The sequence below is a fragment of the Rhineura floridana genome, chromosome 11 (genome assembly GCF_030035675.1).
Source record: "Rhineura floridana isolate rRhiFlo1 chromosome 11, rRhiFlo1.hap2, whole genome shotgun sequence".
NCBI lineage: Eukaryota > Metazoa > Chordata > Lepidosauria > Squamata > Rhineuridae > Rhineura > Rhineura floridana.
In genome coordinates, this window is record NC_084490.1 from 13,254,216 (window position 1) to 13,396,458 (window position 142,243).

The following is a 142,243-nucleotide window of genomic DNA, read 5'->3' on the forward strand; positions in this document are numbered from 1 at the left end:
TTTATTTAACAAAATGTATATACTGCTCGGTTGTCGAAAACCACTAAGCAGATTACAAAAAACATTAAAAATATCAATAAAAATAGTTAAAAATGAGTAATTAAAACCATTTTAAAAACAATTAAAATGGCAACAGACTAATAAGAAATTAAAACACATCAACGTCTATGTGTCCGGATAGGCTTGCCTAAACAAAAATGTTTTAATATATCGCCTCTTGCTTCCCTGGATGGAGGATAGAGAGGTGTGTGTGTGTAGAAAGTAGCCTGTTGCATGAAGGCTAAATTTACTTCCATTGCTCTACCTACTTTTGCCTCTGGCCTCGCCCACCACTTAGATGTGGCCCTCAGACGGGAATGTGGCCCTCAGGCTGAAAAGCTTCCTTGTCCGTGCTCTAACTCTTCCCCCTTTTTCTTCCCCGCTTCCCTCCAGGCATGAGCACAGTCCCTGAGGTGATCGTGGCCCGTCACTGTGGCATGCGTGTCTTTGGTTTCTCCCTCATCACGAATAAGTCCGTCCTCGACTACGAGAGCAAGGAGAAGGCCAACCACACCGAAGTGCTGGAGGCCAGCCGGCAGAGCGCCCGCACCCTTGAGAAACTGGTCTCCTTGATGGTGCAGCGCATTGAGCGCAACAACAACTTGGCCTAGCAGCACAGTTTATGCTGGCCCACCACGCATCCCTTGCCCGTACCGGCTTGTCAAGCAGGGGACCTGGCATCAGTCGCTCACCCACATGGTCCAGGCATGAAGAGCATATTGACTGTCCTATCCATCCCATCCCCTGAAATATTGTTCTTTGTCAGATCCTGCTGCTAAGTCCTCTACTGTCAGATGGTACCTCAAGCGTTTGTTCTGCTACACTGCCCAGCACTCTTTGGCCATCAATGGGCAGTGTCTCTGTTTCTGTATTTGATCTCTAGCCTCTCAGATGATATCGGTGTCTGTGTCCTTCTCTGTTTCTCTGAGTTTCAGAATTTTTAATTTTGACTATAGTGCTTATGTTTCTTTCTTTGTCATCTATGCCAGGAAAGTAGGGTTGCTTGTTCTGGCTATCTAGATCATACAGGCCTCTTACAACCCACATCTAATATGGCATTTAGCTTTTTAAAGGTTAAAATAGAGAGAATGGGCTTCTAAAATTCTGAAGGCCTCCATTTTGCATTTCAAAATGGCCACTCTCTCGTCAACGGGTTCCTCAGCAGGACCTAGCTAACACTGTACTGCGTGTTTGCCTACAAAGGTTAGGATCCCCTGGATGTCCACCTTGCCTCAGGGCATCCTTTGTCCTGCTAAACACCAAGATTTTTCCTCTAAATGTTTGATAATGTTCATTTCTGGTGGTGGTGAACATTTAGTCCCCTTGTTTTGTCTGTTTGAACTTTCTTGTTAATCTCTTTGTCTTTCCGTGACTGTCCCTTCTTCTCAGCTTCATTCAGGAGGGCTTTGTGGATGGAGATGGGGAGGGACATCTGTTCTCTGAACACCTTGAAGGGCAATAGATCTTGTTTTGTCCCCAAACTTTTATGCCCCAAAGCGGGTTAAACATTTGGACTTTAAATATCAAGTGAATTGCTCAGAGTCTGGATTCATCCATAAGCGATCAAATACTAAAGCCTTGTTCTCACAAACAGCAGGTGAGGTGAGAACTTCAAAGTGCAGATAAGTGCAGCTTAAATGACTGAATGCTTCTCCATGCACAAGCAAATAAATCCCTGCATGCAGAAGGCTAGCACATGAGGGAGTTGGCTGGCCTAGAATCCTGACCTGCTAATTTTCAATATGCAAGGATTATTTGTTTGTTTGTATAGAGGAATATTCAGTATCGTGAGACCTCTCCTTGCAGCCTGAAAGAGTTTTGCCACCTCATCCTTTTGTGAGAATTAGTCTATGTCCCTGGGATCCATTGCTTTCTCTGTGCCTACTTTCAGCCTTTTAAAAACATGATTATTAAGCTTTTAGGTTGCTGTTCCTCCAGGAACCAAAGGAGCAACATTTCATCCCTTGGCGGCCACACTTCTGGCTTCCAAAAACTAACAAGCCTCCCAGCTAGATTTCCACTAGAAGTGGCTGGTGGGGAGGGTTGGATAAGAGATTCCTGCCATGGCCAATGGAATTGGGTCATGGATCATTTCTTCAAAGTCATTCTGCAACAGACAATGTGGTTGGACGTTGCAACCAGAGCTTGGAAAAGTTACTTTTTTGAACTACAGTGCCCATCAGCCCAATCCAGTGGCCATGCTGGCTGGGGCTGATGGGAGTTGTAGTTCAAAAAAGTAACTTTTCCAAGCTCTGGTTGCAACCCTACTGCAAGTAATGTGGTTCCAAGGTCGCTCTCTGAACTTTTGAAATTTTGGACCTTGAGACTCACTGGTGCGCGCACACACACACCACTCTACCTTTTTGATGCTGGGATCAAGTATTGTACTGGTTGCTGTCAGCCCCCATGCTTAGGAATCTGAGTATTTGGGAGCAGATAGCCCGTCATAAGTCTGAATTTGGCTCCACCCAGTGTTGCCATTGTGCTTTCTGTACCTTTTAAGGGGCTTGGTGGGGGAGATGGTCCCCTTACATCTCCCTGCTCCTTTCACATTCCTGCTGGTGCCTTCTTTGTTTCATGACTGCTGTTACTCATATCTCAGTTATATCAGAGCTGTTTAAAACCTGGAGCTTCAGAGCCGCTTATGAGATATATGTGTGTGAATGAATGAACACATAAATGTGGGCTAACACCATAGTGACCCTCCAAAAAGCAGTCCTTCCCTACCCACTTCCAGGTAAGACTGGCCCAGGGCTCTTTTGGCAAGAGCTTTGCCAAAAACTGGGGCTGATGGGAGTTGTAATCCAGAACAGTGGGAGAACACCAGGTTGGTGAAGGTAGACTTGAACCAGGCATGGGGAACCTGAGGCTCTCCAGATGTTCCTGGACTCCCACCATCCCTGACCATTGGTAATGCTGGCTAGAGCTGACGGGAATTGGAGTGTGACAGCATCTGGAGGGCCACAGGTTTCCCACCCCTGGTTTAGGTGAGGTTCACCGGTGGGACGTGCGTGCACATCACAGAGACGAGACTAGGGTTGCCAGCTGACCACTCCTGGTCCGCTCCTCTGCCTTTTAACAGCAGCTCCACACTGCAGAATTCCGCAGGTGAAGGTTTTTTCCAGCAGTAGAAATTAAAACCTTGTTTCCAGTTGAGTTAAATTAATGGACCTAGCTTAGCCGTGTTCATTATTTGCAATGGATCTACTTGAAGTTGGAATAACATTGGATAAAATCCTTTACCTCACAGCAGATTCCTGTTTGAGGCACAGCCGTAGCATCCGGCTGAAATGCTGGCCACAACATTGGTGTTTATGTAAATGTTTGCAGAAGAGGGCACCCACTGGATAGAAGCCAGAGCAACTGCGTTTGTGGGTGTTTTACATCTCCTATAAGCGTGCATACTGTTTTAAAATCTGGCTTCCTCCATTGATTTGGAAGCTGCCTGATCCTAGTGGGCATGATTTCTTCATGAACTGGTGCATAACTCAGGTACTGCAGCTTAACTGCTTTGCTGAGCGGGCTGTACGTTCACCCTGGTTTCTGCTCGCAAGGCCTCTCTTCCCAGCTGCTTCTCTCTTTTTTTACTCCTGTCTTTAACTCATGCGGTAGGCCAATCCATGGGCCAGGATGCCACCATCCCATTAACCTTGCCAAGGAATGGGTTGTAAATGTTGATAAAGTAAAGAGGAACTCGAGTATGAAGGACAAAAAATATCTATATTTTTTTAGAGCATTCTGCACTTTTGTTGTTTTATTTAAATGAATGGACCGTCCCCCTGGTTTAATTATTAAATAATAATGAGTAAATAATAAAGTTGGAACGAACAGATTTACATGCTTGGCTTTGTATTTGTTTGTTGGATTGACTGATTGATTGGGAGCACCCCTCAGTAACATTGTAAGGACTAATGGAAGTTATCTAAGCAAGAGAACCTCCCTCCAAGATTTCAGTTACCTAAGTCCCTAGCCTGACTAAAATTCTCTTATGCAATTCAAGGTGGGTATGAGATCCTTCTCATCAAGTCCTTGAGCTTTGGGGGCGGGGGGAGGATTTCAGCACTGAGATGGAATTTAAAGCTTAACTTCCTAACCACCGCTATGAAATCTGATATAACACGGCTTTGCCCTTGATGGCTTCCATTAATTTTTGCACACAAAAGTGGTTGGCAATTAAGAACAGTGAAAAAAGCAGATAAGAGAAAAATCAACACATTTGAAATGTGTTGGAGGAGAGCTTTGCACATACCATGGACTGCGAAAAACACAAATAATTGGGTGTTAGAACAAATTAAACCAGAACTATCACTAGAAGCTAAAACGATGGAACTGAGGTTATCATACTTTGGACACATCATGAGAAGACATGCTTCACTAGAAAAGACAATAATGCTGGGAAAAACAGAAGTGAGTAGAAAAAGAGGAAGGCCAAACAAGAGATGGATTGATTCCATAAAGGAAGCCACAGAGCTGAACTTACAAGATCTGAACAGGGTGGTTCATGACAGAATTGGAGGTCGCTGATTCATAGGGTCACCATAAGTCGTAATCGACTTGAAGGCACATAACAACAAAGATTCCCAGATGATAGGTCTATCAGGCTGTAATCCTAGGCCCGCTAGATGGGAATAAGCCCCCTAAACTCTGTGGGAGAACCTGGTGACCTCCAGATGTTGCTGGACCACAACTCTCATTGTTCCTGATTGTTGGCCATGCTGACTAGGGCTGATGGGAGTTTGAGTCCAACAACGTCTGGAGGGTCTACCACTGCACTTAACTTCTGAGTCAGTATACATACGATTGTGCTGCAGATGGCATAGTTTGTACCTAATGCTAAGCCATGGTTTGTTTAACAAACTACAGGTTAACCACAATTTGCCCACAGGCAATAAAACAATAGCCATTTCTCCAAAGTATGGTATGTTTTCCAGCTTCTCTTGCCTTGTGCTTCTTGTAGTTTGGCAAGTGTCTGGGGTGAGATTGTCAAACCAACCATAGCAAAAGAAGGGCACTGGGTTTACATATAATACCAAGCCATAGTTAAAACAAAGATCTGTAAGGCATTAACAAACCATGGCTTCAGTTCACGGTTTGTTGGCAGTAAACAAACCATAGTTACGGTCATAACGCTAAGCCATGGTTTAATAAAACATGGTTTAGTGGTATGAATGAACCAGGCCACTGTTATCCATGATATCTCTTTGGAACCTCCATATTTAAAGGAGGTACATCACTGAATACCAGTACTGTTTGACCCATGTGGAATGCTGGATGCTGGACTAGATATAGAGTTGCCAGGTCTCCGGTGTTTGCCTGGAGACTCTGGATTTTTGGGCCCTCACTGGGTCTCCGGGTGAGTCACCTTAATCTCTGGACTCTCAGCTTTCATTTAAAAAAAAGTAAGTTTTTAGGTGGTCTGGTTCACGAGATGTACACCAAAACATCGGCCTCCACGCCTCCCTTGCAGCTTGTAGCTGGCTGCTCTAACTCTGCCCTTTCAGGTTTGTAGCCAATAAGAAAAGTCAAGGTTGTGATTGACAAGGGATTTGTTGACCTCCAAGCAGTAGCTAAACCCCATTGCAAGGCCAGAAAAGTATTGTTTTTTCCTGCTTATCTGAAAATCTCATAAATTGAGTAAATAAATAGCTTTCAGCTATAGCAAAAGTCTTTTTCTCTCTTGTGTGCAGGAGTCAAGTTTAAATTTTCCTGGTTTGTTGAAGAGGGCAGTGTTTTGAAAACCTTCCAAATATGAAGCTTTACTCCAATACTCGCTTTTCTGGGAGTAAAGCTACAGTGCTAATCCCACATACCCGGAGTAAACCCCATTGAATTCAATATGACATAGTTTTGAGCAGACACGGTTAGGATTGTGCGGTAAATTAATGGAACTTTTGAGTAAACATAGCAAAGAACTGTGTTTGTGTTGTAAATCTTTCTCTTCCTCTCCAATCCTATTTTTAAAAGCAATTAGGCAGAGCTTACTTAGGTGTCACTAATTTTATTATATAGGAAACTAATACTGATTTTATTTTTATTTTTTTGAATGTTCTGCAATGACCAATTGTTTTGACAATAAACTATTATATGGGGTGTATTTTACATCTTCAGTGTGTGTGTGTGTGTGTGTATGGAGCCTTCCCAACAACCCTATGAGGTAGGATTGCCGATTGAAAACCAAGGCAGCTCACAACAAGAAATAAATCCCTTTAAAATCCAATAACCATAAGAACAAATATAAACAGTTGCAAAACAGCTTAAAGTGGCATGATTCTGAATTTTGGGTTGGGTGAGTGAAGTTCCTTATCACTTGAGGTTGCAGTTCTGTCCCTGTTTGAGTAAGCCCCACTGAATACATTGGGGCTTGCTTCTGAATAAATAAACATAGGATTTCACTATAAATATCTTTACAGGTTTACTAAATGCTAAACATCTTTGACAGTCATGCTTATATAAATATTTTTTCATACTATGGCCCGATAAGTATCTGATTTCACACTATGGTTGTACATTATTATTTCCTCACATGTTAAGTGTGTCCTTCTTCCTTGGGCTGGTCATGGTGCCCCTCTGTTGTTTTCATCCCGAGGTGCAGATTAGGCTGAGAGATGGTGAGTAGCTCATGGTCACCCAGTAAACTTTATAGCTCATTTCCATTAAAAAAATTAATTAAAACGAACTGCATGCAGGCAAAGTTTATTAGTAGATCACATAATACATTTATAGCACATCCAACTACATTTAAAGCACATGACTTCCTCTAAAGAATCCTGGGAAGTGTAGTTTTCCCCTCACAGTTATAGTTCCCACCACCCTTAACAAACCACAGTTCCCATAATTCTGTGGTGTGATTCGTGTGCTTCAAATGTGTGTTGAATGTGCTTTAAATGAATGGTGTAGATCTGCCCTAGATACGCTCTGCATTCATTAGTGAATTGAAAAGAACAATTTAAAAAGATACTTTTTAAAACAGGGAAGGGCTGTAGCTCAGAGGTAGGACATATGTTTTGCATGCAAAGGCCCAAAATTCAATTTTTGGAAAAGATTGTTGCCTGGATTCCTGTAGAGCCAATGCTAGTCCATGTCATCAGTACTCAGCTGGATGGTACCAAATGGCCTAAGGCAGATTCTGTTGTTCCTAATCGTAGAAAGAGACCCAAGGGCCACAGTGACTCCAAAATGTATTTATGTATTTTATTTAAAACATTTATATACTGCTTTATTGTAAAAAATCTCAAAGCAGTTTACAGAAGGAATTAAACAATAAAATGATCGGCAAAAACAGTTAAAGACGGTATTTAAAAACATTCAAAATAATAAAACCAACAATGAGTTAAAAACAGATATAAAAAACATAATAGCTTCTACATGCCTGGGTCAGCTTGCCTAAACAAAAAAAATGTTTTTAGCAGGTGCCAAAATGACTACAATGAAGATGTCTACCTAATGCCAATAGACAGGGAGTTCCAAAGCATAGGTGCTGCCACACTAAAAGACTGATTTCTTACAAGAGCAGAACTAGTACTATGTGGCACCTGTACCATGGAAAGCACACCTTGAACTTGGTCTGGTAGCAAATCATCAACTGGTGCAGATTTCAGAACAGACGTATTATGTGCTGACAGGGTCTCACTCAGGTCAGCAATCGTGTCACAACATTCTGCACTAACTGCAGCCCCCAAGTCAGGTTGTGCTACATGGGGATTTCTGTGACCTTGGCTGACTGGCTGCCAGGAATTTTTTAGTTTGGGGTTTTGGTTAGGAACCCTGACTGGTTATGGGATGCTGAGTTTTCTGCCTTACTCATAGGAATCTTGTTGTGTTTGGTATAGTACTGAATTTAGGAAATCATCACTGTCATGTCTTTTTCTTTTTCTATTTACATTTCATTTACCTTTAACCTCACTCCCTCACATCCACAGAAGTAACAACAGTAGTTCCATGTGCTAAGCTCAACCCCCTTAAACCCACTGATGATGCACCTTGTTGGTTTGGGATACTTCTAATCTGGCAACCCTAACTAGACGAGCCTTTGCTCTGATCCAACAGGGTTCTTCTTCCACTGTTTGGACCTGAGCTTGTTGGTTCAAAATGAAGCATGACTCACCTCCTCTGCAAGCCTTGCAAGGATCTCCATTTCCCTGCAAGTTAAAACAGCACACTTTAATGATTACATTTAGTAGGCATAAAACCATTAACAGGGTTGGCACCAGACTGCAGTGTCTTATCTTGGCAGCCATCTCTCTGTAAGATCTGACATCGACACTGAAATTCAACAACCTCTGAGCTCTGCGAGTGCCGCATTCTCCTGAATGAAGCGTAAGGTGTTCAAGAATTGGGATATTCGAAGGAGACCAAAATGCTTATTTACAAAGCCATTGTACTACCGACCTTACTGTATGCCTGTGAAGGATGGAGCATTTACAAACACCACTCCCAACTTCTTGAAAGATTCCACCAACGCTGCCTCTGGAAAATTCTGTAAATTACTTGGGAAGATAGACGGACTAATCTTAGCGTTTTGGAAGAAACAAAGACCACTAACGTTGATAGAATGATCCATCAACATGAACTTCGCTGGACTGGCCATGTTGTTCGAATGCCTGATTACTGTCTTCCAAAGCGACTTCTTTACTCCCAACTTAAGGATGCAAAACGGAATATCGGTGGACAGCAAAACAGGTCTAAAGATGTTCTTAAAGATAATCTAAAAAAATGTAACATGAGCATCAAGAACTGGGAAGTTTTGGCCCATGAGCGTCCCAATTGGAGGTTGGCTATTATCAAAGGTGCTATGGACTTTGAAGAAGCACGAGTACAGAGCGAAAGGGACAAACGAGCTAAGCGGAAGGCACGTCAAGCAAATCCTCATTGCTTCCTGTCTTCCATTGCAACTGAAAACCTATGTCCTCACTGTGGGAGGCAGTGTGGATCTGGGATTGGCCTCCACAGTCACTCACACACCCACCATTAAAGCCCTTATCTTGGAAGACAAATCTTACTCGGTCACGCATGATCGCCAATGGATGGAATGCAGTAGGCCTTTGAGCGACTGACTAAACAGGCCTTCCAAGGTGGTGGCAATGCGGTGGCCCCACTGCCACCACTGCTGGAGGCTTAAATAGGCCCAGCTGCATCAGATGGCAACCATGCATGCACAGTGCCCTGACACATTGACGTGGCAATGTGGTGACACAGGAAGTGAGATGGCCAGCCCATGCTGGCAGAGGAGGATGTTGCTTGGGAGTGTGGCCCCCGCACTGCAATCTGTGCCAGCATTGGATTATGGGGCACATGCTCTGCACGGTGCTCCCCATGCTAACATGGTTCTGGAGCAGGAGCTACATCAGCCCTGTCCCAGCTGCAGGGGCCCCTGTCAGGTGCAGGGACCCTTGGCCAGTGACCAACCTGGGCACCTGCTGATGCCGGCCCTGACCATTAAGACACATTTGACAAACCTGAGCTGCTCCATAGTTTCTTTCTAAGGTTCTGCAGTGCTAAATTTAACAAATTTAATGAATGAATGGTACCTGTTTTAGTTTGTTCTTTTGCCAACAACCTAGCAGGACATGCCTCAGAGGATCACACATTTGCAGAACAGGATAGGAAGCCTGTGGTCCACAATCTATGAATTATGGAGGGCAGCCATATATAAGAACATAAGAAGAGTCCTGCTAGATGGAAATAAAGTCTGACATCCTGTCTCTCACAGTGAACAAACAGATCTGCACGGGAGACACCTGCAAGCAGGACCTGCATGCAGCTGCACTCTCCCAACCTGTGGTTTCCAGCAATTGGTGTTCAGAAGCATTCCGTCTCTGACACTGGTACAGATCCTGGCAAGTCACTCTCAAACCCAGCAGGTGCAGCTTGCCCTGCCACTGCACCAGCATACTTTGGGAAAGGGAAATCTCCACCTGTTGGATTTCAGCCTATATTTTTGCACACATCTCTTTTAAAGAGTCCTGCCCCAAGTAAAGCTGGCTTCTTTTGTCCCTTCTGTGCCTATGAAGTAGGTCAATTGCAAGGGTAAGAATCACAAGTTGAGGTTGGCAGAGCTTTGATCTAAGCATCACTTTGTGACTAATTCTTGATTAAGAAAATAGGAAATGAAAACAATGTTTCTCTCCAAGTGCAGAATCAACATATATGATAAGGATGAGGCCTTGAGGAGAGAGAGAGAGAGAGATTCTGGAGCCATGTAGTCTATATTTTTCATTCAACGTATTTTAAAAACAAGTAAACAATTATTCGGAATCTAGAAAATAATAGTCATCTGACGCTAGATGGCACTAATCCGCCCTGCAAACCAGTAAGATGCTTAATGTTCTGTAATTCAATGTGGCATGGTGTGACAGAGGTTGGTAGAAAAAGGTTTTAGGAACCAATGTGTTGCAATTGGCTCGTTGGTCTAGGGGTATGATTCTCGCTTAGGGTGCAAGAGGTCCTGGGTTCAAATCCCTGACGAGCCCCATATTTATTGCAATGTAAAATGATGAACAAACCTCTCTATAGTGTAATATAGGGCCCTTTTCCCTAACCCCCACTGCAGAGTCTATCGACTTTCCTTTTCCTTTTCTTTTTTAAAGTTTGTTTGTGGGCAAAAATCTCCATATATCTATGTATTCTGGATTTAGTGTACTTTGGCAGTAGTTCTGTAACACTTTTCTGGGAATAAGTCCCATTGAACTCAGTAGGGCTTATTTCTAAGTAGACACATATAGGATTACATTTGAATGCTGTTTTCCGGAAATTGTGGATGGAGCACATGAATACCTATTAACAGCATTTTTTTTTTAAAAAAAGGTTTTGATCTTTTCAAAAAATCCCCATCTGATCTGAATTCTTTCCCCCCAACAACTTGCTTTCAGTTCTTAAATGCAGGTGAAATAATAATAGAGTGCTTTGGAGCATGTGCAGAGTGCTTTCCTACTTAGCCCTGACAAACACATCAGGGAAGGGCTTGCAGATTAGAAAGTTAGTATTATTATTTAAAAAAATAAAGCATGCTACCAGCAGAAAATTCTGTACATACTATAACTCCAGGGTTTTTAAAAAAGTGCTCTTAAAATTGGCATCAGTAAATTATGGCATTTAGTTAAAAACATGCATATCTTTTGAAAAATAGATCTGACATATATTTTCAGCCTTTCCATATGTATGAGTTAAAAAAAACAACCCAGCAACAAGTACATTATAATTTTTTTTCAAGCCAATCCCTTTCCTTACCATGGGAAGAAAGGCCCTTTCCTAAAGAAAAAAATGTTTATTTTCTTATTATTGTTTATTTTCTTTAGAAAAGGACCTGTCCCCCAATCTTAATTGAAATATTAGCCCTCCTTCTTTCTATGGGAATACTCATTAGAAATTGTCTCTCTCTCACCACACACATTAATATAATTATTCTTAGTATTCAAGTCTGAGGTCAAAACTAGATACGATGAGGATTTGTGATCAGATTTGCTGATGTTTTAATTTTAACTCAAAAGCAGTCTGGGAGGAGGGCTGGTATGTTGCAGAGGGACAGAAAGGCTGATCATTTTGGAGGAGTGGCTCTGGGGAAGTGAGGGTTTAGCCTGTGGTCCTCCAGATATTGTTGGACTCCACCTCCTTTCAGCCCCAGCCAGCATGGCCAATGGTCAGGGCTGATGGGTGTTGTAGCCCAGCAATACCTGAAGGACAGGTTACTTATCCCTGGTTTAACTCTTCCTTCCTTAAAGTTAGCTGCGTGCACTTAACACCAGTCCTGAAGAATCTGCATTGTCTGCCTGCATGGTACTGAGCCCATTTTGAGGTTCTCTAATGCAGGCTTATAGAGTCTTTAATGACTTTGGACCCATCTCCCTGACGGAGCACCTCTCTCTTCAAGATCTGCCAAGGAGACCCTACTCGTCACATTCACAGCATACCTTTAAAGCACGTGGCTTCCCCAAAGAATCCTGGGAACGGTGGCTTGTTAAGGATGCTGGAAAATTTCTCTGTGAGAAGTAAACTACAGTTCCCAGAATTCTTGTGGGATGGGAAGCCATGTGCTTTAAGTGCATGATGTGCAGATAACTGTCATTCCATTGTTGAGCAAGTTCTAGGGTGTGAGAGGGCATTCTTGGTGGTGGCTCCCAGACTGTGGAACTCCTTTCCCCTTGAGACTGGTTCCAATGTTGTTTGGAGCTCGGTGCCAGATTTTTTTTAAAAAAATAATCCTCTTCTGTCAGGCTGTTAATACTGGTAAATTTGTAGAGAGAAGGATCAGCTGTAATACTGATTAATTTTATACTGTTTAAAATGGGAGTTGTTCTCTTTTTTTGCTTCTTTCCTGCATCCTTCACTTGTTTTATATTTTTATGTAACCCATTCTGAGATAATTTGTTTGATAAAGGGCAGGGTAAAAATAAATAAAGAAAAAAACAGAGAAGAGTAGTGGTGGTGGTGAAACAACAGATATGATGTTATAGGTATAGTAAATATTTTTTTCCAGCAGAGCTAACAGGCACTAACATTTAGACTGAGGAAACAGCTTGAGAAGAAAGAGGAAGGAAAGGTCTATGGCTCAGTGGTAGAGCATCTGCTTTGCATGCAGAAGGTCCCAGGTTCAATCCCTGGTATGTCCAGCCAGGGCGAGGAAGAGGCCCCTGCCTCAAACCCTGAAGGGATTGCTGCTAGCCAGTGTAGATGCTACTGAACTAGGTGGACCAGTAGCCTGACTCAGTGTAAGGCATGTTCCCTGTGTTCTCAAGACCCTAGTCTTCCACAAGGATAGGCACTGATGCTCTGATCAAAACTGAGCACACGCATACCCCTCCACACACACTCCATGAATGCTTTTTACGATAAAATCGAACTGTCAAGAGGTCTGATCCTCTCTGTGTGTCTATACAGTTGCAGGGCCAGCTCCATGTCTGAAGGCCCCCTGTGCAACGTTTATATTTATTTTTAAAAAATACTTACATACTGCCTTCTTGCAAAACATCAGGGGTGGGTTCCCTGCAACGTGAAAACATTTAAAAGCATACAGAGCAATAGTTAAAATGACTGGATAAACAACTGCATAGGGCTGTCCACTGCAGCCCACCCTTCTTCTGTCTGTCAGTCGGCTGACCTGGCCACAATTTATTTAAAATATTTCTATCCCGCCCTTCTACCCTATAATAGGGCACTCAGGGCAGCTTACAAAAATAAAATCAAACACGTACATAATAAAATTGTAAACAATAAAATCACAAAAACATTAAAATAAATTGAAATACATAAAATACAATATGGGAGGGTTCCAGGCAAGGCTGGGCACCTGGGCCTTTTAGACACCTTTTAAATTTCCCATGATGCCCTTCAAATGATGCTAGGTCCAGGGGCATTGTTTGAAATTAAAAGGGTGGGTAGATCCAGCTGTCTTGTGCTGGTTGAAGTGTTGGGCCAGGAAAAAAAAACAATTAAAGGGGAGCATCAGCAGTGGTCCCTGCCAAGTTGATGAGGCCCTGGCAGGTATCAATCAAAGGATGGCAAGTATTTATGCTGAGCATGTGTGTGTGTTTCTATAGAGGGAAGTGTGATCTCTACCAGGGCTGGTCCAACCATTAGGCAGGTGAGGTGGCCTGCAGGCAGACAATGTTTAAGATAACACATCAAAGGCAGCATATGGTTGATTCTTAGTTTTATTGTAACATTTTTGACCGCCCATGGGGTTGTGATTTGGATTTTCTGCCACAGGCGCCAAAATTACTTGCACCATTCCTGATCCTGACATAGTCCAGTTTCACAGGACGACTACAGTTCCAGTACCAATTTCCTCCTCCAACAAGCCTTTTAAGTTGAGACCTATCCCAGTCTGTGTTAGAATTGCTTTTAATATGTCTTTTAACATGTTTTTAATTCTTTTTTTAAAAAAGATGTTTTTAAAGTTTTTTTTAATGTTTTTAATGTTGTTTTGTCTTAATGTATTTTAAGGTCTTTTTATGATGTTTTAAAGTGTTTTTAGTGTTTCTGTTTGCCACCCTTGGCTCCTGCTGGAAGGAAGGGCGGGGTATAAATAAATAAATAAATAAATAAATAAAATTGGCTGACACCCATGCCATCATCACCCTGTGCAGCAATCCTAGTGTTATCATTTGCCCCATCAGTTTGTTAAAACAATACACACACAGACTCAATACTTACGGCAGGCAGCTCTGCCTGTGGCACTCCAGATGTTGTTGGACTCCATCTCTCATCAGCCCCAGCCAGCATGGCCAATGGTCAGGGATGATGGGAGTTATAGTCCAACAACATCCAGAGGTCCACAGGCAGAGCTTGGAAAAGTTACTTTTTTGAACTACAACTCCCATCAGCCCAATCCAGTGGCCATATGCTGGCTGGGGCTGATGGGAGTTGTAGTTCAAAAAAGTAACTTGTCTAAGCTCTGTCCACAGGTCTCCTATCCCCGACTTAGGGGTTACTTGTGGCTCTGTTCCTGCTCCTTTAAGAGCAGCCTGAAATTAGCCAACTGATATTTTAACTATCACTTTATTGCTAGGCCAAGGAAAGCTTCATAGGCTATGTTTCCCACTGTAAGAGGCATAGTAGCCGGCCATAACAAGAAAATAAAAAACTTGGTAGCAGTCACTGTCCCATCTGAAGAAGAGCCAACTAGAAATTGTTCTAGGAGTGTTTTCCTACAGCTCAGGGGATTTGCACACTAATCTTGTAAACATGCCATGTGTTCAAACCACCCTGGGGCCTGCCTTGATCTGTCACTGTTGCTGTGTGATTAGATGGTTGGCTCTTACTGTGGGAGATTTTCCCAGTTCCCTCTGGGGAGGCTGCTTCATCCCTTCACTGCCCACCAGCTGAACAATTCAATTGCTTCTCAGCCCTGCCATTAGCCCAATTAGAGACCCTTTGGGGCTGGGAGCTGGGCAGAACCTCAGAGACAGGGTCGGCGAGGGAATTTCCCACAATTCCACCTGCTTGTACCACAGTCACAGCTAAGCCACTTACCCAAAGTGATAGGTAATGTGTCTGTTGAGCATTTGCAAAGGCTTGCCCAGGCTTGCCAATTCAATTACTGGTCCCTGGGCTTTATTTAGACACTTTGTCACAGGTGGATGAAGAAATGTGAGTGTTTTCATCTTGCCAGCAAGGCTAAACAAACGGTCAATTAAGTGAACTTGTAAACCCTGCCTTAGCGTTAATGAGAAAGGAATTCAAGCAAACTTCTGACTTTGTAGGCTCAAACAGAATCGTCCCCTGTGTGTGCAAGGCCTGTCCTGGATAAAATGGCATCCAGGCCAAGGGGTTTGGGGGGTTCCTTCTTCGCCATTTGCTCCACTTTACTGAATAAAACTTTACTTGTTTTTTAGTTGGGTTTGTATCCCATATCTTGACTTTCAGACATGATTTGTATGCACCCCTTATCCCTGTCATATAGGACAAATTTGTGTACATGGATCTGATCACAATCACTCCCACTACCTGCTAATGGTGAACATTTTCCCCAGTAATAACAATAATAGTAATAATAATATTGCAACACTAGCCATGTAGATAAGTGTTGCCAGCTATACAGGTTAAGATGATCTGTGCTGTGCTATTTGTTCCAGCTGCTCAGAGGACAGTAGATAGCCCATAACAGGGGTCCCTAGAGTGGGGACGGGGAACCTGTCCTCCACGCTGATTTCGTTGGACTACAACTCCCAACATCCCCTGACCATTGGCCATGCTGGCTGGGGCTGATGGGAGTTCGAGTCCAACAACGGCTGGAGGGCTCCAGGTCCTGCACCCAACCCCTGCCTTACAGCCTGGCACCCCTGCATTCAAATCCAGCCTTATATATGTGTGAAAGAAGCAAAGATCCTTTCTTGGCACTATTGTCCATAGTTATAAAAATACCAAAAGTCATGTCATATACAAGGGGCTAGTCCTCTTTTTATTAATGGCAACAAGGATGGTGATAGATAAACATTGGAAAGACACAAATGGGTATGCAATCCAGGAGGGACAGAAATGCTAGGACAGCAAGGTAGACTTGCAGAGGTGGTGGTGGCCATTACACAGGATTATTTGATCTGAAACCTGCTTTCCATTTTTTATCTAGATCATGGAAGGAATGGATCGGGAACCTGTGGCTCTCTAGATGTTGGCTGCAACCAGTGTGGCATAGTAGTTAAAGTGTAGGACTAGGCCTGGGAAACCAGGGTTTGAATCCCTACTCAGCCTTGAAGCTTGCTGGGTGACCTTGGGCCAGTCATGCTCCGCCTAACCTACCTCACAGGGTGTTGTGAGGATAAAATGGTGTGAGAGAGAACCATGTATGCCACCTCTGAACTATATGCTGAACTATATCTCTTCCCATCCCTGACCATTGGCCATGTTGGCTGGGGGCTGATGGGAGTTTGAGTCCTGCAACATCTGGAGGGCCACAGATTCTTCATCCCCAGAGTAGATGAGACTATCTGCCACTTGACATGCCTCCTTTAGTAGTGAGTGACTAATTGAATTGGGATGGAATTAACATATCCCACTTTCACCAAACCTTTAATTTTAAGGGAACCCCTGTAAAGAATGCAATGATGCTTTCAAAAATAGTTTGTTCATGGCAGGATATTTTTGCTTGTAATTCATTCCTGCAAACATCAATAAAAATAAAATAATAATATGAAAAGAACTGCTGAGCTGTGTCCACACCATGCATTTAAAGCACACAAGTTCCCCAAAAGAATCATGGGAACTATAGTTTACCCCTCACAGAGCTGCAATTCCCAGCACTCTTAACAAACAACAGCTCCCAGGATTCTTTGCGGGAAGCCATGTGCTTTAAATGTACAGTGAGTATGTGTGTGCAAGAGTCTGTGATTCACTGTTAGCCGTACTTAGAGTAGACCCACTGAAATAAATAGACTTGCTTAAGTCCATTAATTCCAGTGGGTCTGCTCTGAGTATGACTAACATTGGGTACCACCTTTTGAAATTCACATTTTTTTATTCCTGAGTTCCATGATCAGCTCAAGATGAGGTTTGATTGAGCAACCTTAGAGAATTTTTAAAGCTGGACAAGGATCTGAAATGGGGGCAGGCCAGGGGAAAGCTATAGACAATTAAAAACAAAATTAAAAACAGATTTTATATTTTGTTTTGTGCAGCTCTCATGCTAGCATCTATCCAGCCCCAGAAGCACTCCAGCTCATATCCAGGTAACAGACTTTGGCAGGAGCAGCTATAATTACAGCACACTGTCTTAATTGGCTATAATACTATTCATTTCCTCTCCCACGAGAATCCTGGGAACTAGAGTTCTGTGAAAAAGTCAAGGCTCTCTAACAAAGAAATTCTCACCGTCGTTGCTAAGCTACAAAGATTCCCAGGATTCTTTGGGAGTGGGGATGCCATGATAGTTCAATTGCTTTAATGCAAGCTATAGAAAACAGAATACTATAACAATGCAAGACACCCTCTGATAAAACTGATATCTTTATAATGTAGATGCAGAAAGTCCCCTGCGTGATCTTGGGCCACTCACTGTCTCTCAGCCTAAACTACCTCACAGGGTTGTTGTGAGGAGAAAACAGGGAGGAGAAGAAGTGTGTATGCCCCACCTGGGGCTTCTTAGAGGAAAAGTGTGATGTAAATGTAATCATAAAGAAATTAAATAAAAAATGTACCCAACTGTTAAATAGCAACGAGAAAACAGGGGTCAGATGGGTTAGACAGACTAAGAACAAAACAATGGCAAAGTTGCCAAATTATCAGAACATATTAGCCTGCACTGTTCCTGTGCTTTTAACTGCAGCTTAGAATTCAGCAAGTGGGGCACATTGACGAAACATTCTCACAAGTTCTGCACGCAAATCAAGCTTTTAAGCAAGGTGTGGGGAATCTGCAGCCTGCCAGTCCTTGTGGTCCTCCAGTGTGATGTAATACTGACAGCGTTGGACTAGGATCTGGGAGACCAGGGTTCAGATCCCTGCTCTACCATGAAGCTTAATGGGTGACCTTGGGCCAGTCACAGTCTCTCAGCCTAACCTACCTCATAGGGTTGCTATGAGGAGGAAATAGGGAGGAAGAGAACCATGCATGCCAGCCACCTTGAGCTCCTTGGAGGAATAAATATAATAATAAAAAAATTTAAATGGTTGCACTACGACAACTCCTGACCATATTGTCTGTGCTGGCAGGGGCTATATATCTATATAGGTAGATATCACACCAAGTGTCAAGGAGCTGTGATTTGTCAAAGTTTTCCTAATCACTGCACATTTTTAAAAACAACACATTTTCTTCCTATCATGTGTGAAATAGCCTTAATATGCTTTAAAATATTTTCAAACATATGCTCTAAATGGGGAGGGAGGAACTACTGAATGGTGGATGGAACACCTTGAAGTGAAGGATCCTGAAAATTCAGTGTTAGCCTAGTAAACTCTGCAGTGTGACTTTGGGGGTACTAGCTGTTTGATCCACTGCCCATTTGCAGTAATATTTCTCTCTATGCTGGCTTCATTTCATGCATTGCCCACTGGGTTGGGCTAGATGGTCTTTGCGTTTCCTTCCAACTCTATGAGTCTTTCATTGCAAATCTCTTATATAGAGAAGGATGAAGCTGGTTTCCTCCCCCTCCTTTTTTTCCTGGCCAGTTAATACTGCAATGGCTCTTCTGGATCAGACCCAAGACCATTAATCCAGAGAGCATCATGTTGGCTACCCTGATTAATGTATTATTCTGATAAACAACTTGCAAAACATAGGCTCCAGATACAATAAATAAATAAATAAATATAAATGGCAGAAGATCAAATCTATATTAGGTTAGGGCAACACCTCTATTAGGTCAAAATGTCACAAAAACAAGCTTTTGAGTCACAAAATGTTACAAAACAGTGTGCAAGCTTTCACGTTCTCTATACTCTTCATCAGGCTAAATGGTAAACAAAGTGTTTGGGGATGAGGAGTAAAAAAAGTAGCTGATGGTGAAGCCTCAGAGTCGGTCATGAAGCCTGATGAAGAGTTCTGCAGAACACAAAAGCTTACATGCTATTTTATAACATTTTGGATGGCTTAATAAAGACATTACCATAATATGGATTTTGGATTTTTTTTCCACATGGGCCAACACAACTGTTTTTACTTTTTGCTTAAAAGCAGGCACTGCAGGTTACACAGGACCCCTGCCCCCTTAGGAATATCCCTGAGAATTGAGGGATATGACTAGAGCAGCCTTCCCAACCAGTGTGCCTCCAGATTTTGTTGGACCACAACTTCCACCTTTCCTGACCATTGGCAATGCTGGCTGGGGCTGATGGGAGTTGTGGTCCAACAACATCTGGAGGCACACTGGATGGGAAAGGCTAGACTAGAGGGCTGTACTTTTTTAAAAAAAACCCACCTCTTAATTTGGATAAACTATAAGTTTGCTGACTAACTCAAAAAGAAAGAAAGAAAGAAAGAAAGGCATAGCCAGCTCCTGTGCCTTTAACCACAGTTCGCTATAGAGGGATTGGTGTGGCTATCACAAAGATGACCACCTGTCTGTGACTGCAGATCAAGTTGCTGTCAAAGGCGCAGGCACTGAGGGCAGTCAGAAACATTGGCAACCCTGCCCAGTAATCAGTTGGCCACAGGAATTCATCCTCCTCTACAATAGATTCTTATTTTCCCATCTCACATGTCATTACAGCTTGGCTCATCAGGTCATCCCTGGGGGGGTGGGGGCGGGCCATGTGATCAGAGCTCAATGAGACAGGGAAGGTCACCCTCCCCCAACTTCTCAAAATATCCCCAGTTGTTGCAACAAAGTTTCCTGACAAACTTTTGCAGGATTTAATGAGGTCTCTGGGCTGGCATCAAAGCACCTGCTTAGAGGAGGGATCATAATTGAGGGCCTGCTGTTCCTGGGGGGATGCTCTTCACAGGAGTACCAATTATCTCTCCCCAGCGCACTCCAGGGGTGTTATTAAAGCTGTGCAGCCGGTTTGTTTCCATCAGGGATTAGGGTGGTTGACGAGGATGCTGACTAGGTTGTTACCTGCATAGCTGTGCCCCCCTTGGGGGTGTGAGTCTGACTGCTGGGGTTTAAAAAAAAACTCTCCTACAAGCAAGAATTGGGATATTGTGGACATTAATTATATGATCATAGGAAAGTGACTTTCACAGAATCTGGCCATTGGCTGTCCTGCCCAGTGCTGACCACTCTGATGAGCAGTGGATCTCAAGGACCTAGGCCTAGCATCCATGGGAACTTCTCAGCATGCTTGGAGGGCCTGCCCCATTCTGCCCCTCCTGGAAAAAGTGGCTGGGTCCAGGAACTGCCACTAACATTTCCCACAATGCCCCAGAACAGTGGCGGCTGGTGGTTCCCTGTCAGTGGGGCAGTGGAAGCACTTTGGACAGTTCCTTGCAGGTTTAGACTAAAAAAACTCACAAGCAGATTCCACTGCCTCACTGACATGTGATGCTATGCCGGCCCCAGAGTGTAATGCTATGCCGGCGGGCGGCATTGTGGGAAATAGGAATGGCAGTTTCCAGACTCTGCCACATCTGCCGGCAAGTAAGGCATAGGGGATACACCAGAGCGAGGTCACCTTGCCAAAGGCCCTCCTCAAAACCTGGATCCAGCTTTTCCTGGAGAGGTCATACCCTGTCCTGATATTTAAAGCCTTTCACTGGAGATTGGAGAGCCAGTGTGGTGTAGTGGTTAGAGTGTTGGACTACGACCTGGGAGACCAGGGTTCGAATCCCCACACAGCCATGAAGCTCACTGGGTGACCTTGGGCCAGTCACTGCCTCTCAGCCTCAGAGGAAGGCAATGGTAAATCACCTCTGAATACCGCTTACCATAAAAAGCCTATTCAGAGGGTCGCCATGAGTCGGAATTGACTTGAAGGCAGTCCATTTCCCTTTCACTGGAGACTGAACCTGGAAAGTTTTCTGTATGCAAAGCGCGTGCATTGTTGACCTACTGTGGCCTGTTTATTAGCCGATAGTCCTTTCTTTGACACAGGGAGGGGTAGCGATTTTCACTCTGAGGGCCACATTGCCCTCTGGGACTCCATCAAGGGCCACATGTCAGCAGCCAAACAAGGAGAAGGGCTGTAGTTCAGGGCTACAGCATCTGCTTTGCATGCAGAAGGTCCCAGATTCAGTGCCCAGCATCTCCAGGTGGTCCTGGGAGAGGGAAATCCTGGAGAGCTGCTGCCAATCAGTGTAGACAGTACAGAGCTAGTGAGACTCAGTGCAAATCCTGTGTTCCTAAGTGTCCACTCCACACTGTTGTACACATGCACGCACACACAAGAATCTAGAGATGGGTGGGATTTGAACCCATCGTTCCAGGTGATTGTCTCAGGACAATTTTCCATGATGGAAAACAATTTCCCCCAGATCCTCTCCTCCCTCCCCCTGCCTCTACTTTATTTAATGAAGACCTGAGCCGAATTACACTGATCCCTGACCAACTAAGGAATCCTTGCTCCCAACTCAGGAAGTCTTGCTCCCACACCATACATTTAAAGCAGAGTTAATGCACATTTAAAGCACATGGCTTTCCCCAGTCAATCCTGGGAATTGCAATTTTACCCTCCACAGAACTACAATTTCCAGCACCCTTAACTACAGCGCCCGAGATTCTTTGGGGGAAGCTGTGTGCCTTTAAATGCATGGCGTAGATGCCACTGCCAAATTTTTGAGGATCCATAGGAAGTCAGGTTTAATTGGGGAGGGGGGATGTAGGGGCAGAAATCAGGTCCCTGGCCTGTGGTTTGCTTCCCTTCTTTAATGCTTCAATACCAAATGGGTAGCTTGTAAGCTATGGGGCAACTTAACAGCTGAATCATGGCCCATATATCCAAACTCTTCGTAGTTATCAGGGACAGTCCTCCTGATTCCCTAGTCACTGTGAACTCCCTTGTACATCACTATTCCTCATTTTGTTCCTTTATGGATGGTCTCATAAAAATGTTTTTAGTGTGAGCTGCTAGGGCTCTCATTCTTTAGGGTCCTTATCATAATGAGATGACATGATTCACTAGAAAAGACAATAATGCTGGGAAAAACAGAAGTGAGTAGAAAAAGAGGAAGGCCAAACAAGAGATGGATTGATTCCATAAAGGAAGCCACAGACCTGAACTTACAAGATCTGAACAGGGCGGTTCATGACAGATGCTCTTGGAGGTCACTGATTCATAGGGTTGCCATAAGTCGAAATGGACTTGAAGGCACATAACAACAAAATCAGGCTCCTTAGAAGTTAAAACTCAAACTGGGGAGCAGACACATCATCTCCACGAATGAACACTAAGGCACTGCTCAGCAGCAGCACAGCAGTACATTTCATCACATCTGTTTATTTGTGTGCCATTTTCTCATAGTCAGGTGCATGAAGCAGCTCAATGTCAGAAAAAGTTTACATAATGAAAAACAGTATCATTTCAAGATGATTTACCAACAATTACAAGGAAAAAAACAAAATGTAGATCAGGAGAGGAGACCTATGGCCACTAGCACTCAGAGCAGCATTTCATCACCACCCTCCATTTCTTTGTCTGCTGCTTTTCCATGGTAAACTATGATCAAAGCTGGTAACTACATCAGAAAAAGTTTACATAATGAAAAATAGTGTCATTTCAAGATGATCCGTTAACAACTGTAAGACGTAACATTCATTAACAGTTATAAGACATAACAGAACGTAAATCTTGTGTGAGGAACTGTGGCCCTCCAGATGTTGTTGCACTACAACTCCATCATCCCTGACCATATTGTCCATGCTAGCAGGGGCTGATGGGAGTTGGAGTCCAACCTCATCTGGAGGACCAGAAGCGCCTCATCCCCATTATAAATACTCATACAAATAAGAATGGGCTAATCAAAACATCTCATGTTAATAGGTACACTAAAAGATTAAAGTTAACAATCTACCAATCAGCCATACTAAAGCCTTTGGCCTTCCAGATGTTAGCTGAACTACAACTCCCATAATCCCTGGCTATTGGCCATGCTTGCTGGGCCTGATGGGAGTTGTAGTTCAGCAACTTCTGTAGGGCCAAAAGCCCCCCCACACCTGTACTAAGGCTTAGCGATAGAAATACAAAAACATAATCCACCGAACAGCATCAAATAATAACACATCTTCTCCAAAACAAAATGTTGACCCTAAATAAGATCTCAGCTTGAAATTTTGTTTGAACCATTGATAGCCTCTAGTAGGAAATTGTATTTATTTTCTGAGTGTATCTTTAACCAAAGGAACAAACACAGAGGACAATGAAGGTCAGGGTATGGAATACAAGTCCTATGATGATGAAACAGTCAGTGTGATGTAGTGGTTACAGTGTTGGACTGGGACCTGGGAGACAGAGTTCACCCCCCCCCCACTTAGCCATGAAGATCTTTGGGTGACCTTGGGCCAGTCACTGGCTCTCAACCGAACCTACCTTGTTGCTTTGAGGATGAAATCAGGAGGGGGAGAACCATCTTTGTATGCCACCTTGAGGGTTTTTGGAGGACAGGTGGCATACAAATAACAAACAAACAAATAAATAAAATGAAAGGGTGAAGAAACTTCAACCTAAAGAAGAGAAGATTGAGGTTGGCGTGGGTGGGGAGAGGAGGCAACACAATACCACTCTTCAAATAACTAAAGGCTGCCTCAGACAAGAGGACAAATACTTGTTATCTGGTCTACCAGAGGACAGGCCTAGATCTAAGGTTCCTACTGCGTTATAGGAGGGGAGTTGTCAGCTGAATAGTAGGAGAACCTTTTCAATGGTAACAGCCATTTGGTAATGGAACAAATTCCCTAGACCAGCTTTCGTCAACCTGGTGCCGTCTAGGTATTTCACATTGGTGGGGATTGTAGTCCAAACCATCTGGAAGTCACCAGCTGACACAGGCTGGTCTAGACTGAGGATATCACAATGGAAGAAGAACCCTTTTGGATCAGACCAAAGGCTTATCTAGTCCAGCATCCTGTTCTCATGGTGGCCAACCTGTGAGAAGTTCCAGGGCTGCACCAGCACTTAGTAAGATTTGATTCCCTTTCAAAGGAGGTTACTGGTGGCTTTTCTTCCTCCACTTTCTGCAGCCTGCTTCCTTTGTTTCCTTCACAAAGACCTAAATTACATTAACTTTGGCTGGGGGGTGGGGAGCAAAAATAGCCTGCTTTTGCCCCATTCAGAAGTTTTAAGGAAGATCAACAATGAGTTCCCATGGAAACATATCATCCGTAGTTTCCATAACAAGAGGTACTTGACAACTTTGCCTGGGCCATTAAAGGGATCTCAAGAAGTATGTCAAGCTCTATTCTTCTTCTCCTGTATAAGAACATAAGAAGAGCCCTGCTGGGTGAGAGCAAAGGCCCATCTGAACCAGCATTCTGTTCTCACAGTGGTCAACCAGATATGCCTACGGGAAGCCCACAAGCAGGACACAAGTACAATTAGTACTCACGAATTCCTTCAAATCTTACCATAGTTCTTTAGGACTCTTAAAAGGTTATGCTGAAGAAATGGGGACGTGTGGATCAGATCATGCCCGCTGGTGGCTGATAACCTTCTATGTATTCGGCATAGGCACAGAATGAGCCCATGCAAGTGTCTATTCAAGGGTTCCTAGTTAAATATATAAGCTTTGCGCATGCAGATCTTTCACAGATTATGCTGAACACACATAAGGTATGAGTGCATGGACATGATACCACTACCTTTGCATGCCTTTTCATTATAATATCTGGAGTCCTTATGCATTTGGTCAACTCTGGGGTGAGGGAGGGAGAACTGGAGGTTTGGGGGTTTCTCTTGGTCTACCCACAAACAGACATACTCCCCAAGATTGTATATTGGAACAGGTGTGACACCTGTGATGAATTGCACTCTGCACATTCCCAGAGGCACAATTCTAGATCTCTGGGTGACCTGTAGTATTGGCAAGGGGTTCTGACTCCCAACTGCTTAGCAATAGCAACAACAATTAAAGGACCTTTCCCCACCTAAATTAGGCTTCTGAAATTGAAAGCTAACCAGGAGTGGACTTTTGTGTCAAAGGGCTGCATACTCAGTTTAGTTCTGATACAGAAAACAAGCTCATAGGCTCAGATTGTGCTCCGGAGCAGCCTGTTTCTATGTATTTTGCCCCTGGTTGTGGTTGGTAGATCTTGGGGTTCTAGTAAAAAACACAGTAGATCTGACAAGCCTGAATCCTGCCCACCCTGGCTTAGGGTTTATGTTCCTGACTTTTTAATGAAGTCCCAGGCGGGACTGAGCACCAGCCCCAATGAAGCCATGGGTACTCATTAGAAACTTGGATGTAGGCCTTCCCTCTAGAACAGCATTACCCAACCTTTTTTTGACCCAACGCCCCTTTGCAAAATCTTTTGTGCCCAACGCCCCCTCATATGTATATGCCAGTGCTTCCTATTTTTCCCTTAAAATATGAGTAATGCACAAATCCATAAAATACACGCAAGAAACAAATTGCAGATATAGTTGTTTCTTATTTCACAAATCCTAAAAACATAAGCAAAAACTAATTAAGTCCACACAGTATAAACCAATAGAATACACTGTGTTACTTAACAACAAACTCATTCAGTTTACCACCATTGTTTCGTTAAACAAGTTCATTTAAACGTCACAGAAACAACGGGTAGCGAGCGTGTCCCATTCCTGAAGAAAACCAGCGAATAACTATCTGCGTCACCCATTTGCACATGGCACTCATCCGTTGGAAGAATGTGCCCTCCACCAGTACACCCAGCTTATCAAACACTCTCTCGTGATTGGTTCCAACATCCCTCAAGACAGCATCGGAGCATTACCTAGTGCCGGGGCGTGGCTAATATCCCCATTCCTTGATATGACACTGGCCGCTACTCAGAATTTCTTTACTAAAGAGCACACAATATTTATAGTGTTATTTCCATGAATTGAGACTATTAAATGGGGACAAAACAGTTTAAAAATTAATGATTTGTGTATTAAATAAAATTAAACTTAAATGCTTCAACTGTCGCATCAGACTGCCAAATGTCAACGCTCCCTGAATGAACCCAAACACCCCCCCTACTGTTTGTAGTCACGCCAACACCCCCCTGAAAGGCTGTAACGCCCCCCAGGGGGGCACTACCGCCCATGTTGGGAATCGCTGCTCTAGAAGATGGAGGTGGCTGGCCACCAAAATGGATGGCTTTAAAAGAGGATTAGACAAATTCATGGAGGATAAGGGTATCAAGATAAGGCTATCAATGGCTACTAGGAACCATAATGGCTATGTTCTACCTTCACTGTCAGGGGCAGTATCCCTTTGAATACCAGTTGCTGGGAATCACAAGTGGGGAGTGTGTGGTTGCGCTCACGCCTTGCTTGCGAGCTGCCCGTCTGGTTAGCCACTGAAAACAGGATGCTGGCCTAGATGGGCCTTTGGCCTAATCTAGAAGGGCTCTTCTTATACTCTTAAGTCAACTCTGCTGCTGCTCGTATAGGGAACTGTGTCAGATCACAGATTGTGAAGGTAATGTCTGGCTGAGGACACTAAAAGCCACATTTGTCATCTACTAGCATGGAGAATATATGGATAATGGAATATGGACTGCCTTCAAGTCAATTCCAACTTATGGTGACCCTATGAATAGGGTTTCCATGGTAAGCGGTATTCAGAGGGGGTTTACCATTGCCTTCCTCTGAAGCTGGGAGGCAGTGACTGGCCCAAAGTCACCCAGTGAGTTTCATAGCTGTGTGGGGATTCGAACCATGGTCTCCCAGGTCGTAGTCCAACACACTGGCTTCTTGCATATGGATGATAATAATAATAATAATAATAATAACAATAATAATAAATATTTGGTATCTATAGAAATTTCAGTTCAACTTACCCCATAGTGCAGTGGTACAGCATCTGCCTTGCATGCAGAAGATCCCAGGTTCAATTCCTGGCGTCTCCAGGAAGGGCTGGGAATGTCCCCTACCTGAATAGAAACCCTAGACAAGCTGCTGCCAGTCAGTGACAATACAGAGCTTGATGGACTAATGGTCTGATTCAGTAGACAGCATCCCTACGTTCAATAGGAGGAAACAGACTGTGACAGACAGCATATACACCAAATCAAAAAGCCAGCCATGCTCATTTGTGTGCGTGGGGGAAGAGGAATAGGGTTAAACATCATAATTGCTTGGTTGCCTTTCATGCACCATGCCTTGAATTTTTACTTTCCCCCCTGCATTGTACAGGAGTGGAGGATATTTTTTTTGTAAAAGCAAGACCACCCCTATGCCAATGCTCCTTGCTTTTACAGATTTATTGAAGAATGGGCTTGATTTCGGAAATCACAAGTTCAATTGTTGTTGGGGCAGTCTTTACTTGGCATTAAAGTATCTACTTCTTATTTCGCTGAGAAAACGCACTTCCCCACTCTCGACAGCTGTACCAAACTTTATACAGCAAACATTTTAATTCTCATGACATGGCCGATTTGCAGAGACAGCCAATAAAGCACTTCAAACGTTGTTTAGCCTCGTTGAAGCGCAATGTTTACTTCTGCCCGCTGTTCTGGAGAGGGCTCCAAATTCCCGCCAGTAGGGGGCACCGAAACTCAATCCTCAAAGGCGCAGCAACGAACATGCGGAACACGACCAGTTTTCCAACTTCAAATATAGGTTGCACAAAACTTCGTTCAGCTGGCTCGTTGGTCTAGGGGTATGATTCTCGCTTTGGGTGCGAGAGGTCCCGGGTTCAAATCCCGGACGAGCCCGATTTTTTCCCTCCTCACTAATACATGACTCTAAAATGTTGTTTGGGATAAAATCAATCAAACAATGGCTGTTGAAATAAACAGAACTGTATTTTGCCCCCTGCTATGAGAAGTAGGGAAAACAAAGTGTTTTTAAAAGAAAAAATAAATTAAGACTGCCGTTTTAAACGCACATACTTAGGCTGCAATCTTATACACACTTACCTGGGAATAAGTCCCATTGAACTCAATGGAGCTTACTTCTGAGTAGACATGTATGGGATTGCAGCCGTAGTGAGTAAGCTCTATTGAACGAGTAAACGTACATAGGATGGCGCTGCAAATACTGGAACCGCACAGGTATAGAAAAACGCGCTTTTTAGGCAGGCGTTTATATAACTGTACCAATTAATCAATATACACGTGATGGATTTTCTGGTGTGTTTTTGTTTTTACTTATTTGTTTTCATTCGCTCTTTCTTACTGCTACATTTTTTTCTGCTGCTGTTTGTCTTGTATGTTTTAATGAATTTATTTGGTATTGTTTTTAAACCCCGCCTTGTTAACCGCCCCGGGAACAGTTGTGCGCCGCGGGACCTATCAGGATAGTAATAGATAATCACCCCACAAGGACTTGGAAGAACGTCATCTTGGTTCCGAAGGCAGCTTTTTAGTAGAACTCAAACCGGCTGATCTCAATCTGTCTAGAGAATGTCTTGAATGAGGATTTGTTTACGTATAAGGCTCCATAGCTCAGGGGTTAGAGCACTGGTCTTGTAAACCAGGGGTCGCGAGTTCAAATCTCGCTGGGGCCTTTGTTATGTTCGCAGCCGCGACAACTTTCTGAAAGTTCCTCTCCCTTTGACACGAACGTGTGTTGCCGCTAGATTCGTGCTTACCATCGGCAGCGTACTTTTGAATGACGCAATGACTTGTATCTGGGAAAATTGGTGCTAATCACCAAGTCTTTAAGAAGATTCAAGAACCCTCCTGGGACAAGCAGCCGAATTGCAAATCTGGGTTTTTGCTTTTTCACGATTCAGATCTCTGTCCCCCTTGCACATTTTCTTTTCTTTTCTTTTGAGATGGAGAGGAAAATTAGACATGGAGAACTAAAATCAGACAGAGGACTCAATAACCCTGTGTTGTGGAAGAGGAGGAAATAAGATCATTCCAGGAGAACAATTTATCTACTCAGAAGTAAGGTTCACTGCGTTCAAAATTTAGTGCTAGTGCAAAGCCTCTTCGTGTTCTACAAAGAGGTAAGGATGATTTTCAACAGAAAGTCTTAGCAATGGTGTAGTCGTCCAGGGTCCTGGGGGGTCTTAGACCCCATACTTTTTGGGAGCAGGGTCCCAATGTCTCCAGCCTCCTACAAGCCATCAGCATGAAAAGGGAGTGTGTTAGCCACTGAGAAGAGTCTTCTAACATGCTTCCTTGTCCTTTCCTGCTGATTGGAGCCAATCAAAGTGAAAGGAAGTGAGTCAGCCACTGAGAAGACTCTTTCCAGAAGCTAACACTCTCCCCCTCAATGCTTTTTGGCTCCTAGAGACATCTGTAGGTGTGGGACAAGGAATTAACAAGGATCTCATTCTCAACCAGCAGCAAAAAAATAGGGCATGGCATGGCTGTGACTATCATAAAGGGACCGTGCACTTCTGAATTTGCCACTGTGCTACTGAGCCTTAGTGATATTGTAGATCCGCATGCAGTCACCTGGGAGCAAATCCTCTTGACCTTAATAGGACTTCTTTGAAAATGGGCATTGCTACATAGATTTGCCCTGTTAAACTATTAAAATCCGAAAAGGAACAGGTGCTGGGGCAGACGCCTCCCTATCCCGGCTGTGGGGGAGGGGAGGGGAGGCATTCTGGACATGCTCAGAGAAACTCCCTCTCTTTCTTTTTAAAAAATAATCCTACTGTGATTCAAAGCGACATTCCGGTGTTTAAGCTCTGAATTTCTAGGAAGCAGTTTACCAAAGTCAGGGGCTTCAACCTTGCACTGTTCTTATGTGCCCGCCGGCCCATCCCAAATAATTACATGCTTGGAAGAGAGTATCTGACTGAATGTCCGTTCTTAATAATTTAACCTTGCTCTGTGAATATAGGTTTGGACTCTTTCAACCTCTCTCTCTCTCTTTAAGAGAATCACGGAGCAGAAGGAAGTTTGAACTGCCAGTAGCTGCTTTTGAGATACTTTTTGTTTGGGGGGGGGGGAATTTAAGAGCTGGAGACAAATTTGCAGAGCGGGAAAAACCATCCTACTGTTACCACTAGGCGGCTCCAAAGCACAAAGGCAGACTTTGAGAATACTTCACAAGCATGGCTCGTTGGTCTAGGGGTATGATTCTCGCTTAGGGTGCGAGAGGTCCCGGGTTCAAATCCCGGACGAGCCCTACTTTTGGAAATTCAAGAAGAAAACATGATACGAAGGCTTTTTCATCAGCAGTGTGTGTCAGATCTTCGCGTGGGAAACTTAGCTTTACACTAAAGACACAGAAAAATGCAGGAAGCTATGAAGGGTGTATTCAATCAACAGTTTGCCAAGTTCCACGTGTGGGGAAAACATCTCATAGTTTACTTTTGCATGTCCTTATACCAGTTTATCTCCCAAAACTCAGCTTCCAGTCATCAATCATTCAACTACCTCCCAAAAATTGAAAACAGCAAATAAACCAACTCTTCTCTAAAGAAAGGGAACAATATTAAATTCAGTTTATTTTATTTTAAAGATAAAAGGGGAACACCTGGACTAAAATGAGATCTTCTTAATCTTAGTATAAGAGATGGAATGGTAGGAGGGAAATGAGAAAGAGAAAAAAATGGAGGCAAGGCTATGTTCAGTGTAGCTTATTTTTTACTTTGATGATAAAGATGGAAAATGTAAATTAAAGTGAGATTTTATTCTTAGTTAATAGAAGAAACAGCACGAGGGAAATGGGAGAAAGATATATATCAGGATTGCTTTCATGGGCCCCGCATGTCACAGCTCCAGCCCTGCGTAATTTGGGACTTCTGTCTCCAAGTGGACTGGGTAGCCACCTTCACAAGCAATGATGATCCTTTCAGTGCTATTTTTCCCCTTGTAATTGCAGTCAGGGGCCCAAGAACCCCTCTGAAGGGCACACACTGTGAGGGGGAAGCTGGCATCACTTTCCCGGAGGTCGCCTGTGGTGGGTTCTCCGGCTTGGCCGCACACGGCCTGGATCTGGGAGGTGTCCACATGGACGAAAGTGTTGAGGTGCTTGCAGTGCGTGGAGGTCGCCATGTCGCGGCGCCTCATCATGAGGTTGCAGTAACGCTGGGGGTCAGGGGTCTCAGTCGTTGGGTAGTCAACGTGCTGCCTCAGGAACTTCTGGTAACTTTCTGCACTGGCCACGGCCAACCAGGCCACCAGGAAGAGAAGCACCCTGGTTAGCCCTGGATGTGGACCTTTCTCCTCCATTGCTGTCTCTGTTGGTCTTGATCGAGTGACAAAGAGAAATTAATGGATGGAAGTGAATTAGAGTAGGGATGGAGGTGGTCTCAAGATGCTTGGTGCCTGATGTGGGAAAAACAAAATGGTGCCCCCAAAGACAGTAAAAATAAACTCACAAGCTAAATAACAGACAATTTCCTGAACTTTAACAATGTACCCAGAAATCTGCCCCAGGCCGTAGCACTTGAACCAAAATAAAATAAATCAAAACAGAGGCTTCTCCCCACTGGGGGGTGGGTGGGAAATATAATAATACCACATCATTGGTTGTTTTTGATGGAAATTTGCAATGTCATCATTATTATCATTATTTATTAATTTGATTTATTACCCACCTTAAGGTCCCAACGTGGGACACAACAATTTTAAACAAATTACAATCACCGCCTGCTACGTTGTGTCATGAAGTGTTTCAGAAGGTTGTGGGGGGGATTTGCCCAGAACTACGTATATAATTTTTGTTAATATAGTTTTATCTCTCCATAAAGCTCCCAAAGTGTTGTATGATAAATGGTTTTAAACTCCCCTCGATTCTCAACAATTTAACTGCTAGAACAATTTTATAGTCTTATCCTCCATCCTTTTAACCCTTGTGATGGGCATAATGTCAGCTCTTTCTGTAGGATAAGGAGTGGGGACATTCCCGATTTCCTTGGTCAAATTCTCCAGGTGAGGCTGAAGCTTTGGTACATGTTGTGGCCAAGTCATAAGTTGCCAGTATTCACAGGACTCTTGTACTGCTTTAGTCATAGACCTGATTAAAGTCCCAGCCTTACCTGAGAGTCCTGCCGAAGAACTGGGCTAAGTTGCCTCTGCCAAGGAATCTGCCCGTATCAGTTTTTATACCGAGGGCTCAGCCTGACATGGAATCAAGGACGCTTTCAAGGAAAAATCCACAGATGATCTCTTCAGTAACACAGGGATGAACAAACAAACCTACATTTGTAGCCTGTCTGAAATGTATCTATCTTAGCCTTTGACACAACTCTAACCTGGGATGATTGGTGTTGGAGGAGAACTTTGGGCAAACCATGGACTGCGAAAAAGACAAATAATTGGGTGTTGGAACAAATTAAATCAGAACTATCACTTGAAGCTAAAATAATGAAACTGAGGTTATCATACTTTGGACACATAATGAGAAGACACGATTCACTAGAAAAGACAATAATGCTGGGAAAAACAGAAGGGAGTTGCAAAAGAGGAAGGCTAAACAAGAGATGGATTGATTCCATAAAGGAAGCCACAGCCCTGAATTTACAGGATCTGAACAGGGTGGTTCACAACAGATGCTATTGGAGGTCACTGATTCATAGGGTCGCCATAAGTCGTAATCGACTTGAAGGCACTAACAAAAACAACAACTGGAAATGCACCCTGGTTTGAATATATTGTTAAGCAGAGAAAACTAAGGAGCCAGTAAGAGTTTCTTAAACCTTTCTGTAAGGAAGTAAGTGAATTTGGTATGACCAGACTCTCTAAAATGTATGTTTTAAGTTAATCATTTCCCCTCTTTTCTAAAGGTGGGGAATTCACATCCCATCCTACTCTTCCCTATTATAATTTGCTCACAGAATACAAGAAACTCAGCATTACAAATATACATTTTAACCCAGTAAGTTCTCAGTGCCTACCTGTGTGTCAAGATGCTCCTCTCTCGTCTGACACCATTGCTGGATATGACGAGGAAGCTCATAGTGCAAAGGGCAGGAAGTGAGTTATGACTCGCAAATCAGCAGTCAGACCAACCGGAAATACCAAGAATGGTTCCAAGCAGTGACACCCAGCAATAAGAAGTCACTGGAGCCTTCCTCACTTTGCCAGGTATCTCTGTCAGCATGAGGACTAGAAACCTTTTTTATTAAATGAAAGCTAAAGTGAGGCTTTCTAAAACTGTGTATGTATGGTGGTTTTGTTGGGGAAATGGGAGAGAAATTTGCCCAAATATGCCTGAAGTGTGGCTAGATCTAATTCAGGTGTTTCCATAAGAAAGAGCCTAAGGATTTTTCCTTCCAAAGTGGTTTGAAAATTACTGTAATCATTTCCTGTGGATCTTTGATGATGTCACTCCTGCTCCAGCATCACCTCTGTTGACAGGTGAGGTACCCTTTGGCTATCAAAGTTTCATAGGCTACACAGTCCCAAACACAATGACTAGAGAGTAAGCCCCACTTACTTCTGAGGAAGCGTGCACAGGACTTCACTGTAGTCTTCTCTCTAGTTAGTATAGGAGAAGACACACAGCCCTCTAGTCTAGAACAGTAATCTTCAACCTTTTTAGACCTGGGACCCATCATGAGACCAAACATGTGTTTGAGGCTCACTAACAATATGGGTTATATCTAATGTTTGTCCTTCTCAGATCAGATTCACAGATCTCAGGCAGTCATTGGGTCAATTTGGGTTATTATTTATTTTATTTATTTTATTCAATTTTTATACCGCCCAAAGCCAAAGGCTCTCTGGGCGGTGCACAGCACAAAGTAAATACAATACAATACAATACAATAAAATAACAATAGAAACACTAAAAGCATACATATTAAATCAATGGGTCTACTCTGAGTAGGATAAAACTGTATATTCGTATGGTGGTAGTGCCTTTTTTGCAATGTACCTTAGGTCAAGTTGGGACCCACTAGTGGGTCCTAACTGACTGACCCATAAAAGACCAGTGGTGTAGAAATTACACTGCTTTGCTGTAATAATGGGGGATGGAGCCTTAATGAAAGTGCATTTGCTCATGCAGGATGACAGAACTAGAACTGCTGTGCACACACCATACATTTAAAGCACACAACTTCCCCCAAAGAATCATGGGAACAGTCATTTTCCCTTTGCAGAGTTCTAATTCCCAGCACCCTTAACAACCTACGGTTCTCAGGATGCTTTGGTGGATCTCAGGTGCTTTAAATGTGCAAATGCACCTCTGCCTTAGTTGGCTAACTCTTATTGGCTTTGGCGCCACTAACTGGTGGCTCCTCTGCCTTCTGCCCTACCAGTCCTAATGGACACCAGCCACCACCACTGACCAATAGGCCATTGAGGTTGGCCTTCTGCTTCCCACAGTGGCCAATCAGATGCCTGTGGGTGGGTGTGCAAAAACACCCAATGAAGTCGACAAAAAGTTTATTCCATAATGAATTTGTTATTCTTTAAGATGCCCTTAAGACTTTTTGTTGCAGCAGACTGAGGTCACGCCCACACCATACATTTAAAGCACTTAGGCTGTCATGGGTTCCCCGTAAAGAACCCTGGGAACTGTACTTTATCTCTCACTGAGCTACAATTCCCCACACCCTTAACAAACTACAGTTCCCAGGATTCTTGGGGGGGGGGAAGCCATGTGGTTTAAATATGCTTTAAATGTAACAAATATGCTTTAAATATAACATGGCACAAGTTGACAAAACTCAGTTTTTCCTCTCTCATTCACACCACACCTTTAAAGCACCCTTATTCCACTTTAACAGTCATGGCTTTCCCCCAAAAATCCTGGGAACTGTAGTTTGTAAAGGGTGGTGAGAGTTGTTAGGAGATATTTAGCAACTACAGTTCCCAGGATTCTTTGGGGAAAGCCATGACTGTTGAAGTGGTATAAGAATACTTTAAATGGATCATGTGCATATCACTACCCCACCCCTTGTAGAAACAGGGGCAGAGGCATAGTGTTACAAAAAGTGGGGGCTAACCCCCCCGGGCTATTTCCACCCTGTTTAGATCACCTCTTAAGGCTGTTATTAATTGTGGATTCTTGCCATAGTTACAGTTAGTGACAGTGATCATTCTCTCTGTCTGTTTCCAATCTTCAGGTTCTGAGTACAGATAATTTCCTTTATGTAACTAAAATGCACGAAAGAGAAGCTTGTGGAAATCTGGAGATTTGCAGAAGTACCAAAAATATTCTGGAAAATAAAACTCCTAAGGGGTGGTGTTGGTACTCTCCAGTACCTAGTGAGGTCTCTCTCTCTCTCTCTGTATGAGTCTGTGTGTGTAAACTGAAAGGGGAGGGGATGAAATGGGATGTCTGGGACCCAGATGCACATTTTGTTGTCAGCAAATTTGCCGGTCACAGCAGACTCCCAAATTAAAGGGAACCTGTACATGTGTGGGTGTATGTACCTATGCATGAGAGAGAGTGTGTGTGTGTTTTGGACAGACAATGTACAAGAGCACACAGGAGGTTTAACTCTTTCACATCTGTACAGTTTCCCTAGAGTAAATGTCTCTCCAAAGTTGCTATTTGCCCCACCGGGGAATGGGGGCAGGACCATAGAGCTAGTATAGTGTAATGGTTAGAGTGTTGGTCCCAGGAGACCAGGGTTCATGTCCCCACTCAGCCATGAAGGTTGCTGGCTGACCTTGGGCCAGCCTCTACCTCTCAGCCTAACCTACTTCACAGGGTTGTGAAGATAAAATGGAGAGGGAGGAGAACCAAGTACACCACCTTGAGCTTCTTGGAGGAAAGGTGGGATAGTGATTTCTGTGCGTGCCAGCAGAGGGAGCTATCGCTTAAGCATGCTCTCGTCAGCCAGGTTTGTTTCCCAGGAATCTCAAACTACCACTGATCCCTTCCTTGTCTGAAGTGCACACGTTAATTCATCCCATTTTCACCTTTGTGATTGGCAGGCTTCTGCAATCTTTCCCTGGTGGACGCACCACGTGTGATGGCTGCTAATGGAAAAGAAGACAGGAGAGAACGCATTGTATGTAAAGCAAAACAAACCGTGATGTCCTGCAATGAAAGGGGGCAACCCGTCTCTTTGAGTGAGCCCTCTCTGAAAACAAGAGACCACCTGGGGTTCTGAGCAGTGGACCAGATTCACCAAAAAAAGAAGATACCAATTTGCATAAAATTTGACTCTGGTAATTTATAGGTATAGACACAAATTTAGAAATAATTACTGTAGTTTAAATAGAAATTGTTGTTACGTTTTATATGTCTTCATGTCGATTACGATTTACGGGGCCTCTATGAATCTTTTATATCTATCTATCTATCTATCTATCTATCTATCTATCTATCTATCTATCTATCTATCTATCTATCTATCTATCTATCTATCTATCTATCTATTCATATATCAAAATGTTTTCATGGTAAGAGGTGTTCAGAGGTGGCTTACCATTGCCTTCCTCTAAGCCTACGGCACCCGATATTCCCAGGCAATCTCCCATTCCTTGGATCACTGTATATCATAGGGATGAGAAACCTGTGACCCTCTGGATGTTGTTGGACTCCATCTCCCATCAGCCCCAGCCAGCATGACCAATGGCCATGGATGATGGGAGTTGTAGTTCAGCAACATCTGGAGGGCCACACCTTGATACAGAGTGCCTGCAAAATCAGAACAGATTGCCTTCTGAAAGGCTGTGGGCATTCTGATTCAAGTTCTCCTCATATGCAGAAACTATTGGCAAAAGAGCCCTGACTTCTACCAAAATTTAAATTCCGAATTTTATTTTCACTTGTTTGCATTTGCAAATATTGTCATCTGTAAGTTAATTTGCATTTTTCATTGCATTTTTCACCTCGGAGGAAATAAAGCAGCAAACAAGCTGCTTGGAGCCCCCTGAGGGTGTGCAGAGTGATTTTGCTCTCACCACTGACACAAAAACACAGCCAGTCCCCGTGCAACAAGGACTAGGTGCAAAAGGTTTCTAGTAGGGCTGAATTGCATCCCTAGAGATGTGTGAAGGAGAGAACATCAGGGGCAGGAAATGCGCTGATTCAGCAATTAAGGAGAACTGGGGAAAGAGATATGTGTGCACTTCTACACAACGTTTATTGTGCCATGAAATTATGCCTTAGAAAGGCTCTTAAGAAAAAGTCGTGGCTGTCAGATGCGGAGGAGGAGGAGGGTCGTGGCGGGAAACTGGGGAGGGGGGATTTGTAGCGCTGTAGATGTTGTTTGACTCCAACTCCCTATCAGCCTTAGCCAGTATGGCTAATAGTTGGGGATGATGGGAGTTGTAGTTCTACAACATTTGCAGGGTATAGAATCATAGAATTGGAAGGGGCCTGTAAGGCCATCAAGTCCAACCCCGTACTCAATGCAGGAATCCAAATTGAAGCATACCCAACAGGTGGCTGTCCAGCTGCCCCTTGAATGCCTCCAGTGTTGGCAACCTCTGGTGTAGCTTCTCATGCAGGGCAGAGGAAAGCTGCAGTACCTATCCAAATTTCCCCGTCTTTGCTAAGCCAGGAGCCTCTGCTAATCTCTCCCCTCTACTCATTTGGTTAGCCAAGAGGAGGATGAGCAGACTGAGAGCCTTCTGGAATGACAGGAGCGCACCAGGAAATATATATGCACAAGAAAGACTTTATTAACATTACACTGTGCCTGCACCCACACACACAAAAAAAGGGATTAAAGGGAAGACTTAGAGAAAAGAAGCAGCTCCTTGGAGATGGCATGCTGGTCTTCGGCTTATGGGATGGAGAAGGTAATGGCATCAGAGAGTCGTCCACCAGATCAGCTGATCTCTTGATTGATGTTGGACCCAGTTGCAGGCAGAGTTGGGAGCTACAGTCTTCTCTAGAGTTCATGTTTGCAGATGTAGGCGTTGAGTTTCTTGCATGGCACGTCGTTCCACAGTTTAAAACCTAAGATGCAGAAGATAAGGGTAAGGTTAGCTCTCCAGTTTTGCTTTTCTGTAATCTGAACTGGGGAGGCCTGCAGGATATTGTCAACCTCTAAAGAACATTCATTAATTTAAAAGATACGCTTCTAGTTCTCATGCTTGTATTTTTTTTTAATGAAGAAAGCAAATAGAACTGATTCTAATATTCAAAACTATGGAGGCATGCCAAATGAAGGAGTAAAGATATAGTTTGTTTTACAATCTCAGCATCCGTAAATCCCTTCATCAAGAGTTTTTCATATCGGAGGTTAAAAATTTATGTGTAAGAACACTGTAGAACAAGAGTAGCCAAGCCGGTGCCCTTCAGATGTTTTGCACTACAGCTCCCATAATCCCTGACCATTGGCATTGCTGGCTGGGGCTGATGGGAGTTGTAGTCAATGTCTGGAGGGCACCACCTTGGCTACCCTGGCTATGGAAAAAAAGAAAATGTGCCCTCGGTATAGTTTGGAAAACCTAATTATCAGAAAAAAATGTGTAAATTATGGTGTTCACATGCAACTAAATTTCACTGATTGGTTGTAGCCCTCCAGCTCATGGTACATCTTGGAGGTAGCTATCAAATCTGTTTGCCATTGCCACTCATTAGAGAGATGGATGGATGAGCCTGGCTCAAAGCTGTGGCTGTGGCACCAGTCTTAAATTTCATTCAGGGCCTGCAGAGTCACTGTGCCCCTAAGACAGGAGTCTTTTTCAGTCTGAGGGCCACACTTCCATCTGGACAACTTTCTGAGGGCCGCATGCCAGTGGTGGGCGGGGCCAGAGGCAAAAGCATTATCAGAATTCAAGGACACCTTCCGGCCATGCGACAACACACAATGAGGGCACAGAGCAGAGTCACTGAGGAGTGTGGCCAGGGTGAGTCCCAAGGGCCAGACAGAGTGGCACGAAGGGCCACATTCGGCACCCAGGCCTAAAGTTCCCCATCCCTGCCCGAAAATGTCCTTCTCATTTCTCAGCCTCTGACAATGGCTTGCTTACCCGTGGATCGTCGCAGCTCCACGCAGTGCTCAGCTTTGCGGAAGTTGTCCGGCTGGTGGGTCATCCATGCCTTGTAGTTGTAGGTTGATTCATCAGCCCACCTCCATTTCCTGGTCTGCAGGAACAAGACAGAACAGATCATGTGCTTACGGAAATGACAGGCTTGGCGAGAGGAAGATACCCTTGGGATGACACCAGTACAGAGATTGGCTGGAGAGGTTGGCCAGTGGGGAGCTGTTCCTGGCCGTGATGGAGACAGGAGGAGACCCACAGAAAACAATGGAGAAGTAGCGTATGGGATTAAATCTGGGAGAGATGATTGAGGTAAGGGAGGAATGGGCCTGTTGCTCACTGACAATAACCACAGGAACAAAGGAAGCTGCTTTATTGGTCCATCTAACTCAGTATTGTTGACACTGACTGGCAGTGGCTCTCCAGGAGTTCAGGCAGGGGTCTCTCCCTGCCCTGTCTGCAAATGCTGGGGACTGAGCCTGGGACCTCCTGCATGGTCCTACCCAAGAGCGATGGCCCTCTGCCAGCCATGGAGTGCCATTCTATGTCTTGGTTTGCAGGGAGGAGACAGAACTGACCGTGAGATGAAGGAAGTGTGAGAAGGCCGGTGCAAAGCTGAGCTGGAGACGTTGATGGCCAGTGAGTAGTGAATGCCTAGTGTGATGGCAAAAAGTAGACAGACTCCCACTGAAAAGAATGAAGAGGTACTTATGGGATTCAGTCTGGGAGATTATCAGGATCAGGAAGGGCTTTGCTAAGGAGCTACTACTCAATAATGATAACCAGGAACAAATGAAGCACATGGGAGATGCTCACCTGCCGGACATCGTGGAGCCCGATCCAGACGTCACTTATTTCTTGCTGGTAAGTGGAGATGTGCTCGGCCACCAAGAGCGTCTCTGCCTTAGTGAGGACAGAGGCAAGGTGTGCCCCACGGCCGTAGCTCTGACACTCAATCTAGATGGAAAGAAGGTTTTAACCAGAGCTTGGAAAAGTTACTTTTTTGAACTACAACTCCCATCAGCCCAATCCAGTGGCCATGCTGGCTGGGGCTGATGGGAGTTGTATTTCAAAAAAATAACTTTTCCAAGCTCCGGTTTTAACCCTATTATCATAACCTATCAACAGGATTAGCACAGATCTGTACAGATTTGAATTTACCTTTGTGGAATTTCAAAGACTCTTTTTTAAAAAACTAATCTGAGGAATATGTCAAAGGCTGCATACACCATACATTTAAAGCACATATAAGGCACCCTTCTGAATTCTGGGAAATGTAGTTTAAGGGTGCTGGGAAACTACAGTTCCCAGGATTCTTTGGGGAGGTGCTTTCAATATGCTTTTAGATATATGGTGTATACTCAGCCTAAGAAGCACAAGTCTTGATGGTGAGTTTTAAGGTAATATTGTTACATACCAACATCTCAAATTCAACATTTTTACACTAACAGGTAGAGGTGAGGGAGAAATTTCAGGTCAGTTCTTGTTTTAATGGCCCACAGTCTGAGGAGGAAGAAAGAAAAAAAGAAGATCCCCTCTCCTACGTGCATATCCAACCAACAGGTTTGGCGCAGGACTGAAGCTTTCTAAATGTTGACTTCCACGTTGTAAAATTTCAAACATTCTCACATTTTGAGGGATGCTTTTAAAACACTTCAATCAACTTCACAGATTATCGTTGATGGCAATCTTAAGCTAGACAGGAGACGGGACGTGAAGGGTGTCAAGATACAGGAATCTGCTTTATACTGAGCGAGGCCACTGGGCCATAGAGATGGGTGAGAGTTTCCATTCAGTCCTCATTTCAAGCAGAATTTATCAAATCCGCAATGTCCAAAACAACATGAGAACCAAAACACAGCCATCCTTCCAAATTCGCACTTATTTGAATTTTGTGATGCAGTTCGCCAACTAAACATTTACAAACATGCATGTATTAGGGGAAATTGTGCATAAAAATGAATACACAAGTGAAAATAACCTGCAAAAAGGCATGAAATGATGAGAAATGGCTTGCAAAATGTGTACCTTTGTCAAAACTGCCTACAAAAATGTCTTTATTTGGAGAAATTCACACTAAAATGGTGGAGAATCTTCATGAGGATTTTTTTTTTTTTTTAAAATGCAGATTGCTATAGATACGTAGAGAACTAATGCTGGAAAAATGAGAAACTGAGAGAACTGAAACAGACAAATCTTTCCATCCATGCTGGGCTATCTATTATTATTATTGTTCTTTATTTCTACTCCGCCTTTTGGCCAAAAGGCCCTCAAGGCGGCTTACCAAAAATAAACACAAATATAAAAATACCCCGATAAAAACAATACAAAATCTAGGTGAGTGTTGTCTATACTGACTAGCAGCGACTCCCCAGTTCTCTCCCAGCCGTGCCTGGAGGTGCCAAGGGTTGAACCTGCAACCTTCTGCATACAAAGCAAAACTCTACTATTGAGCTACAGCCTCTTCCTCTCATGGGTCGGGTGTTAAGCATTCCTTACCTCAGCCTCTTGCCACGTCAACTTAGCATTGAAATACGCATAGCAGTTGCCCTGGTTTTGCAGCCACTCCCTGGCGCAGGTATCAGCCTCGGCTGCACGGAGAAAGAAACAGGAGAACAGCTTAGAAGCATTTAAAGAATGTTCTCCACTGAGGAAGAAAACCCTAATTTTAGCTAGATAATTGGTGACTTGCTTCATGCAATGAGCTGTGTGCATCCGTGCTCAGGATCTAATGGATCACGGTGTTTGCTGTTGGGGAAATAATAGGTTGATCTGTGCCGGAATGTTCCCACTTTGCTTCAGTGATGACCATTTGGTCCCCGACAGCTCAAACATCCAGGGTGATTCTCATTTGTACATTCTCACCAGTAGACAACCCTCAGCCAGAACATCTTTCTGCTGTTGGGCACACCAACTGTTTTCCAAGGCTGTGTCTTGGGAACAACAGGCAATATGGTGTCTGTGGGTGCAGATATACCCACAGAAGCTTTTCGTGGATCCCCTCCTTCCACTGAAATTTGGCTTGAGAGAAGCATTTTGTTGTAGCTGATAGTCTGGGCTGCAGCGTGTGCTTGGTTGCAGGGTGTGTGTGGTGCCCACGACAGCTTCTCCACCTTGCAAATGTGCCCGCGGGACCAACAAGATTGGTGGCCCTTCTAATAGAGCTTAATTTGGGCTGCACTCTTCAGTTTTGCTACAGGGAAGTCAGTACTAACAGTACTCTGCAAGGGACATGGGCTTTTCTGCATGCTAAGTGCTCCAGAGGAAAGGTGAGAGCTTTTACTCATGAAGATAACTCATGGGTAGACACTTCTGCCTACTTTTCTAAGTAACAAAATTGAGGTCAGAAGCTTCAACCAGACTGGATTTGATAGTACAGATATGAACAATCTGGGATGAGGAGGGATATTTTGCCCTTCTTCCCCTTCAAGATTATATTAATTATAAGTCCATGATTATAAAAGCTCCTTTAATCACTTTATCTCTGAGATTCCTTTGAAAACGTTCAGATATTTTTATAATAACAACAGCCTAGTTTAAACCATCCTCTCCCTTTGGTCGAATGTGAGAGATTTAGCTGTATAGACATGCATGACTTGCAAATCTGACACTGCCTAACTAATTTTTATTTCATTCATATCCCGACTTTCCGTCAAGGAGCTCAAAGCAGCGTGCATGTCTCTCTACCCACTTCATCATCACAACAACCCTGTGAAGTAGGTTTGGCTGAGAGTGACTGGCTCAAGTTTATTCAGTTGAGCTTCATGGCTATGTGAGGATTTGAAGCTTGTTTCCCTCCCCAGTCCAAGACTTTTTAGCCTTCTCCAACCTGGTGCCCTCCATGTGACTGGACTCCAACTCCCATCAGCCCCATCAAGCATGGACAATGCTGAGGGACGGTGAGAGTTATAGTCCAACCACATCTGGAAGTACTGGCTGGGGAAAGGCTACTGTAATCACAGCACCACAAAGACTGCATACACACCATACAGTTAAAGCTTATGACTTCCCCCAAAGAATCCTGGGAACTGTAGTTTGTTGAGGATGCTGGGAAGCAGTGCTCTGCGAAAGGTAAACTGCAGTTCCCAAGATTCTTTGGAGGAAGACATGTGTTTTAAATATATGGCCCGTATGCAGCCAAAGACTCACTAGGATTTAAGGACAGCTTGAGCCTGATACTTTTTTTTGTGTGCTGAAAAGACTAATTGGTTGATATCTGAAATCAGTAGTGATTCAAGTCTGCTTCTTAAGGGGATGTGTAATGTTGATATTTGTTGAGGAGACTCACCTCCCAGGAAAGCACTGAAGACCAGGAACCCGAAGAATCCAAGGCTGAAGTAGGTGAAGAGACCCATCTTCTGGTTAGTAAGTAAAATTTTATTTTGTCACAGACCAGTACATAGATATCATAAATAAATCAAAAACCCCATATGAAATACATAAAATCAGAGTTGAATAAAATATTACAGTCAATACAGGCTTCCTATATAAAATAACTTATCATTGATTTCTGGCAGGCAATGGCAGCAGCATGGAAACTAGCCATTCTTGCTGCATCTTCTGGTTGACCTTCGCAGGTGAAGAGTACAGTAAGTTCAAGAGGTGCATCTAGCGAATGACATTCATCTAATGCCATCATTGCGGGAAACCGTTGTCCCTTCAGATGTTGCTGAACTACAGCTCCCATCAGCCCCAGCAAGCATGACCAATGGCCAGGGATGATGGGAATTGTAGTTCAGCAACATCTGGAGAGCCACAGGTTCCTCACACCTGATCTAATGTGACAAAGCCAGGGAAGTAAATAAGTTACTCAGCACCATGTACTTTAATTGCATCAGGCCCTTCCTTTTAGAAGGAAACCTACAGTGAAGTATGTGCTAATTTTGTATACAACCAGATACGTTGTTATGTGCCTTCAAGTCAATTATGATTTATGGTGACCCTATGAATCAGCAACCTCCAGTAGCATCTGTTATAAACCACCCTGTTCAGATCTTGTAAGTTCAGGTCTGTGGCTTCCTTTGTGGAATCAATCCATCTCTTAGAATCATAGAATCAGAATAGTAGAGTTGGAAGGGGCCTATAAGGCCATCAAGTCCAACCCCCTGCACAATGCAGGAATCCAAATCAAAGCCTTCTTGTTTGGCCTTCCTCTTTTTCTACTCCCTTCTATTTTCCCCAGCATTATTGTCTTTTCTAGTGAAGCATGTCTGTGTGTTTCTATATACTGCAGTGTAGCAAGAAACAAACACCTGGCAGCGAACCCTTTTAAGGCTCATTTCACTCCATTCCAAGAAACCAGGGTTTGCCTTTGACTTTTATCTGCTCAAGAGAGGGAGCCACACTCAGACAAGTGTATCTGTAAGATACATGTTTGCAAACGCATGCCTGCCAAAGACACCCTTCACATTTCTAGGGAAGGGCCATAGCTCAGTGGCTGAGCATCTGTTCTGTGTGCAGTAGGTCCCAGGTTCAAGCCTTGGCATTTCCAGGTATAGCCTGGAATGTCCCCTGCCTGAAACCCCTGAGAGGTGCTGCCGGTCAGGGTAGACAACACTGAGCTAGATGGAGTAGTGGTCTGATTTGGTCTAAGGCAACTTCTATGTTCCTAAGTATACGCTGAAATTAAGTCGTGTATGACCATGCTTGGAAATGGAAATGGACTGCCTTCAAGTCGATCCCGACTTATGGCTGCCCTATGATAGGGATTTCATGGTAAGCAGTATTCAGAGAGGGTTGACCATTGCCTCCCCCTGAGGCTAGTCCTCCACAGCTGGCTAGGGCCTGCTCAGCTTGCCACAGCTCCACAAGTCAGCCCCTTCCTGTCCGCAACTGCCAGCTGGGGGGCAACTGGGCTCCTTGGGACTATGCAGCTTGCCCACGGCTGCACAGGTGCCACTCCCTGTGGGGGTGATCTTTAGCTGGCCCTTGACACCCAGGAGACACAAGCAGGGATTTGAACTCACAGACTCTGGACTCCCAGCCAGGCTCTCCTCCCCACTGTGCTATACCAGCTGTCTCATGGCCATGTTTATTATTCAGTATTTTAACTTTCACCAGTAACAAAATCAGTCAATCAGTTAAGGGTTGCTTTTCTAAGCTAAGCCTCTATTGAAAGTTCAAGTTCCACATCAGTTCTGTTGTACAGTAAGTTGATCGCCACTTTGTTTAATGACAGGGCTGTAAAATGTCATCCCTTCTGCTTTAATTTAAGACTTCATAGGAACGTAGGTAGCTCTGTGTAACATTGGTTCAGATCATTGGTATTTCTACCTCAGTATTGTCAACATGGACCAGCAGCAGTGCTCCAGGAGTTTAGGCAGGGGTCTCTCTCAACTCTGCTTGGAGATGCCAAGGATTGAACCTGAGATGTTTTGTATGCAAGACAGGTGCTCTACTGCTTATCTATGGCCCTTACTGCTGTAACATACTGCAAGATCTCATTTGTGAACCCATCACCCTACCTCAAAGGCTTTGAAAACAATTCTCCACACTCTACGGCTGGGGTGGGAAACCTGCGGCCTGGGGCCCACATGCAGCTTGCAAAAATGGGATGTGGGGAGAATTGGAGTGGCACAGAAAGAGAGGTGGAATGCTGCAAACCTCGCTCACTTTGGACTCTGGTTTTGCCCACCATCAGTGATGTCCCCAATTGACTTTTTCCATGGGTCAACAGCCCTTTCTGGAAAACATTTCCCTGCCCTTGACCTACAGCCTGCAGGGACCCTCTCATCATCTCCTCAACCACTCACCTTGCGGATGCCGTTCCCCTGGGTGGACAGATGTGGTTAAAGCTGAGCTACAATCCTCTCTGATGGTTTCACCTTTTCTGGTCCACTGTTATATAGACCCTGGGCAGAGATGGTGCAACACGAAGGGGAGCTAAATCCTTCAAGGAAATCCTGGTCCACCTTCAGTTTTGCATAAACCTGGGTCAAACCAGTGGAAAGCGGCTTGTATTGCCAGCCGTCAGCACTGCAGAAAGGGCATTGTGCATTTTTTGATAAATGCGGTGAGAAAATGTGCATTGAAAAATAACTGGTTTCCAAATTGAAAGGAGAATGAGGGAAATAACATTCAGTGTCAGCCATGAAAGGACTTACTCATTTTCCTCATTTCATCCCAGGTAGTTGCTTGGTTCACTTCTAGGCGGGCGGGGAAGCTGTGGCCCTCCAGATGCTGTTAGACACTATCAACCCCTGCCAGGGAATGGCTATTGGAAAGGAATGATGGGAGTTGTAGTCCAGCAACAGTTGAGGGCCAGGAGGTGCCCCATCTCTGTAACCCCTCTTTTATTAAAATAAATAAAATCCCTGCACATAGAAGACTTGCATGTAAAGGAAAAGGGTTCGAGTCTGTCTTCCACCCTGAAATGCTATTTTTCTATGTGCCGTGGTTCTCCACCCCTTTTAGTATTTCTTTATTACCCACCTTGTCTTTAATTATTCCCCCACTGGGGAATTCAAGGTAGCATACATAAATTTTATAGGCAGTCTCCCATTCCTGAACGTACCAGATCAGGACCACCTTAACTTTAGCAAGGTTGCTGCATCACATGCCCACAGACCATGTATAGACATGCATTCGATTTTATTTTATTATATTATATTTATATCCTGTCTCCCTTCTATTACGAAATTCAGGATGTCGTGAATATGGTTCCCAGGTGTTTCCCCATCCATCCATTGACCAGATCCAGATTCACTTTGCTTCAGCAAGATGGTGGTTTTGTGTGTCTTCAGACTCATATCACATGAGCCCCTTGTTGTCCCGTCCAGAGCTGGAACCACAAGACGGAGACGCGGGTGCAATTAAATCTTGCTTAAGTAATGGATACATCAAAGACATTGCGCTTCATATAGAAACCTGTCTTACTCACTAGAAATCCCTGTCTGCACTCTAGACATGCTCTGCGGCGTGTAAAGGAAGTTGACTCAGCGACTCCCCTCTGTGAGCTGCCAGCTTAAGTAGGGAACGTTTTCGATTGTAATCTCTGACTCCTTCGCAAGTCCTGTCTCTGCCCTGTCCGTTTCTCGCGGCGGTGGGCGCGAGGTGAAGGGGCGTGCGTTTCCAACGGCTCATCGGAAGACACCTGCTCTTGGGCTGCAGGCTCGAGGTCAGGAGGGGGTGTCATGCTGGAAGCAACCTGGGAACTGCTTGGCAAGGGAGGAGTTGGCACGATCTCTGGGGCGTCCCCTGACGGGTCCTCAGGAACAACTGGAGGCAGCGCACTCTCCTCTTCGGAGCTCGCGCCACCCGTGGGAACTGGCTGGAGTTCAGACTCACTGCCCACCCCAAGGTGCCGAGCAGACACAACAACTCCTGGGCCTTCCGTGCCTTCTGGCAGCTGAGGCACCTGAAACTCATGCCTCTCTCCTCCCTGCTCCTTCAGGGAGAGCCGAGGCTCAACACTTGTGAAGTCTGAAGTGGTGCAGTTCAAAAACATACAACCTCTCTATTGTTATTTATCATGAATTGTTGCTTTTTGGTACGTGACCTCATCCCTGTTGCGCCTTTCCAAGGCAATGTTTTATGTGCCTGAAAACATTTTTCTAGGAGATTGTTCCTCCTGCTCTGCTCAGCTCTGTTGCACTGTTGCCTGTGCTGCCCTGCCAAGTTACCCTCTAGTAAAAAAGCAGCATTGGACTTGGTCTCAAAGGGCAACCAGTACCAGCACCATAGATTTTTACCAGAGCTTGGAAAAGTTACTTTTTTTGAACTACAACTCCCACCAGCCCCAGCCAGCATGGCCACTGAATTGGGCTGATGGGAGTTGTAGTTCAAAAAAGTAACTTTTCCAAGCTCTGGTAAAAATCTATGGTGCTGGTACTGGTTGCCCTTTGAGACCAAGTCCAATGCTGCTTTTTTACTAGAGGGCAATTAAGGAGGGGGGAGGAATTTGAATTTGTTTGCATTTTAATGAGAAACTACCTAAACCACACTTTTCAACACAAATACGTGAAATGAAATACAACTATCCTTCAAAATTTGCACTTCCCCAAATTTGGTGATGCAGTTCTCCAAACAGAGAGACAAACATATATATATATACAAGGGGGAAAGTGTGGATAGAATGCATACATTCATGAAAATAACATACAAAAATGTATATTGGGGGAAATTGCTGCAAAAGTGTGCATATGAATTGAAATTACATACAAAATGGATATATTAGGAGAAATTCTCACTAAAACATTGATGGATTTTCATGAGGATTAACAAACGAGCCCGTAAATTGCTGTAGAAATGTGCTCACTGGGTGACCTTGGGCCAGTCACTGCCTCTGTCTCAGAGGAAGGCAATGGTAAATCACCACTGAATACCGCTTACCATGAAAACCCTATTCACAGGGTCGCCCTAAGTCGGAATCTACTTGAAGGCAGTGCATTTCATTTTCAAGGGCAGCCAGTGGATATGAGGACTGTCCACTTCCATATTTCGTATCCTTCAATGGTTCATTGTAGAAAATGGGGGCACCCTTGTGTACTTCCAGCACCCTGTACTCTGGCACCAAGGATCACAGCCTGAATGTTCCCCACTATTATGTTTGATGAACTCTCTCTCTCTCTTCAGTATGTAGTATTTCATCCATTTTGTCATTCCCTGTCCTGAAGAGCAAGGGCTTTTAAGGGCCACATTAGATGTGATGTTCCATGCATGATTGCATTTAATGTGTCTATAGTTTTTTCCCTTCTGCACTTATATATGCGGTGGTGGTGGGTGGATTGGAAGCATGGCACTCAAGAAACGGGGTTAACTTTTCCTCCCTGCTGTGGTCTCTATCAAAATTGCACCCCTCTTCAGCTTCTATGAGCTCCAAAGCAAAGCTTACATTGTTGGCAATGAAAACATCTCTTTTAATGCTTGTAAAGTCTTTGTGGGTTTTTTTTTGGGGGGGGGCTCATTGGGACTACAGTATGTGTTTGAACTATGGTCCCAATCCAGATCATCCCATGTGGCTATCTAGAAATATTAAATGCAGTCATGCATTTAATTTCATACCTACTTTGGCCCTGAAACAGCTGTGTGAGCAGATGACAATTATTCACTAATAGGCAAAAAAAAACCCTTGAGGTTTATGTACCTATAGCCAACAAATATTTTGATCAAACTTTAAAAACCAGGGAAATTGGGCAGCTATAGAGAATGTACTAGGGAGAGCAGGAGACCTGACCTCCTCTCTGAGATATTGTACTGCCCTTCAAATTTGTCAAAATGCAAAATGCAAACACAATTGGTTGGTCTTTCACAGTCCAATTCACTTCCTGTGTAGCTTGGAAGAATTTGGTAACAAATTGGTGACTACATGGGCCTTTCATTTAAACCAGCAGGGCTTTTCTTACTTGCATTTCCGGAAGAGAAGCTAGTGCGTATAGCACATTCTATGCCATGCATTTGCACATTAGCAAACTTTTTTAAAAGGTGCACCCCCTGCCACCACTCCTCAACAAATTAGTGCTCAGTGAATAGGGTGCGGGTAAGCAAAATGAGCTTGGTCTTCTTATCTTTTGTGACACCCTCCCTTTTTTAATTTTTAGAAGGCTAATTTTGGATAAAATTATGGGGTCAGAGGCTGGAGCCAGCAGATTTTGGCAAGGGGCCATCTTCTTTCCCCCTCCACCACCAGAAAAAACAGGAAAATGGGGAGAAAACATGGGCAGTGATTTAGCAAAGAGCCAGAAAAGAAGGGCTGTCCTTGAAAAAAAACAGGGACAAGAGAAGTGTGTGATATTTCCTCCTTACCAATATGGTATCTGAAAGCTGTATTAACGTGAACAGGATGTAAAGAGCATTAGGTAATTATAACCGTGCATTATTTTAAATGTCACATCATGTACATTTGAGTGATTATTCTTTGACACTGTTCTTCTTTGTAAGTGCATGGGGAGATGCACATGCATCTTCCAGGCCATCTGCCCCCCAGGCAGACCTATTGGGCCAGACCTGTTTAGCATCAGCAGAAGAACTGTGCCATCAGGCTGCAGACTATTCACTATATTATTATAGTGTTCACACACAACAGCTGTGTAAGGTAAGCAAGATCTTGGTTAACCCTTTGTGTGACATTTCTAGCACAAATTTCAGGCCTCAAGGAACTGTTATAGTGACTATGAGGGGAACCTTTTTTTAGCCCAAGGGCTACATTCCCTTCTGGGGTACCTTCTGAGGGCCACATCTTAGTGATGGGTGGAGCAATGAATGTACATTTTGCCTTTGTATACTAGGCTAGTTTCTAAACACCACTCTCTATCCAGAAAAGTAAGAGGCAAGGGTTGTTAGGAGATCCCTCACATAGCTACAGTTCCAAGCATCCTTAAATAATTACAGTTCCCGGGATTTTTTAGGGGAAACCATGACTGTTAAAGTGATATAAGACTGCTTTAAATGTATGGTGTGGATGTGATCCAGGTTTGCCCCATCTTCTGTGTGATAGCCTTTCATATTGGAAGACAGCTGCCCTTGCCTCCCCTTAGTCTTCTCTTCTCTCAGTAAACATACCCAGCTCTTTCGACCATTCCTCATAGGCCCTGGATTCCAGACCTTTTGCCATCCTAGTCCCTCAGGATGGGAAGGCGACTCAGGCAAGTGATCTCTGGTTAGAGAATAGGGACCCAACAAGTATATTCTTGTTTTCAGCTGTGAATGCTTGGAGAGAATGTGAATCCCTGCTCCCTTATCTGAGAAAAACAGGGGTTACAACAATCAGAAACATTGGGGTTGCTGCTCTTGTTATTATTACATTCATCAGTGGCTTTGCCTACAACCATACTACGCTGAACACGCTGGATCTCGTCTGATCTCGGAAGCTAAGCAGCGTCAGGCCCGGTTACTACTTGGATGGGAGACTGCCATCGAAGGTTTTAGACAACGGCAATGGTAAACCACTTCTGAATACCTCTTACCATGCAAACCCTATGAATATATCCAAAAAAGATTCATAGGGTTGCCAGTTGTAATTGACTTGAATGCATATAACAACAACAATCAGTTGCTTTATACAAAAGAAAATGTCTCAAAGCGACTTGACAGGATAAAATACAGCCAATATAAGTAATTTAAAACCAGAACAATTTAAAACAATGAACAATACAAAATATATCAAATGCATTTGAAATAAGGGCAGGTCCTACCCACCCCATTAAAAGATGAGTGTCACTATAGGAGGCAACTCAATTACCAAAGCCCTGACTAAACCAAAAGATCTTAGCCTGGTGCCTAAAGATGAGCATGTCTCCTTAGGGACAGCATTCCACAAACATTTTGGGGGGGCTATTACTGAAAAGGCCCATTCTCACGTGGCCGCCCTCTGCACCTCCCTCGGGTGGGGCACACAGAGAAGGGCTCCTGATGAAGACCATAAAGGACGCTGGGCCCAATGTTCTATAGGACCCTGCAGAGCTGTGTAGTGGAACGGAGAGTTTTGAGCGAGGTTATGTGTGTGTGTTTGAATCTTTGCTAAGATTCTACCTTCCCTGTAAATTAGTCAGACAGAAACTTTAAGCTTTAAAATAAGAAACAACTACTTTATTCTGGAAGTACATACTTGATAGGAAAGAGTCCTATATCTAGCTAACTAGCTATGTTGGAGCGACAAGCACTGATCGCAGTACTAGCCCTCATGCTGGATGAGAGGGAGAGACAAAGGAAAGATGTCTGCTCCCCTCTCGAGAAAGACGAAGACTGGGAAGGAGGGAAGGAACTGGGATCAACATCCTTCTGCATATCAGTCTAGCAGGAAGGGAAGAGACAGCAGGAGATCAAAGAGATAGGTATAGCCTAGCAACCAAGAGGTCTCCTCTCTAGCTACCCTTTTTTAACCCCATGCAGCTTCAACCCACAAGTTGGAGCTGAACCTCATACATTCCAACAGACCACAGAGTCCAAGTTGGTTCATATGGGGAGAGGTGGTATTTGATGTAATTTGGGGGAATCGCACACTGTCTTTGCCCCTCCCTCCTCTCAAAAAACATTCCATTAAAAGAGGTGATGGAGAGGCAAGTCACTGTCCTCAAGAGGCTTACAATGTAAAGTTTTAATGGTAGCGGTGGGGGAGGGGAGGGAACAGAGTTGGGACGGAGAGAGACCAGGGAGGCATGCCGGGATCCCGGGTTGGCTATGCCATGCAGCAGAGGGACGTGACCCGCATCAGGGGACACCATGGGAGGAGTGTGTACAAACCGTTCGGCAAAACTTCTCAAAGTACAGGCCTTGGTGGTGGGGCATTGTTTGGACACAGCTTCAGGCAGCACAATCCCTTGAGCTAGAAGGAATGGATCTGGGCAAGTGGAGTAGGGCTCCTCAGGACATCCTTTTAATTGTGCATTCATGATGATTTGTGCTCATGAAGGTATGGGGGGGAGGCAGTTATCTGTCATCCTATTTTCAATACTGTTTGTACCTGCAAAAGTTTTGGGGCAGACATACTGCTTTGTTTCTAATCAGTGCATGCTCTTGCTGAAAACCTGCGATTTTTCATGTCATAAATATTCTGGTTTTTTTAAAATCCTGCTTATATTGTGCTATAATGCAAGAGATCCTCTCCAGAAAGCAATGATAAGGTAACATCAGGGCAGCATCTCAGAAAAACAAATAAAGTGGAATGATGTGTGGATGGTCCAGGATAAATCCACCACCCATGCGCTATTGTTGCATCGGCGACATGTTGGCAGAAGATATCTGCAAAAGAACACCATCTGGAGAGGACCACAGTATACTTTGTTCTCACTAGGGATGGAGATTTGAGGAGGGGGGATATTAAACAGGGGCATTACATATATATATATATATTTATATCCCACCTTTCCTCCAAGAAGCTCAAGGTGCTATATGTACTTCTCCCCTTCTCCATTTTATCCTCACAACAACCTTGTTGGCTAGGTTAGGCTGAAAGGTATTGAGTGATATTCAATGCTAGTCCTACATAAAATAGACCCACTGAAGTTAATAGAAACAACTAACTTAGATCTATTCATTTCAGTGGGTCTGCTCTGAGCAGGGCTTAGTTGAATATGACCCAGTGGGCTTTGTGCTTGAGTGGAGATTTGAACCCTGGCTTCTGAGGTCCTAGTCTGACACTCTCAGCACTATACCACACTGGCTCTCAAAAACTGGGATAGTGAAAAACGTGGCTAGAAGAATCAAACCAGTCTCTGGAATTTAAAGCCAATAGAATAAAGGCTATGAGCAAGTGCTTTCATGGTTGATAATAAATATGGTTCCTGTTTGCCTTCTTAAGGGTATAGATTCAGAATACTTTCCTCCTTCAATGTTTTTCATCACCAAGATAAAGGATAGCATGATGCCCTTTTTGCAACGCTCAAAGCTGGTGAAACAAGCTACATTCCACTGGTTTGGCTCTAAATTATGCAAAACTGAAAAGAGCGGACCAGGATTTCCTTGAAGTATTTAGCTCATCTTGGTATTGCACCATGTGTGCTCGGGGTCTATATAACCGTCACTCTGAGAAGGTGAGACCATCAGAGAGGATCCTGGCTCAGCTGTCAACAACATCTATCCACCACCCAAGAGAATAACAACATAAGGTAAGTACTGGAGGATTCTGGGGATCTGTAAGTCTTAGTGTGTGGGTTCCTGCAGGCTGTAGAGCAGGTGTGAGGAACTTTTGGCTCTCCAGACTTTGCTGAACTACAACTCCCATCATCCCTGGCCATTAGCCATGCTTGCTGGGGCTGATGGGGGTTGTAGTTCAGCAACATGTGGAGGGCCAAATTTTCCCACATCTGCTGTAGAATGGAATGTTTTCAAAAGTTTTGAAATATGTTGATGCACTCATGAACAAGGCATTAGAAAGTGGTGGGCTCTCCTTGATTGGAGGTTCTTCAGCATAGACTTTCCACCTATGAGGAATGATGTAGTAGTGGATTTCCTGCATCTGCAGTGGGTTGGACTAGATGACCTTTGAGGTATCTTCCAACTTTATGACCCTTGGGAAACATAGCATTAAGTCTTAAATGAAATCAAGAGGAATGATATTTCAGACCCCAGCCATTAAGAAATGTATTGACTGACTTAGAAGCAGAGCTTGGAAAAGTTACTTTTTTGAACTACAACTCCCATCAGTCCAATCCACTGGCCATGCTGGCTGGGGCTGATGGGAGTTGTAGTTTAAAAAAAGTAACTTTTCCTAGCTCTGCTTAGAAGGGTGGTTCATGACAGATGCTCTTGGAGGTTGCTGATTCATAGGGTCGCCATAAGTCGTAATCAACTTGAAGGCACATAACAACAACAACAACAGCTTAGAAGATATGGAAGAATTCATTTTGAACTTTCAAGAAGAGCTGCAAACCTTAGTTAAATGATCGGCATGCAGTTTGAAATCTGATCTCCACTTCATTGGTGGGCTGGATCACAAGCAGCAACGTGGAGGCTTGGTATAGAAAACATGATGCAATTTTAATGTACATCTAAAAATGGACAGGCAAGCATTTTCAAACATATGATATCGTACTAATGCACTTGCCAAGGTGAAATTCCTTCTCTTGAGTGCATCCTTGGGGGCAAATCTGGGTTTATCAGAACGCAATGTATGAAATGACCCTCAAAAGGGCTTGCCACTGGGTGTTAGTTTCCTCCTTGCTGTACTATATCAGATGAAAACAAAGCATCTGATTCCCTTTCAGGTTGTATCCAAAACTAGCACATAATTCACCTTCACTGTAGTTTTCCTTCTTTCTCATAGGAAGGACAGGAGGCAACTGAAGTCTGTAGTGCTCAGTAACTTCCTTTCCTTTGTGATGTTAGCTCAGGAATGGGAAACCAGGTGTTATGTGACTCCAGCTTCCATCAGCCCCAGCCAGCATAGCCAACAGCTAGGGATGATAGGAGTTGTAGTCCAGTAATGTCTGGAGGGCCACAGGTTCCCGAAACCTGCACTAGATGAATGGAACATACTGAGTCAGGCTATCGGTCTATGTAGCACAATACAGTATGGTCTACACCAGCCTTTCCCAACCAGTGTGCCTCCAGATGTTGTTGGACCACAACTCCCATCAGCCTCAGCCAGCATTGCCAATGGTCAGGAAAGATGGGAATTGTGGTCCAACAACATCTGGAGGCACACTGGTTGGGAAAGGCTGGTCTACACTGATGGGCATCAGCTCTCCAGGATTTCAGACAGGGGGTCTGTCCCAGCTCTACTGGAGATGTTGGGTACTGAAGCTGTGACCTTCAGCATTAAAGCAGGCGCTCTGCTGCTGAGCTATGGTCCATTCACTAAATGCACCTGTTGAACTTAATCTTCTTCTCCCCACCTCAAAGGCCAACCAGAAGATGGGTCTCTTCACCTTCTTCAGTCTTTGTCTTCTCGGCACACTGGTTTCCAATCCTTTCCTGGGCGGTGAGTCCCCTTAACAAATATCAGCATTACATGACCAGTTAACAAGTGGCTGAATAACCACTGTTCATCAGATACCTTTAGCTGATTGATTTAATCTTTTTAAAAGTTACTAGAATTAGTAGTTATCCAGAAATCTTTGGGAGTCTTGAACAGATTTTTTTTTTTTAAATGTAGGTGCAATGTTTTCAAGTAATGGTAACCCACTAAGATCTAATAAATTTCTGGCTATTTAGACACACACCCCCAAGGATCCTAGGATTTGTAGTTTTATCCCTCCCAGAGCACCCTTAACCAACTACAGTTCCTAGGATTCTTTGGAGGGAAATTATGTTTTGAATGTGCTTTAAATATATGGTGTGTATGCAGCCAAAGAGATGAATCAATTCAGCACTTAAAGGGACTTTAAATAACAAAGATCCCAGGGTGGGCAAGAGGTAGATCAGGATCTATTAGATCTCTCATTGATTGGTAGTAGATCAATAAAGGTTTCTGACTCCAGTTGTCTAACAACAGCAACAAATAAAAAGCTTCCTAAATTAGGTGGTTGGAAAAGAACTCTTGGGAGGAAAACCTTGAAGTGGATTTTTGTGCGAAAACTTGTGAGCTTGGTACTGTTGAAAATTCATGTGTTCAGAAACCCCTTGACTTTGCCACCTATGCTTATGGATAGTGGAGAAATTTGATTTTGTTTGCCATTTAATGAGAAACTATGCAATTCATGCTGCTTGAACCAATGTGCAGAACGCAACACAATTATCCTTCAAAATTCACATTTCTTTGAATTTTGCACTGCAATTCTCCAGCCGAATAGTGTGTTCCAAATTTCTTATGTTAGGAGAAAGTGTGCATTAAAATTGCATCTGAAAATAACATGCAAAAATGCATTGTATTAGGGGAAATTGCTTCCAAAAAATGTGTCTATTACTCAAAACTCTCTTACAAAAATGTGTTTATTATGGGAAATTAGCACTAAAATGCTGACAATTTTCACGAGGATTTTTTGAAATTAAAAAATTGCAAATTGCAGCAGATATGTGGATAAATGAATTTAAGACTGGAAAAATAAGAAACTGAAACTGAAATTGACAAAGTTATCTATCCCTACCTGTGGTATAGGCACGGTTGGGTTTTATTTCTTTAAAACAACACATTTTGGAATATCTGATGACTGCCCTGTGCTTCTGATCTTTCCTGTATACCCCTTTGTCTCCATACAGCCAAGGCTGACTCCTGTGCCAGAGAGTGGCTGCAAAACCAAGGCAACTGCTATGCATATTTCGATACTAAATTGACGTGGCAAGAGGCTGAGGTAGGAAGCAATTCTTACCCACCCCGGTGTGATATACTGTAGTGTGCAGTCTGTATAAGTTAGTTTCATGGTTCCCAGTTCAAGGATTTGGCTGGAACTACAGATGGGAGAGAAATACAGTTCACTTTTCATTTTAATGCAAACCCACCACATCTGCAGATTCCAAAATGAATTGGAATATAGCTATGCTTAGAAATTCACACTTCTCTGAATTTTTCAATGCAGTTCTCCAACTGACACATATTAAAATGTGTATATTATTATTGTTGTTGTTCTTGTTATTATTTACTTGTCCTTCACCCTGAGATCCCAGGGTGGTGTTACAACGGTTTTAAAGTACATCATTAGAAATAATTAAAAACAAAGCACATTATATTCCCCTATATGCATACAAATGCATATATCAGGAAAAATAACATGTAAAAGAAATTTAATTCAAATGTGAGCAGATTCGGCTCTGCACCAATCCTGCTGAAAACTTGATTGAAACTCAAAACTTTGATCTTTCCTTCTCCATCCCCAGATTGAATGCCAGAGCTATGGCCGTGGGGCTCATCTCGCCTCTGTCCTCACTAAAGCAGAGACGCTCTTGGTGGCTGAGCACATCTCCACTTACCAGCAAGAGATAAGTGATGTCTGGATTGGGCTCCATGATGTCCGTCAGGTGAGCTTCTCCATTCCTGGTTATTGTCACTGAGTAGTGGCTCCTCAACAGGACTGGTGTCAAGGATTGGTATGGTTGGGCATCTGCTGAGTGCCCACACTCCAGCAGAGACCCACTCACAAGAGCCCTCTAAACTTGCTCCTCCTCTTCATCATGGCAGCCTGCTTGTTCACCCACCTCTTGCTCTGACCCAGTGGTGGTGATGAGATGGAGGAGCAGAAGATGCCATTGTTTGCTTGCCCGTAGCAATAGCATCCCATCGTTATCTCAATAATCTCCCAGACTGAATCCCACATGCTACTTCTTCATTGTTTTTTATGGGAGTACCCCTCTACTGTCTGCATCACAGCTGGTAATGTCTCCAGCTAATCTTGCGTTGGTGTCATCCCAACAATGTCTTTGTTTCTGACTCCTCTCTTTCCTTAGTCACACAATCGCTTCTGTCTCGTTTCTGCAGACTAGGAGATGGAGGTGGGCTGATGAATCGACCTACAACTACAAGGCCTGGATGACCCACCAGCCAGACAACTTCCGCAACTCTGAGTACTGTGTGGAACTGCGACGATCCACTGGTAAGCAAGCCATTCTCAGGGGCCGAGGAAGGACAAGGACAGGTGGCTGGCATGGGTCTTTGTGAGCTTGCAAAGCCATAGTTTTGAGCCATGTTCACAAATCAGATTCTTGAACTACCAGATCAGCAATGGCCTACTTCAGAAGTAATCAGTGTGGTGCCCTCCAGATGTTGACCAGGGTTTAATCCCCACATAGCCATGAAGCTCACTGGCTCACCTTGGGCCAGTCACTGCCTCTCAGCCTCATGAAAACCCTATTCATAGGGTCGCCGTAAGTTGGAATCGACTTGAAAGCAGTACATTTACATTTTTTATGGATCTTCAATGATCATGTGCCATTTGGGGGCAGAAGTTGCTGCCATGAGCCCACACATATTCAATGTCCCTAAATGAAAAAGTTTATAGGAACTGTGAAACAGAGAGTTATTCTGGATTTTTAAGAAAGCTGCCTCCTTCTTAACCCTCGAATTGTTCCTATAATCTCCTCCTAAAAAAATCTTTTGCAGGCATGAGGACTAGAAGCATTACTCTTTAATAACTGAAAGATTACTAAATAGTTGACATTCTACAGTCCATAGCCAAATCCAGGCAAGAAATAATGGACAAAGAAAAAATAACATTTGTCTTGTCTTTTTGCACGTTAGAGTTTAAAGAGTGGAATGATGCTCAGTGCAAGAAGCTCAACACCTACATCTGCAAACACGAACTCTAAAGAAGACTGTAGTTCCCAACTGTGCTTGCTGGGATGCAACTGGAATCAACATTGAGAGATCAGCTCATGTGACAGATGTTATTCATGACCTTCTCCATCTTGCAGAGCAAAAGACCAGCTCTTGCCCACACAATTCACAGCCCTATCTCAGAAAAGCTGCCTTGTGGGCCTCTCTCTTCTCCTACAGTTTTACCCCTTATTAATGGCTGCAGCACAATGAAATCTTAATAAACCCTTTCTTATGCATAAATCTCTTGGTATGTTCCTGTTATTGCAGAAGGCTCTCAGTCCACTTGACCTCCACTTGGGTTCCCAGATTGAAAGGAGGGCAGCGGGGGGCTCCTCTTGACCGTTAACCGTTGAGCAGAAGGGAGAATGCCAGCAGGTGCAGGGTCTCTCGGCCCTGCGTGAAAGACTTCCTCCTGCTCAAATCCTGCTTCACTACAACTTTCAAAGCAGGGATTGGGGACCTTTAGCCTAAGGGCCACCTTCCCTCACAGGAAACCTTTCAGGGGTTGCGTCCCAGTGGTGGGCGGGGCCAGAGGCAAAAATGGGCAGAGCAATGGATGTTGACTCTCATGTCTTGTACAGCAGGTTACATTCCAGCCCTGCGCAATTCAAAGGTTGGTACTCATATGCACACCCCTCCAACCTCCATTTGGGCAAGGAAAAGGAATGAGCACAGTTCAAGGATACATTCAAGCCAGGCAAAAGCATCCAAAGAGGGCATGGAGCATAGTGGTGAGGGGGTGTCCTAGGGAGAGTCCAGAGAGGGAGAGGGAGAGGCCCAGAGGGTCACGCAAGGCCTTAGTCCCTACCTCTGCTTCAAGGGTACAGGCATCCTGTCCTAATTTCCATTTGGTGGCTTCCAAGTTCTCTAATAGCCTTTCCGATTTTTCTTATGACACAGTTAATATTCTCTAGCAGTACCCGTACAATTCTCCCCCCAAGCCTTCTTTGCCCAATCAGCCATTTGTCTCTCTTGTCCCTGATTCATTCTCTCTGTCACCTGACTCTGACTCTCCCCTTCTAAGCAATCCCTTCTAAGGCTGCGTACGCACTATACCTTAAAAGGATATTCAAAGCCCCCCCAAGAATCTTGGGAATTGTAGTTTGTTAAGGGTGCTAGGAAGTGTAGATGGGTAAACTACAGTTCCCAAGATTTTGGAGGGGGGATGTGCTTTGAATGTGCTTTAAAGGTATACTATGAACACAGCCTGTCATCAATCATAGACCTGTTTCCTCATCAGTGGTGGCTGGTGCCCATTAGAGATAGGGGAGAAATTTGATTCAGTTAACATTTCAAGTCGAATGCATCAAATTTGCACTTTTCTAAACAATATGAGAAGTGAAACACAGGCAGCCTACAGAATTCAAGGTTTGCCATGCAGTTTGCCAACCAATTACAAAAATGCATCTGTTAGGGGAAAGTGTGCATAAAAATAAATATACGAATGGAAATAGCACACAAAAATGCATTATATGATGAGAAATTGCTTTCAAAAATGTGTACACTAGTCAAAGCTGTCTACAACATTGTGTTTATTAGGAGAAATTCGCACTAAAATGCTGGAGAATTTTCATGAGGATTTTAAAAAAATCAGAACTGAATTTAAGGTTGGAAACATGAGAAATGGAGAGAACTGAAATGGACAGATCTTGCCATCTTTAGTGTCCATTGGGACTGGTAGGGCAGAAGGTAGGGAGCCTTTCAGTACCCTTCCTGTCAGGATCCCTCTTTCAGGCCACCACCTGCTAGGATCCCACCTGTGGTTACCGCCTTGTCATGGTCCCACCTCAGTGTCCTGGTTTTAAAATGTTTCCCTCACAGGCTCTAGCAAAGATCTCTCAAGATCCCACTGCTAGGCAGCACCACCAGTCACTCCCAGTAATTCAATATTGCCTCGATACTGTGCCTTAGTCTCCTCCAGGCCTATTGATACTTTGTGTCTGGGTGCACTTGCAGGCCACAAACTCCCTGTATCTTTGTGCCTATAAAGAATACAGCCCTGGGTTGCTCTGGATACCTGATGATGTTACACTATATCTTCACCGCTGCCACCATACTGTTTCCCAACCTTGGTATAAACCCTGTCCACCTTTCTGGTCTGTGTAAACCCAGCCAAGGATCAGACGTTAGGTAAACCAAGAAATATTTATTTATATACACAGGAATAACAAGATTACTTAAAGGTATAGTTTAACAAGTGTATGGTTTCATCAGATGCGTAACTCTTTATGTTTCCAGTCGTCAAATACCAACTCTCTCCAACCAACCGCCTCCAACCAACCGAACTCCAACCCCACAGAACTCTCCTCTTAACTGTCATCGTCTCACTTATACCTTCAGACACTCAAACGCTCAGCCAATCATAATACAACATTCTCCAGCATTCCAGCCCATGTATTCCCCCCTCTCACTCAGTCCACTTACCATATACACTCTAATAAACCCGCACTTACCATATTTACAGTCATATATATACAGGGACATCACAGAGCCCAACAGTAGGTGGAGCCAGAGCCAATGAGACACAAATAATTCTAGATTTGTCCCCGTCCTTCTGTCTGCTGAGTTCCACAAGGGGCAACACCAATTCAGCAATGTCTGGAGGACCCCGGCTTTCCCTTCTCTACTGCGGAGAATAATCCCCTACTGAAAACCAGCCTCCCTTGAGCACGCACAGTATTGTTGTAGCAGAGCTATGGAGATCTTCTCTGGGTTCCATTAATAACGACTTCTCATGAATGAACTTGAGCTATTTATGAAAATACAAAATGAGGCCTAGAACAGGGGTAGCTACTGTGGTGCCCTCCAGATGTGAGTTGGAGTCCAACAACATCAGGAGGGCCACAAGGTCCCCAGCCACGCTGAAGAGCTCAATCCTCTATCCATCTGATTGGTGCTCATGATGCTATCGGGGCAGTCATATGTCACCATTTGCCATTTGTGCCTGCAAAAGTTCTGGAGCAGTCATAGTACTTCATTTCCAGTCAGTGCATATCTTGTAATTACCCTGCTGAAATCCCCTAACTTTTCATACCACAAATGTTCTGTGTTTGGGGTGTTCTGTGTCCTGCTTTTGTTACACTATAGCCCCTCCGGAGAGGAACAATGTGGTAGCATTGGGGAAGCATCACAGAAGAACAAATAAAATGGAATAAAACCACCATGAATGCACTGTGATTGTGTTGAAAAGAACATGTTGCACAACACACCGGCAATAAAACACCACTCTGGAGGGCCCCACAGCTGATGTTCCCCTCCTGTCTGATAGCAGCCCAAGAGGGGAGGAGGATCCTTCCCCATGAAGAAATGTAGGAAGCTGCCTTTCAGAGCTTGGAAAAGTTACTTTTTTGAACTACAACTCCCATCAGCCTAATCCAGTGGCCATGCTGGCTGGGGCAGATGGGAGTTGTAGTTCAAAAAAGTAATTTTTCCAAGCTCTGCTTATACTGAGTTAGACCATTGGTCCATCAAGCTCAGTGTTGTCTATACTGACTGGCAGCAGCTCTCCAGGGTTTCAGACAGAGGACATTCACAGTTCTATCTGGAGATGCCAGGGATTGAATCTGGGACTTCCTGCATGCAAGGCACATGTTCAGCCATTGAGCTATGACCCTCCCCCAAATGCACACCTCTCCTTCCGTGACCTTTGTGAATCACAAATGCTAAGCACCCACCTACAACACACTCAACCTTTCACTGCCATTGATGGGAAGTCTGTCCCCCCCCTTGAATACAGCTTGCTCTAAAGACTGATGCATGCAGGAGTGTTGGTTGCATACCAGCTAATATATATATTTGCTTGTACGTTACTGGCTCTTCTTTACATACTGTGCCAGTCTAGGATCAGTCAGAAATTACTTTTTAATTTTAACACAGCCTTTTCTTTCTCGGAGTTGATCTATTTTGAATCCTTTCATAAAAGACTTGAATATTTCTAAAGATGTTTGTTTTAATATACTTTAAAGTCTGTTTTTATGATGTTTTAGAATGTTTTTACTGTTTTTGTTTGCTGCCCTGGGCTCCTGCTGGGAGGAAGGGTGGGTTATGAATTTAAATAATAATAATAATAATAATAATAATTAGAACTCTGGAAGTGACTTAAGTACTTTACCCAATTAGCTTTGGATCTATCTCACTTGTACTACCTTACCTTCTGCTTGAAGGTGTCCATTTGAAGAAGGGCTGTTTAGTCCAAGTCTGGTTTAAAGGTAAAATGAGAGAAAGGGCTAATGTTCCCATTAGCATTTTAGCTCTTGGGTAGGAGATTGAGCAAGACACACAGATGACCTGATCACAGTATTCTAATCTGCACTAGGCTGAAAACTGCTTTGCGAAAATGTGTATATTAGACAAAATTGAATACAAAACTTTATTAGGAGATGTACACACTAAAATACGGATAACAATCTGGATTGCTCAATTTATACTGGACCATCCAAACACCATTCTGCTTTATAAGTTGTTCTGCGGTGCGTCCCCAGTGTTACATACCATTGCTGTCTGGAGGGGCACTCTTGCACTATAGCACAACAAAGCAGGGACCTTCCCACGGAATATTTCTGCTATAAAAAGTTATACTATTTCAGTAGGGAGAGCCAGTGTGGTGTAGTGGTTAAGGTGTTGGACTACAACCTGGGAGACCAGGGTTCGAATCCCCACATAGCCATGGAGCTCACTGGGTGACCTTGGGCCAGTCACTGCCTCTCAACCTCAGAAGGAGGCAATGGTAAACCCCCTCTGAATACCGCCTACCATGAAAACCCTATTCATAGGGTCGCCATAAGTCGGAATCGACTTGAAGGCAGTACAGTACAACCAACCATTTCAGTAGGAAGCTATGGGACACGCATGGATTGCGAATGAAATAGCATGTCCTCCTGGAAATGTTCGCAGGTGCAAACCATATTGAAAGCCCTAATACCATTGTAAGGACAAATCATCATGAAGACGCAATGAAAAGGGCGTCCAATGTATGTATTTCTGAGGACGCTTAGTACTTAGCAGAAAAATGGAAGATAATGCCTGAATTCAGGTGCCACATCCTTTCCCTGGAGCAAGGCAACTCCAGCACTGATGCTTCCTCTTGGGTTTAAGGCTGTGTGTGTACATGCCTTGCTCATTTCTGTCCAATGGAGAAGATATTCTGAAGGAAACAGCAGGCTGGAGGCTGTGGTGCTTATCACACAGAATCCCCCAAGCTGATTGGATCTCTTCTCCTGCTGCAGCTCCAATCTCAGCGCTTATCCATCCCCTCCACCCCAATTTCCTGTAAATGCACACTTCTTGTAAATTTCAGCAGGTGCAGGCAATTTCAGCAGGTCATGTTGAAAGTTTCCACGGGGCATTAACTCTCAGCTGTTCACATCAGCCAGTTTAATCCACAATCCACAGTTGTTTGGGCTCTAGGCAAAGGTGGAACTCAGGTCGAAGGCTATTTCTAGACACTGGGGAGCTTCTGGGGAATTGTTTTGTGTGATGCCAATCAGGTCTGGTGATGTTGACACCAGGAGGAATTTCTGTCCAATCGGGGGCGGGGAGAGGGAAGTATATTGATGGTCACGTCTACAGTTTCCAGGGCTCCCATCAGGCACAGCACTGAAAAAACTTGGAAATTGGCTTTGAAATTTAAAACGTTTTCATAATTGTGTTTGAAATTTAATTTCGAAGGATGCTTTAAAACAATCATCATCATCATTATCAACAACAATGAAAACAACAAGGATTTCTTTTTTAAAATTTTGCATTAAAATGGCCCCTGGCTTAGCTTGCCCTTGGCTTGTGCAATCAGGGAACTTGTCCAACATGCACTGCCTTCACCTTTCTGTCCCAGATTTCAGCCAGATTCCATCTGGGTTTAGATAAAAGCTGCTCAGAATGAGACAGCCTCAGCAGGACATAGCAAAGGCAGCTACCTCTCAAGGGCAGCAACCTTGGGAACGGGACTTGGGTGAGTGAGTAAATACTTGTGTTTTATGATCTGCAATGTACAGATTGGAGAGTCTGCATCTTTTCTTTTTATAGGATTTGTAGGGGCCATGCAGGTAGAACATTAACAAAAAATTCATATTCATAACGTTAAGCCATGGTTTCTTTGGCCAAACTATGGTTTGTCTGAACATGCAAACCCTGCCCAGTAGACAACTGTGGTTTGTTTTCTGCCAACAAAGCACGATGTGAAGCCATGGTTTACAAATCATGACTTGTTGTAATTATGGTTTGGCATTATGTCCAAACCCAACAGTCTTACTTAACCATACAGTCTTGTTTGTTTGGCCACCCCACTCCACATACCTGGCAAGCTACAGAAGCACAAGGCAAGATCATCTGGAGAACAAACCAAGGTTTGGAGAAACAAGCCATTACTTGTTTGCTCGTCTGTGAGATGACTCATGGTTTGTTGAACAAATCATGGTTAAAACAAACCATGGCCTAGAGCTCTGTGTGAATGCAGCCAGTGTGGTATAGTTGAAAGACAGAGCTATTCTTGAACTGAATAGGCCTGGGCTCAATTGTATTCACAGTGATAAAATTCCTTGAGTGACCATGAGCCAGTCATTGACTACCTACCTGGGTTGTTGTGAACATCAGGGCGCAATTATATCTGACAACAGCAGGGTCCAACTTCATCTCTGCTTATTTTCTATAAACCCTCCCTACCATTAGGCAGAGTGAGGCAGTTGTCTCATGTGGCAGATGCTACAGAGGGGGGTGAGTGGCAGAGGGGTGTTGGAGGACAGCCTGTCCTGCTGCCCTCAGGAAGGACCTCCCCCATCAGTGTCAAAATAAGATTCAAGTGCCAGTCCAGTTACAGAATCATGGAAGAGTAGAGCTGGAAGGGTCGTATAAGGCCATCCAGTCCAACCCCCTGCACAGTGCAGGAACCCAGGTTAAAGCATACTGACAGGTGGCTGTCCAGGTTCTGTATGTGAAATGGGGTGACTCTCTTGTCCTTCACCTTAGGCAGCAAAACACCTTGGGCTGGCCCTGATGGATGCGATACAAAAGGATATAATAAATATACTCTGTGCCAAAGTGAGCCAAACGTGAGCTGATGAGGAAAACTGTATATCTGAATTACTGATTCTCCTTTCAAGACCCCACATTGTCCAAGGCTCTTGGCAACTCATTCACTTTCTTGTGCAACAACTTCTCTTAATTTTTTTCTTAGGTGAAGGCGTAAAATGGGGTCTTTGGCCTATCTTAGCCTTTGGCTGCTTGGCTTCTTCATGAGAGGTGAGTTCCCACTGGGTCATCTGGCCATTCCCTGTGCTGAATAGAAAGAAAGACGGCCGGATGCCTGAGGGGTTGAGGCCTGATGAATAAAGAGCAAAAGCCTTGAATAATGAATGAAAATGGAATAACATTCTGATGTATGGCAACCAAGTGGTGAATTTGCAAGGGCCATAGATCAATGGGAGAGCACATGCTATGAATGCAAAGGATCCCAGGTTCAACGCTCCAGCTAAGGATAGGAAAGACTCCCGTCTGAAACCCTGGAGAGCTGCTGCCAGTCAGTGTAGACAATACTGAGCTAGATGGACCAGTGGTCTGATTTGGTCACTCACTAAGGTCTGACTGATCCCGTGTTTAAAAAAATGCAGGAAATTATGAAATACAAGTGCGATTCTCTGCCTCCAGGAGTCCCCAGCCCTAGATCTACCTGACTCTGCCTCAGGCTATCTATGAAATGGGTTGCTGCCTCAGCAGTGAGGAGGATGGGAACAAACCAAGAATTAGCCGACGGTTCCTGTTATTGGCTCTGGCACCACCTACTGTTGGCTTCCGCCCTTCTGCCCCACCACTAACAAAGTGATATATAGAGGAAAGGAAACTGGAATGAAAAGAGTAGCAGAAGAGAGAGAGTATTAGTGAATGGAAGCCAGGAAGGAAGAGTGAAAGAGTGGGTGTGTGATGGTAGGACAGGAACCTATTGGGAAGGAAAGAGTGAAGCTGAGACAGTGGGTGGACTGGACTGGAGAATAGGAAGGAGCACGAATGTGTGAGTGAGTGTGAAATAGAATCCATCAAAGAACCAGGTGTAGCCTTATATGGCTTGGGACCACAATACCTGATGGAACGCCTCTCCCGACATGAACCCACCTGTACACTATGCTCAACATCAAGAGCCCTCCTCCGGGTGCCTACTCCGAGGGAAGCTGGGAGGATGGCAACAAGGGAGAGGGCTTTCTCAGTGGTGGCCCCCAAATTATGGAATGATTTCCGTGGCAAGGTGCGCCTGGTGCCAACACTGTTATCTTTTCAGTGCCCGGTCAAGACTTTCTTCCCAGGCATCTTAGCATGTGTTTTTAAATTGTTTTTTTAAAAAAGTGTTTTTAAATTTGTATATTTGTTTTTAATGTTTTTAGTTGTTGTAAACCGCCCAGAGAGCTTCGGCTATGGGGCAGTATACAAATGTAATAAATAATTATATATATATATAAAACACTGCACAGCAGCCATTTTGTGACTGACACCCACCACAACACTTCCCCTAAATTCCAAAAGTGCCCACTGCCCCCAAAATGTTGGCAACCCCTGCATTAAAACAAGCAACTCACCATCTGTTTTCCAGCTAAACATTTTGTTCTTCATCTCTCTCAAAATCTTTTCTCCGTATCTGCAAGCTGTTGAAGCAGACGCCTGCCCCAGGGAATGGCTACAGTACCAGGGCAACTGCTATGGGTTTTTTCAGGAGAAGCTGAGTTGGCACGCAGCTGAGGTAAGACCCCACCGTTCACAAACAGGTTGCGGAGAAAGTCGAACAGAACGATGAAGGGCTTCTTGTTGTGGTCATATCCTTTCTCCAGATTGAGTGTCAGAGTTACGGCCGTGGCACCCACCTCGCATCCATCCTGGCATGGCCAGAAACTCTGATAGTGTCCAAACATATCTGCACTTACAAGAAAGAAAGAGAGGTTGACGTCTGGATCGGACTCCATGACGCTCACCAAGTAAGTAATGTAGCCTCCTGGTCTTATTGATCTGCCAATCAAGCGCTGCTCCAGGTACCACCAATTCAGGAATGTTGAAGGAACTTGATCTTTGCCACTTCTGATGTGAACTGACCTGATCCGTGGATCAGAACTTAGTTATCCATCGGCTTCCAGATGTCCTGAACATTCTGGCGGAGTTTTTGGGCTCAAACGTTGTATCAAAATATGTTTTTAAATGCATGTTTAGAGAGAGAATTTTATTTGTTTATTTATTTATCAGGATTTATATACCCAAATTATGCAATGATGTCTCTGACTAGGTGCACCTGGCACCAACACTGTTATCATTTCGGCACCAGGTCAAGACTTTCCTCTTCTCCCAGGCATTTTAAAAGCATGTGTTTTTAAATTGTTTTTAATTTTTTTTAAATTGTGTTTTTAAATAGTTTTTTGTGTTTTAAAATTTGTATATTTGTTTTTATTAAATGCTGTAAACCGCCCAGAGAATTTCTGCTATGGGGCGGTATATAAATGTAATAAAATAAATAAATAAATAATATACCGCTTAGTTATCAAAACCTCTAAGATATGTGTGTGTGTGCATTACATTAACATTACCAATAACATCAGATGTTAAAAACAAGTCTTTCAAAATAAAACCAGCAGTTTGAAAAATATACATTACAAAATAAAATTACCTATCAAAACACATGTCAAATTTCCATGGGGCAGCCTTGCTTAAACAAAAATCATTTTCAGCGGGCACTGAAAACAATACGATGAAGGTGCCTGATTAGTGTCAATGGGCAGGGAGTTCCAAAGAGTAAGTGGTCCACACTGAAAGATCAATTCCTTGCAAAGGTAGAACAGACATTATGTGGCACTTGTAAAAGTACCAGCTGTGCAGATTGAAGTAGTGAAGTGGGCAAAGAATATCTTTAGAAGTGCATATTTTGTTAGAAAAGACATATAATATATTTAAATGCCAGTTATTATATGTCTGTTTTAAAAAAAATCAGTCAGTGTAGACAATACTGAGCTAGATGGACCAAGAGTCTGACTCAGCATAAAGTAGCTTCCTACGTTCCTGTGTTGAGAACACCCAGAGCACTTGGCTAGGCCTGGTGCCAGCAGGCGGCCAGGTTGGGCACTGGCCAAGGGCCGCTACAGCTGCGACTGTGAGGGTGATTGCAAATCATGACTGGATGGTTGCACAGATTGTGGTGCAGGAGCTCCACTGTCCCGGGAGACACCATCCCTGCATGCATGTGCAGCAGATGTGTGCTTAAATATGCCCAGTTGCACCACCTCTCGCATTGCCGAATCAGCACACTGTGTGTGCAAACCTGCCATCACCTAAGATGGCAGGCATGTGCACTGAAATGGCGACACAAGAGGTGGCATGGCCAAGTATATTTAAACATGCATGTGGGGGGGGCTGCGAGGCCACCGCAGTCTGGTGCCCGAGGGTCCACTGCAGTCTGGTGCCAGCCCTGCACTTGGCTGTCCGTTGTCAGAAACAGGACACTGGGATCAATGTCCCTTTTCTTCATCTCCCTGAAGAGCTATTCTTATCTCCTCTGTCATTTCAGAATGGAAACTGGAGGTGGTCTGATGAGTCTTCATATAACTACAGGAACTGGATGCGTGGGGAACCCAACAATCTCTGGAAATCTGAGTACTGTGTGGCTTTGAGGGCCTCAGCAGGTGGGCATGTGACAATCCTTCCACTGATGGATAGTTTTGAGGTAGATGGCAATGGTGATGACTCTCTCCCCTTTGGGGAGAAGGAAATAGAACAGAAAGTATAGGGGTGAGTAAAAAAGAGGAGGGGGACAGACAGACTGAGAGACAGTGGGCTCACTTTTGCTGGAGGTATTTAAGCAGAGGCTGCACAGCCCTCTGTCAAGGATGCTGTAGACTTCTGCAACGAGGAGCAGGCTGGACTAGAAGTCCATTTGAATGCTATAATTCTAGGATTTTATGAAATATTCTCCCTCTTACCTTTTTAGAAAACTTTTGGGTTGTGTGTGTGTGATTTTTCAGCATTTCTTTTTTTGGCAGAGGGTGCACCTTATCTCCAAACACACATTGGAGCCACTGGTGCCTTCCCATATATGTATAGTCCCAATGGGCACTTTGCCACTACTGGAGTGGATGTGGACCCCGTGAAGGTGCTTAAAGGAGAAAGGATCAAACCGGAGCTTGGATTCTCTTTTCCCATTGCAGGACACAAAGGATGGATCGATGCTGTTTGCAAGAAACCGAAAGCCTATATCTGCAAACATGAACTCTAGAGAGTGAAGACTATCATTCCAGAGGGAAGGTTGGGCCAGAGAGACCAAACCATATCATCTTGGAAGGAAGGGAATCAGAAGAAGACCCAGCCACATTATCACCCCCATCCTTTGTCCACTGTTATGTCAAGAATTTCTTCCTTCAAAAGACCTCATCCATCTACCCACTCTCTCTGCCTTTATCCATTGGCTGGACTCTGAAAAGCTGCTGTGATCATTTCTGTTGTTTATGCTCCTGGCCCCAGACAGTGCAATGATATTAAAGTGGAGATCACATTTCTGATGGGGTTCTCTTTCACTCTAGAATACAGCCTGACTCTCTCCTCCCCCCCATGTAGGGATGGGTAAATCTGCACTAAAATGCTGGTGAATGTTTTATCTTTTTTTTTTTAAGGTGATATGGAAATATAGAAGAAATGTAGAGGAAATGAAGAGTGGAAAGATGAGAAACTAATTATCTCTGCACTGGGCAAATCTGTCAACGTCCGTTTCTCAGCTTTCCAGTCTTCAGTTCAATTCCATGTCACCTTAAAAAAAAAGATAAACATTCACCAGCATTTTAGAGCAGATTTTTCCAATATCCACATTTTTTTTCTATGCAATTTTGCCCAACATCCTTGTTTTTTGCAAAGTTCATTCCCCACATGTTATGCGTTTTTGTATGTAACTTTCATGAATATGTGCATTTGTATGCACAGTCTACCCTAATGTATGCATTTTTGTGCCCATTGCTTGGCCGGAGAACTGCATTGCAAAATTCAGAGAAGTGTGAACTTCAAAGGGTGGTTGTGTTTTGGTTCATGTATTGTTTTGGAAAGTGTGGATTAGGTAGGTTCATCTTTACATGTGAACTAAATCATCCCTCCCCTGACCACCATATTCAGATCCATCATTTGACCACAGTGTCCTCAGAAAGCTCTTGGCAGGAGCACATAATTCACAGTCAAGTACTACAGCAATTTACCATTGCTGTGGTACAGGGGAGACAAGTGTGTTGTGTCCTGGTGGTAAAGCAAGGTGCTCAACCTGCAGTCAAATGTCACAGGGTTTATATTGCCCCTGGTGTTAAAGTCTCTAGCCAGACCTGCTTGACTGCCCAACAGTATACAGGTAGTCATTCTGGGAATGGCTGTAATTTTGTGATAGAAAGAAACACATGCTTTGAATGCCAAAGGTCCCAGGTTTGATCACCAGCATCTCAAATCCACAGGATCAGGGATTGCTGAGAACTTGAAGAGTTGCTGTTAGAACAGGAAATATAGATTATAAATGGCCTTCAACTGGCCATCTTGGTTGGGGCTGATGGGAACTGTAGTCAAAAACATCTAGAGGAGTCTTGTCGGGTGAATCCCGCTTTCCATATGATGTGTTCTGCATATAGATTAAACAAATAGGATGATAAAATACACCCCTGTCTCACACCTATTCTGATGGGGAACCAATTGGTTTCTCCATATTCTGTCCTTACACTAGCCTCTTGTCCAGAGTATAGGTTGTGCATCAGAACAATCAGATACTGTGGTACCCCCATTTCTTTCAAAACCATTCCATAGTTTTTTGTAATCTACACAATCAAAGACTTCGCTGTAATCAATAAAACATGGGGTGATTTCCTTCTGAACTTCCTTGGTCCATTCCATTATCCAGTGTATGCCTGCAATATGATCTCTGGTGCCTCTTCCCTTTCTAAATCCATCTTGGATTTTTTTTTCAGGAGAGCCGGTTGTTAAACATTTACCAGCACACCACTGACTCGGACCCAGACTGTTTGGGAATGTCACTCACCAAGAATATTAGCTGAACACACACACAAACACACACACTGCTCCCTCAGTTTCACAGCCTGAAAAAAGGATGGAGATTTTTAGGTGAAACTGTGAATACAACCACATTTCTTCTAATATTGTTAAAGAAAGCAGATAGTTCAGCTCTTTTCTTTCCAGTTCTTCTCTCTTTGACAATTGCTACCTACATTCAACAGACTGAAGTAAAATTAGAGGTTAATTCAGTGTTAACTAAGCCAACATTTCTTTAAACAGATTTTTTTTACTAATGCAAGCCAACATTTCTCTAGTTTACTGTTAGGGTGTGGTAAAAGTATTTCTACTTCTGCAAGGCACAATGTGTATGTGTGTGGGAGGGAGATATGACAGAGTTTTCTACAGGGTTCCTGATTATTTTACCAAATATCTCCAACAGAATAAGGCTATCCAGTGAGGTCTTTTAGTCGGCTGGAGACAATGAGAATCTGAAGAAACCATCTGAGGACTCTTTATTTCTCTTTCACAATTCTCACCAAAGTTTATGTCAGTCAACATCCATTCAGAAGGTATGTTCAATACCCAATGTGCACTGCACACCACCACCGATACTTGATCAGCAGACATTGGATATGAAGCAGACAAATAGGTTTTCTTTAACTTTCCCAGTAGCTGAGTATCTTGGAAAAGGCAGTTGTCTACCCTGTAATTGTCATAATCACTGTTATCAAGTAGTTGTAGTTCAAGGCAATAGGGAAGCCACAAACTCAGAGGAATCCACCTCATGAGCTGGTGATGCACTCCTCTCCTTGTATAAAGATTCATTTCAAAACAACCCAATGTGCATAGTTCTTGGAGGTTAATTGAAGACACGTTACACTGTATAACAAACTGAGAATCCAGATTGGAATCTGTGAAATAGGAAAATTGGTGTAACACTTAAAGAGTTTTCAGGGTGGTTTGAGAACAATTTTGATAACTGGTGACTTTGATAAGACTGCAGATTTGTACAGCTGTCACAATGAGTGCATGCAGATTTGGGTGGGGTATTGATTTGCCACACGTCAGAAAGATATCATTGCTGTTGATCCTTTGGCTGCTGCCAATGTCTCATACTGTCAGCAAGAACAGGAAATACAGATGTGGTTGGCGACCAAAGGTTGAGAAGAGCTTACTTGGCCCTCTAGACAATATTATCATTGGTGAATTTGTCTCCCTTATTATTCCTTTATTAAATGAGATTCCCTTTAACAGAATCCCAGATGAGTTGGTCTATGGCTAGTAAGTAGATCGTTTTTTTATAGGATACAAGTATATTGGACTGAACTGATCATTTTTATTTAATATGCTCATGTGCAATATGGAGATTTCTTCATTAATCATTAATCAAGTTTTTTAAAATAAATAAATAAATCTGAGCCAGTGAACCTCCAGCACTAGATTATGCTGGTTGTCCATTGAATTCCATCCTTTTTCCTGAAACTGAGATGGACCCTAATAATAAACTGCATCAAGTCAAGCTCTGACAGTCTTTTCTTTCTTGGAACAACAACAACAGAGTTCTCAGGTTACCTTGTCTAGACCAAAGGATATGCCTGGAGGTAAAGGCTCACATGATGGAATGGTCCTCCTCATTTTTTTTAAAGACAATCTTCCATTATAGGGAGAATCACTATATCATGTGAGATTCCATGTTCTGTTGTAGTAAAGCCAAATGTTGGGGAGCTGTCTTACTTACCATAAGAGAAATGAGGGAAGAGCCATCTACAAGGATACCTGGACCTTTTGAAGCGGTAGGAATGAGGGTGGATATAGGTGCACTTTATTTTATTTTTAATCATGGTGGATTAGACTAATTTCAAATGAAAAAGCAGATGAATCACAGGGCACAAAAGTATCTAATTTGTAGGAAGAAATTAGGAGAAAAATGATAAAGATGTAATAAGGATCTTTTAAAGGGAAAATTTGTTATGTGCCTTCAAGTTAATTATGACTTACAGCGACCCTATGAATCAGCAACCTCCAATAACATCTGTCACGAACCACCCTGTTCAGAAATTGTAAGTTCAGGTCTGTGGCTTCCTTTATGGAATCGATCCATCTCCTGTTTTGTCTTCCACTTTTTCTACTCCCTTCTGTTTTTCCCAGCATTATTGTCTTTTCTAGCGAATCGTCTTCCCATTATGAAATATTACATACTAAAGTCAATTGTGTGCATGGTAGCTCAAGAGATATCTGACCACATGCCAATCTCATTGCAGCACAGTGCCTAAAAACTACCACCAAGTCCTTGCCTTTTTGTTTGCCATTTATGAGATTAATAAGAAAACCCAGCTCTTACCCAACCACACATTGGAATACTTGATCTCTCAAAATGCTTACAACAAAATGGGAACCTCGTATGCAACCATGGATCTCCTTTTTACAAGACACGGGAGTTCTCTTAACTACATCTGTAACAAGAAATGCAAGCTAGTGACTGTCATTGGTGGGCTCACCTCTCATAACTCTAAGCTGATGCCACACATTTTAAATATCTACAAGATGCCACAAGTGAGTATATATATATATATATATATATATGTAGGCAACAAGTATGAGATTTGGAAAGCAGACATATCTCCTACATCCTTGAAAAATGGTAAGGCTCAAAGGCCCTCCTCTACCCAATTAGTTCAGCACAGATCTTGTCCAATACTTACTAGCAGCAAATGCATCCATTAGATACTTACCTGCAATCCAAATTTATTCTCAGAAATAAGCTCCACTGAGTTCAAGGGGTTTTCTATTCCAAATGGTCTCCTCTCCCAGTAGTTAAGAAATTTGTTTGAATGGGATGAAGGGGGAAACTTATGGGAGGAGGAGATATGGACTAAAATAAATGTGGGAAGGGAAAGAGTTAAGATAAACATACCATTCTGCTTCATTCTTCTTCTACTTCAATTTCAACTCCTCCTATACCTAATTAAAAAGGGGGAGCTCTAATATGTGGGTTTTCCTCTAAATGTAGATATACCCTCTATAATCCTACCCAAAGCACCAAAGACTTGGCAGTATTTCCTGGAGGATCAGATAGCATGACCTCAAATAAATACAATGTGCATAAGCTCTATCCTGTCTGATATTTGAAGAAAATAGTTTCAATCTGGGAATAATGAAAGTTTGTATAAACCTTTGGAATATCCTTTTGATATTTGTTGAAGGGTCAGATTAAATGATCTCAACCTTCTATCCTGCCAGGTATTTGAAGGAAGCAATTTAAATTCAGGAATAATGAGAGCTCTAAAAGGTTAATTGTCCTTCTCTTTAGCTCAGTTATGACTCCTTTGACCCTGCACTGGGTGATAAAACACAGTTCCCTTCTGTCTATCGGATGATCCCCAGTGAAAGTCTACAGTATGTTGGGATTGCTCAACTGCTTCAGCATTTTGGATGGACGTGGATTGGCCTTATTGTTTCAGATGATGACAGTGCAGAAATGCTATTGAGGACCCTCATTCCTTGGCTACTCCAGAGCCATATTTGCATTGCTTTTAAGGAAATTATTCCATCGCTGAAGGATCACTGGGAAGGCTACTGGGGAGAAACCAAAAAAATTAATCATAATTTGGAAAGAATACATTCCGTGCTCTCATTGACCACAACCAATGTGATTCTTGTTCATGGGGATTTACGGGCAATGGAGGGCTTACGAAAGGTTCTAGTGATACAGGAATTTGATGAAAAGAAGCCAATAGAGAAGGTTTGGATCATTACTGCTCAGTGGGATTTTGCATCTGTAATGTTTAGTGGTGTATTTACACCTAAATCTTTCAATGGCACCTTGTCCTTTGCACTCCACACTAATGATGTAGCAGGATATGAAGATAGCCTTGAGACATTAAATCCTAATCAGTTTAAGTTTTATTTCTTCCATAACTTTTGGTCCAGTGCATTTTTGTGCTCATTGCCAGCATATCACATATACATACCAAAGGCAAAAAACTGTACTGGGGAAGAGAAGTTGAGGAGCCTTCCTGAATCTGTCTTTGAAATGGAGATGCCTGGCCAGAGCTACAGTATCTACAATGCTGTCTATGCTGTTGCACATGCTCTCCATGCCATGTTGTCATCAAATTCGAAGCAGAAAGCAATTGGGGGTGGAAATTTTCTGAAAGTTCAACCATGGCAGGTAGGTACTCTTGGCAGATACTACTGTAATAAATTCACTAACAGACAAATAAAAGTGGTTTAAGAACATACCTATAGCCACCAGATTTTCTAACAAAATATAAAAAGCAGGGAAATTGGGCAGCTATAGTGCAAGCACTAGGAGAGCAGGAAGCGTGACCTTCTCTCTGAGATATTGTACTGCCCTACAAATTTGTAGAGGAGAGGGGAAGAGAAGGAGGAGGGGAGAGACAGTGTAGGTTTGATCATTTGCATGCTTGTTGTAAACTGCCCAGACAGCTTCGGCTATGGGGCGGTATATAAATGCAATAAATAAATAAATAAATATTGAGTTCAGTGGCATTTACTCCTGTGTAATCATGCTGAGGACAGGTGAAATTGACCTGGGGGAGGGAGAGGGGGAGTAATAAATTCACTAACAGACAAATAAAAGTGGTTCAAGAACGTACCTATAGCCACCAGATTTTCTAACAAAGTACAAAAAGCAGAGAGCGTCGGCTATGGGGCAGTATATAAATGCAAAAAATAAATAAATATTGAGTTCAATGGAAGTGTCATGGCCCCGTCAGAGGACTCCTCAGATGAGGACGACTCGGGAGTAACAGCAGCAGACCCAGGAGCAGCAGGAGACATGGAGGAGCCTCCTGAGAATCCAGCTCCTTCTGCCCCTCAGCTGCAGAGCACCCCAGGGACAGCAGAGGCCCTGCAGCCAGACATAGACAGTGAACAGGATACTCCCCCCTCACCTGCAGAACGTAGACAGCAGAAGGTCAGGCAGAAGAGAGGCAGGCCTGTCTCCTTAAGGCCCAAACGCTGAGGGCTCACACCTGCTGTCCATCCTGCTCTTTATAAGGCACACCTTGGCTGCAGCTTGTTGCTGACTGCAACGTCAGGTGTGGCTTTGTGTAGACCTAGTTTCCCTGCAGCATCTCTTTGACTGACCTCCTTGGCAATTGATCCCGGAGATCCACTGACCTCGCTTCTGGACTTCTGACTTGGCAAGTACGCTTCGGATAGGCCTGGCAGATTTACAACCCGACTGCTGGCTAAGGACTTTCCTTTCCTGCCAACCACCCAGGAATTTTCAGCCCCCCCCTGACACTGCTGATGCAGTGTAGAGCTGACAGGAATTTACTCCTGTGTGATCATGCTTAGGAGTGAGGAGAGGAGGAAGGGAGGAAATTGGGTGGGTAATCGGGATTGAATCCTCTCCTTTTTATGTTTTATTTTTAAGTGTAGCCTCCTAGTGGTCATTAACAATTCAATTCCTCCCCCACATCTTTTCATTTTTCCGACGTCTGATTTTTATTATTATTATTATTTTGCTTTTCATAGAGTTATTGATATAATTGCTATTTATTCACAAGTCTCCACTGGTATCAAACTTTATTCTGAACTCTAATTATTGCTCGTTAACATGCCTTTTCAATTGCAGATATAGGCAGATAATCAAGTCAGTGTCTTCCCCCCTGCTGCTTATAATCAACACCTGATTCCTCCCTGCTGTTTACAATCAATAACTCATTCCCCCTGCTGCTTTCTGTCTGTCAGTTACAATCAACATTTCATTGACATCTGTGAAAGGGAATACGCATTTGAAGAACTCACAAAGAATGTAGATGGGTAAAGGTATCACTCACACAGTTGATGATTTCAAAGCAAATCTTTAAAAAATGAACTGGAAAAAAGAAGAAAGAATTGGAAACCAGTAGTGGAGAGTTGCTACTTCAAAATTATCTCTGCAAAGTTGGAGAATATCACAAATAATAACAAATCAGATGGGAAATTCAATTATTGCAGAAATGGAACTCATCACTAGTGGGTAGTCACTGGACAGATGGAAAGCCCCTTTCCTTTCCTTTCCTTTCCTTTCCTTTCTTTCCAAAAGGAAAACATTGTTAACAGCATCATTATTTTTCAGGGTTTTTCCCACCTTTTTTATTCTACAGCAGGGACCAGTAGTCTCCCACTTTAATTTAAACCAGAACACACTCTGATTAGCCAAGCGAAATAGCTGTGCCAGTCTGGCTTTTAGAACACTGACAGTTGGTCCTTACTGAGCATGCCTGCACTATTATACACTGGGATGTTAAATTTCTTTAATTAAAAATCACCCATGCTTTTTTTTAACTTTTAAAGTTCAGAAGAGGGAGGTCAGGGTATGGGGCCAAGTCAGGTACTCTGTGAACATGGCTGGTTTTTAATTAATTTCAAGAAATTATGAGGCCACTGGCAGAAAAAAAAATCCAACAGGTGTCTGTATTTTTCCCTTTTGTTTTACACTTCGAACTCTCGATTCACTCTGACTGTTTTGTTTATTGCCGTGAAAACTTAGAGGGTTGTTAAACAAGTGTTTCTGAGTTCAGGACTATAGGTTTTGTAAGGTTTTGTTTTGAAATGTGCTTATGGGAAGCAGCAGAATGGCAGAGTTTTTTTTCAATTTAACATTGCGGAATGCGAAAATCCATGTTGGCTATAGTGTACTGCCACTCTTGTGGATGTTTAAATAGAAGATGCTGTGGGCAATGATGCCTTTCTGTTGGATGGATTCAGGATTCTTTTTCTAGTGTAGCAGGTTTTGGAATCCAATAGGAGCCAGGAAAAATTTATTGTTACATTCACCCCAATTTCCATGTTATGAGGGTTTTCAGGGGTCCAAGGCTTGGTTTCCTTGGAATAACTGTCACTGGAGAGTTATGGCATGTTTTCACTGACATGTATTGCTGATGGAGCATATGAATCACAGTATTAACACTCCAGAATGACCTGCTCCACCACTAGGCTTCTAGGAGAGCGCCCCGCATCATAGCCTTGGATTCATCACAGAAAGCAAGTCTTTTGTGTCTTTCAGTCCACTTCCAAGACTGATTGTCTTTTGTTCTCCTTCACACACAGGCTGCAAACACACCATTATGATGATGATGATGATTTGACTTTATATCTTGCCCTTTCTTTCAAAGGAATCCAGAGTGGCAAGTATAAACAACACATATCACCCTTGCTATTGCCTGGAATAAGCTAAATCTTTCAATTTATCTTTATCCAATGTGGCAACAAAGCTACTGGTCTGTGTCTGCAACAAGTGCTCCCAGACTAGGCTTGCCAGGTCTCCGGTTTTCTGCCGGAGTTTCAGGGAAAAGGGGACCGTCTCCGGCCTCCGGCCATAATTCCTTTGAAGAGGCTAATCTCCGGCTTTTGAGCGTGCCGCTCAGCCACGCATGCGTGATTGACATACGCATGCGTGAAGGCTGTGGCTGGCCGCCTTCCTGCCCTTTGTAATTGAGGGAGGGACTGGAGAGAGAGAGGAGGAGGAGTTGAGTCGCCGCCGCGGGCCCCCCCCCTGTGCAGCAGAGCCTAGCTGCTCCCGCCGGCCACAGAAGTACAGGTGAGGGGGTGGTGAGTGGAGGCTGTAGCTGCGTGGTGCCGATGGGCAGGAGCGGCCGTGATGGGGCTGAGGATTCTGTGCGTGTGGTCGTTCCGAATCCGGTTGGGGGAAGAAGGCCGCTGGTGGAAGGAGCCGGTTTGAGGCCGGGTCGTTTGTAGGCCGTCGCGCAGAGGGAGAGAGAGAGGGGGGGAGAGAGAGAGAGAGAGAGAGAGAGAGAGATTTGTCTTGAGTCTGCTGTATTTAGTGAAGCGGCCGGCCATCCTTTCCGGAGCAGGGGAACCGGCTGAGGCTGGCAGGCCGCTCACTAAATACAGCAGACTCAAGCTTCACTAAATACAGCAGACTCAAGACAAATCTCTCTCTCCCTCTCTCTCTCTCTCTCCCTCTGTGCGACGGCCTACGAACGACCCGGCCTCAAACCGGTCCTTCTTCCCCCAACCGGATTCGGAACGACTGCACGCACAGACTCCTCAGCCCCATCGCGGCCGCTCCTGCCCATCGGCGCCACGCTGCTCCTTTCCGGAGGCCTGGCAGCCTCAGAGCCAGTTCCCCTGCTATGATAAATGAAGGTAAAAATGAATTGGACATTGTACTGATTTTAACTTAATAAGCTCACGCTGAAACGCGTTGGGTTTTGAACTTCTAAGAGCATCTTGTAATATAATTTCTAGCTTTTGCAATTACTTTTCAAAAAAAATTTTTTGCAAATACTTTTCCAATATATTTTTAATAGTACCTTTGTACAGAACAATAAATATCTTTTCAGCATTCTGGTTTTTTACCTCTTTTTCTTACAGATAAGCCTGGCCACAGTAGGAGATGACAGTTTTTTTCATGCCCCTCGAAATCTCTTAATTCCTGTCATTTTTTCTCCCCTCCTACAAAATCTCATTCTTGCAGGGGAAAAGACTTCATGCTGTAACTTGCTTAGCAAGTTCAGTTAATATCCATGGCACTAAGAGAGTATTTGGATTAAAGGACTACAGCATACAGACGTTAGCAGAATTTTCCCACAGACTTAGGCTTTTAAATACCCCTTCCATCTCAGTATCTGTCCAAATTGATTAGGCTGTGGATTGAATCGTGGTATAGAATGAATGAATTTTTTTTTTGTAGTCTGTGGATCTTAATGCAAGATTCGGAGCTTACACTTCTGGATCTAATGATCTTCTGAAATGCAGATTACAAGTGAGAACACCCACCTGCCTTCTAAACAGCTAAAGGGGTTATTGGAGACACCAATATGGGGAGCAGTAACATGGGTGCAGTGTGCAGTCCTGGTGCATTATTTGTTTGTAGTAACTTAATGCTACTGTAAAATTGGCACATTGATGCCTTTTGTGTAGGCATCTGCCACTTAACAATAGCAATGAGCAACCTATTAATATAGTTGTCCCCTCCCAAGGCTGGAACTGATCTGGAATGTAGTGGGGGCACTTTCTAAGGTGGAGGGCTCCTGGACTATAGTGCTTTCATGGGAGTCTCTTATGGGCTAGCAGATTAAAGCATGTATGTAGCAGCAGACATGGTTTGAATTGTGCCTTTTATTTGGGATAGTTGGTGCCATAAAACAGCTCTCTCATCCCTACAAACGTTACTTTTAGATAGTGCAGGCAAGAAGGCGTTGTTATGTGCCTTCAAGTTGATTACGACTTATGGCGACCCTATGAATCAGCGACCTCCAAGAGCATCTGTCATGAACCACCCTGTTCAGATCTTGTAAGCTCAGGTCTGTGGCTTCCTTTATGGAATCAATCCGTCTCTTGTTTGGTCTTCCTCTTTTTCTACTCCCTTCTGTTTTTCCCAGCATTGTTGTCTTTTCTAGTGAATCACGTCTTCTCATGATGTGCCCAAAGTATGATAACCTCAGTTTCAGCATTTTAGCTTCTAGTGATAGTTCTGGTTTAATTTGTTTAACATGGCTGCAACCATATCTACTCAGAAGTAAGTCCTATTGAGTTCTATGGGGCTTAGTTCCTTAATAAGCATGTTTACAGTTGCTGCCTTCAGGGGCATCCATCTGTGCTCCCATCTAACATCTCTGCAACACTAAACTCCTTTCTTCCAATAATGGCCTGGCCTGACGGCACGTAAACCCTTCTTGCCAGAAGCAAGTAAGCTAGATTAAATGTTCCCTAAAGGTGTTGAACTGTGACCTGGCAGACCAGGGTTTGAATCTCCACACAGCCATGAAGCTCACTGGGTGACCTTGGGCCAGTCACTGCCTTTCAGACTCAGAGGAAGGCAATAGTAAACCACCTCTGTCTGAATACTGCTTACCATGAAGACCCTATTTGGGATCAACTTGAAGGCAGTCCATTTCCATTTTGCATCACCCTAAGCTTGTGAGAAAGAATGACCTTGTCACTTCAGATTGACCTAGGAACACCCTATTTTAGGTAAGATTTCTATTTTAATCTCCAATCAGAGAATTTTTTTTTGAATGGTATGCTCCAAGCAACCGTGGTTGATACAATGTATAATGTTTAATGACGTCACTAGGGCCCGCCCCGTGACGTCACTAGGGCCCGCCCCGTGACGTCACTAGGGCCCGCCCCGTGACGTCACTAGGGCCCGCCCCGTGACGTCACTAGGGCCCGCCCCGTGACGTCACTAGGGCCCGCCCCGTGACGTCACTAGGGCCCGCCCCGTGACGTCACTAGGGCCCGCCCCGTGACGTCACTAGGGCCCGCCCCGTGACGTCACTAGGGCCCGCCCCGTGACGTCACTAGGGCCCGCCCCGTGACGTCACTAGGGCCCGCCCCGTGACGTCACTAGGGCCCGCCCCGTGACGTCACTAGGGCCCGCCCCCATTTTCTCAGGTTTTTGGATGGTTCCGACCTGGCAACCCTATCCCAGACCATAACAGCATCTAGGCTTGAAGTATGCTTTGCAGAAGGAGTCCAATGAATATGCTGCAGACCTTGAAACAATTAGTTGTACCTCTCTGATAATGTTTGGACAGTGTTTTGCTTATACATAAACATTTAAAAAGTATAATCGGAGTAAAAGCAGCCAATCAACGGTGTTGTCCAAATGACCGGGGGGAAGGAGTCTTTGCCTAACAGCAAAATGACAAAGTTGGTGCCAGGTGGGCAGCCTGGGGTGATTATTTCATAGATTGAGAACTATTATAGAAAAGGCCTGTTCTCTCAGAAGCAATGTATGGACTTCCCTCAGAGGTGGGATGCTGAAAAGGGCCACAGATGACTATATCAAGATCTATACAGGATCACATGAGGAAAAGCGTCCCTCTAACATAGAATGCAAATGTCTGAATACTTAATGTGAAAAAATAGTGGTTCACAATCATTTTTCAAAATGTGTGGAGTATTATACTGAAAAATACTGCAGTGTCACTGGGAACCACACCCAGCTCTGCAAAGATTGATCTTAGCACCCCTGGAAGATGGCAAACATTTTGCTCTATTGTACTTAGAACTGATGTATGTGTGTGTGTTGTTAGAGTGACCAGAAATTGCATGTCCACAGGACAAGACAATAACATTTCGAGGGGAATTTCAGTAACTTGTTTCCCGCCACTAGACTCAGGTCATATTTATTCCTTCTCCAATCTAGCTTCACTCCTTTTTGAAACATATCCGCTTCAACAATAGTGCTGGGGAAGAAATATTTTTTGATGAAAATGGAGAGTTGGCAACTGGATATGATGTTATCAACACAATCACATTCCCTAATCAGTCAATCCATAGAGTCTGTGTAGGAAGGATCAACCCTCAGGCAACGGCAGGACAAGATTTCATCGTTAATGCAAGTGCCATTGTGTGGAATCAAAAGTTTAGCCAGGTAAGAACAACTATTTTTTAAAAAATAAATCTCTTAATTAAAAAACAGGGAAATGGTGTGGGTCAGAGCTACTTGAACAGAGGATAACTCAGAAGTCACTCAACTGTAGACTTATGAGATGGCTGGCTTTATACAGACAATTGTGCAGCAGAGTGTCCCAGGGCTAAATGATGAGAAGAACTGACAAGCAAGAGAAATCAAGTGAAGAAGGAATAAGATCTATCACCATTATGAACATGAAAGGATTGTAGGAAAGGAGCCAGGGATTACTCGTCATTGTATCATTTTGAAAAATACATAGAATTCAACATTGTAGTCATAAGGGGAAAGCAGTTGGCAGCGTTTAGTGATGAATGAGTTACCCCTGCGACCCAGTATGTTAGCACGTTTGCCAAATAGATCCACGCACAGTTCTTGTAAGAGTCTTTTACTGACAGAATACAGAATACAGATACACTTTCCTCTACTTTCCTAACACCATTACACCCCCATACCTTGTAGTTTCTGTTTCAAGGTTTTTATAGACAGGGTAAGCATTGTGCCACCTGCAAGGCTCTGTCCTTGAGCTTCTGTACACTCTTAACCCCTTATTGTCTTTCTGCACAGTCTTTCTGGAAAACTAGACTATCCAGCAGCCTACAGTCTACACACTAAATCCTTTCTTCTTGGGTATTAATAGACCCTACCCCAATCCAGCTGCGTTGAGAGATGCCATCCTGGACACAGCAAGATTGTTCGTCGGGGGCAACAGATTTGTTGTTACGATTGTCCTCATTGCTCTGAAGGAATGATTTCAAGCCAGATGGGTAAATAGAGATTGCAAAGCCATATGGGGAAAATATTCCAGGGTTGTTGCCCCCCCCCAATAAATAAATAAATAAATAAATAAATAAATAAATGTGCTCAAAGGGCTGGCTCACATGTTCAGTGAAATCCAGCTTTGCTTTCCTGCTTGTAGAATTACGTTTGAGCCAGTGGAGCCATTTGCTAATATAAGACAAGGGAGAATATTTTCTCTGAGGCCCCATTCCACCTCCAATCTCCCTTTGCCACCTTATGTACCATTCTGGAGGGTCCCTTAATGCACTGGGGCTGATTTTCAGAGGATAGTGAAAAAGGGCTGCAGTGGAAAGGGTGATCTGAGAAAAAGTGTCTCCCTTTCTCTTAAATTAGCAGATGCTTCTGCTGGATCAAAAACCATCCCACAAACAGAATAGCAAGGCAAGATATCAAATTATGATGTCATTGTGGAAATGGGACTCCGTCCCTACACACACACAGAGGGCTGTGCATGATCACCCCTATCTGATCCAGGTCCTGATACAACAGATTGGCGGCTATCTCGCCTGGAATGATTCAGAGCTGACCCAACCCAGATCTGAATAGATTTGGGGGCTAGCCCTAGTTTTTAATTTAGGTTTTAAATGCTAATTAACTACACAGTCAGGAGGTTAGTAGGGGAAGAAGTGTTGCCTCCTTTCTTCCTCCAGACAGCATGTTTCATCAGAATTTTAAAGCTTAATTAAACATGTGGTCAGGAGTGAGTGAGGAAAGAATGAGGTGATGCCTTCATTCCTGCTGGGTGCTGATTTGTGAAAACATTCCCTGTGGGGAATGTGCTGAAGAAACAGACCCTTGCAGAGAGCAGGACTGAACCCTTTGCTCACTAGGGCTGGTGAGAGTTTCCATTCAGTCCTCATTTCAAGCAGAATTTATTAAATTCGCAACTTCTGAAACAATATGAGAACTGAAACACAACCATCGTTCAAATTTGTGTTTATTAGAAGTTTGGGATGCAGTTCACCAACTAAACAACATTTACAAAGATGCATATATTAGGGGAAAGTGTGCATAAAAATGAATACATGAGTGAAAATAACATGACCCAAAGGCATGAAATGATGAGACATGGCTTGCAAATATGTGTATCTTTGTCAAAACTGCCTACAAAAATGTGTTTATTTGGAGAAATTTGCACTAAAATGCTGGAGAATTTTAATGAGAATTTTTTAAAACAAAAATGCAGATCACTGTAGAAATGCAGAGAATTGAATTTAACATTGCAAAAAATGAGAAACTGGGAGAACCAAAACAGACAGATCCTTCCATCCCTACTTCTCACTAACTGAGGAGCAGAGAGTCCAGTCCCGCTCAGTGCTTCTATTTTGAAATAAATAAATAAATAGAGCATGACCAACCAACCCCAAAAGAATGGGGGAATTTGCTTGGTGGTTGGAATGGCAAACATTTGAATGGGTGTGAAATCCTTCATTAATTATATTAAGGCAGATTGTAGATTTGTGCAATATGAGATATGTTTTTGATGCCAACCTAGTGTTCTCAAGGTAGTTTGGACATTTCTCATGAGCCCAAGTCAACACAGCCATGCCGGCCATGTGTGTGCAAGACTTCTCTTCAATATGCACAATGTTTTATTTCATGCCAAAATTCTGAGAGATTGGTGCCATCTAGGACACGGGTTGCTAAGCTGTGGTCCGTGTACAACCAGTGACCCATGAGCTTCATTTAGGTGGTCCTAGGCATGTCCACATTAAAGATTCACATTGATTTTTAATTGTACTTTTATTGCTTCTTTTATGCCTTATGTTGGATTTTATGCAGTAAAAATTGAATTCTATGACATACAAATTGCCATACATTATAATACAATATAAGAAATAAAAGAAGCAATTAAAATACAATTCAAGATTACACAGCATCTAGCACAGTGCAAAATAATTGCTACAACTGGCAGAAAAATTAAGTGGACTATCAGGTGGACGATCAAGTGGACTTTTCATGTGGTCCAAAGGAAAAACAGTGTAGGAACCAATTACCTAGGATAAAAGCATAGGGGTACATTTGTTGGCCTATTGAGACTTCCTTATTACTTTCAGATGCAAAATATTGCAGCAAGTGTCCTGAGGATCAGCACCCAAACAAAAACCAGGATTGGTGTATCCCCAAATATATAACCTATTTGTCTTATGATGATCCATTGGGAATCATTTTGATTTTCTCTGCTCTTGTCTTCACCCTGATCACAGTTGTGGTGATGTGGAGTTTCATTCAGCACAAGAACACCCCCATAATCAAAGCCAATAACTGGAACATCACATGCACCCTGCTCATTTCTCTGTTGCTTTGCTTTCTGTGCTCTTTCTTATTCATTGGACGGTCTGAGAAAGTAACCTGCCTTCTCCGTCAAACTGTCTTTGGAATCATCTTCTCCCTTGCTGTTTCTTGTGTGTTGGCTAAAACCACCACTGTGGTTCTGGCCTTCATGGCCACCAAGCCAGGAAAAAGGATGAGGAAGTGGGTAGGGAAGAGGCTGGCAACGTCAGTCATCATCATCTGTACTCTGATTCAAACTGGCATCTGTGCAGTGTGGCTGGCAACATCTCCTCCCTTCCCAGAGTTTGACATGCACTCCCATATTAGCCAGATCATTGTGCAATGCAATGAAGGATCAACCCTCATGTTTTATACTGTCCTGGGCTACATGGGGCTTCTGGCCATTATCAGCTTCACTGTGGCTTTCTTTGCCAGGAGGTTGCCTGATTCTTTTAATGAAGCCAAGCTCATTACCTTCAGCATGTTGATTTTCTGCAGTGTTTGGTTATCCTTTGTCCCAACCTACCTTAGCACCAAAGGGAAATACATGGTGGCTGTGGAGATCTTTTCCATCTTGGCTTCTAGTGGTGGATTGCTGGCTTGCATCTTCCTCCCTAAATTTTACATTATTGTACTGAGGCCTGAACTGAATACCAGGGATCAGCTTGTAAGGAAAAAGGATCATGGTGTCTAGTTGATATCCCATTTCTTCTCTTTGCCTTTCTTTACTTGCCTTTCTTTATTTTCTTGTGTTTTTTTAAAAAGAATGTCAGTCCACAGATGAGGTTATGTCTACATTTCTGTTTGTAAAGCTCTTAGTGGGGTGTAAAATTATAGTGCTGGATTTCTGGATAGCATCTTCCTCCCCAAATTTTGCATTATTGTATTGAGGCTTGAGCTGAACATTAGACACCGATTAGTAAGGAAGAAAGAATAATTCCACTGACTGATTTGTTCCTTTTTTTCTTGGCTTGTTTTTTAATTGGTTTTTTTTAAAGTAATTTTTACAATCCATACATTTACATGAATAAACTCCTATCAATCTGTAAAGGCGGACTGTGTTGATTCCAGTCATTTACAAAACACACCCACCAATTGGCATATATAGTATTATATGGAGGAGGAGGCATAGAGGGGAAATAGGTGAAGTTGAAATAACCTGGTTCAAAGCATCTCATGGAGATCTAGCTGCATACTGGACTCCAGAGGATCTGGGCAGATGGAACAAGCATGTAACAGCCTGAGTTGGGAGAGACTGAACTGCAAGACAGTCCAGGTGCAAAGGGCAGAACAAAAATGGAGTCTTCAGAACAAATAGAGACTGTGCTTCTGGAAGGGAGTCTGAACTAGTGTGAGGTAAAAGGTGAGGGTGAGACAAATAGTGAACTAGGGGAGACTGAAGCTGGATGGAAGGGATGCTTCAAACAGGGTCAATTTGCTGAGTTCCTCCAGGTGACACTAAGAAAATGTGAATAGCTCTTGATGTCGTGCCCCAGGCTGGGAGGGGAGGATTTGACAAGTCAACCTCGGACATTGATGACTGTGACGATGAACTGGGGGAGGGGGAAGCAGTTGGGAAAGACCCCAGAGCACACAACTCCCAGTCTCTGACACCTTGGCTTTCCCTGATACTGGCCCCCCTGTCAAAGCAAAACTAGAACTGCCTGTGACTGCCCCTTTGAAGCCTGACCTTCCTGGCATCCCAGCCCCCCCTGTCTCTGCAGAGGAGGCGCCATCTGTTTCACCTCAGCTTTCCCAGCCTGGCACCCCTCAAGTTCCTATGGCTGAGCCAACTGACTGCCGATCACTCTCAGAGGGGGAAGTGGCAACCCAGCCCCTTTCACCCTGCATGCGTCAGAGGCAGGAGTGGGAGATTCAACAGTCATTAAGGAGGACGCAAAGACTTCAAGCGGCAGCCAAACCTTCTTTCGGGGATGCAAAGGGGGTGTTGTAGAGTCAACGTCTGTAGCTGCGAAGAGATGCTTTGTCGGAGTTAGACAGGGCAAAAGTTCCTATAAAGTGTAGTTAGGTTGATGAGTCATAAAGTATTTGATATATCTATCACTTAATAAAAAGAGAAAAACTCACAGAACTGTTTAAGTCTGAGTTCTTCAGCTTTCCCATGGGACAGACCAGTAGGGTCAGTTTTGTTCTTGCCAAGACTAATAAGATAGAAGAGAGGCATGTGCATGTTTTTGCAGTGGACAAGTGCTGGGGTATAAGTATTGGCATTCACACCCACTCCTCAGTCCCATGCATACACACAGTCTCTGTGTTCAGGAGAGTAGCTTCTGCCAAAGTTCACTTCTTCTGTTGTGGTTACTAAGAGTCCCTTATGCATTTAACATTTATGAAGCTAAATAAGTCCAGTAGTTCCCAGGCATGTACAGAGTGCCTGTTGAACCAAGCGCCTTGGTAGAATACCATCATTTTTTTGTGATCTGCCCATTTAAGGAAATGAATTTATTTATTTATTTTAGATTTATATCCCACCCTTTCCCCCAGTAGGACCCCTCACAATGATGCTTGCACAATGTAGAAAATAGTGCTGACCTTCTGATTTGAATAGAAGTACACAGAAGGCAGGAGAGAAAAGTATTATAAAGGAACAAATGCCAGTTATTCCTGAGGACAGCAGAGAAAAGGGAGAATGCCTCTCTCTCTCTCTCTGCCCCCCCCCAGGTGCAGGCCTGGTTCCCCTACACCTTCAAGTCAGGCATATCTCACAAGATGCATTCTTTATTAATTTCAAAAAAAAATTGCTCTGTATGGAGCATAAGGTGTAACATATGCAAGATTGGGACCCTGCCCAAAGGAACATACATTTTAGATTTTAAATGTGTGGGAGACAAGAAAGGGAGGAGGACAAAAGTACCAACCCACAAAGGGAGTGGGGTGAGAAATGGAAGAGGAGCCGTAAATGAATATGAGCAATTATCCCAGAATGTCCATCTTATAAGAGTTCAAGACACAAGCAAAACTATTATCTTAATTACCAGTGGTGTCTGGGGGCCATGGGGGCCAGTAGAACAGAAGGCAGGGAGACCGACCGTAGGCAGGCAAAGCCAACTAAGTCTGCTTTTACTCCTATCTTGTTCCCTGCTGTCACAAAGGGCAACACTAAGACTAAGGAGGGTAAGGTGACAGGTAGTGCTATTCCCTGCACTGTGTACAAGTAAGCAGTCAGGTAAGTGAGGGCTACCTGAGGGCAGATTTAGGTTGTTGTTGTTAATGTTGCTGCTGTTGTTACTATTTTAATTAAATTTATGTCTTGACCTTCCTCCCAAATGGACCAGTCTCCACTGTTAACTATTTATTTATTTTTATTTATTATTTAATTTGTATCCGGCCCTTCCTCCCAGCAGGAGCCCAGGGCGGCAAACAAAGCGCTAAAAACACTTAAAAACATCATAAAAATAGATCTTAAAATACATTAAAACAAAACAGCATTAAAAACATTTTAAAACAACAACTACTATCTAACCTTCTCCACTGTCAACTACTGACTTTACAACATTGACATATGCAAGAGAGACAACAGCAGGAGGGGGAAGGTCATTTCATCATTATGCAGGGCTTACCACCAAGTGTTAATTCAATTCCTCTCAGTTTTATATATATAGTACATATAGTACAGTATACAACCTAAATACATCATCTGTGAAATGGACAAGAGTCGCATTATCCAAGGCATACAGAATTGCAACTGAACCAGGAAAAATAAGTAGATGGGATACAGGTGAAGTTGGCAGAATACAGCACACATTTATTAAATATTTATTTATTTATTTATTAGATTTCTATACCGCCCCATAGCCGAAGCTCTCTGGGCGGTTCACAACAGAATAAAACATCAATATACAATTTAAAACCACATATAAAATTAAAACACTCAAAAAAATACAACAATAAAATATTAATATACTAAAATGCTATAAGTATGACGTGTAAATACAAGGTGTTATAATGTAGAAAAATTAACTGATTAAAAAGATTAACGTAATTAAAATGCCTGGGAGAAGAGGAACGTTTTAACCTGGCGCCGAAAAGATATTAACGTTGGCGCCAGGGGTATTTCAAGGGGGAGATCGTTCCATAACTCGGGGGTCACCACTGAGAAGGCCCTTTTTCTTGTTGCTACCCTCCGAGCTTCTCTCTGAGTAGGCGACCGGAGGAGGGCCTTCGATGTTGACCGAAGTGTACGGGTAGGTTCATATTGGGAGAGGCGTTCCAGCAGGTATTGTGGTCCCATGCCATGTAAGCTTTTATAGGTTAAAACCAGCACCTTGAATTGGGCCTGGAAACATATAGGCAGCCAGTGCAAGCGGACCAGAATCTGCAGGTGACAATATTCAAGAATCTGCAGGTGACAATATCACCAGGAAGAAAAGTTTAATTAAACGTTGATAATTCAGGTGATCCAGCCCTTAACATGGGAGAGAGGAAGAATTTGCACAACCCCAGCCTTTCAGTTGAGTAGGGAAGACTTCCTAATTTACCTCTTCTTGCGGCCTCAGAACTCTGGGCAGATGATACAAATTAACCCCAAAGGGGATCCTTATTCTGGCAATAGGACCCACCGCACAGAAGGCAGGTCCTGAGACTCACTTTTTACTCTAAAAGGTATCTAAGGGTGCTCACCTAACCTTGATTACATTTTATTCCCACACTTTCCTGACCTCATGCAACCAAATCAACCTATTAAATGGCTGTCATTACTACTGTAATGGGAACACCAGTGGAACAGTGTAGAGTAGGTGTAAAAATGGACAGCTGTGCCAATTTGCTGACAAGCAATAATAATAATAATAATAAAAATAAAAATAAATACCCTACTGGTCTGCAGGAGCAACTGGCTTTAATCCTGCACTACACCAAGAGATGGAGGGTAGAAGAAGAGATCAGAGAGTCTACTGGATGCGTTGATGTAGTCCTTTTGACAGTCTCTGCTGACACTCATGCAGCATGTGGATGTATGAAATTGGAGATCTATCCCCCATTAGCACTTAGATGGGAACAGAATATAGGAAAGAGTTTAACTATGATAATATCCACTAATGGAATGGTTGAAGAGGACAGGAAAATATGAAGTAAGGTTTTATGTTTTCCTTATTAAATTCTCTCTGGTATTTAGGTCTGGCTATGATGAAGTAGCACTTTGGGAGAAAGATGCAACCTAATAAGCCAGCACTAGAAGCTAAGATGGAGATGATCTCCACAGCCACCATGTATTTCCCATTGGTGCTGATGTAGGTGGGAACAAGTGACACAAGAACAATAGAGTTAAAATCTACCTTAACATATATACACCGTTGCTCCAAAAAGTTTAGGTGTAAGCATGAAGAATAATATATAATTTTTAAAAAATACAAACAAATATGTTGACAAATCAAGACAATCATGAAAGTGCATATACAATAGTGCACATAGCAATTCAAAAAGACCAAAGAACAAATTCTATATAGGCCTCATGTCCATGTAAAATTGAGGATAAGAAAATCAAAACAGTGTCAATCTGTAATCCTATATTAGCTATATATCCTATATATTGAACAGAATGGCGATCATCTGGGGAAGTGAGCTAGACTTGAAATGAATGAGACTTTCACAAGGAGGAATGGAGCAAACCATCCTTTTTTTGCTCAAGTTCAGCTATTGTGGTCACCTCCAGACTATCAGTATTTTGCAGGAGGGGGGGAATTCAAGTACATTCCAGAAATGTAGCATTGCACAATTAAAATGGATTAAGGTACCCTGGCACAACAAATCCATTTAAACAGCCACCACCACCACCAGGCTTTTTGCAGTTAGGAAAGTGATAGGGAAATGCATTGAAAAGTTTGGGATGAACAAATGATTAACAGGTAGACAACAATTAAACAACGAGGCAAGCAAATCAGGATGAATGCTCACTGCAGTTGAATGTCCCTGCAGACAAATCAGACCAGATATAGTCTAACAATAGCATAAGCTTTGTGCAAGCAAATAAGAATGAATAAACAAGCCAGAGTTCCCTGGGAAGAGCAATTGATTTTTAAATTACATTGGAAATTGTAGCTCTAATTGTACATGGGTGTCACACTTTCCACACAATTTTTAAAATTATGGCAATCACCAAATCACATCCCTGGGGTAAATATTTCACATATGGAAAAAATTGGGAAAACTCGTTATTATGGGCTTAGGAATCATAAGATTGGAAAACAGATTTAATTTTGACTTCTTGATGCCTTATTTTTGAAACTTAGGAATCATTTTGATATTACCCTTCCTAAAAACCTTTTAACACTATAAGGCCTAGAATTTTTTCTTTTTAGCCAATGAAATCTGAGATTGTTAAAAGGCTCACAGCTTTTAAGCCACACCCATTAAAGTCGGGCTTACAGCCATACTACCCTGACCACACCTGATCTCATCTGACCTCGGAAGCTAAGCTTCACCTCAAATGCAAATGTCTGTTGCATTTTAGATTTTAAACAGTGGAATGACGTTCCATGTAAGAAACGAAATGCCTACATCTACAAGCACGAACTCTAGAGAGGACTGTAGTCCCCAGCTGAGCCTGCTGGGATGTGACCGGACTGGACTTGATGGAAGCCTTTCTGGTGTGATTTCCTTCTCTTCTGAAAGCAAAAGGCCACTCTTTGCCACTTTTCAAAGTATCGACTCTGAAGATCTGTCTTTTGGGTCTCTTTCCTGTTCTGATCCTTTTCATGGCTGTAGTGCAGCGTAAGGTTAACAAACTCTTTCTGATGAACATAATTTTAGTGTGTTTCAGTCACTCTAGAAGGCTCTTGTTCCATCTAGCATGTCCAGATGTGAAGAAGGACGGCAAAGCTTGTCCTGCGTCTTCAACATTTGTGCAGAAGGGAGAATTTCAGCAAGTGCATCTTCTCTCAACCCTGAATGACAAGCTTCTCTTGCCCAGTTTCCCCCTCCTTCATAGCTTTTAAAGGCATAGGAACCCTGCCTTTGAATCTAGCAGTCACGCTAAATCCCCCTTTCTAATAGGGATGGGGAGAAATTTGATTCAGTTTGCTTCTGAGGCTGAATTGATCAAATCCTCACTTTCTGAAACAATATGAGAAGCGAAACACAGCTGTCCTTCAAAGTTCACACTTACCCAGTTTTTGTGATGCAATTCTGCAGCCAAACAAGAGTGACAAAAATGCATGAAAATGTGCATAAAATGAACATATGAGTGAAAATAACATACATACAAAAATGCATTATATTAGGAGAAATTGTGTGCAAAAAGTCAAAACTGCATACAAAAATGTATTAGGAGAAATTCACAGTAAACAGGGTGAAGACTTTTCATGAGGATTAAAAAAATCCCCAAATTGCTGAAGAACTGAATTTAAGATTGGAAAAAATGAGAAACGGAAAGAACCGAAACTGACAGATCTTCCCATCCCTACTTCCTAAAGGGTCATTTTATTGCAGGATGAATGTTTACTAATGTGGTTCACACAACCTTCTTCCCAGATAGCTATCATCAGTGTGTGCTGCCAGGCCCATTGCTACTGATTCTGGGTAGGCTGGGCTCACTCCTTTTCCAAAGTGTTTGCCCCACACCTGGTCAGAGATTTTTCTACAGTTCTAGGAAAGGTTGCTATAACAGGGTGAGCTGCAACTTGACTGGACACATGCTTACCAATGACAAATTTTATAGGGGAAGGGGCCATAGTTCAGTGACAGAGCATCTGCCTTGCATGCAGAAGGTCTCAGGTTCAACCTGTGGCATCTTCAGGTAGGGCTGGGAGAGACTCTTGCCTAAAACCCTGGAGAGCTGCTGCCAGTCAGTGTAGACAATACTGAGCTGGATGAACCAGTGGGTGTGACTCGGTATAATGCAGCTTCCTATGGCCCTATGTTTAAAGTGCCATCTCTAAAATCTCACTTAAAAAGAAAATACCGACAAAATGAGATGATACTGTCCCTGGGAGAACTGGAGAATGTTGGTTGGTTGATTGAAGAAATTTGATACCATATCCTGTTGGTATAATTACAGTAATAGTGAACGCTGTTCTCTGAGAGCAAGTCCTTATGTAGCCAAAATGACACCTCAGTCAGGGGAAGTCTTGAGTGAGCAAACTGTTGGGGCTCCTCTGAATGAGGCTTTTCTTGTGCACTCGCCCTGGCTTTTTCACTGAACTTTTTAGAGGGTCCTATTCTTCAGTTGCTCTAATTCTTCAAGCAAGCTGTCATTCTTTAAATGTAGGCTGCCATTGTCTGTCAGGTCAGGTCACAAATTAAAAGACTCCCTCAAAGATCACCCCCAAGTCCTAGGGGAGGTGGGAAGCACAGCTCGGGGGGGGCAGTGTACCCATTTGCCCCACAGGGCTGTGTTAGGGGCTAGAGTTTGTATAGTAAAAATCCAAAAGCAAAGAAACAGCACCTTTCTGGTGAGAGAATGCATTTGCCAGGGGAAGTCTCCATTAGGGTTTTTCATCCTAACTATTAGTTTCCCTGGCTGAAACGTGTCCTTGAATCCTGATAATGCTTCTTATTGTACAGCCACGAGAGCGGCTGTATGTGTTTTGTAGGAAGCTTTATATGGAGTTATAGCTGGAGACATTTTCCTTGTCACCAAATGAGTGGGATGTTTTTTCGCCTGGCTACAACAACTTAATTGTTAATTGGAGTTCAACAGAAAAGAATATGGCTGCATATTCACCATACTTTTAAAGCACATTATATCTCCCTCCAAGAATCCTGAGAGCTGTAGTTTGTTAACGCTGCTGGGGAATTGTAGCTCTGTGAGGGGCAAACTACACTTTCCAGGACTCTTTGGGTGAAGGCGGGTGCTTTAAATGAATAGTGTGTATGTGGGCCTATTTCTCCCGAAGTACCAAAAGTTAACCACACATAAACTTGAAAAAATATGCTGTGTAGTTGAAAAGGACTTTCACCAGTATTCTGTTGCTAAGAGCATTGTATACGTTCTCTTGCATGTTTCGTTATCAACCACTGCAGGTGTCAGTTCATTATATTGGAGAGAATAATGCAAGTGTTGTGATTGGGTCTTATATTTCTGGTTGTTATTGTTCTAGTGAAGCAGCACTTGATGAAATTCTCCCTTATGCATAGATGTTGAAAGTTGCTAAAGAAGGCCCTTGGGACCCCCCCCCTTTGGATAAGGACCATAGCTTAGTGGTACAGTAACTGCTTCGCATGGAGAAGTCCCAGGTTCAACCTCTAGCAATTTCATAGAGGGTTGGGAATGTCCCCTGTTTAAATAACCCTGGAGAGCCACTGCCGATATGTGTGGACAACGCTGAGCTAAATGGGCCAGTGGTGTGACTCCTATGTACTTCCTAGGATGGGTGGACAAAAGAAACACACCAAGGAATATATGTGCAAGAGGTAGTTTATTAATATCACAATGTGCGACAGCCACAAGAGAAATTCAAAGAGAAGAGGGAGACCAGAGGAAGCTCTTCAGAGATGGCATTTTCAAAAAGTGATAAACGAGAGCTGGTCTTTCACAGTGAGGGATGGGAGAGGAGGGAATGAGTTCAGAGAGAAATCCAGCATCGCAGCAGGCACAATTGGGAACTACAGTCTTCTTTAGAGTTCATGTTTGCAGATGTAGGTGTTGAGTTTCTTGCACTGAGCATCATTCCACTCCTTAAAACCTAAAGTGCAAAAAGACAAAAAGCTACTATTTCTTGCCCCAACGGGTGTGGTCTAGAGGATGTTATTAACTCTTAGGATCTCAGCTTTCACTTATTAAAAAGAAAAGCTTCTAGTCCTCATGATTGTAAATTGCCTTGTGTACCGCCCAGAGAGCTTCGGCTATGGGGCGGTATAGAAATTTAATAAAATAAATAAATAAATAAATAAAGAGGAAAAAATGATAGAAATCAGGCTAAGGTTCAGAAGTTAGGAGATACATAAAGTCGTAGCACAGATTAAATATTTTTTTAATTATTCCTACATCCCATCATCCAGACTTCCCCCATTTTCCCCACATCTGATCCTAACAATATGTTATAGGAACACAGCAGAAAAAAAGATGATGTGATCCAGATTTAGTAACCACTGTTTTCAGAAGAAAAGAGACGTAGATTGTGGTGATCATATACAACTTAACCATGCAGACTGGCTCCTGGTATATTGCAGGAACAACCAATGTAGTAACTTCCAGATGTTGTTGGACTACAACTCCCATCATCCCTGGCTATGCTGGCTGGGGCTGATGGAAGTCGGAATCCAGTAGCGGGAGGACCAATATACCAGGGTTAACTAAAGTGCACTACTGGTCTGGTATACATAGAGATTGACTCGTGTGAACCTGGCTTAAAAACAAAGCAACCCGGCTGTATTCAAATAATAATAAAATTGTCCTTCATTGACAATTTTAATGCTTGTTTTACTTTTTGTAAACCACTTAAGGTTCTGTTTACCATCAAGGTGGCATATATATTTTGTAAATAAAAATACTCAGAGCAATCCCATCAGATTGAAATCAATGGACGGTGATGAATAGCTTAAATCCATTGATGCAATGGGTCTGACATCTATAACCCAGAGAAAAGCTGGAAAATGATGGCAAACCAGATGTTAATGGTTAAACCCAATATTTTAATGCCTTTTTGCCAGACCCTGTGAATGGTTTGTTTACCTGTGGAACGTCTCAGCTCCACGCAGTGCTCAGAGTTGCGGAAGTTGTCTGGCTGGTGGGTCATCCAGGCCTTGTAGTTGTAGGTTGATTCGTCAGCCCACCTCCATCTCCTGGTCTGCAGGAACAGGACAGAACAGATGATTTGATTATGGAAGTGTGAGGAACTTGGTGCGAAGCTCAGTGGGAGAGATTGGCCAGTAGGTAGCTACTGCTGGCTATGATGAAGAAGGACTCCTGTGGGAAATAAAATAGTGTGTATGGGATTCAGTCTGGGAGCTTATTGGGATAAGGACGGGATGGCATTCCTATGGAGCCACCTCTAAGTGATGATGACAACTAGGAATGGAACACATGGAAGAAGCTCACCTGCCGGACATCATGGAGCCCGATCCAGACATCACTAATCTCTTGCTGGTAAGTGGAGATGTGCTCGGCCACTAAGAGGGTCTCTGCCTTAGTGAGGACAGAGGCAAGGTGGGCCCCACGGCCGTAGCTCTGGCACTCAATCTATGAATGGAAATAAGGTTTTTCTTTTTACCCCATTATCATATTCTATCAGCAGGACAGATGATGTAGAGCTGAAGCCTTCCACATTTGAAATTAGTTTTCTTGCATCATAGAACAGTAGAGTTGGAAGGGGCCTATGAGGCCATCCAGTCCAACCCCCTGCTCAATACAGGAATCAAAATTAAAGCATACCTGACAGGTGGCTGTCCAGCTGCCTCTTGAAGGCCTCCAGGGTTGGAGAGCCCATCACCTCCCTAGGTAATTGGTTCCATTGTTGAACTGCTCTAACAGTTAGGAAGTTTTTCCTGATGTTCAGCCAAAATCTGGCTTCCTGTAACTTGAGCCATTACTCTCTGTCCTGCACTCTGAGACAATCGAAAAGAGATCCTGGCCCTCTTCTGTGTGACAACCTTCAAAGTACTTGAAAAGTGTTATCATATCTCCTCTCAGTCCTCTTTTCAAGGCTAAACATGCCCAGTTCTTTCAGTCTCTGCTCATAGGGCTTTGTTTCCACTCCCCTGATCATCCTTGTTGCCCTCCTCTGAACCTGTTCCAGTTTGTCTGCATCCTTCTTAAAGTGCAGTGTCAAAAACTGGACACAGTATTCAAGATGAGGCCTAACCAGTGCTGAATAGAGGGGAACTAGTATTTCACATGATTTGGAAACTATACTTCTGTTAATGCAGCTGAAAATAGCATTTGCTTTTTTCTCCAGCCACATTGCACTGTTGGCTCATATTCAGCTTGTGATCAACTATAATCCCAAGATCCTTCTCGCATGTAGTATTGCTAAGCCAAGTATCCCCCATCTTATAACTGTGCCTTTGGTTTCTTTTTCCTAGATGTAGAACTTTGCACTTATCCCTGTTAAATGTCATTCTGCTGTTTTCAGCACAATGCTCTAGCCTATCAAGATCACTTTCAATTTTGTTTCTGTCCTCCTAAAACAAAATTTTGTATCCCTTCCAATTTTGTATCATCTGCAAAATTGATAAGCATTCCTTGAGCCTCCTCATCCAAGTCATTCATAAAAATGAATTTCAAACATTTTCATTTTAATCATCATCAACATCACCATCGAACTTGAGGCATACTTCTAAGAAGCACAGGTTTTAACTGAGGATTTTAAGGTAATATTGTTATGTATCAAGTTGCCATACTCAACATTTCTACACTAACACACATCCTAAGCATGTTTGCATTGTCTTCTGCCGACTCAGACCATGGTCCATCTAGCTCAGTATTTCATACACTGACTGGCAGTAGCTCTCCATGGTTTTAGGAAGGGGTCTGTCCCGGTCCAATCTGGGGATGCTGGGATTGTACCTGGGACCTTCTGCATGCAAAAGCAAGTGCTCTGCCGCTGATCCATGCCCTGCCATCTTGTCTTGGCTAGAAAAGGGGAATCCAGATGGACCATGCCTACTGTCCATCACTCAGCCTTCTTAGAGTCCAAGGAGACAGATCACCAGATACAACATCTTTTTCTTGAGCCTGAGAGGTTCACCAGACACTTCTGTAGGACAATGCCGACGGATAGCCTAACAATATATTATATCAAGCCCAATTTGGTGACAAATACTGCTTACCTCAGCCTCTTGCCATGACAATTTATTATCGAAATATGCATAGCAGTTCCCCTGGTTTTGCAGCCACTCCCTGGCACAGGTGTCTGCCTCAGCTGTAGGGAGACAGCAGGATAAGGAGTGGTTGTGGGAGAAGACCCAAGGTGATAGAATGGTAAGAAGAAAGTTTTTAATATGCTCTCTGAAAACCCATTTTATCTGCACCATTAAACTCTGCAAAATTCCCTCTGGGGAAAGCTATGTGAATCCTTGGGGGCCCAGATTCTGAGTGATGTTTAAATTTGCAATGAGGGAAGCAAATGTGCCCCTGGTCACACCAGCTAGTGATCCCAGGTGCCTAGCTGGTTGATTTTTTGCCTTGGCATGGCTATTGCCACTGCTCTAAAGCTATTTCCTCACCTGCAGGTGAGGGATGTTTTTGGGGTGGGGCCCATGGGGCCCAAGCCTCAGCTCTGCCTTTTCATCCCCCATATACATATTTATTTTGTTTACAGCATGGCTGGATGCACTGCAAAGTGAAGTGTAAGTGAGACTTCAGCCACTTGGTCAGCTGCCTTATGTCAGGCGATTGGTCCATCTAGCCCAGTATTGTCTACACTGACTGTCAGCAGCTCTCCAGAATTGCAGACTGGGGTTTCTCCCAGCTCTACCTGGAGATGCCGAGGACTGAACTCGGAACCTTCTGCATTTAAAGCGGATGCTCTACCACTAGGGATGCAAGAAGAGAATGATTTCCGTTATGACCTGTTCGTTGCTATTAGTGCTGTTTCCGTTCTGCTACGGTTTCACTTCTGTTAAAACCTACATTATTCCTCTCTCTGTCTGCTCTGACTGAAATGAATGTAATTAATTATGTAATTAATTCATAATTAACTTCAGTGCATTGCAGTAGAAGGGAAACATCAAAAACAGTCCAAAAATAGGATAATATTTCTGTAATGTTCACAGACTAGCAATAGTGGAACACCACTCATTTTCGCTTGCATGATTTCCACTCTTGACTTTGGGTGAATATGTGATCTGTGGCAATTTCAGCTCCCATTTCCATTTCTGATGGAATTCTCCAACAGCCTTATCTACCACTGAGCCACAGCGCTTCCCCAGAGGCAACTTTGTGTCATGGGACTATGTCCCAAGTATACAGTGATGGCTCTGCAGTAGGCCTCCTGCACTGCAACTAGGGATGGTCCAATCTGTCAATTTTGGTTTATCTCAGTTTCTGATTTTTAAAATCTTAGTTCAGTTCTCCACATTTCCACATCACTTTGCATTTAAGCCCTAGGGAAATTCATCAGCATTTTAGTGGAAACTTCTCCGAATATATACAGTTTTGTATGCAATTTTGCTTAATATAAATGTTTTTGCAAAGCAATTTCCCCTAATATAATGCATTTTTCGATGTCATTTTCACTAATACTGTATATACATTTTTGTACACATTACTTGGCTGGAGAAATGCATTGCAAAATTCAGAGAAGTGTGAAGTTTGCAGGGTGGTGGTGTTTCGGTTCTATTGTTTGGGAAGTGCAAATTATTGAGATTCATCTTTAAATGCAAACAGGATCAAATTTCTCTCTCTCTCTCTCACCCCCCCCCAATTGCAACTGCTTCTTGTTGGCTGAAAAGTAAGTGGGTTATCATCACTTTTCATCTAACAGGTACTTTGTTTTAATTACTGCTAAACCTTGTTGAAGATTTTTGGGTAACACTCAGATGTTTGTTAAAATGCTCACCTCGTTGGAAAGAACTGGAGATCAAGATTCCAAGAAGGCAAAGACTGAAGTAGGTGGTGAATCCCATCTTTTGGTTGACCTTTCAAGGAGGAAGGAAATGTGTTTCTCCTCTTACAATCACAAATCAGGGGTGCCAACAGTATTTTTGGGCCCATAAGATTGTATGTGGATTGTGCCCTGTGACCCACGCATGAAAGTCGACACAGATTTGCATAAAATGTGCATATACTTTCTGTCATATGCAACATTTGTGTCCTCTTTTGCAGGTGGAGGTGAGGGCCCCAAAATAAATCAGTGGCCTCACATTTATTAAAACATTTGACAGACAGAATGTGAATAGGTGAATCTTTCCCCATAATTGTATTTCCATACTAGAAAAGGCTTAACCTGGTGAATTTCTGCCTGCTACACAGCTGTTTAGAAGCACAGGAACCCCACACTTTCCCAATACAAAACCTAAACTAAGCCTAGACTACAATCTTGTACTCACTTACCTGGAAGTAAACTGCATTAATCACAAAGAAACATGCCTAAGTCTCTTTGCAAAGTTTTCACATTGGGCATTTGCCTTTTTTGGGGAGGAAGAATCTTTAACATCTATCTGTGCTTATTGCATAGTAGTATTTGAAGAAAATAACTTCTAGGGAGTACCTGATCGCAGACAAACCCACCACAGGAAAGATGCATCTTGGTTGCTAGGAGGAAAGGAAGGGCAAACTAGGGAGATTCCAATGACTAGAAAATGAGACAGAAGCAGGAAAAGTGCAGTAAAGGAGAGGATGAAACAGTAGCTCTTTAAGACTTCACGAATTCCTATTGCTTGGTGTTCAAACAATTGACATGTCAGTCAGAGTTCAAACTTCACTCATTGGTTAAAAACAATGGAAGGCAGGAGCAGCCAGGCCGGTTCATTTCACAAGAGTCTGAGACCCTGTTTGGCTGTGGGGTCCGATACATCAGTGCCTCCTGTACCCACCTCTCGGCAGTCCTAATCTCAGTTCTTGTTTATTTGAACTTCTAAGACTGGAAAGATTAGAGAAAGAACCTAAAACATAAAGTTCACCAGTGTTGTATTAGGCTGAGCTGTAAAGGGTACTTTTACATTGATTTAAAGTGAGCATCATTTGTGTCAGTTAGAAACATGGAAAGAGTTGCAAGAGACCTTGGTGGTCATCTAGGCACCCTGTCCTTGGCAGATGGCTGTCTAGCATCTGCTTAAATATTTTCAGAGAAAGAGAGTCCACCCCTTTCCCAGGCAGTCTGTTCTGCTGTCATTCCTACCTCAAGGAAGTTTCTCCTAATGTTTTGCTAAAAATTTGCTCCCCTGAAATTCCTGCCCTCTGAAAGAACAGAGAACAAGTTGATTCCATCTTCTTTACGACAGCCCTTCAGGTGTTGGAAGGCTGCAGTTATTCCTCCTCTTAATAGGCCAACACTTACCTTGCAACGCTGTTCTCCTGAGTGGACAGTTGTGGTTGACAGCTGAGCCAGGATCCTCTCTGATGGTCTCACCTTTTCTGGGTGACTGTTATATAGACCCAGTGTGGATATGGTGCAATCTGAAGATGAGCTAAATGCTTCAAGGAAATCCTGGTCTGCTCTTTTCAGTTTTGCATAACTTAGGGCCAGACCAGTGGAATGTAACTTGTTTCACCAGCTGTGAGCACTGCAGAAAGAGCTATCCTTTTTTGGGGGTGAAGAAAGGCATATTTCTTGGGAAAGGGGGAAAAGTACAGAGATGATCCTGTCTCTGGTATTCATCAATCTAACCAGTTGACCAGACAGCAGGGCATTGGATGCCAATGTAAAGCTTGGACAAGTACATATGGGTATGGACTATATAACGGTGGTGGGGAATCCGTAGCCCTCCAGATGTTGTTGGCCAATGGTCAGGAGTGATAGAAGCCATAGTCTAGCAACATCTGGATGATTTCAGGCTCCCTACTACTGCTATATACAAATGCCTCCTCATATACAGCTGTGAGTAAGTGTTATAAAACAAACCAGACTGAATTCAGTGTGTGGTGGTTGACATGTGCACAACTGGTCAGCTTTGTGAGTATATAGCCGGAGCTCCAGAAACTAAACAATATGGCTGCCACAGGCACAAAGGTTTGTATGAACTGGCCTGAAGGGTGTCTTGAAAGAACATTTGTGGCACAGAGCCCAATTAAAAAGTAAAAAACAAACAAACCAAGGGCACATTCACACCCTACATTTATTAAACTATTATTCCACTTTAAACAGTCATGGCTTTCACTAAAGAATCCTGTGAAGTCTAGTGTGTGAAGGACGCTGAGAGTTGTTAGGAGAGCCTTATTTCCCTCACAGAGCTATAATTCCCAGAATTCTCTGGGAAGAGGGACTGAATGGCACTCTGATAATCATAACTCTATGAGGAGAAGTCTCCTAACAGCTCTTAGAGCCGTTCGGAAACGGTACTTCCTAGGATTCCTTGGGGAAGCCATGACTGTTTAAAGTGGAATAATTGTGGAATAAATGTATGGTGTGAATGTGGCCCAAGTCATGTGAGAAATCAGTTCTCCAAAGTCCCCTCAGTAAGGAAGTCATTGCTATGCTTCAATACTTTCTCTTCCCCAGCAACCTTGGATGCGTCATAACAATCACCCCATGATGTGACCAGAGGCTAGAAGCACAAATATTCACACACAACTACTCCACGTTGAGAAACAATTGTGCAGACAATATCAGCTCCTGAGTGACAGTTTGTGAAACCTCTCTCCTCCAGCAGCATCAGTGGAGTGCCCTGAGACTTAAAGATTTCCTTAAGGTCTGAAAAGGACACCGATAAAGGATATGTTTGGGTATGGGGAAAAGGATATTTCCGTTCAAGAACAAGGTTTGCATATATACATATTATTATTTTGACAGTTCAACTTTAAGACAGTCTGCCTGGCTTGCTAAAACTCACATACTTCTGACTTGATTCATTCACTGTATGGTGAGATCAGTAATCTGACTGATGACTGGCACGAGTGATGATGTCAGTTGCAAATCAAAATGAACAGGAGAGCCCCCCAAACACAGCAGGGCTAGAATACTACATTTTGAAGTCAACCATCCATCCAAAGAGGAACATCCCTGTAGTACCAGTAATTCCTGAGTCTCAAAGTTACAAGTTACACCACTGATCTACCCCCCCTCCACCCCCAATGTGCCATTTGAAGCAGATCATTTAGATCTGATGCATGGCAGGGCTAACCCTGGTTCAGAATCCCCAGGATTCTTGGGGGGGGGGACCATGATTGCTAAAGTGCTCTAAAATAGTTTGTAATATAGACATGTCCTTTTGCACCCTAACCTTTCTCCAAAGATTGCTCTGATTTAAAACAACTCCCATTCATGACCTAAAATCAGTGGTGTAGCCATCAAGGGTCTCAGGGGGTCTTAGACCCCTTACTTTTTTGGGAGCAGGGTCCCAGCAGGCTCCCTATGTCTCCAGCATCCTATGAGCCAATCAACATGAAAGGGAAGTGTGTTAGCCACTGAGAAGAGTCTTCTAACATGATTCCTTGTCCTTTCCTGCTGATTGGAGCCAATCAGAGTGAAAGGAGGTGAGTCAGCCACTGAGAAGGCTCTTCTCAGTAGCTAACCCTCTCCTCTTTCATTTCTTATTGGCTCCTAGGGACGTCTGTTGTTGTGGGAGAAGACATTGACAAGGATTTCATTCTCAACCCAGCAGCAAAAAAAGAGGGAGGGACGTCGCTGTAACTATCATGAAGGGACCCTGCACTTCTGAATTTGCCACTACATTACTGCCTACAACATGCAAAGAAGATGCTCTACTATTGAGTTATTACTGTTCCCAGTTATAAACTGGGATGGTAAATTAGTGGCTTAGGGGTTTGGTTAAATTTAAGCCCCCTCTGCATGTCAATGCTATCTTTTCTGTGACCCATGTTTGATAATCCTGCCATTGCATCAGCAAATTGGTTGGGTCTTTGCTTGTTTTCTGGGGATATATCATTTTTTTTATATTCCTGCCCACGTATTAAATGTAAATGGCAACTGCTCGGCACTCCTTGAAATGCAAAGAGCCTCACTGTCAAGCAGGAGGAGAGCACTGCGCAATACATGGCAGATGCACAAGAGAACCTCCTGGAGAATTGTGCCCCCACTGAATCACATCTCTGTCTCGCACTCAGTGGCCCTTAGCAGCACTCAGCCTTGCCTCACATCTGCTTTGGTGGGAAAAATGGATGTTATTGATGGATTCAAACCAGCCTACCCAAACCTGGGGCCCACCAAATGTTTTGGACAACAACTCCCATCAGCCCCAGCCAGCATGGACAATGGTCAGGGATAATAGGAGTTATTGTCCAAACTAATTGGGGAAGGCTGATTTAGGATGCAGGCTTAACTCTACTTACCTGGGAGTAAGGCCCAATGAATTCAAGAGGACTTACATCTGAGTAGACATGGTTAGGATTGCAGCCTTAGAAATCATTTGCGATTAAAAAAAAAGTACATTTAGCCTAGGTGGATCCCTGCCTCCATGTGGAGAGCTAGTTCTGCCTTTCACCCTATTCCTGTGACTTTAATTTGTTTTAACTGTTTTTAATACTGAAATTTAAATTGTTGTAATCTGCCCTGGGACCTGCTAGTGAAAGGTGAGTAAAACATTTAACAACAACAGCAGAAGTAATTTGTATGTGGGGGGGGGAGCATGCTTCAAAATGAGCTATCCATATAACCCTAGTGAGTAATCTGTGACAGAGGTCCGCACCTTTGGGCTTGTGATAAAGATCTCCTGGCTGCGCTACTTGTTGTGTAATGTTCCCATTTCCTTCAAACCTGCTACCTGTGGTGTTTCATCAGATCCATATGAAGCCTATATAATGGCGTCCTATGGTGTAGGAAAGACCATCAAAGAAGATCCAAACTAGCCACAGCTCATCAGAAGAGAACGAGCGGAAGGATTCAGGTGAGCACTTGAGCTTTCCAAGTTTTTTCTGTTATTTCTAATGCTGTTTCAAGATGCTATTGTTATACATTTAACCAAAATGGAGACAATAGTCAAGAAATCAGAAGAAGGCTAAGACTGGGGAGGGCAGCTAGGAGAGAACTAGAAAAGATCCACAAATGCAAAGATGTATCACTGAACACTAAAGTCAGGATCATTCAGACCATGGTATTCCTGATCGCTATGTATGGATGTGAAAGTTGGACAGTGAAAACAGTGGATAAGAGAAAAATCAGCTCATCTGAAATGTGGTGTTGGAGAGCTTTGTGCATACCATGGACTGCAAAGAAGACAGATAATTGGGTGTTCTATTAATGTTAATGTGTTCTATTAAAACAGAACTATCATTAGAAGCTAAAATGATGAAACTGAGGTTATCATACTTTGGACACATCATGAGAAGACATGATTCATTAGAAAAGACAATAATGCTGGGAAAAACAGGAGGGAGTAGAAAAAGAGGAAGGCCAAACAAGAGATGGATTGATTCCATAAAGGAAGCCACAGACCTGAGCTTACAAGATCTGAACAGGGTGGTTCATGACAGGTGCTCTTGGAGGTCACTGATTCATAGGGTCGCCATAAGTCATGATCGACTTGGAGGCACATAACAACAACAACAAATTATTATATATTACTGTTACTGGTTTTTGGTTGTTGCTAAAAATCTGCTGAATGGCATTTTATTGTTTACTTTTTAACATTTGTGCACTACAAATGGGGATGGGATGGCTTCTGGTTGAAAAGGAGGAGTATTCTTGCAATCTGCATGCTGCATGAGACTTCTGGGTTGCCAAGGCTTGGTTTAAATGTTAAAAATCTGTCCTGTCTTTGCCTAGTCACTTATTTGCATCTTGTAAGCCTCACCCCAGCAAATAGCCATAGGGACCCATAGTTGGAAAATATACACTGTGACCCTGAACTTGTACATGGGTACTCCAGCCTGATGATTCTTATGCTCTACTAGTCCAATGTCATTTTAGGTGAACCAAGACAAAAAATGGGGTCTATCGCTTACCTAAGTGTCTTCCTGGCCAGTTTCCTGGTTTCCAGCCCCTTTGTGGGAGGTAAGTTTCTTCTGAGTCCTTCAGTGCTAACAGAGCTGGTGTTGTGGCAGTTCTCTTGTGTCGCAGAGTTAAAAAATATTTATTTATTCATTTTTTAATCCTGATTTTCTGACAACCCCCCACCCCCACAAAACTAATTCCCATTACAGACCCATTAAAAAGAAAGAAAAAAGACTATCTAGAAGGCATGGCACAAAAGGAAAAGGGACAAGGGAGAGAAGATAATATTTGACTTTCCTTGGGTTTGCACATAAAAGCAAAGAATTGTATCAGACTATGTGTGTGGGTGTGTGCAAATTTTCCTCCAAAGCATTTTTTTTTCAGGAATGGTGTGTGTGTGTGTGTGTGTGTGTGTGTGTGTGACTTCTGCAAAGTAAGTTTCCATTGAGGAGCAGCCATTGGAACCTTATGGTGTATTTCAACAATCTTTGCAAATGTAGAGGTTGAGCTGGCATTGCAGGGGCATGGAAGTAAGAACATGGGAAGGTAGTACTAGGAAGACAGGATCATAGGAAGTTGCCTTGATCTGAGTCAGAGTACTGTTCCATCTAGCTCAGTATTGTCTACACTGAATGGCAGTGGCTTGCCAGGTTTCAGGCACAGGCATCTCCCGACCTTTTCTGGAGAGTCTGGGACTTGAACCTGGGACCTTCTGCGTGCAAAGCAGATGCTCTGCCACTGAGCTACAGCCCTTCCCCATGCTCGTCTCAAAGCATTGCCAAGTCATTCCTCCCCCAAATCCAAATGGCTGCATTCCAGCATTCCTCCTCTTGAGATTGGGCAAACAGTTATGACAATCTACAGTCCAAGCTGGCTTCAGAGCTGTCAAATAGCCTTATTGGTCAAAAAGCCATATTAGTGTCATTGTGGGGGAGGGGGCACTTGTAAAAATGCGACAACATGGTTATTACAATAAAACCAAATTTTGTGGCAATAATTCTCACTCTTGCTCTATATTTTCTGATTCATTGGGAGATCCGTGGGAGAATTTAGAATAAATTACAATGCTCTGGCACAGAGGTGGGGAAACGCCAGCCTGTGGGCATAATTAGCCTTGGGATGGGTCCCAATTTGGCCCACAAGGCCATTTCCCCCAATCAATGCCCAGCTACCTTACACCTGATATCCTATGTGACATCAGGTATGGGACTTTTAGGACATAGCGCCAAAGGAACAATTGGAAGCTTGAAGAGAGTTCCCAATTGCTCGATTGCAAGCTGGGCTCACTGAGTGCAAATTAGCTGATCAAAGCTGACTGTGAGCTCCACTGGGAACAGTTGCACTAGAGAGTTCCCCGTCGAGAACATCCTAGTGCAGCCGAGGAATCGCAGGACATCGCAAGTGAGCACTGTGACGCCCCTTCCCTGGCTCTCCCTGTCAGGTTACTACCTGCTCGTGGCTACTGCCTGTCACTAGGCACCACCAGGGACTCCACTGTTGGTTTGTGTGCGTTGTTGTGTGAAACAGCATACATTACGTTGGAGTTAAGTTGAGCAAGAAAACGTCTTCAGAGCATGTTAAGAGTCTTTATTGAAAGACATTAAGGCCAGAGGCTTAAGAGTAAATACATGTAGAGATTCTTCAGTCACCCCCCTTCTGGTACATCTCTCTCCATAGATAAACACAAAAGACAGCCTCTCAGCTCAGACGCATAATTCAGAAGAGCAACAACTCACATAGACTCTGTTACAACTTTCCCAGCTGTTATCAGATGGCTACCATAGCAACGACCCTGGCAGTCCGTTCCCAGACAGAACATAGACATAACTCCCCCTTAACCACAGTTACGTCTTCACACTTGCAGGCTTCATGGAAAACTACTAGAGACAGTAATGCCTACTGGTCACCAGCCCAACAGTCTCCCTTTTTTCCATTAAGACTGCAAAATACACATGAAATACATCTCCATAATACATAGTCATACAGTCATACATTTTCAGTTCAGTACAGTTCAAAATTACATCTCAGTACAGTTCAAAACTTTATTCACTCAAACTTTGGTTCATTCCAAGCCTTGTCACCAGTTTGCCAAATTTCTCCTCACACAAAGGCTTGGTCATTATGTCAGCCACCATGTTGTTAGTGTCACAAAATTTTAGGTTAACAAACCCCTGCTGCACACAATCCCTTACGTGAAAGTATCTGACACTAATATGTTTTGTTCTCTTGGTATGAGCTTCTGATGTGGCTATCTTAATGCAGGTCTGATTGTCTTCATATACAGTAATCGGAAATTGCATATCAATGCCTATCTCCTGCATGAGCATTGCGAACCATTGTAGCTCATTACAGGCCTGTGATAGGGCCACATACTCGGCTTCTGCACTTGATGTTGCAACCACATTTTGTTTCTTGCTGCTCCAGTCAATGCATGACCCGTGCCACATCACAACTATGCCAGAGGTTGACTTACGACTGCTCAGCTCCCCTGCATGATCTGCATCCACAAAACATTCGAGACCTCCTGTCTTTGCTCCTGACAAAACCAGACTCTTTGTCTTCGTGCCTTTCAGATAACGCACTATCCTTTTAATCTCTTGCCAGTCAGCCTCTGAAGGATGCTCTACCTTCCGGCTTAAAATACTGACTGCATTACATATGTCTGGGCGAGACACCTTCACCAAATATTGCAATTTCCCTATTATGCGCCTGTACTTCTCAGGATCTGTACAAGGCATCTCCTGCACATTCTGTTGGAAAGCCACAACCATTGGAGTCTTCACAACATTGCATTCTGTCATGTTGCATTCTTCTATGATCTGATTTATTTTACTTTCCTGACTCAATGTTATGCTTCCGTCTTCTGCACGCACAATATCCATGCCTAAATAGTGTGTGACAGGCCCCAAATTCTTTGTGTCCACCTGCCTGCCCAGTTGCTCATTAAATTCTTGTTCCTCTTGCTGCTCATGATAAAAATACATGATGTCATCAACGTAAACTGCACAGAACGTGGTTTTCATCCCCTGTCTCTTTATATACACACATGGATCTGCCTTGCATCTTTGGAATCCCATTCCATGCAACACTCTGTCCAATTTCTCATTCCAGCAGCGTGCACTTTGCCGCAGTCCATATATTGATTTATGCAGTTTACACACGAACCCTTCCTTTGACACAGAACCTGGAGGCAGTTCCATATATATCTCCTCTCTTAAATCACCATGTAGGAATGCCGTCCCTATATCGTAGTGATTTACACTCATGTTCTGCATCGCTGCCAGCTTCAGCAGCACACGAATGGACTCATGTTTCACAACCGGGGCGAAAACAGCATCATAATCTGTCCCATGCTGGGTGAATCCCTTGGCAACCAAACGTGCCCTGTACCTCTGTACTTCCCCGGAACTTGCTTTCTTCTTCTTAAACACCCATCTGCAACCTATGGCCTTTTTACCCATGGGTAACTTTACTAATGTCCATGTGCCATTCTTTTGCATGGCTTGTAATTCTTCTTGCATGGCCTGCTGCCATTTGTGCTGCTCTGCCTCAGGCATCCGCCTGATTGCTTGAAATGATGCTGGCTCTTCTAGTTCTCTGTGAACTTCCTCCATCTGGGCAGTGAATACTGACGGCATGCCTTTTACGGCTGTCTGTTTACAGCCCTGACCGTCATTCCCTTTCCGCCCCATTGAACTCAAGGCATCAGCACACTTCACACCCATGGACATTTTAAACTGTGAATCATTAAGGCTTCCCTGCAAACACACTTGATCTCCCCTCATTATAAAACATTGGTCTTTGTGGAACAAGATTGAATAATTACAACTCACCAGTTTGCTAACTGATAAAATATTATGAGCCAATTCCAGAACAAACAAACAGTCTGTCATTAGTCCAAGCTTGTCAAACTTAATCAGACCTTTAGCTTTTACAGATTTCCGTGATCCATCAGCAAGTAAAACAAAGTCTTTCACTTCTTCTGAAATGTAAAACAAACGTCTGTCTTTAATTAATATATGGCTTGCTCCGCTGTCGACAATAAAGTTAATTTGTTCCAAGTCTTTAGACTTCTGTTTACAAACAAAGTTCACACGTCCCTGCTTCAAGCCTCCGTCCCTGGAGTTTCGCTTGATTGCACAATCTTTACGGAGATGCCCACGGGCCCCACAGGCAAAACAAGACTTCAGCCGCTGCTGCTCCCACTTGTTTTCCTGTCTGCTTTCGGCAGCCTGCTCTGGTTTGGCACATTTCTCCTCCTTGTTTCTGACAGCTTCCACCGGCTGGGCTCTCTGCGCCTCCTGCCTCCGCTGCCATTCCTGGGGCAATTCCTGCAACGCGTCCCACATCTTTTTAGCCGACGGCTCATCTCTCACAAACATCAGTTGAGAATCCAATAGAGCCAAGATTATAAACGCCTGCACCCTCTGGTCTCGACGCTTCCAGGCCGCGGTCGGTACCGCCGGGGTTTTTTCCTCAATCACGTCCCATAAATCCTCTGTTATCAGCAAAGCCCTCATCCTCGGCTTCCAGCTGGCAAAATTCTTTTCATTAAGTTGTTCCATCGGCAAGCCTCCCCCAGACAGGTTTACAACCATGTTGCTCACCTCCGTCTGGTTCAATCAATCAAGCTGCCCTCTCTGGAACTCCGTCTGCCGTTCAGACCAGCAACTTACTCCGGTGTAATGCACTGTGGAGCGTAACCATCCTCTGCTACCACTGTTGGTTTGTGTGCGTTGTTGTGTGAAACAGCATACATTACGTTGGAGTTAAGTTGAGCAAGAAAACGTCTTCAGAGCATGTTAAGAGTCTTTATTGAAAGACATTAAGGCCAGAGGCTTAAGAGTAAATACATGTAGAGATTCTTCAGTCACCCCCCTTCTGGTACATCTCTCTCCATAGATAAACACAAAAGACAGCCTCTCAGCTCAGACGCATAATTCAGAAGAGCAACAACTCACATAGACTCTGTTACAACTTTCCCAGCTGTTATCAGATGGCTACCATAGCAACGACCCTGGCAGTCCGTTCCCAGACAGAACATAGACATAACTCCCCCTTAACCACAGTTACGTCTTCACACTTGCAGGCTTCATGGAAAACTACTAGAGACAGTAATGCCTACTGGTCACCAGCCCAACATCCACCAGTCCGGACCGTCCTTTTTTATGGTTTTTCTCCCCGCTCTAGCACAGATCTCAACAGATCCCCCTGCTAGGCAGCACCACCAGTCACATCCTATAACCAGTATTCCCAGAGACTCTGCCTGAGTCTCTCTATCAGGTTACCTCTGTGACTGAGTGCTTAAGCTGTCCCACTCCCTTTGTATCAATGCAGATAATTCTGGTTTGCTCTGAATACTTGTGGTGTTATTCTTCCCTTCCCCGCTGCCACCATTTGTCACTCTTCGGCCTTGATATTTACCTTACCCTCCCTTCTGGTCTGTGAAACCCCAGCCAAGGATCAGGCCTTTGGTAAACCAAATATATTTATTAAATAACAAAGATAACAAGATTACTTTAAAATGCACTTAAGCATATGGTTTCATCTATTCCTGAGGTACTGGTCTTAGTATTAATCCGAACTCCACACTCTCCTCTCATAAACCCACCAAAACAACCCACTAACATCCACCTCACATCCACCTTCCACCTCACATCCACCCAGATTTACCTGACATCCTTCCATTTATACTGTCAGCCATTTTAAACATTCAGCCAATCATCCAGCATTCTACTGCCCATTCACTCCCCCCTCCTCTTTCATTCCACTTACCATGTATCTCCTATACAAACAGCACTTACCATATATACACTAATAGAGGAACATCACAAGGACGATCACAGTGGTGTTTGCAAGGTCGCCAGGCTTTGCAAGCACTGACAATCACCTGATCAGTACCACTTGATTTCAAACTGTGTGGGCAAAAGAAAACACTTTGTCTGACATCATCACAGTGATGTCAGGTGACTGACAAATGAATGGCCCCACCCATCTGTCAAAATGGCCTGGCAGGGGTTGGGGGGTCAGGATCCAGCCCACTGGCTGGCTCCAGTTCCCTACCCTGCCCTGGGTTAGAGTGTTGGAATAGGACCTGGGAGATCAGGGTTCAAATCCCCACTCAGCTGAGAAGCTCACTAGGTGATCTTGGGCTCGTTGCCATTCCTTACCATAACCTACCTCACAGGGTTGTTGTTAGGATAATGTGGGGGAACGGAGCGAACCATGCATGCTTTCTTGAGCTTATTGGAGCAAAGGATGTGAATGTAAGAATATAAAACAAGAAAACTTCTCCTTCCTTATCCTAGTCTTATTCTCCCTTCTTTCTGTTTATCTGTCTCTCTCTACTGAGCAGTGAAGGCTGACACCTGTGCCAGGGAGTGGCTGCAATACCAGGGCAACTGCTATGGATATTTTGAGAGTAAGATGACATGGGAAGAAGCTGAGGTAAGAGACTGGAGGGAGGTGAGGCCTTGTGTTAGGTAGACGTAACCAGTAATGTAGTGGCAAATTCAGAGGTTCAGGGTCCCTTCATGATAGTCAAAGCCACACACCCTTTTTTGTTGCTGGGTTGAGAATGAGATCCTTGTTAAGGCCTTGTCCCACAACAACAGATGTCCCTAGGAACCAATAAGCATGAAGGATGAGAGTGTTAGCTACTGAAAGGAGTCTTCTCAGTGGCTGACTCGCCTCCTTTCACTCTGATGGCTCCAATCAGCAGAAAAGGACAAGGAAGCCTTTCAGAAGGCTCTTCTCAGTGGCTAACATGCTTCCCTTTCATGCTGATTGGCTCATAGGATGCTGGGGACATTGGGACTCTGCTCCCCCAAAAGTAAGGATTCTAAGACCCCCCTGAGACCCCGGACTACACACCTAGACATAACAGAGATCACTGTTGGGTAAAAACCTCAAAGACGTTTGATGCTCCCCTGCCCCATTTGTCTTTCTCTCCCTCCCATCAGGGTTGGCAACCTGAAGACAGTGGTGGCTGATTTTTTAGGACAAATGGGGCACTGCCCCACCAAGCTCAGTCAACCCTCAGCCAGCCCCAGCTTGCCTATCTCTTTACTCATAAACAGTCCAGGGGGAGGCTTCCTCCTTCTTGTCAAGGATTATTTTATTTTATTGAAGGCATTCATATATGCCACTTAATCATTCACATTTCTAAGTGGTGTCCATAAAAATAAGCCCTACAGAGAATTAAAACAATAAATTTTATTATTATTATTATTATTATTATTAAAAACAACAACAACGACAACAACAATATATCCCGCCTTTTCCACAGAACTGGGACTCAATGTGGCTCACAAAAATTAAAACAAAAACAGTTTAAACATAGAGAAATAAAACTGGATTAGAATTAAAATGTAATTATACTATTTAAAACATAGCGATTAAAAAAAAAACACACAAAATGATAATCAGTAAAACAACACCCTGTGAATCGGCCCTTGCAGTCAGTTCCCAAAAGCCTGTCAGAATAGAAAAGTCTTCACCAGTTGATGCAAGGAGAACATGGAGGGAGCCATCATAAATCAAACACTACCTTGAAATGCCTGCTGGAACAGGAAAGTCTGAGTTGTGCACCTGAAGTTCAGCAAAGAGGGTGCCTGTCTAATCACAGCTGGGAGGGAATTCCATAGACTTTGGGCCCACGACATTGAATGCACAGTGTCTAGTAGTTATGAGCCATGCATCTGAGCCATGCATCTCCTAATTTTATCATCACAAGAACCCTATGAGGTAGGATAGGCTAAGAGATAGTGGCTGCTGCAAAGTCATCCGCTAGGCTTTATGTCTGAGTGGGAATTTGAACCCTGGTCTCCTGGGCCCTAGTCTAGCACTCTAACCACTATGCAACACTGTCTTTGGAAGGGAACAGTGGTATTAGAAGCCTTTCCCACCTTTGTCCTTGCCCAGATTGAATGCCAAAGCTACCACCGCGGGGCACACCTTGCCTCTATTCTCACCCTTGCGGAGACTCTTGTGGTGGCCGATCACATCTTTGCTTACCAGACTGAACCCAGCAATGTGTGGATTGGACTGCATGATGTCCGGCATGTAAGTATCTGGAATCTGCTACGTTTCTGCTCAGCCAGTGTGTCTAGGTATATAGCAATGCACATTTCTGTGCATTAATGTGCAGTGTGTTATGTGATGCAGAACTGGATCGTGAGAGTCTCAGGATTCATTCCTGAAGCAATAGGGAACCAGCAGATCAGGATTGGCCTAAGACATTTGCTCCCTGAGGTAGTGTTCAAGGCTGGCCAAGTTATTTCGGTAAGAAAATTTGCACAGCTCCTGGAAAAACCCAGAATGAGTTCAACTGCCCCACTGACATGGAACCACCAGCCTCACTGCCTTGGAGTAACAATACAACAACAATGCTAAATTAAATTAACTACATTGGAAGCTGCCTTGTACTGAGTCAGGCCATTGGTCTATCTAGCTCAATACTATCTAAGCTGACTGGCCGGTGATCTCCAGGATTTCAGAAGAGGGACATTTCCAGCCCTACCTGGAGATGCTGTGGATTGATTCTGACACATTCGGCAAGCAAAGCAGTTGTTTTCCCCTGAACTATGGCCTGCCTTCAATTTGCTGCCCTTTTACAACACCCAACATCTGCTGCCTGAGGTGGCCGCTTCACTCTGCCTATTGGTAGGACCTGCCTTGCAACAGATCCACAATCAAGGCTTTTCTTTTATCTCCACAATGCTTATCTCTGTGTTCCTTTCCCTCGTCACCCTGCAGAATGGAAAGTGGAGGTGGTCGGACGAGTCGACCTACAACTACAAAGCGTGGATGCTGGGGGCACCCAAGAAGCTGGGGAAAAATGAGTATTGCGTTGAGCTGCTGCGTTCCGTGAGTGGGGCGGCCATTCCTGATGCTGATGAACCTCAGCAGCTGGAAGAAAGAGTCCTCATTAAGCGTTCAGGTGAACAGTCTGGGGGGGGGGCTGCCAGGAGGGAAGCCATCCTATTTGAAGCATCCCCATATACCCTACACTGTGGTACAGGCAGAGCTTAGAAAAGTTACTTTTTAAAACTACAACTCCCATCAGCCCCAGCCAGCATGGCCACGGGATTGGGCTGATGGGACTTGTAGTTCAAAAAAGTAACTTTTCCAAGCTCTGGCATGGCACCTGTGTTCACCGTACCCCCAATGACACCTGTGAATAAACACAGTAAATAAACCCTCAAAATCCCAGAATACATGAACGACTGTTTACCCTTCCTGCTCAGCTCCTGTTTGCCTTGGCTGAGCCTCTCCTATGTTGAACACAGCTCCTTAAACATGCTTACATTTCTTTGGATGCCAAGATTGGACCCCCCATCCTCTATTCTGTTCTGAACAGAGGAGAGGTGTAAAGCACTTCTCTCTGTGAGCGAGTGCGGCGGTGGCTGATATAGGTGCCTTTTCCTCATTAATGGAGCAGCTGATGGGGGGACATGCCTGCACCTTTTGTGTTCCTGTCTCTTTTTCTGCTCTTTTAGATGTGGCAGCCATTTTGAGTTATACCAGGGCCTACGGCAGCCATTTTGTCTTATGATACTTTCCCCCCATGGCAGTCATTTTGTGACTGGAGCCCACAGCACTTTCTCAAAAATTCCTTTATCAAAATGTGTCCCCTGGCCCAAGGATGTTGGTGACCCCTGCTGTAGTAGATGTACAACAAACAGCACCGCTTCCTGTCATAACTCTGACCCTGATGACCAGCCAGGACATAGATGGTGAGGAACTGCCTTGACTGGGAAGGCCAAATGTGCAAGACAGAGAGGTACTGAACTGAGACCCTAACACCAAGCTTAAGCTGGAGCTTCACAGCCAGGAATAACTGAGGTTGGAGCCCCCTCAACTGGGGTCTCTGGAGGCAGCCCAATTTCTGCTTGAACCAGTTTCCCCTGAGGAGCTGAACCCCATTACACTAGGCATTTCACATTCCCAATGCCTGCGCACCAGCATAATCACTGCACATAGTCAGAAAGCTAGGTTCTAGGCACAGGCTCTCTACTCTTTAGGAAAGGGGGAAAGCCTAGGAGGTGGTGTTGTTGTTGTTATGTGCGTTCAAGTTGATTATGACTAATGGTGACCCTATGAATCAGTGACCTCCAAGAGCATCTGTCATGAACCACCCTGTTCAGATCTTGTAAGTTTAGCTCTGTGGCTTCCTTTATGGAATCAATCCATCTCTTGTTTGGCCTTCCTCTTTTTCTACTCCCTTCTGTTTTTCCCAGCATTATGGTCTTTTCTAGTGAATCATGTCTTCTCATGATGTGTCCAAAGCATGATAACCTCAGTTTCATCATTTTAGCTTCTAGTGACAGTTCTTGTTTAATATGTTCTAACACCCAATTATTTGTCCTTTTCGCAGTCCATGGTATGTGCAAAGCTCTCCTCTAACACCACATTTCAAATGAGTTGATTTTTCTCTTATCTGCTTTTTCCACTGTCCAGCTTTCACATCCATACATAGGGAGGTGTAGTATGGCCTTAGAGATCTGAAAAGCCTCAAATGAACACCAGACAAGCTTGGAGCTAGTTGTCTGCTTGGAGTTGTCCAAGGTCCTGAGATTCCAGCGTGACTTTACATTCTGTCCGCTTCATTAAATCACCCTAGAGCAGCCTTTCCCAACCAGTGTGCCTCCAGATGTTACTACTGTACTGTACTGCCTTCAAGTAGATTTCCGACTTAGGGCAACCCTATGAATAGGGTTTTCATGGTAAGTGGTATTCAGAGGTGGTTTACCATTGCCTTCCTCTGAGGCTGAGAGGCAGTGACTGGCCCAAGGTCACCCAGTGAGTTTCATGGCTGTGTGGGGATTTGAACCCTGGTCTCCCAGGTTGTAGTCCAGCACCTTAAACACTACGCCACATTGCTGGACTACAATTCCCATCTTTCCTGACCATTGGCAATGTTGGCTGAGGCTGATGAGAGTTGTGGTCCAGCAACATCTGGAGGCACACTTGTTGGGAAAGGCTGCCCTAGAGTGTCTGTCGGAGCCCATGAGTCCCTGCTCAAGTAGGGACAGGACACTCCTATCCATTTTACTTTTTCACACAACACATAGTTAAACTATGAAATTCATTCCCATAAACGGCAATGACGGCCACCAACTTGGATGGCTTTAAAAGGGGATTAGCTAAACTCATGGAGGATAAGGCTATTTTCTGTCTCCATTGTAGGAGGCAGTTTGTCTTTGAATACCAGTTGTTAGGAATCACTAGTGGGGAGAGCACTGTTGTATTCAGGCCCTGCTTTCAGCTTCCCAGAGACATTTGGCTGGCCACAGTGGGAACAGAATGCTGGACTGGGTTGGCCTTTGGCCTGATCCAGTAGGGCTTTTCTTATATTTTTCTGTTCTTATGCCTTGCTTTCGTACCTGTTCACTTGCTTTACACAGAGAAAAAGTGTGGTCCCCAGATGGAAAAATCCACTGATTGGATTTGGGTGGCAGAATAATTTTATATTTTGAACTAGGGGGTAGAGCTACCTGTTGTTTAGGGTGGGCCTCTTGTCTCTTTTTGAATGTACCCGCCTTGTTTAGTTCTGCTCCCAAAGCTGTTCCAGTTCCATAAACAGGTGCTTGTTTCTTCCCATAGATTTCACAAAATGGAATGATGCAGCATGCCACAAACAAAACGCCTACATCTGTAAGCACGAACTGTAGAGAGGGCATTGGCTCAACCATTCCTGCAAGGCACATGGAATTCAAGTGAACAGGACTCTTCTGCAACTCCAGCACATCTTGGATGCTTGCCTTTGTAAAATGGAAGGCTCACTGAAACAACCTACACAGACCTCACTAAACCCTAATGACACTCTCCCATTTCAAAACAGCTACTGGGCATGTATCTACATTAGAGGCTTAAAATGGTTTAACAATAATTCCCTGTCCTGACAGGAACCCTAAGTCCTGTAGTTCTTTGCGAGAGAAGAGACTAGGGCTACCTAATACCTCCTGCTGGGAGGAAGGGCGGGATATAAATTAAATAAATAAATAAATAAACTACAGCTATAAATCATCAAACTACAGCTCTCAAGATTCTTTGGGGACAGCAGTGACAGTGGGAGTGGAATAAAACCTGTATAAGTTCTTAATGCTGATATGCCCTCTGAAGTTAAGCCTTACATTTTGTCCACACAAACTTCAGTAGATGTAGCACCAATAAATGCTAATAAAATCTTTCTTAAATGCATGAACATTGTACTGTAGTGTGCTATTTCGTAATTCATGGTTCACTAAGGGCCCCTTCTTGGTGTTGCCCCTGCCGTCCTCTCTACAGAATTTGTCACCCAGTTTGAGGAGCATGTGCTATGCATTGTGTGGCCTCCCCTGTTTGTCCCGACTCAGGTGAGAGACAAAACCAGGAGGTTTGTTGAGACCTTGTTGACATGGGCATCAGCAGGAATTTTTCCAGGGGGAGGGGGTGCAAAATAAATACTCCAAATAAACAACTAAATGCACATAACTAGCATCAGAGAATGCCTGGGTACTCAAACTGTTTATTATGGGGCAGCAATCACTTCTGCACCAGGGAAGACCATCAGGAAAGGCTTAAAAACAAAGCAAGAATCTAGAGCTACATCCTTACTATACACTATACAAAGAATCCTGGGAACTGTTGTTTGTTAAAGATGCTGGGACAATTCCCAGAGTTCCCTGGGAAGAGGAACTACCCTGAAAATGGTAGCTCTGTAAGGGGACTGTGATGTTCCTATATTAATGTATATATGGTAAGTGTTGGTTGTTTAGAAGATACATGGTAAGTGGAGTGAAAGAGGGGGAGTGAATGGGCAGTAGAATGCGAGATGATTGGCTGAGTGTTTAAAATGGCTGAATGTATAAAAGGAAGAGTGAGAGTGGAATCAGGGGGGGAGAAGAGAACTGAGTGGGTTGCTTGGTGGGGTTTAGAGAGTTGTTTACCAGGAGGGAGGTGGAGTTCGGATTAGTATTGAGTAAAACCATATGCTTATGTGCCTTAAGAAGAAATCTTGTTAATCTTGTTAGCTTTGTTATCTGTAATAAATACTTAATTTGGTTTACCAAAGGCCTGATCCTTGGCTGGGGTTTCACAGACCAGAAGGGAGGGTAAGGTAATGACCAAGACTGAAGGGGAACTGTAACGAATGGTGGCAGCGGTGAAGAGAATAACAATACCAGTATTCAGAGTCTCTGGGAATACTAGTATTGGGACGTTACTGGTGGTTGCCTAGCAGGGGGATCTGTTGAGATCTGTGCTAGAGCGGGGAGAGAAACAATAAAAAAGGACAGTCCGGACTGGTGGAGTCCCTGGTGGTGCCTAGTGACAGGCAGTAGCCACGCGCAGGTAGGAACCTGACAGGGAGAGCCAGGGAAGGACGCATCACAGGGACCTCCTAACAACTCTCGGTATGTTTAAGAAATCACAGTTTCCAGGATTCTCTAGGGTTACGCCATGCCTGTTTAAAGTAGCATAGTAGTGCTTTTTAATGTATGATGGTGGACGTGGCCTTGACAAGAGGTGTTTTGCTCTAGCCTTCTCTTTGTTTAATTGGCTAGATTAGCTTTCCTAAATGTCAGTCGTTGTTATCACTTCATTTGTTGCTTAAAAACACTGGAGGAGAGGTGGAGGCTAGTGTCTCCCCCCCAAAAGAAGGAAAATAAGGTCTGAACATTTTTGCCTCATATCAAAGGTTCTATAAATGCTAGAAACTGACTTTAAAAAAATGAAAGCTGGGAATCGGGGGATTATAGTTCATGGGGGGGGGCTGTTCTCACTTGTCCACCTGAAGATGCTCATGCCTGATGCACCACCATTTTATAGTTGATGGGCTGCATTTGGTCTGTTAGGCTGCAAGTTATGGAGGACTGTCAGAGCCCTAGTGTGATTTTATGAAATTGCCCTTCATGAGAGAGGAAATACTCCTGTACATAAATCCAGGGTGGATAGGTGAGAAGCAAGGCACACCCTTTCTGAAAAACCTTGGCAGACCTGCCTCATGGAGTTTGCTGTTACTCATTTGAATCTACCTGCACCTCTGCACTTTGTTATCTGTGGTGAGGAGTGCAAAGGGAAAAAATGTGATTCTATTTGCTTTCATAGTTAGAGAAATTAATTTGTAAAATCTGAGGGGGAGTGTCTGAATGCCATGAATCAAGCAATTTCTTGAAATTCAAGTGTGGTGTAGTGGTTAGAGTGCTGGACTAGGACCTGGGAGAGCAGGGTTCGAATCCTCACTTAGCCATGAAGCTCACTGGATGACCTTGGGTCAGTCACTACCTCTCAGCCTAACTACCTTGCAGGGTGGTTGTGGGGGAGAGAATCATGTACACCACCTTGAGCTCCTTGGAGAAAAAGTAGGCAATAAATAAAATAAATAATAAAATAAATATTCATAATAAATATTGATCACTGCTCTAGCTGATTCCTTAACCAACTTGTTAGAGGCGCAATTTGCAGTTCAATCCTTAGTTCTTGCTGCCACCTAGTGACAAAGAAGCATTATACCTATGCCTTTTCTTGCTTTCCAAGGCCCTGCGACCGGCTTTTTAGTATTAAATCAACTCTATCCTCTCTGTTGGACCAAAAGCATGAGGCTTTGCGTTGAAAAGTGTTTCCTGGAAAGCAACACTTGACTCATTCTTTGTTTCTGATGCTTTCTCAAGGCAGGTCCGACAGCACAAGAAACTTGCCAGAGCCATGTCTCTAGCAGCACAGATTGCAGGGTGTGATGTAACAGCCACATCCCAAAATCTTTTAGAGTACTTGCAATGGATGTCAGAGTGCAACTTTGGAGGTGTAGTGCTCCAGTTGTTGCAGCGTAGTGTCCTCCATGGCAATTGGAGGGATCTTCTTCTGTATATACAGCACCTGCGCATAATGTATGTACATGTACCTTAACAAAAAACATGCATAGCACTTTACACTAGAAAGAACATAAGGACATAACAGAAGAAGAAGAGCCTGCTGGATCAGGCCAGTGGCCCATTTAGTCCAGCATCCTGTTCTCACGGTGGCCAACCAGATGGCCATGGGAAGCCCAAAAGCAGGACCTGAGTGCAAGAACACTCTACCCTCCTGTGGCTTCCAGCAACTGACTATGGTGGCAGAGCACAGCCACCAGGGTCAGTAGCCATTGATAGCCTTCTCCTCCATGAATTTCTCTAATTCTCCTTTAAAGCCATCCAAGTCGTTGGCCATCACTCCCTCTTACTGGACCAACAAGCAACAGACCAAGAGCAAGAAGGCACATCTCTCACGATTAAAGTCAGGGTGGAGAAAGGCTGGATGCCGCTCTCCAGGTTTTTCTATAAAGCCGGCAAGACTCTTCCCAGGCCACACCCCTCCCTCGCCAAACTCCTCCCTCCCAGACCACTTGAAAATCGCCAAGGATCTTGGCAGACCACTTTAATAGTTTAATGCATCCATTGTAACTCCATAGAATTCAAACTGTAACACAGTAAAATACAAAGAAAAGAAGTAAAAATACAATTAAATATCATAATCAGTGTCTAATCCAATGGAAGTGCTATCTCCCATCTTCAGCCACAAATCCGCAGACATACGATGGACCTCCTGAATGAGGTTTGTGGACCACTGGTGGTCCACAGACAACGATTTGGGAGCCCCTGGTCTACTGTATGTACAAAGGTAAGAGTCTCCTCTGCTGCTCCACCCACTTTTGCTTCTGGCCCTGCCCACCAATGGCACACCCCTCCCCCTGGAATGTTGCCCATGTGGGAATGCAGCCTTTACACTGGGAAAGGTTCCCCACCCCTGCCTTCTCCAACATGAGCCCACCCTTCCACTCAGATCTGCAGGGCAGGCTCTGCTGTGCAGCCCAGGAACAGAAGTACACTTGGCCACGAGAAGAGAGCCATCTCAGTGGTTGTACCCAGACTGTGGAATTCCATACCTACAGAAACAAATTGGGCCCCTGCTTGATGGCTCTTCAACACCTCCGGGAGCACATTTTATTCTGGCAGGCCTTTAACCTTTGGGGCTTTTTTTTTTTTAGGGTTTTGTAAAAATTTAGTGGCTTTTTGCTTGCTGTTTCTGTTTACTAATAGCAAACTCATTTTCCCAGTGGTGATTCTCATATAGCCCAATAGTACCATCTGCTGCCAAAAGAGAGCATCACCAGACTTGGGGGAAAGCCAAGATTTGCAGAAGTACAAAAAATAAAAGTCAGAAAATACCACCCAGGAGAAGACAACCCCCACCCCCTTAAAAAAAAACTAGCCCGAGGAGGACTAAGCATATTTAGTGAGCACAGAGTGCGAATTAATTGGGGTGTGTGGGGGTGGTGGAAAACAAGGGGCAGGGAAGGGAATAGAATAGAGAGCATGGCTGCCTGCCTGGGATCGTGAACCAGAACATTCCACGTTGCAACGTTGTGTTGCAGGTCCCACTCATTTTAATTCTTTTTTTAAAATGGTCTTTACTGTTTTCTTGATTTGAATTGTTTTTCACTTCATCAAGGGTGTAAGCCATCGTGAATGTCTCTTTCAGGACAGAAAAGGCAGAGTACAAATAAATAATAAAGCAAAGGCTGAAGCTTATCAGTGTTTTATTTATTTAATTAATTTATATCCAGCCTTTCCTCCCAAAGGAGCCCAAGACGGCATTGAAATGAAATATGGCCCCACAACAAAATAAATAAATTCATCCTCATGTCATAAGGAAGATTTTATTAGCATTTCTTTTGTATGCCACAGCTATTGAAATAGGTGCAGAGAAAATGTGTGGACAACAAGGTTTGATTTCAAAGGGTATGCCCATGTTTCACTGCCATGATTTCCCCCCTCAAAGGATCTTGGGAATTGTAGCTCGGTGAAGGTATGGAGAGACAGAGAGACAACTGTTTATATAAAGTCTGACTCTTCTGACATGAGACAGTGACCTTGGATTGAGTGGGTGAGATCTGTGCTGGTTTGTCCTCAGCAAGCCTGCATCTTTAAAAAAGGCAAACCCCACAAGGTGCACTTGAGATCCATCAGGGTCTCCCATTCATTTGGACCCCAAGTACTTCATAATCACTTTTGCGTCAAGCCTCTCACTACAGTTCATGCTTGCACAGGTAGGCATTCAGTTTGTGGCACTTTGCATCATTCCACTGGGTGAATTCTGAGGAAGAAAAGAGAAGTCCGACAGGTGACAGATTCCTTCCTCTCTCCTTCCCCAAACAGTAACATCTGTCCTCCAGACTGTGCCGAGGACTGCTTATATTCTGGTTTCACTGGGTAAAGGCTCCTCCAGTTGTCCTTTTTATTATGCACTGATGATTATTTGTGCTTACGATGATATTGGGATGGTTATATACCATCCCACTTTCAATATTGTTTGCACTTACAATAATTTCAGGGTAGGCAGGCTACTTCATTGGTGCATCTCCCATAGCTTTCTGCTAAAATTCTGTAACTTTTTATACCACAAATATTGGGGGTAGTGATGGGGAGGGAGTTTGTCCCGCTTTGGTCGTGCTATACTGCCTCTCCAGACAGTAATAATGTGGGCAGCATTGGGGCAGCATTGGAAAACAGCTAAGGAAATGGAATGATGTGTGGATGGTCCTGTACTAATGTACTAATGTACTATTATTGTGTCAGTGACATGTTGCGCAATACTCCTGTGAAGAACCCACCAGTTTAGAGGAGCCCTGCCATGAAGCTCACTGGGTAACCTTGGGCCAGTCACTGCCTCTCAGCCTCAGAGGAAGGGAATGGTAAACCACCTCTGAATACCACATACCATGAAAACCCTATTCACAGGGTCACCATAAGTCAGGATCAACTTGAAGGCAGTCCATTCCATTGCACTATTATTGTTTTAGTGACATATTGCACAATACTCCTGAGAAGAACCCACCAGTTTAGAGGAGCCCTGTGTAAGTGAAGAATATGGTACCTAGAAGGGGGGGCAGCCAGCATGGTGCCCTCCAGATATTGCTGAACTAATGCGTACATCATTCCTGACCATTTGCCATGCTGGTTGAGGCTGATGGGACTTGGAGTCTAACAACATCTGGAGGATACCATGTTGGTTAGCCCTATAGTATGCAAATAAACATCCTACAAATTCCAGCCTTTTTTTTTCTAAAAAAAGATAAGGGTTCTATCCTATATTTGCCCTATTCAGAATAAGAACATAAGAGGAGCCCATTGGATCAGGCCAAGGGCCCATCTACTTCAACATCCTATTCTCACAGTGGCAAATCAGATGCCCATGGGAAGCCCCCAAACAGAACCTGAATGCAACAGCAGCTCTCCCTACCTGTGATTCCCAGTACCTGGTTTTAGAGGCATAAGGCCTTCCACGGTGGAGGAACAGCCAAGAGTTCAGAGAGTACAAGGTCGTGTTAGCGGGCTCAGCAGCATGTTTAAGCATGAACACAAGGGCATGAATTAGATCCACAAAGTTCACATTTCAGGCTGCATTTATCAAACGCGGACTTTCCAAAACAATATGACAACTGCAACACAGTCATCTTTCAAAACTTGCAGGTATTTGAATTTTGCAATTCAGTTCGTCAACCAAAAATATTTAGAAACGTGCATATATTAGGGGCAAGTGTGCATACCAATGAATATATTAGTGACAATTGCTTGCAAAAAGGTGTATATTGGACAAAAATGTCTAAAAATGTGTGTATTAGGAGAAAATAAAATGCTGGAGAATTTTCATTAGGATTTTTTTTAAAAAAACCTCTAATTGCTGCAGAGACGTGGAGAACTGAGTTTAAGATTGGAAAAAAGGAGAAACTGAGAGAACTGAAGCAAACAGATATTTCCACCCCTACAGGCCAGCAAATAACCAGGGGATTGAATTTCACAGAAGAACATGGGGTTGTGCTTGGAACAGCCCAATTCTAATAGGAAGGATCACTTAATGAGCCTTTCCTTTACCATGGAGAGCCAGTGTGGTGTAGTGGTTAAGGTGTTGTACTACAACCTAGCAGACCAGGGTTCGAATCTCCAGACAGCCCTGAAGCTCACTGGGTGACCTTGGGCCAGTCACTGCCTCTCAGCCACAGAGGAAGATTGTACTACTGAGCAAAGGATCCTGGCCCTTTAAAAAACAACTACCAATGCATGGTTTATTTAGTTTCACCCTTGGCAAACTTTAGTGGGACTTTCTTTATCGTCTTCCATAGAAATCTCTGCTCAATTTCCAAAGAAATACAGTCTGGAAAAACAGTCAAGAGTTCAGAGAGTACAAGGTCGTCTTAGCGGGCTCAGCAGCATGTTTAAGCATGAACACAAGGGCATGAAATAGATCCAGACAAAGCCTTCTGTTGTTGACATCCTTATCCTCCATGAATTTGGAGCAGCAGTACTACAATTAATTAATGGAGGGAGAGAGGGAATTTTGTTGTTGTTGTTATGTGACTTCAAGTTGATTATGACTTATGGCGACCGTATGAATCAGTGACCTCCAAGAGCATCTGTCATGAACCACCCTGTTCAGATCTTGTAAGTTCAGCTCTGTGGCTTCCTTTATGGAATCAATCCATCTCTTGTTTGGCCTTCCTCTTTTTCTACTCCCTTCTGTTTGTCCCCAGCATTATTGTCTTTTCTAGTGAATCATGTCTTCTCATTATGTGTCCAAAGTATGATAACCTCAGTTTCATCATTTTAGCTTCTAGTGACAGTTCTGGTTTAATTTGTTCTAACACCCAATTATTTGTCTTTTTTGCGGTCCATGGTATCCGCAAAGCTCTCCTCCGACACCACATTTCAAATGAGATGATTTTTCTCTTATCCGCTTTTTTCACTGTCCAACTTTCACATCCATACATAGAAATCGGGAATACCATGGTCTCAATGATCCTGACTTTACTGTTCAGTGATACATCTTTGCATTTGAGGACCTTTTCTAGTTGTCTCACAGCTGCCCTCCCCAGTCCTGGTCTTCTTCTGATTTCTTGACTATTGTCTCCATTTGGTTAATGATTGTGCCAAGGTATTGATAATCCTTGACAAGTTCAATGTCCTCATTGTCAACTGTAAAGTTACATAAATCTTCTGTTGTTATTACTTTAGTCTTGTTGACATTCAGCTGTAGTTCTGCTTTTGTGCTTTCCTCTTTAACTTTCATCAGCATTCATTTCAAATCATTACTGGTTTCTGCTAGTAGTATGGTATTGTCCGCTTATCTTAAATTATTGATATTTCTCCCTCCAATTTTCACACCTCCTTCATCTTGGTCCAGTCCCGCTTTCCGTATGATATGTTGTGTACAGATCAAACAAATAGGGGAGGGAGTGAATAGAGGCTGAGAAAGAACTGTGGGCTTCGCAGCGGCATGTTAAAGATTGTGACTTTTTTTTACAATCAGGGGCTTGTTTGGGAAGATGTTGTCCGGATGCAAGGACTACCTATAGATGGCCTTTGATCTATTTATCTGTACTCCATATATGGGCATTCCTTTCTCCTTTTTCCTGTCCCTGACCTAACCCAGCTCTCTATATTAATGTCACCAACTGCTAGGGAGACAGACTTGCCTGCACAGAAAGCAATATCCATCACCCAGCAGGACTGAACTTGGGTAAGTTGGGTGTGGCCACCTCACTTCTCAGACTGTGGCCGCTGCTTGAACTTTGAGGAAACTGAAATTAGATTCTCCACACGTACGGTAGCATAACGTTTTGAGGCAACTGGACCCAGTCCGTATTCTTGAGAGGGTAGAGATTATTGGAATTTGCCTTGTGCAAAGGTCGTCAAAACCACACAGCTGTTGACATCATCAAGTTGGCCAGGCCAGCAGGAGCCAAACATTTTGTCTTGAGGGTATCCCAAGGATACACTGCAGAGGAAGGAAATCAGAGCAGAACTGCCAGAATCGAAATCTAGGGAGACTAAGTTCTCTAGAGTTATTAAAAGGGCAAGCCCATGTGTGCCACCTCAGATCAGACGAAAGCCTCATTGAGTCCTCCCAGGCAAGAGTGTATATGATTGCAGACTGAATCACCTTTACAGTGCAATTTTAAATTTATTATTATTTCATTTATTTATTACATTTATATTCTGCCCTTCCTCCCAGTAGGAGCCCTGGGCAGTTTGTCTGTGCATGTGTGCAAAGTGGCAGGTCGTCTGTGCTACATACAAACTCCTGCAAGTTGGCAATGTCCAGGGTGCAAGGTGTTTATGGGAGAGGTGACATACCTCTTTCCTCCTCTACGTAGATGGTCTTTTCCTTTATTTCCCATCTTAGGTTTCAATGAGGAAGGGAAAATGAGTTATTCCATCTCTAGGTGGAGTAACCCATTGATCCTGAGGATTCCTCCCACAACACTCTGCTTTGCGTAGGCCTGCACTCAGTAGCTATCTATCCCTTCTGACAGCAAAGCTCTTATTGTTTCCTCTCCTTCTTAACCTCCTTCAGAAAGCCGGCAGATCTTAGCATTACTCTGCTCGTAAAATAAAAGAGGAGAAAGAGCTGACATGTTAATAGCCAAATGGCTTTCCGTTTGACCAGGTAGCCCTGGTTCAGTCCAGAAGAGCCACTGTCAACGCCAGGCTGATCTGCACACTTCAGGCAACCTTAGAGAGGAAGATATTGGGGCATTCCTTAAAGATGAAATTTTATACACACTTACCGAGGGGGGTGGTGGTAAATCTCATTGAACTCAATGGGGCTTGCTTCTGACAGGTAAAGGATTGCTTAAGGACAGAGCATAATGCATATTTTAAGGCACCAATAGCTATGGAAGGAGTTTAGGATGGCATGAAGAAATGGAAAAGTAACAAGATACAAGGTCAAGATGGATTCTTTGGGGAGTTCTATTAAATGACTGGAGAATTAATGATCAGCCCATTCACAGCTTTTAGTGGATACCAGAGAGAAGCATGCTGAGATATTAATGTCTCTCCTGGATGAGAGAGATAACAACATTGTTGGCCAGAACTAAGGCTGTGCCCTGTATCAGGCCAATTTGGGTGGATCCAGCTTTGGCTAGCCTGGGCTGAGATAGCTCCGGATTGAATCAGCCCACTTGAAGCATTCCAAGGCTGTCAAATGGTGGCGCGGTTGAGTGGCATGGGGAAGCAAGACAGGCAGGCTGCCTCTGCAGGGTCTGCTTCAGAACATGCGGGTGAAGCAGCACCCAGCAGGTTTGAACCCTCCGCGCACCAGCTGGTGAGGATTCAGTCCTCCTCTCTGCAGGGGTCTGTTCCACACAGCATTTCCCAGCAGGATAGAACTCTCCACTTACAGCTGGTGAGCAGAAGGTTCAATTCTGTACTCTGCAGTGTAGTTGGATGGTGGTGGTGATGTGGAGGAGATTCAGGGCTCATCTATATGGTGGTTAACTGTGTGTTGGGTGCTACTCACATCTCCTTTAAATTCACATGGTTCATGTGACGTTACTGGAAAACAGAAGCTATCACACAGTTTCCCCTCTGTAAATCCATATTAACCCAATCTGCTGATAACACGAAAAGGGAAAGCAAAAATGTCTTCACTCCCTTCTCTGGTGCTTGCAGACGTTTGCTCTGATGCTTTTAGGTGGGTGAGTCAATCTTTCCCCTCTCCACTCCCACTCCCTCCTTCTCCCTTTCATTTCCTGGGGGCTGACAAGCAACGCCGGGCTGCTCTCCCCCACTCTGCTGGCCTTTTTTTATGCTTCTGCGAATGGTGCCTTATTTTTCTTTTCCCCCTAACTTGTGCACAAAAGCAAAGATTTGCATTTCATCTGTATTGTACCAGTGAAAATCCAAATAACCACACTTCTAGGGTTTTTTTTTACTGGGAGAACAAACTAAGCATACTTGGTTGTCAAGTAATCAAAGGGAGTGGAAATGTTAAATTAGATTGTGTGGTCATTAGGAAACTGATTGATCCTTTCCCTCAGTTTGAATAGAAAACACCATGTTTGCAGCTGGCATTGAGCCCTTAATGTGGACGGAGCAAATAGAAAATGCAGGTAAAAACAGTGTCTTTAGTACAAAGGTATGCTCCTGTGTGGATAAGCCCACCGTGTCTCCTTCTTCTGCCCACTTCCTGAGTGTATGTTTAATTAAGAGGTTTAAAACTCTGAGTAAAGGTTGGAAGAACCCTGATTAAATATGCAGTGGCGGCAGGGCGGGAGGGAGGGAAAGAAAATGCAGTGTCTCCTCTTTCCCGCCTCCCTCCCTAATGCATGTTTAATTGGCCCCAAATCAGTGTGTGTATGTGTGTGTGTGTGCACAGCCCTAGACAGAACCAGAAGGCCATCACCCCAGGCATGCAAATACCTGGAGAACTGTAAGCTTCTCCCATTTAATATCCAGTATTTGATATCAGACAGTATATGTTTACATAAGTTTTGATATTTGACCTCTGATATGGATGTGCTCAGCATCTGATACTATTAGCCCCAGTTCCTCACCCATTAACCCCTTGTTGTAGAGGGTACTATGATGGGATCTGCAAACTGCAGTGGGATGGTGCGAGGGAGTGCTACGGCATGATTTTGCCATCCCACCTAGGGATGGGGGAGAATTTCGATTCGGTTTTCATTTGAAACCAAATCTATCAAATGTGCACTTTCAAAAACAGTATGAGACCTGAAACACAGCCATCCTTCAGCATTCGCACTTATTTGAATTTTGTGATGCAGTTAGACAAAGAAACAATGTTTACCAAACTGCATATGTTAGGGGAAAGTGTGCATAAAAATGGATACATGAGTGAAAATAGCATGCAGAAAGGCATGAAATGATAAGAAATAGCCTCCCAGCAGGAGCCCAGACCAGCATTCTTCTCATCTTAATTTTGATTCTCCACATTTCTGCAGAAATTTGCGATTTTGTTTACGTCCTCATGAAAATTACCCAGCATTTTAGTGCAAATTTCTCCTAATAAACACATTTTAGGCAGTATGTACATACTGTGTTTATTAGGAGAAATTTTCACTAAAATGCTGGGTAATTTTCATGAGGACGTAAACAAAATCGCAGATTGCTGCAGAAATGTGGAGAATCAAAATTAAGATGAGAAAAATGCTGCCCTGGGCTCCTGCTGGGAGGAAGGGTGGGATATAAATCTAATAATAATAATAAATAAATAAAATAAATAAATAAAAATGAGGAACTAACAGAACTAAGATCCTCCGTGGTGCAGAGTGGTAAGCGGCGGTAACGCAGCTGAAGCTCTGCTCACGGCCGGAGTTCGATTCCAACGGAAGGAGGAAGTCGAATCTCTGGTAAAAGGGGTTGAGGTCCACTCAGCCTTCCATCCAATATGCTGGGGGGTAAAGAAAGGCCGGGGAAGGAACTGGCAATCCCACCCCATAGATACGGTCTGCCTAGTAAACGTCGCAAGACGTCACCCTAAGAGTCGGAAACGACTCGCACTACAAGTGCAGGGACACCTTTACCTTTTAAGAGAACTAAAATTGACAGGTCTTTCCATCCAATCATCGCTCTCCATTCCTGAAAGGGTGGTAGGAGAAAAAGCAGTGGGAAACTTAATACAATGTTGGGGGCAAGATGGTAACTAAGATCAGCATACAACTGAAGGGAAGTTTCTAAACAACAAAACAGGAAAGAATGTGGAGTCCATAACTGAGTTATTCACAGGTGAAGAATACCTCCCTTACCTTCCTCTGGTGGCTACACACCCTTGGGCTGAAATTTTATTTAGTTATTTATTATTATATTTATATCCTACTTTTCCTCCAAGGAGCTGAAGGTGGGATGGACGCATGCTTCTCCCCCTTCCAATTTTATCCTCCCAACAACCCTGTCAGGTATGTTAGGCTGAGAGACAGTGACTGGCCCAAGGTTACCCACTGAGCTTCTTGGATGAGCAGAGATGTGAACCCTGGTCTCCCAGATCCCCACGCTGGCTCTGAAAAGAGGCTGTGGGCCTCAGTCTCTGACACTCCCTGGCTGCAGAGCTGTTGCTGGATGAGCACTGCTGCAGAAGCACGGCTGATGCCAGCACCTGCCAGTCTTCAAGTGCCTGGCAGGGCATATTACCAATTTGGGCCTTAGCATCCCTCCAATACTTTCCTGACCTGGCACTCTAAGCAGCACCAGGCAGTGGCATCTTGACCCCCTTTACATTCATTCATTCATTCATTCATTCATTCATTTATACCCTGCCCTTCCTCCCAGCAGAAGCCCAGGGCGACAAACAGAAACACTGAAAACACTTTAAAACATCATAAAAAGACCTTAAAATGCATTAAAACAAAACAACATTAAAAACATTAAAAAAAACTTTAAAAACAACTTTAAAAAAGGGTTAAAATATTAAGAGACATATTAAAAGCAATTCTAACACAGACACAGGCTGGGATAGATCTCAACTTAAAAGGCTTGTTGGAAGAGGAAAGTCTTCAAAAGGCGCCAAAAAGATAGCAGAGATGGTGCCTGTTTAATTTTTAAGGGGAGGGAATTCCACAGGGTAGGTGCCGCCACACTGAAGGTCCATTTCCTATATTGTACAGAACGAACCTCCTGATAAGATGGTATCTGCAGGAGGCCCTTACCTGCAGAGCGCAGTGATCGACTGGGAATATGAGGGGTAAGACGGTCTTTCAGGTATCCTGGTCCTGAGCTGTATAGGGCTTTGTACACCAAAACAAGAACCTTGATCTTGGCCTGTTAGCTCAGTGCCCCTGAGCTGGCATCATTCCCAGGAATTGCAGGATTAAATTAAATGGGCGGCTTGATGCAGCTGCCCAGTGTGCCATCCCAGCAGCCCAGTAACCTACTCATGCTGACTGATGGAGGAGGGGTTCCAGCACAAGCCACTTTGTCTACAAGGCTGCTGCTAATACCATCCCCTCTATATTTTCTTCTATGGGACGTTCTGTGTAAACCTGAAGCTCGCACAGAGATTGGGCGCAATGCTGTCACTTGATGGCAGTGCAGCCACTTTGGTCTAATGGATCCCAGGTTGGCTCAACCCCTCCCCCCTGAATGCCCCATTTCAAGCCTTTCTACTGGACTTATCTCAGTTTCTCATTTCCCCCCCAATCTTAAATCAGGTTCCCTATGTTTTTGCAGCATTTGTGATTTTTATTTTTTTAAAAAAATACTCATGAAAATTCAGTCTGGGGTTTGGCTGTCCCCTCGTTACAGACGTTACATGGAGAGGCTGCCCCACATTCTTTTTAAAAGGGAAAAAAAGTGGGGTCTTTGGATGTGCAATGAGCATGCAGGGTTCCATCTCAAACAGAAACTGCAAATGGGCTCCAGAGAGACGGAGTGAGTGATCTGATTAATGATTATGTGTGTGTCAGAGTCAGAGATAGTGTGGCCTCTGGCTGGGCTTGAGCAGGGATGTGGTAGATTCCTGCTTTAAACAGATGATGTGCAAGGTCCCTTCCAAGTCTATGATGGTGATTCCACAACAATGACAAACTTTAAGCTTCAGGCTTTATCTTCTTGTAGGGTTCTTCCCAATTCTTACAGGTTAAAATAAGGGAAAACTGCAATTGTTAAGTGGAGAAAGCAAATGTTCTTCCTTCCTTCCATCTATCACCACATTGGATGAATGGCAATCAATGAAGGCCCCTCTTGAATTCACTGTACATTCCCCTTCCCCCAAAGGTCAACCAGAAGATGGGATCTGTCACCTTCTTCGGCCTTTGCCTTCTTGGAATCCTGGTCTCCAATCCTTTCATGGGAGGTGAGCATTTTAATAAATATCTTGGAATTACCCAGAAATGTTCATTGGGACTCAACAGTCATTAAAACAACAATACTTTTTGGATTTTGAAGGAGTAGTAGCCCAGCTAAGTCTTTTAGAATAAAGGAATAGGATGGTTTAAATTAGGCCATTATTGATTGGTTTTAAAATAATCTGTGCTTTTCCAATGGAGCCATATTTCACAACTGCCCCAGAGGCAGAGCTGTGAATAAATTCACTTCTAAAGGGTCTTTTAGTGTGCCTGCTTTTCTTGCAGAAAGCCCTAGGTTAAATCTCTGCTTCTGGCTAGGGACACCAGGTTGATATTTGAAAGCAGCGGTTCCTATCCTTTGTACGCACAAGTCAGTGCCTGATACTCACCTTTTGTGCACCTAGCAGTCAAGCAACCACTTTCCTTGACACATTTGTTAGGTCTGTGTCCCCCCCCCCCCACATGTACATAAGCCAGAGCCTGAAACCTGTCTGAAATTATACATGGACTTCACCAGCTATTCCCAAGGATACCCAGGGAGAGATGCCTGAGAAAATGGCTGGTAGGATAACAAGCAAGCTAATTATTTTCCCTGAGGAAATGTCTACTGAAGAGAAAACTTGGACTGGAATCCACCTAGACTGACATCAAATTCAGTCTCCTCGTGCACACTGAATGCATAGCACAGTAGGGCTGCTTTCAGACATGGCGCTTATTGTGTTCGTTTAATGGATTAATACGGTAGCATTTCTGTCCCAATTTCTAAAATTCCTTTCACACTGCAGTACCTGTTGCGTTAAGGGACAGTAGATTTTTCAGCCAATATACCGGCATTGCATACAACTGTCTTTCATACGGCTGTAATGAACAATATCTTGTTTTCGTCCCAGTTCCCCACCTTGTAGGAGGTCTAATATCTGATCCTGTCACCATGCAACCCCTTTCTCTTTAGCATCTGACTTTTTTTAAAAAGTTGTATAGACACAAGGGTGTGTGTGGGAAATGCTGCTGCTACCTTCACCTACTCCGGAATACCGGTACCATTTTCATCAAAACAAAACAAAATCTGCACCTAAAGGCTGGAAATGCACTGCATGCTGGAATGCCTATCACATGAGCAGCTGCAGCTAGCGAAAAACTCCTGCGATGTTCCAGGTTCCCAAGCTAGCAAACAGATTATTTCTGGTATTTTTTATCGCAAAAATTAGCACTAAACTTGCACTATATTCCACGAGAATTCCAGAACTAGTTTGTATGTCATAAGAAAAATCCAGAGCTTGTAAAAATTACTTTTTTAAACTACAACTCCCATCAGCCCCAGCCAGCATGGCCGCTGGATTGGGCTGATGGGAGTTGTAGCTCAAAAAAGTAACTTTTCCAAGCTCTGGAAAAATCAAATATAATGCGCAAATTGCCAGGTAAGAAATCGTCAGAATAATGGAATACAGTGCAGTGTGAAAGCAGCCTAGATCAAGAAGCAGCTGAAATACAGAAAGCCTGCAGGTGAGGAAAGAGCTTCAGAGCAGCAACTAAGGCAGGCCAAACAATGCAGTTGAAGATGACAGGTCAATGAGCCTGTCACCTGGAATCGCTGGAGCAAAGCCCTTCCCAGGCTGCAGATATAATCATCTCTCAGAATCTGGGCCCAAGGATAATCACAACTTTCCCAGAGGGAATTTTACAGAGTTTAAAGCCCATTCTGGCATTGGCAGAGGTAAAGTGGGATTCCAGAGAGTACCAGTGGCAGTTGGTGGATACATGCTAGTGGGGCTGTAGAATCCGCTCCAGGTTTTAAGGTTCACACTAAAACCCAGAGCAGATCCCACCATCCCGTTGACATGGAACCAGCAGCCATCACTGGAAAGCATAACAAGAACAACCTTCTTACTGCTTTGTCCTCTTTTTTCTTTTCTTCCTTCTCCATTTAGCCAAGGCCAGCCCCTGTCCCACTGACTGGCAGCAAATCCATGGTATCTGCTATGGATATTTTGATGATAAGAAGCCATGGTATGAGGCTGAGGTAAGAAGCATTTCTCATCAACCGAGGTATCATGTACTGTACGGCTGTGAGTTTCCTATCAGATTTCTTTGGGAAGGGCTACAAGTGTAGGTTGAGCTGAGACAATACTTGATCTGCATTGCAGCTTTAAAAAAAGAAGAGTCGATCATTCATTATGCTCCAGTGATGTGTTTCCATGGAAGCTAAGAAGGGTAATTGGCAGTTAGGAGAGAAAGCCTACCCAGATCCCCTCATCCCCCCATTGGTGGGAGGAAACAATGGAACTGTGCATGGTGAAAAAAAACAGCAGCCTGCAGTTTTGAGAAAGAAAGAGTGAGAATTTTAGCGCTGTAAACATGTCAGGGCACTGGCTATTTCCCTACAGATCTCATGTGGGAGGTGCAGACTTTGGCTGTCTACTGGAGTGTTTGATTTGATTCTCCACCTACTCTCAGCCTGTATATTTGTAAATAAATCCAGATATTATAAAATACCAATAATCCTCCAGTGATTGGCAAACTCAGGGAAGTGCTGCACCTGTGCATCATCTCACAGGTCAGGGGACAGGGGAGAGGATGGTTTACAAGTTTACTGTCTGGTCTGCAGTGCCAGAAGTATTAATAAAGCAACTTTGATGGAACTCTAATCATCTGGGTTGCAGAGCTCGAGCTGAAATGAATTGGCCATTCAGATCCCTCAACCTCAAATTCCCCTGCATATATTTAAATATACATACTGTTATAGGATTGTGGGGGTGGATTTGGATATTTGTGAGACCCCTTCTAGCTTAAAATTGTGTGGCTGTAAGAGATGCAACCTACAAAGGAAGAAACCTGTGCCACTGGTCACACTAGTTTCCTTTGTTAATCTAATAATGTAGCCAAGTCAGCCTCTGAGTTAATAGGCTTTTTGAGTGGTCAGTCTGCATATCCAAAGGGATGTGGCCAAGAGAGACTGTTGCTATTGGAACTCTTTTCAGGGGAGAAGCCCTCCTCTCCCCATCCTGGAGCCAAAGGCAGGCCTGTGTTTTTCAGTCTAGTCTGGAGAAGCTGGGGACTAGGAGGACACACAGAGAGGCCTGCTGTCTGCACCATCGCTTTGGGGTGCCTCTCTACAAGGATGATGGAAAAGCAAGATCTGTTGGACTGGTAATACTGTGAACCCCTACATCTTAAGCTCAAGTTGTACATATGTATAAACGAACTAGGGTTGCCAGCTTCAATCTCTGAGACTGATCCTGTATCTTTAGGAGAAGAGAAAGTCAGCCAAGTGCAGGTGTTCTTGCAACGCTGTAATGAGAAAAACCACAAGGTGGAATTCTTTCTTCCCGCTACACAACTTTTAAAGATACAGAAGTCCTCTTGGTTGCCAGGCCCGGCCTCCAAGAGGTCTTCTGTATTTAAAAGTTGCGCAGGGAGAATTCCACCTTGTGGTTTTTCCCATCACAGAGTTGCAAGAACACCTGCACTTGGCTGACTTTCTCTTCTCCTAAAGATACAGGATCAGTCTCAGGCCATGAACCTAGCAACCCTGAAATGAACTGTATGTCATAAAGACACCACAGTCTTCACTGACCTTCTTTCCAAGGAAACCAAACCCTGGATAAAGCTCAGAAACCCCTGGGAGTCTCACACCACTCAGAGATTGGGGTGATGCACCACTATAAATAATATTCTCCTTTTGTGAAACACTTTCAACATTCCAAATAAAAATCCTACTGAATTTGGGGTTGTAAGAAGGCAAAAATAGTATAGAAACATTTTTTTATCAAGTTGGCATCCAACACTTGTGCTTGTGGGTAAGACTTGTGCTTCTTAGAAGTATTCCTCAAAGTAAATTATTGTAATTTTTAAAAAAAGATTGAAATTCCACAAAGTTGAACACATATTTGGAAAGTTCCAACTCTGCACCAATCCTCTTGTTATTATGATAACAGTGGTAAAATGTCTTTAATTGCTTCTCAGTATGACTGCCAGACCTATGGCCATGGGAGCCATCTTGCCTCTATCCTCGATGAGCAGCAGACATACTTGTTGGCCAGTTACATCAATGCAAAACAGAATGACTTAAGTGATGTCTGGATCGGGCTGCATGTGAAGAATCAGGTTAGCTCTTTCCTGTAGTTCATTCCTGGTTGTCACGAGGGAGCAATGGCTCCTTGCCATTCCATTCTAAATTAAGTAATTTCCCAGAGTGAAACCTACATACATCTTATTTGTCTCTAAGTGCCTTTGACACCTGAGATGCATATTTTAGGGCTTACCCCATTCACTTAATTGTAATCTGTCTTAACGTTTTAATATTATATTTTAAATGGTTGTAGCTAGCACGGGGGCCTTATGGAGAAGGGTGGGTAAGAAATCTAAAAAACAACAATTAAATAAATGTAGGCCCTCCTCTAATCACAGCAGGCAGTAGCTTCCTACTGGTCAAACTTACCAGATGATCTTTGCACTGGGCTCCTTACGTCCTTCATCACACCATTTCTTCTGTCACATTCTTGCAGAAAGATCACTGGAGGTGGTCTGATAGATCACTCTACAGTTACAGCGGCTGGAGCAAACGCCAGCCAGAGAAGAACTGTGATGAGGATTGTGTGGAGCTGAAACTATACACAGGTAAGCAAACCATTTGCAGGAGCTGATAAAAAAAATATTAACGGTTTCCAACTTTTGTCTGGGTTGTATCTGTCTAAGTCATACTGAAAATAGACACTATCAAATCAAGCTAGTCATCACTAAAGTGCTTTACTTTCAGTGGGTCTACTTGGAGTATGACTTAGTTGGATACAAGCATCATTCAAGTTTCTGTAGTCAGGTTCACAACTTAATTACTCCATAGTACAGACCAGTAGTGGTTCTACTTATTCAGTAGTTAGGGTCACTTCCCAGTATACCATGGGCCAGAAGGCTTAGGCTATAGCCAATCTGCATAGTTAGTTGCATGTGATTACCATAATTGATGGTTAGGCCCAGATATGGAAAATGGGTAAAGTTGACTAAGGAATGTAGGAATCATAAGGTCAGATAACAGAATTAATCTGGACTATTTCCCTTTCACAAGCCTCCTGACACCACAACCTTATCATGATTTCTGTAATTTTTGTGTTTTTTAAAAAATGTACAGACATGAGGACTAGAAGCTTTTATTTTTAATAAATGAAAGCTGAGATCTAAACAAGTTGCCAATGTCCTCTAGATTAGAACATCCAGCATGCAGGTGTCAGATGTAGTCCATCCAGGCTGTTTGGGGCAAACCTCACCCCCCTTATGGCCTGATGCCATATGATTTCAGGTACAGGAAAGTTCAAAGAAGAATATGCTTTGGCAGCTTTGGCTTGAATTCAAGCTGTGGCTGCAACTATCGGCAAAACATGCACACAAAAACATTTTGGCAGCCTTAATAAGCATAAAGAAACCACCCTGAGCATGTGCAGTTTCACATTTTAAACTCACTGCTCATTCTTTTTGCTCAATTCCTAACTTGAGGCAGCTGCCTGACCTACCTCACATAGCTGTTGTGAAGATTTTGAAGGAGATATAAAATGATTGCAGATGGAGACTTCAGGCTTGTGTCATAGGCATCAGATTTTGTTTCCTTTAACAAGGGTAATGTATCTTTGTACTATAAAGCGCCATGTTTTTCTGAGTGCCCCGCCTCTGCAAATTAGTACAACTCCAAGGCTTCAGCCATCCTGGGCTCCATGGGGAGGAAGGTGTTCTGTCACCCCCTTGCATATGGGGGGGGGAGATATGTTCTTTTATGATGAAGTCAGATATGCAATATTTATTTATTTATTTGATTGATTTACATCCCTCCCTTCCTCCCAGCAGGAGCCCAGGGCGGCAATAAGGTTTGACACCAGCTGTGCTAATTAATGTGGCTTTTATTCAGATACCGGACTATTAGCAGTTTTAATTTTTGTGTACATGTTTTTATATTGAATGTTTTTGTATTTTTTGTACGTCACCCAGTGGCATGTTAATTCCTGCCAAATGGGCGTCTAATAAATAAATAAATAAATAAATAAATAAATAAATAAATAAATAAATAAATAAATATTAAGACTCTTCATAGTACATAATACATTGCCCATTTCAGATATTGGGGAGAGCAGAGCCTCCCCTGGTAGGAAGGGTGGCCTTGGGTGAGCCAGTCTAGCTGCCCTTCCTAGGCCTTCAAAGGGTCTATACTACTCATGTGTGTTGGTTGATGTCTGTAGATCTCTGGACCTGTGGATCCTTGTCTCTGTTTCTGTGCTGTGTCTTTATAGCTAGCAAGCAATGGATAGGTCAGCTGACCTCTCTCTGTCATGACCTAGACACAACATCCTGCGTACTTCAAACGATACCTCTCACATGATTCATCTCTAGCCTTGTGGGAAATAACCTAATAGGGAAAGGATGTGTGACCTCCTGTGAGACAGGTCACAACTTCATAGTCTTAAGCTAACTAGCTCTTTACTATGGCAAATTATAAGCTTCAAGAGGGCATTGGAGGAATAATTGTTGGATTTCTATACACTTCCAGGACATAATGTCTTTGATAATAGAGAATTGTGGGATAGAATTTGAGGTGGTGTGGTATAGTGGTTAGAGTTGGACTAGGACCTAGGAGACTAGAATTCAGATCCTCACTTGGTCACTGGGTGACCTTGGGCCATTCACTGTCTTTCAGCCTAATGTACCTCACTGGGTGGTTATGAGGATAAAATTGGTGGGGGAGAGCCGTGTTTGTACGTCACCTTGAGCTCCTTGGAGGAAAGGTAGGGTATACATGTAACAAATAAATAAATAAAATAAAAATAAAATTGAATAATAATAACCAATCTTAATCTAGCCTGGTGGTTGCACGTTTTACCAATGCTAAGTCCTACTTTTGTTCAATTTCACAGAGAATTGATTCCTAAGAGGAGTCATCTTAGGCATGCAGCCACAGAGGGTGGGGGACTGTGGAAAGCAAGATGACATACTTTTTTTAAAACCTTTTTACTATTTTCATTTAAAATACTAATTGCCCAATAAAATACTAATTGCTCCGTAACAACAACAAAAACCTCTTCCCACTTTCCAGTCTTCTGGCTCAACAACAAACCCACTGAGATAACTAGCAGGATTTTAAAAAATATTATAGAACACTATTCTTCAACTTTGGATCCTTAAGATGATTTTGGACTACAACTCCCACCATCCTTGACAATTGGCTAAATTGGCTGTGGTTGATGGGAATTTTAGTCTGATAACATCTGGGGACCCAAGGTTGAGAAACACTGTAACAGAATACCTTTTGTTTTATTAATAATAATTTAATTATGTTAAAATGACTGTTGATTTTATGTTTTGCGTTGATACTGATTTCTTCATAATAAAGGCTGCAATCCATCCCCCACTTACCTGGGAGTATCACCCATTAAACACACAGAGATTTGTTTCTGAATAGCCATATATGCTTCTGCAGTGGTTCCCAAACATTTTCCCCATGTGCCACTTGAAAATTGCTGATGGTCTTGGTGGACCACTTGATAATGATGATCCCCCCAGCCTATTGTAGCAATTGTAATGTGCTGTGCTAGATGCTGTATGATCTTACATTTTTATTGCTTCTTTTATATCTTATGTTGTATTTTATTGTGTAACAATGTGCATTCCATAGAGTTCAAACTGAAATACAATATAATATAAGAAATAAAAGAAGCAATAAAATGTAATTAAAAATCAATATAAATATTGAATGTGGGCATGTCACAGACCACCTGAATTACGCTCATGGACTGCTGGCAATCGCTGTAGTATTGTAAGTGAAAATACTGTGAATTTGTAATGAGTGTGTGGACTTCAGCTACTTATTGTATCATAACATTTGCAGAAACTAACTTGTTGGGAGTACCTAGAATCTAGAAAATGAAACAAGCCATGAAGAAAAGTGCACAAAAGGGGACGGAAGACAGAAGCGCTTTAGGACCCCAAGGTCTTTCAGGTGGAGCCATAGTTGGCTACAGAATCCTACTCACAGAATGCTTATCAATGGTTCCTTTTCAAAGTGGGGGGAGGTAAAGAGAAGGATACCGCAGGGCTCAGTCCTTGGCTCAGTGCTCTTTGTTTTATTAATGACTTGGATGAAGAGGTGCAGGGAATGCTTATCAAATCTGAGATGAAACAAAATTGGGGTGGATACCGTGGAGGGCAGAAACAAAATTCAAAGGGATCTTGATAGGCTGAAAACAACAGAATGAAATTTAATAGGTATAAATGCAAAGTTCTACACTTAGGAAAAAGAAACAAACGGCCCAGTTATATGATGGGGGATACTTGGCTCAGCAATACTACAGGCGAGAAGGATCTTGGGATTGTTGTTGATCACAAGCTGAATATGAGCCAACAGTGTGATGTGGCTACAAAAAAGGCAAATGCTATTTTTGGCTGCGTTAATAGAAGTAAAGTTTCCAAATTTTGTGAAGTACTAGTTCCTGTCTGTTTGGCACTACTTAGGCCTCATCTTGAGTATTGCATCTAGTTCTGGATACCACGCTGAAACAAGGATGCAGACAAACTGGAATAGGTTCAGAGGAGGGCAAGAAGGATGATCTGGGGACCAGAAACAAAGCCCTATGAGGAGAGACTGAACTAACTGGGCATATTTAGCCTTGAGAAGAGACGATATGATAGCACTCTTCAAATACTTGAAAGGTTGGCACACAGAGGAGGGCTAAGATCTCTTCTTGATCATCCCAGAGTGCAAGACACAGAATAATGGGCTCAAGTTACAGGAAGCCAGATTTCAACTGAACATCAGGAAAAATCTCCTAACTGTAAGAGTGGTATGAACCAATTACCTAGAGAGGTGGTGGGCTGTCCTGAGGCATTCAGGAGGCAGATGGACAGCCATTTGTCAAGTATGCTTTAGGTTTAATTCCTGCATTGAGCAGTGGGTTGGACTCAATGGCCTTATAGGCCCCTTCCATCTCTACTATTCTATTGATTCTATGAATCCTGAGAATTGTAGTTTGTTAAGGCAGCTGAGAATTGATAGGAGACCCCTCCTCGAGCTACACTGTTGGAGTGGTTTAACAGTCAATCCATCTTCCCAAGAAACCCTAGGAATTGTGGCTCTGTGAATAGGAGTTTCCTAACAGCTCTCAGCACCCTTAACAAACTACAGTTCCCAGAACTCTGATGACTGTTCAAAGTGACACAATAGTGCTTTAAATGTATGCTGTGAACGTACCCTTAGAGGTTGACATCAAGTGATTGCCTAAGTAGATTCCAC

The 142,243-nt window shown here is 43.5% G+C and overlaps 8 protein-coding genes and 4 non-coding genes across 20 annotated transcripts in view; 9 read left to right on the forward strand and 3 right to left on the reverse strand.

The window, feature by feature from the left end:
* The window catches only part of PNP (purine nucleoside phosphorylase), a 30,171-nt gene extending 26,296 nt beyond the window's left edge, over positions 1–3,875 (forward strand). For both annotated transcript variants that reach the window (XM_061589633.1, XM_061589634.1), the window contains one exon: positions 433–3,875. In XM_061589633.1, the coding sequence (XP_061445617.1) occupies positions 433–650 (218 nt within the window). In that variant the 3' untranslated portion in view covers positions 651–3,875. The remainder of the gene's footprint in view (positions 1–432) is intronic.
* Positions 3,876–10,436: 6,561 nt separating this feature from the next.
* TRNAP-AGG (transfer RNA proline (anticodon AGG)) lies at positions 10,437–10,508 on the forward strand. The gene has a single exon. It is a non-coding gene; the product is annotated as a tRNA-Pro (tRNA).
* A 17,162-nt stretch (positions 10,509–27,670) lies between these two features.
* On the forward strand, positions 27,671–27,742 carry TRNAP-UGG (transfer RNA proline (anticodon UGG)). Its single transcript has one exon. It is a non-coding gene; the product is annotated as a tRNA-Pro (tRNA).
* Positions 27,743–28,463: 721 nt separating this feature from the next.
* TRNAT-UGU (transfer RNA threonine (anticodon UGU)) lies at positions 28,464–28,536 on the forward strand. The gene has a single exon. It is a non-coding gene; the product is annotated as a tRNA-Thr (tRNA).
* A 1,511-nt stretch (positions 28,537–30,047) lies between these two features.
* On the forward strand, positions 30,048–30,119 carry TRNAP-AGG (transfer RNA proline (anticodon AGG)). The gene has a single exon. It is a non-coding gene; the product is annotated as a tRNA-Pro (tRNA).
* A 302-nt stretch (positions 30,120–30,421) lies between these two features.
* Positions 30,422–32,942, reverse strand: RNASE12 (ribonuclease A family member 12 (inactive)). Of its 4 annotated transcripts, none has more exons than XM_061588802.1 (3): positions 32,836–32,942; positions 31,978–32,079; positions 30,422–31,184 (listed from the first exon to the last, which is right to left on the reverse strand). In XM_061588802.1, the coding sequence occupies exon 3, from the start codon at positions 31,166–31,168 to the stop codon at positions 30,707–30,709; it is 462 nt and encodes a 153-aa protein (XP_061444786.1). In that variant the 5' UTR covers positions 31,169–31,184; positions 31,978–32,079; positions 32,836–32,942; the 3' UTR covers positions 30,422–30,706. The 4 variants fall into 4 exon arrangements, with proteins under 4 accessions (XP_061444786.1, XP_061444785.1, XP_061444784.1 ...); XM_061588801.1 differs by having other exon boundaries at positions 30,422–31,264; positions 32,836–32,941; XM_061588800.1 differs by lacking the exon at positions 31,978–32,079 and having other exon boundaries at positions 30,422–31,264; positions 32,836–32,938.
* A 4,574-nt stretch (positions 32,943–37,516) lies between these two features.
* LOC133366264 (C-type lectin Cal-like) lies at positions 37,517–43,194 on the reverse strand. The gene is made up of 5 exons (XM_061589175.1): positions 43,128–43,194; positions 41,339–41,430; positions 39,656–39,796; positions 38,828–38,942; positions 37,517–37,808 (listed from the first exon to the last, which is right to left on the reverse strand). The coding sequence occupies exons 1-5, from the start codon at positions 43,192–43,194 to the stop codon at positions 37,741–37,743; spliced, it is 483 nt and encodes a 160-aa protein (XP_061445159.1). The 3' UTR covers positions 37,517–37,740.
* Positions 43,195–53,286: 10,092 nt separating this feature from the next.
* On the forward strand, positions 53,287–58,453 carry LOC133366330 (C-type lectin-like). 2 transcript variants are annotated; one of them, XM_061589329.1, is made up of 6 exons: positions 53,287–53,382; positions 55,118–55,196; positions 56,414–56,505; positions 57,029–57,169; positions 57,627–57,741; positions 58,386–58,453. In XM_061589329.1, exons 2-6 carry the CDS (start codon positions 55,130–55,132, stop codon positions 58,451–58,453), a joined length of 483 nt encoding a protein of 160 aa, XP_061445313.1. In that variant the 5' UTR covers positions 53,287–53,382; positions 55,118–55,129. The 2 variants fall into 2 exon arrangements, with proteins under 2 accessions (XP_061445313.1, XP_061445312.1); XM_061589328.1 differs by lacking the exon at positions 53,287–53,382 and having other exon boundaries at positions 55,061–55,196.
* A 7,191-nt stretch (positions 58,454–65,644) lies between these two features.
* On the forward strand, positions 65,645–69,693 carry LOC133366331 (C-type lectin-like). The gene is made up of 5 exons (XM_061589330.1): positions 65,645–65,696; positions 67,088–67,182; positions 67,271–67,414; positions 68,989–69,103; positions 69,626–69,693. Exons 1-5 carry the CDS (start codon positions 65,645–65,647, stop codon positions 69,691–69,693), a joined length of 474 nt encoding a protein of 157 aa, XP_061445314.1.
* A 5,924-nt stretch (positions 69,694–75,617) lies between these two features.
* LOC133367430 (vomeronasal type-2 receptor 26-like) lies at positions 75,618–86,623 on the forward strand. Its single transcript, XM_061591534.1, has 2 exons — positions 75,618–75,624; positions 85,713–86,623. The coding sequence occupies exons 1-2, from the start codon at positions 75,618–75,620 to the stop codon at positions 86,621–86,623; spliced, it is 918 nt and encodes a 305-aa protein (XP_061447518.1).
* An 8,661-nt stretch (positions 86,624–95,284) lies between these two features.
* On the reverse strand, positions 95,285–101,873 carry LOC133366250 (C-type lectin BfL-2-like). 4 transcript variants are annotated; one of them, XM_061589134.1, is made up of 6 exons: positions 101,826–101,873; positions 100,386–100,464; positions 98,656–98,747; positions 96,926–97,066; positions 96,560–96,674; positions 95,285–95,570 (listed from the first exon to the last, which is right to left on the reverse strand). In XM_061589134.1, the coding sequence occupies exons 2-6, from the start codon at positions 100,450–100,452 to the stop codon at positions 95,503–95,505; spliced, it is 483 nt and encodes a 160-aa protein (XP_061445118.1). In that variant the 5' UTR covers positions 100,453–100,464; positions 101,826–101,873; the 3' UTR covers positions 95,285–95,502. The 4 variants fall into 4 exon arrangements, with proteins under 4 accessions (XP_061445118.1, XP_061445119.1, XP_061445117.1 ...); XM_061589135.1 differs by lacking the exon at positions 101,826–101,873 and adding an exon at positions 101,667–101,766; XM_061589133.1 differs by lacking the exon at positions 101,826–101,873 and adding an exon at positions 101,037–101,157.
* A 4,496-nt stretch (positions 101,874–106,369) lies between these two features.
* LOC133366424 (regenerating islet-derived protein 4-like) lies at positions 106,370–118,051 on the forward strand. Its single transcript, XM_061589494.1, has 5 exons — positions 106,370–106,436; positions 112,729–112,823; positions 114,300–114,440; positions 115,134–115,248; positions 117,984–118,051. Exons 1-5 carry the CDS (start codon positions 106,370–106,372, stop codon positions 118,049–118,051), a joined length of 486 nt encoding a protein of 161 aa, XP_061445478.1.
* Positions 118,052–142,243: the final 24,192 nt, after the last annotated feature.

Coding starts and splice junctions, on each gene's coding strand:
- LOC133366331 (XM_061589330.1), top strand. CDS start 65,645: ATGGGGTCTTTGGCCTATCTTAGCCTTTGGCTGCTTGGCTTCTTCATG. Junction 65,697..67,087: donor GCTTGGCTTCTTCATGAGAG/GTGAGTTCCCAC, acceptor CGTATCTGCAAG/CTGTTGAAGCAGACGCCTGC. Junction 69,104..69,625: donor GGCTTTGAGGGCCTCAGCAG/GTGGGCATGTGA, acceptor TTCCCATTGCAG/GACACAAAGGATGGATCGAT.
- LOC133366330 (XM_061589328.1), top strand. CDS start 55,061: ATGGTCCATTCACTAAATGCACCTGTTGAACTTAATCTTCTTCTCCCC. Junction 56,506..57,028: donor TGACGTGGCAAGAGGCTGAG/GTAGGAAGCAAT, acceptor CTCCATCCCCAG/ATTGAATGCCAGAGCTATGG. Junction 57,742..58,385: donor GGAACTGCGACGATCCACTG/GTAAGCAAGCCA, acceptor TTTGCACGTTAG/AGTTTAAAGAGTGGAATGAT.
- LOC133366424 (XM_061589494.1), top strand. CDS start 106,370: ATGGGGTCTATCGCTTACCTAAGTGTCTTCCTGGCCAGTTTCCTGGTT. Junction 112,824..114,299: donor TGACATGGGAAGAAGCTGAG/GTAAGAGACTGG, acceptor GTCCTTGCCCAG/ATTGAATGCCAAAGCTACCA. Junction 114,441..115,133: donor GACTGCATGATGTCCGGCAT/GTAAGTATCTGG, acceptor GTCACCCTGCAG/AATGGAAAGTGGAGGTGGTC.
- LOC133366264 (XM_061589175.1), bottom strand. CDS start 43,194: ATGGGTCTCTTCACCTACTTCAGCCTTGGATTCTTCGGGTTCCTGGTC. Junction 41,431..43,127: donor CTTCAGTGCTTTCCTGGGAG/GTGAGTCTCCTC, acceptor TTCTCCGTGCAG/CCGAGGCTGATACCTGCGCC. Junction 38,943..39,655: donor GGCTCCACGATGTCCGGCAG/GTGAGCATCTCC, acceptor TTGTTCCTGCAG/ACCAGGAAATGGAGGTGGGC.
- RNASE12 (XM_061588798.1), bottom strand. CDS start 32,897: ATGAGCTTCCTCGTCATATCCAGCAATGGTGTCAGACGAGAGAGGAGC. Junction 31,185..32,835: donor AGGAGCATCTTGACACACAG/GTAGGCACTGAG, acceptor CACTCGATCAAG/ACCAACAGAGACAGCAATGG.
- LOC133366250 (XM_061589133.1), bottom strand. CDS start 101,072: ATGCATCTTTCCTGTGGTGGGTTTGTCTGCGATCAG. Junction 100,465..101,036: donor GTGGGTTTGTCTGCGATCAG/GTACTCCCTAGA, acceptor CCTCCTTGAAAG/GTCAACCAAAAGATGGGATT. Junction 96,675..96,925: donor GGCTCCATGATGTCCGGCAG/GTGAGCTTCTTC, acceptor CTGTTCCTGCAG/ACCAGGAGATGGAGGTGGGC.